The sequence below is a fragment of the Siniperca chuatsi genome, linkage group LG15 (assembly GCF_020085105.1).
Source record: "Siniperca chuatsi isolate FFG_IHB_CAS linkage group LG15, ASM2008510v1, whole genome shotgun sequence".
Lineage (NCBI taxonomy): Eukaryota > Metazoa > Chordata > Actinopteri > Centrarchiformes > Sinipercidae > Siniperca > Siniperca chuatsi.
In genome coordinates, this window is record NC_058056.1 from 6,106,977 (window position 1) to 6,214,373 (window position 107,397).

The window sequence follows — 107,397 nt, forward strand, 5'->3', positions numbered from 1 at the left end:
ATTATGAAGTAAGTAAAGCTGCAATAAGAACTCCAAAATGTGTGGAATATTTTGCTCAGCTTTTGAAATCTGCTGCCTGCTGCGACTTCAAATGATACTATCAGAGCGGTGAAAGTGAACCAGAACAGCAAAGTTGTGGGGCCGACAGCTAACCAATGAGTTGAAACGCGATATAAAGCTCCGTAAAGCTGAGGGGAGCTGCAGAGTCGGGTGATAATGTCACGTTGTTTTCACAATGTCATCTGATACATTGTTATTCTAAAAATATAGATTGCAGTCGCTGTAATGTTCTCACGAAAACCTGAAGATGTGAAATCAAGTTTTCAGGGGCTTTAAGTGGCGACTTCTTTAGAATATGTGGCTAATTTGCCCAGATCTAATAATTGTTTCCGGTCATCTCTCTACTGTCTGGCTGTAATAAAAGCACAAAAATACTTAGTCTTTAACTTAGGGATAATTTAACAACAATGGCTACAGTATCCATGGTAATTTGTCTGTACATACTGGATCACACTTGAGGAACTTGAAGGCATAAAACAGGATTTATATTGTGCCTGGAATCCCACAGTAACAGGAGACATTCTGGTTTCCACCAGGCTCAGCACATTTTCACAATGAGCCAGAGAGTTTGGTTCAGTAACCATCATCAGTTAAGTTAACATTTATAAGGGCAAATGCTCTCTAACACCACCCGTTTTAGTGAAACATTGATGGCGGAAATGCAATGAAATATGTTTCCATTGCAGATTTTTAACTTGTGAATCAGTGGTTCAACATGCCATCAAGGCTGAGAGGTAATAACATCATGTAGGTATTTCCAAAAGTTCTAAGAAAATATATATATATATATCAGTGTGTTATTGTCCAACTTCATCTATTTTTAAATGCATGTAAAATGTCTGAGGTAAATTCTTCACTCAGGGTGGAATCAGGAATGGTTACTCTGCAGAATCCATTCAGGCAGCGGCGTTCATTTTCAGCCTGCGCCAACAACAACTGACAGATATGCACACGCTTTTCTCATGTCTTTTTGGCAGATCAGGATATGTCAACATCCTGGCTCCGTTGGCTCCACCACTTATTGAAATCCACCCGCATTCCAATCATTAACTGATAGTCTAACATAAACTGTTGAGGTGACTTTCAAACAAGCGCAGATAGTGTACAGGAATTCACGCTGTTTGTTTAGAATATTACTCATTATTCGGTGTGCAGCGTTGTTATTATGGCTAGGTTTGCATATCAGCTTTCGGCTCCTTCTGCAGTGTTGTTCACTTGTCTGACAGCATGACCTTGAAGTTTGTGTGCATAATAAGCAATGCCAGGTGTCACTATGATAAAAAGTTAATACACCATGCAAACGTTGCACAAGAACTTTGTTGACAAAACTTGTTGAAAGAGGATGTAATTTCAGAATCTCAATAAAAATTTTCAACTTAGATGTAACTGAAAGATTCAGTAAAACAGGTGTGACTGTGCAACAGGATCCAAGAACACATTTAATACTCTTAAAAAATAAGCCCACATTTTACTAAAGTATGTCTAACTAGTGTATTTTGAAAGAGAGAAAAAAAAGAGCACCTATTGCAAAGGACTGAAATGCATTTATGTGTATGTCTCATGCATTTTTACCTTTTGCACTTCCAGGAAAACGGTCATTCTATCGTACGTTAGCTTAGCTATTTCTGTCTGGACCAAAGTGGTGGGCCGACTGACCGACCAAGCAAGCAACATTTCCATCCCTAGAGCCATGGCTAAAAATGAGCATAGCTAAAAAAATTTAAGTCCAAGCTGAGATGATCCTTATGACATCATCAGGGTTCTTTTTTTTTTTTTCAAACTTTGGAAGGCTCCCTTCCAGAGCCACAGAAGATATTACACAACTACTCAGTAGGGCGCCACATGACGTGTAAGGCCAATGCATGGTTTCTGGTATGGTCGCGTGGGTCTGCGTGACACAAACGTCCCCATCTGCCCAGGTCTGCGAGGGTCCGCATTGACCCGTGTGGACCTCCGCGCGCAGCCCAAACTTGACCACACTGACTGTATGCACTGCAAGCGCACGCTAGAAAAGCAGCCTGGACGCTTGTTTCGTGTACTGTATGTACATATGCACCGTTTTGTAAAAACACTTGTTTTATTAAAATGTTTATTTACATGAAATATACAATTTTGTTTGGAATTCATATACAAAAACTTGTTCAAACATGAATAATTTAATCATTAAAAAAAAGACAACTAAAAACACAACTATACTGGAGTTTTACACAATGGAGCAACTGGAAAACTTTGGACAATGGGTTAAACCAGCCTAACCTGTTACAATCTAGAGACACGCTTGAAATTCAGTCCAGACAAGTACCATGGCTGCATGACAATGCTACACTAAAACATCAAGGAAAACCAGTGAAAATGAAGAGAGAGGAATGTTCACTTAGCCCTGTGACGAAATAGAAAAGGGAGAGAAGGGAAACAATAGAAACACCCAGTTTAAAGATTATACCTTGTCAGTGAATCATTACAAGAACATTCAATACTGTAGATGTTACATTGTACTATATATCCTCTGCTTTGCAGTGGATTTAAGGCATTTTCACTTATTAGCAGTCATTGGTTAGGATGGTGTGGTCCATCCAAAAAAAAAAAAAAAAAAAAAAACTACAAATACTGGACCATAGTATATACAGTTAATTATCCAACTGGCTTCAACAAGGAAACTGGTGCTAAATTCAAAGTAGCCCTGTGTGACATTGCAAACACTGCCATCCTACTATTCAAAAGTAACAGTGTTTCAAGTTTTTGTGTGCAAGTTAACGTGTGCAAAAGGCAGCGGGTGAGCAGGGTGAACTAAGGGCCCCTTTCAAAAATGAGACTGTGAAAAGCAATGGACATTATATTTTAGTCCCTTGAGTTTACAGCTTTGTGTTCACATGAAACAAGAGCACCAATACTGCTGACTTTATGTCTCATGACTGAAATGTACGTCGAGAGCATCGATCTGTTATAAGTTAACCTTGGCTGCATGTCATAAGTGGTACTTGTGTCATTCATGCCAGTGCGAGCCCCCAAAGATAAACACGAGTAGCAAGGCCACGGCCTGAGCAGAGCCGTGTCTGTGGCCACTGGTGGGCTTTCAGCCAATATTTACATGGCAAATACAATGAAGTGGAAGAGACAAAAAGTGATATTGTTGCCGTCAAACTTTTGTTCCCATTATGCAGTGCCGTGGGAGATGGCCCAGAAGCCGCAGATCGACACTTGACATGCTGTCAGCTGAAAAACACAACAATAAAGAACATGTTCACTAAACCAGTTTGAGTGTATTCTGACAGGCAGGAGGATCATTTCCAAAGCAGATTTTTTACAGCAGTCAAAAAAAAAAAAAAAGAAGTGTTAAGAAAAGGCAAACAAATCTTAGTTTAGAGTGTCTCTCTGGCAGGATATTCAGATTTTTGCCATAAATGCTTTTCTGTTCGAAAAATTTATGATTTTCCCTTCAAAGTTGACTCTCAGTTGGTTCTAGACTCCCAGATGTTGCCTATGCATCAGCGATGGCCTCTAGTGCAGTCACAATTCTATTGCTTACAGTCAAAATAAACAGCAGTCTGAGACACAACAAGTTATCAAGGACCTCACAAAAGAAACTAATAAAATACCAAAGAAAAAAAAAAGACGGAGAATTGGCCCTCAACCCCCTTCATTTTCTTTAAGGATAAATGTTTGGCTCAGGTTTTTAAAAGGACAATCTGCACTGAAATGGACTTTAACTGTCCTCATTTGGTAGAATTGTGCAATGGGAGACGTATAAACCCATGTAGCCACTAAATAAAAAGCTACTGTGTCCTTCATTTTAATAAATATTATAAAAACACCAATATGGTGCATATACATCGAAGAAACTATAGGAAATCAGATACATGTCCACATATAATCTCCTACCAGCCGATGAGAAAAAAAAAAAAAAAAAAGCACTCATGGAAAATAGTTACTGGTTTGGACATTACAATAAATGTGTGGCATATAGTTTCTCAAACCATATAAAAAGACTTAAATAGAGCAGATGTTAAATACTCATGGGGCTGTGTGTCAAGCTCTGTAGTACATATTCATCCAGATGTAGGACATATTTGTTGAGTTTATAGGAAGCTCAACTCTAAAAATAGTCAAAGTGATGTGGATTTTCATTTTTCAGCTAAGAACAGAACATTCATTTGAAATTTGATCTTGGCTTTGCAGTCCTTCATTATCATTATCAGACCCCAAAGAGCCATCGGACTTTGACATTCTTTCAAAAAATTCATATTTGAATACATATACTTCAATACCAACACAGTGGACAACAGAAGATCAAGATTCTATATTTTCTTCCTTTGCATATTCCTCTACAAGTTTCTCATAGGACTGGCTGTGTTCTAAACAGTCACTAGTGAACACAGACCCTTCAGATTCAGAACTCTGTTCCTCCTTGGAGTTTGTTTCAATGTTTTCATCACATGTCGTAATGGACAGTTTTGCTTTAGAATCATCATCGTCATCCTCCTCCTCCAAGTTATTGCTGAGAAAGTTCTCCTCGTCTATAAAAGTAATGTTTGCATTTTGGAATGTTAGGGGATGGTACTCTTTAGAGTCCCATGTCCTTCGACCACCTGCTCCGCAATCTCCCACTCCTCCGTTCTCTAGGTCGACGTCCTTGTCAAGCTGGTTCTCATACATTTGGTCCTGGTCAAGTTCTAGGTCACCCTCTACATGGTCCTCTGTTAGCAGCAAACCATTGTCTGAGCCCAGGAGGTAGTTCTTGGACTTTGAAAAAGCAACAGTGACACGGTCACTGAAACTGTAGCGTCTCTTTTGGCGTGGTGACCGGTCCAGACTGAGGATGGTGTGACCATTAAACATGGGAGCATCATTACAACTCTTGGAACGACCGATCTCTTTGGATTTATTGACGGTGATGGCACTGCCGCTGTTGCTTCTGCCATCTTTTTTGGTGCCAATCTGCTTAATCAAGTCATTATAGCCTTCCTGTTTCTTGGACAAGAAGCTGAAGATGTTGACGTCATTAGGAGTGGGTGGCAAACGAAGGGCAGCCTTGTGAGACTCCTTGTAGTGCCGGAGTTCATCAAGAGATAGCTTGCGCAGCTTTCGCCGTTTCTTCAGTGCCTTGTGGGCCTCAATCACCATCCGCACTTTCCAGTTGAAGAACAAAGAAAGCCAGGCCAACCCCAGATAAATCCACACTTCCACAAAGTAACGGTACAGAGTTGGGTATTCTTTGTTTGGTTCCACACCTGCAAGGACAAACAAAATGGTCAAAGGTCATTTGAATCCAAAGTTATGGCCTGGTTTAATTTTATTGGTTCAATCAAAAGAATCGTCTAAGAGATCCACCATAATGCCCATGTTATCTGTGTACAACTTGGATGTGATTAAACAACTGATTCAAAAACTGTTTTGGAAATGTGATCAAGGGGTTTAATTTATGCTTTGAACTACAGGTTTTCTGGCTTAAGTTAATAAACTGAAAATATTTATTTCCCAGCTTACCTGCTACCAAGTCCCCAAAGCCAATTGTGGTCAAGGTGACAAATGAGAAGTACAAGCCTTCAATATATGTCCAACCCTCTTGGGACATAAATACAAAAGGTGGAAGTACTAGATGGACCAGCACACCCCAGAGGAGAAAAATAGCAGTGCAGGTAAATTGAGCCTTTCTCTGGAAAAACAAAACAAAACAAGAAGCATTACTTCAGGTGAAGGCTTTGTGATACCACACAGAGATGCAAGTACTTTGCCCTGAAGTGTGTGTGTGTGTGTGTGTGTGGGGGGGAAACTCATATCGACTTACCAGTGAAAATCCTTTCTTGGTTAGATACTGGCCCAGGTGCTTGGCTCTGCCACCGAAGAACTTTCCTAGCTCACTGATCCAGGTAAGACATAAAGGCACACCAAACAGCCCATAGAAGATGCAAAATACACGGCCTGCTGACGTTTTAGGGGCAATGTTCCCATATCCTTTAAAAATTGAAAGTGAAAACAAAGTGGTTAGGGTTAGTGGTTAGATTGTTTCAACTATGTACAATTATGTATGTCTCTTTAGCATAGCTTTACAGGAGGAGTAGGAAATTACAGGTTCTTAATCCAAGACTATTTCATCAGTGTTGTCATGTACATTTAATTTATACACTCCTTGCCAAAACATCCAACAGCTGATTGAGAGATTGAGTTCCTCCCAAGGGAACAAAGTAAGACAGTTTTAAAAGTCTGCCTGATAGCTCAGTGCATGTTTCTGCCAACAACTGTAACATTACTCAGTATCATTTTCTCTTAAACATTCAAAAAAAGTTTGACAAAAACACAAAAACATGCCTCTTTTCCCAACAGAACTAGATCTGTCACTGCTGAACCTCCAAAACTACTTACCGATAGTAGTGATAACAGTGGCGGCAAAGATAACAGCGTTTGGCCAGTTCCAGTTGTTGAAGGTCTTGCTGCCAGTTATAGTGACCCCTTGGTCTGCAGCATCAGACACCACCTGAAGACAGAGAAGGTTAAAGACCACAAGTGAGTATAAGCTTCAATTCAACTTAAAGAGAAATGAATGGATGCCAAACAAATGGATGCTATCAAATGGAAGTTATAAAAGAGCACAATCTGGCCAAGCTAAAGGAAGACAGGAAGTGTGTCATGTGTAAGCTCCATTTCTTCCACCACATCCTTCCTGTGATATGTTGATGGTATCTCTAGTTCTACTGATGAGCTGGAACGACACTCAGGCACCCGGGAGAATTGCAGTTAACCTGAGGGCTTTATAGTTCCAACCACTCCTTACAGTGGGTAGGGAAACAGGAAGGCAAGTGCCGCATCCATAAACAGCTATTTCATAATCGCGTGATGATGCATGGATTAAAAAAGGCACCAGGTGGTTCTTCAGTGGTTGTTCTCTCTTACGTTTCTTTTTCATGATTCTAAGTTACATTGAATATGTACAATACAAGAAATTCTTCAGGGAAAGAGGGTATTATTTTGTGCTCAATCCACAGGTAATATTTGTCTCTAAGCACCTAGAGCATGGGATACCATCAGCTCACTCTTGCAAGGAAGTTTTAGTGTTGACATCCAAAGGAGACAGAAAATGCTTAATCAATCATTCCCAACCAATGTGTGTGCTTGAACAGCCACAACAGAAACTGAATTCCCCATGTTGGGAATTCACAAACCCCCTGCCATGATGGGGGGGGGGGACAATGCAATCCCCCCACAAAGTTCTTCTTTCTCCAAATGTGCTTGAAGGGGGGAAATCTGCAGGGGTTGGCAAAATTCACATAAGCTCTTAAGTACTGGAATATGCTTGCTTCTTTAATAATAACAGGCCTGTGACAGTTCTGCTCTGTAATTACCAGCGCAAGGGGTGGCCATTCTTTTGTCTGTTGAAACAACACAGTTCCTCCATTGGGCTTTAGGATGACAGTAGTGATGACCAACTTTATGTTCGAACCATGACCAGAAATTAAAGAGTCACTAGAGTGGACAACTGTCCTGCTTACGCACTTTCACATTTGACAGTCCACAGCATCTGTAATTACTGGGTACATTTATATGCATGGGGTAACCTTGTTATTGGCCATGTTGAGGCTAAAATCTTATTTGGCTTCAAGTGGTAAGAGACAACTTTTCAACCCTTTTCAAGTATGTGTTGAGAAAAGTGAACTGGGTTAGCTACCGTAGCTTACAGGAAGAAAAGCCCTCTAGAAATCAAAAGACCAGTTTATTTAGGTAGTATACTCAATGCAACTAAAACGTAGTGTACGCAGATATAAGAAGCGTGTCATCAGATTTGCCTGTGCAATATTCCACATTTATCATATAGCAATAAGACAATAGAAAGAGGTTTGTGGGGCACCCCGATAGCTAACCTGGTAGAGCGTGTACCATGTATCAAGGCCGAGTCCTAACAGCAGCGGCTCGGGTTCGAACCCGGGCCCTTTGCTGCATGTCATCCCCTCTCTCCACCCTGCATTTACTGTCTCTCCCTACTATATCAAATAAAGCAAAAATGCCAAAAAATAAAAAACTCTTAAAGTCCCCCCCCCCAGACACATTTTAAAGTATGTTAAAATACTCTGCTATGATTAATATTTTGTTTAACATGGTTATCCCACATAAAAAGTCAAAAAAGAAACTCTGAAAAGGGGCTGGAAGCACATCTACTCTTTCTCCCTCACAGAGAAATTCTGGATCTATGAATGCCCCGCCCACCACCGCCGCGCGTTAGGTTGACCGGTGCTGGTGAGAGCATGAATGTGGGTGAGAGACATACATCTATGGTGAGAGAGCGGTACAGTACGTCAATATGGCTAGAGTTAGAGGAAACATCAGTGAGATTCAGGAGTACATGTTTGAGCGTCAGTCAGACCCAGATGACGAGTCTAATGTGCACCAAAATCGGCGACTAGCAGACGTATCAGCATGGTAAATGTAGTTAGCATCTTTTATTTGTTTATGTTGTTTGTTAGCTTGTAACTGGCAGTGGCTGACACAGCCTTAGTGGTTGTGAAACATACAATAATATCTGCTACCATGTCATATTGTTATTATGTAACGTTAGTAGATAGTGGAAGGAAGCTCCAGGATCCGGTTTACATCCAAAAACACAACCTTCGCTATGCTAACTTAGTGCAAACTCTCGCTCTCTGTACTCACAAGTCCGCTATGCGCGGGAGGTTACAGGTTTTTTTGCCAGTGGCATTGCGATTGGCTTTCGAATTACGTTTGAATCTCAGATTTTAGGGAAATGTAGAGACAACTCCCCCTTCAGCAGAGGAATGTGAAAACACCTCTCAGGCAAACTCAGTGGCAAACTTTGCATAGATACAAGTCGGTAAAGTCAAGGTCTGACATTTCAGGGGACTTAAACATAAAGAAAAACATTTTTGAGTGGAGGGGTACTTTTAAAAAAAAAGAAAAAAAAAAAGAAGAAAGGTTTGTGCCGTAGATCGTTCCTTAAATTTTCTGGGAAAAATCGTGCCTGTTGGCAGACAGAATAGCATAGGCAAGGCTTATAGAGAAACCAATCTAAATGCGGATGGTGTCATTATTCTATAGCCATTACACTGTGCAATCAATATTTACTTCATAATGATAACATGAAGCAAAAAAGTTGATTAGAGGAACCTTTGATATCCCACAACTGCATATCCCTGTACACCAGATGAACCAGTTAACAATCGTGTAGATATTTTGAGATTTTCACAGTCTACCTGCAAAAAGATAGAAAGAAAATGTTTGGCTCTATTTACCCTCCAACTGTGTAAAATTGACTCACAATAGCAATCTGTGCAATGTATTTTTTACTATCAAAATGTTCCTGTAACAACATTTTTTGCACAAATCTTGAAACAAGGAGAGACACTACAGCAGACTGTATCAAACCAAAAACAGGTTACTCTGGTAACCTGATAAAGAACTTGTGTGTTCACTCCTCAAATCTGCCCACAGAAAAAAGGGTAAAGGGCATCACATGTACTGAAGGTTTCCAGCACTGCGGCGTGTACTATGGAAAGTGATAAGGCGTTTACAACAACACCACTGCACATGTTTTATAAAATGAAAGTGTCTAAATGACAGACAGCGTTTGGCAAATCCCCCAAAACAATCACTGATTCATTCATTCCTCTGTTTGTGGCCAGTATGAAAATTCACCCCACTAGCTATAGGGTGTTTGAGGTTTGTTTGCTATGTGGAAAAAGTGACCCATGTTATGTTTGTGTGTTATGTCTGTGGTCTGTGTGTGTGCTCAGCTCTGCACCTTATTCTAGTCCAACGAGGGTGATTTGCACATGATCACAGTCTGCCAGATAAAAAAGTGGTGAAGTTTGAGAGGAACAAAACACTGATTCACGTGAATACAATGAGGTCAGAGTGCAAGCTAAATTATACTATGGAGGGCACTGCGCTCACTCACATGTCACTGAAATAAAGGACAAGGAATATAACCTTTAAAACTAAGGCAGACTTTAACATGCTTTTAACATGTTCACTGTTCAGTGCAAATCTTTAAATATCATGTATTGCTACCATTTAACTGCCTTGCCTGTCACCTACACAGACTAGGAAGGAGAAGTTTATTTTTTTCATAGGTCCGCAAAGCACTAACTGGTAAAAAGATGCTCATACATGACTGAACAGGCTTTGCAATGCACAAGGTCCTTAAAAAAGATTGAAGGTTCAGCCTCTGCTCAACTCATGGTCACTTCAGTATTATAAAGGGTACGGTCTAGACCTGCTCAAAAGCAAAAGTGCAATGAGATAACTTCTGTTATGAACTGGTGCTATATAAATAAAATTGAATTGAATTCAGGTCACAAATAACCCTGAGAACAAGGCAAAAAGCACAAGCATGGGGGGGGGGGGGGATAAGACACTTGAGCTGCTTTTCCACCGCAGGAACGTTCCCCAGGGACTAGGAACCTTTGGAGGAACTCGATGCGTTTCCACCGCAGGGACCAGGGTCTAAATTAAGTTCCGGGGACATTATTTTACCCCGCCAAAAAGGTCCCTGCTCTGGGAGTAGTGCTTTCGGGATGGGGCTTGCTGCGCTGAACATTTCTGATTGGTCGAGCTCCGACCGGCGAAGAGCAGCAAGTGGTTTGACCGTCTGGATCGATGCGTTGCTGGGTCACAGGCCAGCCTTTTCTGGAGCAGCGGCTCAGCTACTGCGCTGGTGGAAGACACGGAAACGGATGACAAGTCGGTTGAAGGTGAATCACATACATGATGCTCAACTGTTGTCATACTATTGTTACCCTAGCCAAAAGCTAACGTTAGCTACATGCCAACCGCTAATGGTGTAGAAACGTGGCGTTTGTTAAGGCAAGGTCTGGCTAAATTGATCGTACAAAATGACACCTTGTCAATGTCGTCGCAGTGAGACAGTGTTTATTTTTTTTCACCGTGTTTTTCACCACGTTTCTCTGCAAGCCTGACCACTGGACAACTGGATATCAGACCAAGGCTACCAACATGGATATACATGTTGGACAATTCATGAAAAATGGACTGGATGAAATAAGAGTTTTTAAGAAGAGCTCATTAGACCCCAACACAGTATTGGAAAAGATCGGCAGAAGATGCTTCTCTAAAAACTGTTTTTCTTCTGTAAATGTCAGTTAGTTCTGGAAAATAAAAAAATGGAAAAAACAGCAAATTATCCAGCAATCTTGGTAAAGGAATTTTGCAGTTATAAATCTCTCCAAATGATGTTCAGTGGCACACCCAGTGCATGACAAATGAAATAAGGAGGGAAAATAATAATAATAATAATAATGGGCAGACTAATCGATAATGAATATCATCATTAGTTACAGCCCTAAATATGATACAGTTTGTTGAATTGAGCTTACCTACCATGCAGTGCCGAAAGCAAATTCCACCAACCTCGGTCGTGTGGTCATTAATAAATGACTGATTGATTGATTGATTAGTGAACTGTACATTATCAGTTATCACTGGTGTATATTTTAATAATGATTTAACAAAAATAGACACAAAAGATGCCAAAAATGGTGCAAAGTATCACTTTAGGCTATGACCGGTATAGGCACAACATGACAGAATGCTGCCAATGCCTTCAAAAACACGCAATTTCTGTTAAACATGTTGTGCAATCAGCTGCACGTCGCAGTAAACAGAAAACAGCATCAGAGAGAGACTGCAGGGTGGTAACAGGAAAAGCAAGATCTCTGAAGACCTTTGGGAATTTTCTATTGGACATTTATGATATTTTCTGAAACAAAGCAATAATTACAGCAATAATAATTTACTCATTGAGCATACATATGTTGGGATATGGTTATACTGAAACAGAAATCAACTGCTGAGCTAGACATGATTTGCCACTTTTAAGTTAGACATCCATAATAAATTGATTGCAGAAAGTCTTGATAAGAAATACTTTTGTTGACTTATTAATATTGAAAATCACAATGCGGTGCCCTAAAAAGCAGCCAAACCATAACACATGTCACACACATCCCATGACCAAAACGGACTCTGTGCCACACTATTCAAGTAAAGTACTCCTTCACTTTTGTGGAACTGAAAATATTGCCAAACTGCAGGCATAGCAATCTGCCAGTGGCACACTGATAACCAAAGAACAGTAAAAACCACAATGACAGACTGCAACTGTTATCAGGTCATCTGGCAGCTCAGCATACCACTCCAGGTCCTAGGTATTTTTCCACTTCCAGGATACAAGCACAACACAACAGCTGCTTGTGAAGTCACTCAAGCGCTTCCATGCAATTATGTATTGATTTCTGATCCTGAAGTGTATGGGTTGCAAACAATGCGTCCGGGAAACAATGCTAAGATTTGCACTGTGCGCACCAATGCAAAACCTTCACAAATTAACATTAAGAGGGATTTGGTAAAGACATAAAAGGGGCACGCTGTAAAATTCACAGACAGTGAAAGGATTCTTACATCTGGTAAGCAGAGCACATGACACCATTAACAGATTTGTGAGTGGCTGTTAATACTGCATGAGATTGAAATACTTACTTCATTAACACCACATATGGCATTTGTCTTTATTCCCCAATGTCTTTATTACGTAGATAAACATTTAAGCAAATATTACACTCAATTGAAACTTGGTTTGGCCTCGTTGCAGGTTCATTGCTAAACTAGGTAAACCTCCAGTGCAGATTGGTATGCCGATTTAAAACTGTGACATTCTCACATTGCACTGATAATGTACAGTGCATGCAGCCATCTGGGTCTGAAGTCAAATCAAATCAGGTATACAAGGCAATAAAGACATTTCTGTCTTGCTAACTACTAGCCTAAACCCAAACTCATGACATTAAAATACATTGCTACCTTCCATGACGTCAGTGCAATGTCTTCTTTTAACACTTTTCAAAAGAAGACAGCACCGTAAGCACATGCCAAGTTAGCTATCCCCGAAAACAGATTGCTACTTCGTCCACTTGTGCCTTTTCATTCTTACAAAAAGGTGCCGTGTTTCACTTCACGCATGCGACAGCAGGGCGCTGAGTGGTGTTTGTAAACTTCTTATTTGGCCACATAAACGTGATCTGCCAAAGCAAGCAAAGCTGCACTGACGAAAGGCTAATTTAAAGTTTGCATCACTGGTCACAGTTCGATTCATTGCAGGTAACTCTTGCCCCTGGGTCAAGATATTCTTGGCTGAACAAAAAAAAAAAAGAAAAAAAGATCATAAACCATCATAAAAATTGCTGCATTTTTTTCCTTCAGCAGAAAACTAGAACACATAGCTGATGAACTTTTTTTAAATACAATTTAATCTGAATATTTTAATATTAAATTACTTTTGCTTTAAATTAGAGCTTGGAACGATTAGTCGATCAAGAGAAAATTAATCGACAAGCTGTGGAAACACACGCTACTTTTACGACTGAGATATACTGTACGTACGTGCATCATAGTTTACAGAAGTGTGTGCTATGCTGGAAACTTTATAATGCAAAACCTACTGCATGTCCACAATACTTCTGGGCAACGCTGAAACGCTTACGCTTCATGCTACGACCAGGACGCCCCAAGTGTTGATTTTTTTATTTGCAGTAGAGATAATGTGCAGCCACCCCCACCCCCAACTGAAGTTTTATAACAGCTTCTCAAGAGCCAACATTGATGGACCATAAAATCCAATCTGTAAACTGTGACCACTTCAAGGGTCCTATAGTTAATAGTAAACTCCTTGTTAATAAAACATAGAAGACTAAGGTTTACAAGAGTGTCGCCTTCTCTCGTTAAGCCTGCTTATATATTTTAATTGTTAACAAGCTGAGCAAAGTTTCCACAATGGAAACCTAATAGAATCTCTGCTCCCAACACAAATAAAGTTGATAAAGGCAACTCAAGGGTGATATACTGTATGTTTAACTGTTTTAATATACTGACTCCAAAGCCTCTGCAGCAGGTGTCTTGGCAAACACCAACAGAGGAAAAATACTGGTAGACTTTAGAATGATGATAACAGGACAGCACAACTGGCCGCGTAACTGGGGAAAGGGTTAAGAAGTCAATCATGCCTTGAAATCCCACAGATGGACACAGAGAGCAGGAAATGTTTCAGTTTCAGTTACACTACCTCCAGGAGTTCAATCCCGGTTCTTTCAGCAACTGCCAAAGGGAAATTTCCAAAATCTCTCAACCAGAATATCCCTGACTGCATTCAGAAGCAGATTTGGCCACGAATGGGGGGGGAGGTTCATAGGCATATCCCTTTCAGTCCCCCCCAAACACAAAAAGGAAAAGCAGGGGGGGGGGGATACAGCTCCCTAATACTGATGTGGGCCCACGAAGGGGAACAGGTTGAGACGTATTTCTGGTCATACTTGCAAGTGCAAAAAGCAAAACAATGGCATTTCAGTGATGCCTGATTTCCTTGTCTTGACAGAAAACGAACCACTGTCAGTGCAGAAAAGGGTTCCTCTGGGATATATGTTGCATTACACCACTGCAAACATATTAAAAATCGACTCGTCTTTTCTGCACTCGTCTTCCTCGGCGAAGGACGTGGCACCGCCGCGCTAAGATCATATCTTCTTGTCATACTCAAACATCTCAGACAAATGGAAAGAAGCAAGGTCATAAAGGCTCCACATTTCAAGGAAGTGAACAAACAACATGTCACCGGGCAGACACCTGTGAAATCACAGTAGTGTTGACTTACTGTGTTCATTTAGTGCCGATGGTAAAACCACAGAGGTCAATGGCCCCCAGCTTTACTACTGGTTAAGGGATTGACATTTTGACAAGAAATTGGCAATGGAACACCATGTACTGCAGCTTTTAAGGGCTGATGTTACAGCCTGGCCCTCCACACCCAGTTATCATAATCATTGCTGAAGACAGACAGTCAGTGTTAAAACAGAAAGTTAACTGAGCTAGGTAATACAATAATTATCATCACTAGGCATGGACACAAGGGCCCCACCAAAGATTACACCGGATATCTACCAGCTTTTTCTCAGACTTTGTAACAATTCAGGGAATTTTGCTGATAATTGCCTATATGTTGTAATATTTTGCCGTTTAAGCCTTCGGGCTGGTAAACTAAGTGTGGGTGTGTTGTCCCACAAAACATGAACCATGGAGTGACAACATCTCGCTCCTCAGGAGTTCTGTTAGTGTTTGGTGAAGGCTTACATACCAGCTTCATGTGTCACAACGTTCAAGTCTGAGAAAACCGCACCAACACAATATTTCAACACCGATTAGGCGATGCACTTTTACATCATCTTCATGTGGCGTGAAATAGGCGTGCCGCAACACATGTGTTGGAGAGATTCAACAGGAAGAAAATGTTCAGTTTAAGAACGTGTCCATACCTCTAATATTCTGTCCAAATCATCTTCCGTCAGACAGGGATAGTCCTCAAGTATTTTAACCTTCTGGGCACTATAGTGCTTTGCGGCCAGCTTCCAATTGGGCTCCTCCAGGACTTGAAAAATTGCTGCCCCAATGGACAGATAAAAAATAATGGCAGAAGTCAACAAGGGGCCTTTATCTACCATACTTATGTGCAATGACTCAACTTGGAGAGCGCGGGACAGGGGGAAAAAGAGAGAGAAAGGAGGGGGTAGATAACAACAATACCCGAAGTTATGCGGGACTCATTCTCAGCAAGTCTTTTGGTTTACAGAATGTTTCTTCTTCCGCGCGAGGGCTCTGAAAAATGAGTGAAACGTGCCGCAGCTGACAGCATTGGGCTCGAGACATAACAGGATCAAAGTGGTCATAAAGCGGGCCTGAGCGCGCGAGGAACCGCAGCCGTAATAGTATTCTGTCCACGTGCGCAGCCAGAGACACACTGGCTGCTGAACTACTGCACTCCGAGTTGTGGAGTGGAGAAAGAGCAACTGGGATCCGCCCAGAAATCACAGGGAGGGGTGGAGGGTTGGTGGTGGGGGGGTGGGGGCAGGGGGGCGGTTGTTTGTAGTTTTTTTTTTTTTTTTTTTTTTCGACTACAGGTGTTACAGCTGCCGAAGCATTATGGCATCCAAAAGTAAGTTTAACACAAAACTTCAAAGCGTGTCTCAACAACACACCGAGTGTTCAAACCTTTCGACCACTTTTTGTCAATACAGCCTATGACACATTGAATGCAAGTCGACAAAGTTTATATGTTTTTCACTTTTCTTTCCAATACACTTTACTTTTCTATACACCAAAGTGCTATAATTACACTACAAACTGAGTAGCTAATACAACGTTGTTTAGTCTTAAAAAGTCCTACTTTTCGCAGAGCCTAGTAGAGTAGGACTCTGTGGCCTCAATAAAAGAAGCAGGCTACTTAATTCAAGAAAAGTCAAAATGAGGAGATTTGCATTTGAGACAAGAGAAGCGTAGACAAGTAAAATCATTTTTAAGACCAACCATTGTAACTTAAGCAGATGATTTAATGTGTAGTTTAATGCATAAAGGTTCCATATACAGTAGAGTGCAGCTATCAAATCTTTCTTTGTCATGAACTGCGATTGATTGAATTGATTTCCAGCCTCAAAGCCGCAGCCAGATTGACTTTTTTTCATGTTATTGTTATAACTGGAAAAAATTGAAAACGGGCAAACATTGACCAGAAGCAGTGCCACTGGATCTGCTTCTCCCTGCAAAACTTATAGGTTTTTATATGTTCATATGAATTCGTCTGCCTGCAGTCATGGTGAGATTTTCTAAGCTCAGGGGGGCAAATCACATAACTTCAGAGAATGCCACCACAGACAGCAAAAGACTGTTATGTGTGCGGTAAATATCACGGGGGTCTCTAAAGAAAATCACCGCACACCTAAGAACCTGTTTGACAAAGATCTCTTCAGGGTGTTTGATGAGATAGTGTTTATCGATCTCGCAAATGAAGAAGTGGAGTTAAATTTGGTGATTAGTGTTGTTAGTGTTCGTGACAAGCTCCTCCTTTCATGTCTGCAGGCGGTGCTGGCTCGGTTTCGTCACCTCCGGAACATTAAAGTAAGTAAGTAAAAGATCAATTCTATCATCAATCACAATCTAGTATGACACACGGGTTCATCACAAAGACTTGCACTGAAACTTGCTGACACTTGACATTTTTTAAACGACCCTTTATAAGCCCAAAGATGATACCTTACCCTGAAGTCATTTTCAGTTTTGCTGTGTGTGTCTGCTTATTTACTTTAAAGTTCATTTCAACCTTAGCTCGGGCTCAATGATCTGCATTTACTGAACGTGCGAAAACATGCACACATGACATGACAGTGAGTGTCACGGCCGCTGGAAGTCAGTCAGAGTTCAGGGTGCTGAAACTCTATAATATAGACTCTAAAGTCTATATTATGACGTCATACTATATGCTGGGGCGAAATTCATAGTTTTTTGCTTTAATGTGAATGGCTGGGATAATTTTGATCTATTAACAATTCACAACAGAGTGTTTTACACTAAAGCAGACCTGAAGGCCAATGCAGTGTATGTGAAAGCAACCACAACACTGAACTAATGCGTGAGAAGTGCAATTAGAGGAAGTGAGACAGCACGTGGACATGGGCGAGAGCTGTCACCCGTGACCAGCATACCACGGAATTCAGTGGGACACCTCCCCTGAAACACCTCAGTGTGTTCTCGTGCGACAGAAAAGCACCGGCCCGCTGCGAGTCCGCATCACAAGCAATCTAATACTGGACTCATACATGATAATTAACAGAGAGAAAACAAAGTAAATCTCCCATCACACATACTGCACATATAGCCTAGATCCCAGTGAGCAAGGGGAAAACATTACAGAACTTTTTTTAAAAATGTTTTTATCAATTGATGGTTTTTATAATGGCGGATTTTAGGGGGTGCTGCAGCCCCCTCAGCACCCCTACTTCACGTGTCCGTGGTGATTGTAGAAAGAAAATCTAATTACATCAGTTAACAATTTCACAGGGCCACAAAAAGAAACTGAGAGGCACCTCTAAAGCGCACTAATGGACATATCTTGTTTGTTTAATCTGTACAAAAACCAAAGTGTAAAAACAACAATTCACTGTTTTTTTTTTTGAGGGGGGGGGGGTTATGTGCCATACTATTTCATGGCCGGGACTAGTTGCCAGGCAGCGGAGACCAGGTTTTAAAAAAAAAAAAAAAAGGAGATCTAACATATTAATTAGTGAGCTTTAGAGTTGCAGGCAGGTTTTATGACCTTTGTACAGAATGTACTGTGGATGGCTGTTTCCCGATTTCCACTCTTTTTGCTAAGCTAAGCTAACCGGCAGCTGGCTCCGGCTACATATTTAACGCATTGATCTTATCATCTTGCTCTTGGCAAAAAAAGCAAATAATTTACCTAAAATGTCAAACTATTCATTTAAATATTCAAATATTACATGCTTTTTCAACACCAACATGCCATGTAGCATAAACGGATTTAAAAAAAAATAAAAATGCTCTTATAGAGTTATGCAACAGCATGCACTTTTTAAATCAGCTGACTCAGCTGTGTGCTGGTTTCAGGAACACTGGCAGGCAGATCTGCCGGTTCCCTTGTAGAAGGGACAGAGATCAGAGATGAACAGTGAAACAGCTCAGCATATTAAACTGGCATACACTCATTCCTCCTTTGTAGTATCAACACCTAATGGAAAACTTGACCTTCTTACCTAGAGTATAGGGTAAACTCACAACATGTCAGTCTCAACAAAATGCAGCCTGGAAAATAATTTAAAATGATATCCTCCTCTATTCTGTGACTCTACAAAGGCGTTATTTGGGTTAATATTCAATTGTTTTATTCTGCTTTTCGAACAGTAGATCAGAAACAGCAAAAACATTCCATTAGCAGTCACATGCCGTTGTGGAGTTTTGCCATGTGAATCAGATGTGCATCACTTAAGGAGTATAAGTTTCGTGTTTTCACATGTTGCTAAAAAGTGAAGAGAAAGAATGCAGCCCACTGATTGTGACGTCAAGATTGTTTTTTTGAACCTAAATCTAAAGAGATGTATCTTTTCTAAATGTTGTCCCATTGGTCCCTTTGGGCTGTCAGTATGTGCAGTCTAAGGCCAAACATCCGCACATACTGCACTGTAGAGCCGGCGACGGCCATCATGGTGGTCTGGTGAAAAGCCCTCTGGGATACAAGGGGACTTCCGGAGTTTCAGGCCAGATAAGACAACCGGAAGACCCACATCAGATAACACAGTATCTACTGTGGATGCATTAACACATGTTTCATTTGGTGACCAAAAGCCTCAAAAAAAGGACGGCATCTTTTTAGAGGTCTTAGAAAGCCCAGAGCTTCTGCTGCGTGAATGTCTTTCATGTTGATCACAGTCTTTTCTTGGCATCGTTGCCTTATTTGTCACATGTCCATTTTTATATTGAAGCAGGAAGGTGCAATCTGTTTATTTCAGTTCCTATCATATTTCTCAGGTAGACCAAATTCTGGCATTGATACACTGTTTACTTGCAGCAAAACGTGTAAAAGTCAGGTTGTAGAAGCAAAGTAGGTGATAATACCCAGGATTTATATAGCCATTGGTTTTTCTCAATCACTGAAGTGTTTATACTACGTACTTCCTGTTTGTTAAGTAATATTGTATGCCATCTCTTTGCAGAGGATTATTTTTAGCGTGTGTCGGTGTGTACAGTGATTTGTCCCATTGTTTTATATTTGTGTCGCGCTTTTTTCCGAGCTTCTCGGTGGGAAGGAAACCTGCACAATCAGCCAGCTAATTTGCTTTGGGTCGGTATGTGTTTCTTTGAGCGTGCACCTTTACAGTATGTGTTCCCAAACACACAAAAATCTGAAGGACCCGAGGCCAGAATCAGATTCATAATAAGTACTTTTAGTGGTCCACGCTCTCTGTCAAAAATACATTTTCATTTCACATCATTTTGATGGTTCAACAGGGAATTCAAATCATAATGAATATTAAGTCTCTTAAGTGCAATGTGTCTCTCTTTAAAGTCAATAGAAAGCAGAAACTAAGCTGTTTGAATACTTTATTACCTCACATACATTACCTAAGGGTATTCAAACAGCTACTAATTTAGCATAGAATATGAATTATTAAACTTTGTTTTTTTATTTTTTACTGGTTTTTAAACTTTCTAGATTCCAGCACAAAACTAACAACTATTGTTCAACTTGAACTGAACCTGTGTTACCAGCTGAATAGGCATATTTTAGAAAATGCTAGAGGGCAGGTTAGTAAGGTGCTGCACTGATATGACTGCTAACAGAGCCTGTTAGTTCACCATGCAAAGCCTGAATCCTGTAAAAGACCCCACACTGAATGTGAGACTTTATAAGCTTACTATGTTAATGCTAACTTAATAGCAGGTTGTGCTAGTGGACTTTTGGAGACTACCTTTGGAGTCTGCAATTTGACGCAATGAATCATTTTATGCTGCAGGAATAGTGAAACCATTTTTATCCTCAGTCCAGCATAACAAGCAAACTCTCTGGCAGCTCTTTGTCTCTCGGGCTCTGCTTTTGTGCAACCGTGCAACATGATCTCTCCCTAGTATCCTTAGTGTGGAGGGACGTTAATGAGACAAACAGACAAATTCATTCTGACTTAAAAATGTGGACACACAGAGTGCTGCTCATTTAGTTTAACATGGCACTTTGTTTTTTTTGTAAACCTGTTTCCTGGTGTCTAGGAAGTACTAGGTGGTTGCACAAGAGAGGAGGCAGGAGGCCTATAGATATTCATGATCTCCTAGTCTACCATGAATAAATGCTATTTAACAGATCTTAAAGGAGCACTCCACCGATTTTACACATCAAGATCCGTTCACTTGTCATGGGGAGCACTAATAAGCATGTGAAAACAGTTGTACATAATGTATTTTGTGGCTCTGGGGGGAGAACGACTACATACATTGGGCTTAAAGACTACAAGTCTTTAATGGACAGCCTGCGTTACAAACTGGGGGAGTGAAGACTGAAATACATGGTCATTTACCAGGCATAGAAGGCCTAAGAGATGCTATAAAGTTGCATCATGGGAAGCATTTCCGTAGTTTGAGCCATACTAGGGACCAAAAGTCTGGATATCTTGGCCTCTGCTTCATCACTTTTGCCATTCTTTTTTTTTTTATCTGCCTCCTACAAATTCCCCAACTTTATTGAAGTGCAATACTAAATTGCTGCAGTACCCTTTACCTTGGATGATAGCAAAGTGGCGCAAATAAAGAAGAACTGATAACTGATTAGGGAATGGAGAAAATTCCAGAATATTATTTGAAGTTTTGGTCACTTTAATCACTTGATGAGACCACGCATTGTCCAAAAACACTCACTGGGCCCTATTTTCATGGCGGCACAATGAACAGCGCAAGCAGCGCTCTGAGCGTTTGGTATTTTCCTGACCTTGAAATTCTCTTTGCCTGTTCGTGTGGTATTTTGTTTTAAAGATAAATGTTATTCTATTTTGGTGCACAGATGGGAGGAGAGGCACAAACAGCATGGAGGTTTCTTCAAATGAGGCAGTGCAGAGCGAGTTGTTGGTATTTTGGGGCGCCATCACGAAACCGATAAATGTGAAATATAAATGTATCCCTTTTGGTTTTCTCAAAGGAGAACACAGGACAAGTGATTTACAGAGCAGATGTGCATGCTGTAGGAGACACATTTTTTTAACTTAATTTCAGTTGGATTTGGCTGGAACGCCGCTAAATCAGTCTGTGTTAATGAACTAATATGAGATGATTCTTACAGCTGATCTGTTGTCCACAGCTGCTGCTTTACACTGTATGGAAACGTGCTGAAATCCCTGCAGACACCTGAAGGCAGCAGGACAGATCTGCAGCCTCTGATTTGAAAAGTGCCAGACCAGAGCGCAGAGCCATTACGCACAGCCGCCCACTGTTTACCTTGTAGAAACACATGCAGATGACATCAGGCTGCTAGAAAATAACCACACACACATCAGGTGGGTCCATTATAACTTGGTATCCCGCTCACTATTCCCCATTATCGCTGTCCAGTGAACACCACGTATCTCCAAATTTGGTGAATTTGACTTTTTCAGATAAACTGAAGGATTACTGTTAGTGTACATTTATGGGTTGAGAACATTATCCTACTTCTTAAGCTAAATAAACCATTCGGACACTTAGGAATCATCATCATTTCTTTTCATCCCTGACAGCTGAAGTGTTGCATGACTGTATCCTGGGTCAGGATTAGGCCGTTAGCGAAGGCACCGCAATGGCGCACTGAGACGATCTGCCGCTGGTTGAATGGCAGAGCTGGGTAGATATACTGTGAGGCTTGAGTGGAAGATGAACATTAGGTGTGCCAGTGATCAGCAGCAGGAGGGAAAACCAGAGCGCCACGCCCAGGCCAGTACACACACACACTCACACACACACACACACACACACACACAGAGACAAACAGAGGACTAACAAGGAACTAACAAGGAGGGGAGAACTACAGCAGAGCAGCCAGTGGCAGGAGGAGAGATGTGGCTAAACTATGACATTCATTGTAGGATTGTTAGCTGAAAGTACTTTTTTTGTTCCTCTGTGGGGATTTTTGAAGAATTTGGACACTGAAATAGAAATGGTGGAAGCTAAATGTGCTATATAGCAAATAGGAACCGATTTCAGACATAGTCCATGTGATTTGGAATTCCATTTGAACTACAACTGCAATGACTTATAGTGTCAAATTCAAAAAACTGTCGAAGTTCAGATAGTGTTGAAATTTCTGTTTAAATGGTCAGGATGAGGTCCAGCTAAGATTAGATTTAGAAGTATGTCACATGTTAATGGTCCCATGGCTCCAAATTAAATTCTGGTCAGCTGAAGGACAAGTGGTGTGATTACAAACGTCACTGTATCGTCAGAATGAAGTACCGAGCGATTTACAAGAAGACCAGCCTTTTCCTTCAACAACGTGCAATGGAAAAGTCATGTTGTTTTACAAATGCACTCGCTAGGAAAAATTGGATAAGGATAAGGTGCTGGTATTGAGTATGCTTTTCACACATCAATATTGACCCACTTGAAAATGTTTTTGATTACCACAAGGTCTCCTGTGGCAAATCTCCAAAAGTTCCTTTTTGCCAATTCTTAAATTGAGTTAATGGTTTCATTGCCCAAAGTTTTGAGCGTTCCTTCTAAAAGGATGGCCGGGGAAGGTTGGAGCAGGCTGCTGAGTAAATGCTGCAGGTTTCTTTTTTAACGTTTCTCGTGTACAGGCTTGTCTGAGCGGCAGAGAGGGTATAAGCCAGAGAGGAAATGCTTTGGGAGGAACAAGGGCATGCCGTTGGTTGCTGGTGCAATCTCTGTTTGGTGGTACATTGGTGATTTTACCAGAACAACTGCTCCCAACAGAAAGATTAGTGTTTCAAGTGCACAAGAGTGGAAGTCCTGGAACAAGCTCGCAAAATCAAAACACTCTTCACGTCATATCAGAGTTCAAAGTTTACTTCCATTATCAGGACACTTTATCACTGGGTTCCAGCTCATATATCATTTAATAGCGAGATTACATTACTAATTACTCCGTAATAAACATAACCCTGTCAACAAAACCCTGTCTCCAATCTTAAATGTATTTCAGTCGAAGGATTATATTTTCCATGCATCAAGAGGCGCGTTTTATAGGTCACAAAAAGCTGAAACAAAGCTTCCATTCAACAGTGAGCGTAACCATAAGTTATAAACACAACAAGCGTTTTATTACAGCCACATATGACAACAGTCACATCTTTACAAGCTCAAGAACAGTTACTGTAATTCAGCATATAGACGTCTTTGCAAATCTTGCCCTTTACTCTGTGGTAGGCATGAAGATGTAAGCCAGCAGCCTCGAGGAACACACCCTTTTATCATATACTGTATCTTTATATCTTATAAGTTTTTGTGACATGAGTTCAGTGAGGATAAGAAGAGTGAAACTATCTGCAGTTTTTACAGTATTGTAACTCGACATGACACAACGCTGAATCTTCTGTAAACTATTAGCTACTCTCTTGTTGATTGAGCTGCTTTAAAAATTACCAACAGGCCCAATAAAACAGTTTGCAAGTGTTAGAACAATAAACTCTCACTAATAAAAACCTTTTAATCAATCATATGGGTTTTTGATTGTTTTTGGTAACCAGGGTGGGGATGAGACTTTACAACATTTTTTGACGATTACTTAAAGATTTGCCAGCTGGTGTGAAGTGACTTTATGGTGCGTACTACAAGACTTGCTTTGCCCTACAAATGTATTCTCATTTAAGAATCCCAGTGGAACAGTCAGCCTGTACTGCAGCATGTGTTTTGCACCCTGGTGACCAACTTGCAATTATAGCGCTTTTAGGGTTGGCTCAGTATGACACCGGGGTTGCAGTACAAAAGCTTGACAATTTTTTTGCAGCTTTTTCAATACCCAAACACCCTCCTCTTGAGATATTAAAACTTGTGGTTTCAGATGATTTTATGAAAACATTCATCTCTGTGTTTAACAGGGAAGAGGGCCCTGACCACATCTTAGGCAGCCAGAACAGCATGTTTAGACTCTGCAGTGACAGATACAGTACCTCAGCTGTGTGGCCTGTCAACAAGAACACACCCACTTGTGTGCACTCAGGATTGGTTAGTAACAGTTCATGACAGTTCAGTTAACAGTTACATTACAGTAAGCTTAATAGTTCATATTATTAGGATTTCAGCCTGAAAATTGGAATGAACTCTTTATTAAATGCATAATCTTTAAGACAGTTAATATAAAAGCTGCAGATCTAATCAGATAATACGACTATGTTCAATTCAGTTTTATTTATACATTATCATTGCACTTTTCCTATAGAGCAGGTCTAGACCGTACTCTTTATATAATATAATATGTTTTTGTGTACTTGTGTTTGTGTTTACACTATGGATTGCACTTGTTATCATTAACCTGTAATCTATTGTGCACGCTATAGAGCAAACATGCTCACAGTTTCACTTAGACAAACTCAGACACTAAATACACAAGCTTAGACAAAAGTCGTTTTTTTTTGCGGCCAGAAAAATGTTGAAATGTGTGGTTGTGTGAAATGTGTTGTGTTGAAATGTGTGGTTGTTGCCCCATAGGTCAAGGTCAACTTTTACGTTCTTTAACAAATTATAGTCTGTTGTGTGTCACAAACATGTTTCTGTTCTGTAATGTTCTGTTAAAGGTGGGAGTACTAGCCTTAGAATATCTTTCTCTGTAGGGATTGATGTTTAGTAAAAATGGACTTCAATGTAGTGCAAGGACCCAGAATAATATAGATTTTTCTCTTTCTCACGGTGCAAATATATTGTGCACAGACCGTACAAAGTGTCTCTTCTGTTCAGGCCATTTTTAACAACAGAGGCAACTGTTTTAAGGAACAGAGGCTAGCCCTTCTGTCACTCAATATCATCGGCCGTTCTGAAAAAATGAAGCGTGAAGTGTTCCTGGGGTTTACTTTCCAAATACCATAAGACAAATCGGCATCCACTACAGCAGTTGCTATTGAAATGGAAACCTTTGTGATTTTAACAAAGTTAAACTTTGATTATTTTGGGAGAAAAGAAACTGTAGCTCCTTTGAAAACTTACTAGCGCAGCAGTGCTGCTTCATTGTAACTTGGTTTTGTCCATATCCATAACATTCACCAAAGAACCAAAAACTACCGTCCTTATCTAGACATATGAAATGATCCACATGATATACTGTTGTAGGTTTTCTTACTTCTGGAATAGAACACAGAAATTCCGGTTTAACTTTGGCTCTCTGTGGGTGGCAATGTGTGTAGCTTTGGTGATCCCCTGACTTTTCATCTAGCACCATCATCAGGTCAAAATTTTATCTGTTGATTACGTTCTCAAATTTTCGACGAGTCGTTTTCCATAAAATGCCTGAAAATAGGAGGAAGGTCTAGAAGAAGGTCTTCAAATTGCTTGTTTTGTCTGACTAACTGTCTGAGACCCAAAGATATCTAGTTTACAATGATATAAGACAGAGAAAAGCAGAAAATCCTTACAATTGAGAAGCTGGAACCAGAGAATTTGGAATTTTTGCTTGAAAAACTTAAACGATTACCTGATTATTAAAATAGTTGCTGATTAATTCAACTACCCGATGAATTGTTTCAGCTGTAGTTCAATACTTTGGTTCATGACCAAATACCTGCAAAACTACTGACATTCCCATCAGACTCAGCTGCACTTTGTGTTTAGCGCTAATTGGAGCATTTTAGCATGCTATCACGCTAAACTAAGATGGTGAACCTGGTAAACATTATACCCGCTTAACATGAGCATGGTTAGCATTGTCATTGGGAATAGAGCTAAATGCACCATTGTGCCTAAATACAGCCTCACCGAGCCTATAGCATGGCTGTAGACTCTACTTGTTAACATTTGAAGAACATTTATTCATGCTCACACATTAAAGGCCTTCAAATGTATACTGTTCTCTACTGGTAGGTAGAAGATTTAATATAAAGAAAATGGTTGTGGATCACAAATTATCTATTATGGTGAACATGGTTTGGTGAAATCAAATTGAGCCAGATGCGCTTTTCTGTCTACGTGTGGTCCAAATATGCTCTCACAGTTGACTACACATTTTGTGTTGGGGTGAATACTTGGTAGTGGACAGGTATACGCTACATGGACGGCTTGGACCTGATATACTGTACACACAGGCGTGTTTTGGCACGAGTGTGCTGTTAATGAGTACTTATGGGAAGGTGAATTTTCAGTGTTTTGGGCAAGTTACCGTAGCCTGGGATTATTATCTGTCTGCTCTGCTCTGTTGTTTGTATGATAGTTTGAGAATGGTTTGAGACTGGTTTTTCCCCTGTGTTTGTTAGCTTGGCGAATGCCCTTTTTTGCTGGCAAACATCCTGGTCTTCTATATTCAGCATCGCTCTCTGACATAAGGGTCAAGACAAGAACACAGATGAGCAGAGGGGTGGTGATGCTTTCATGTCAGCGACCCTCACCAGACAAACACATGCAGGTAGACACACATCCATCTTTAACTCGCATGTTTTTTCTGTGTTTAGTCTGCCTCCTCACAACTTCTAGACATTCCCTCACATGTCATAGTGTATTATAGCTGAGTTGACAGAGGAGAAGGCTGGAAATTGTGTGGTGTAATAGTTTAGGAGGATGCAAGTGAAAGAAATGTTCGACTTTTTATTTCTCCCCCTTGTTTAGCTCATGAAAAGCCATCTGTTCTGTTTGGCCATCAGTTTATCTGCCCTCATGCTATGCTCACTGGCTACATCTCATCTTTGCGTTCCAGTTCGTGGCAGCACTGTTGTCAACTCAGCACAAGCCTATCTGTTCCTCTTGCCTGATTACAGTAATTGTTGGGATTCGTGTGAAGTGCAGTTGATGCGTTGTAATGGAAACACGAAGGACGGTCAGTCAGGTTCAGAAATGCACACAAACACAGAGGTTAAGCTGTGAGTCATAGATAGGGGAGGTTAAGGAGGGTTTAGTCAGAGCGTTAACTGTGTCATAGAGAGACAGAGCTGGGTTATGGAGGAGGCAGAAGAAGAAAATGCACACAGGACTTTAGAGGCAGGATGTGTATGTTGTCCTCCCATTGGCTCAGAACAGTTAGTTCAGGTCCAATGAGTGGGATGGAGAGGGACACGCATAAGGCAAACATATCAGTACTAGAGCCAAATGTGAAAGACAAAAATTGATGGTAACCTGGACTAAAAAGAGAGCAAAGATAAGTGCAGTAAAGAATGTGGTTATTGATGATTTTTGCCCTCAAGATTTTTGGACAGCACTGTATCTGGCCTTTAATAATTACCCCAGTTCCATTTATCTGGGCCATGTCAACGTTGTTTTTATCATTTGCAACTTTAAACGTATCACTAAAGCATTATTACTACTGCGGTAATATTTTTAATTGCAGTACCGGTTTAGCTTTATCTTCCACAGTTATCTCAGTCTTGCTGTTTCTCGTTTATCAGTATGATCAGAGCTGATGTTTTGCTTGTCAATGATTAATAACCACAGAAATGCTGTGATGAAAGCAGGTGCTGCTGACAAGGTGTTAATATGGGTCAAACAGAACAGTTAACCACAAGGCTGCGAGCATCTCTGTAAATTCTTTCACAACCTCAAAGCCATCAGTTCAAATGCAGAATTTTTGAAACATGACCTGCTAAAATGTATTGACCTTAACAGCACTTCATTGAATCCGCACCAGTCCCTTAAGCCTGACAAACAGAGACTTCAGGGCTGCAGTGTTGTTTTAACATTCAGCTACTGTAGCTTTAGCTTCTCTCCAGTGTAAAACATGTCACTTCCTGTGTGCCACCAAAGTTCCGTACATTGTACAGGTTGTATAAAACATGAGAGTCTAAGCAGCAGGTTGTTTAAGTACAGCTTAGAGAAACAAATTCTATCATCAGTAGCAAATAGATGTTTTTATATCATGAAAAAAAAATTGCCCAATACAGGTTTAAAGTGACAGTTCACCCCAAAATCAAAAATACATATTTTTCGTCTTACCTGTAGTGGTATTTATACATCTCGATTGTTTTGGTGTGAGTTGCAACTCGTGAACTGTCCTTATCCCATATGGTTGCAGTTTACAATAACATGGGTACCTCATTTGCACTCAGTGGGGAGCAATGGAGAGCAAATTAAGTGACTTATAAGTAAAGACAGGCTTAAGTCACTAACGCTAAAGCATATAGCATAACATTAAAATCTCGATCATAAGTGAAGTCTTCACAATGTCTGGCATGTTTCCTGTTTAAACAAGACTTTTAAAGCTCACCCACGTGATGAATAGGTCACTTGAGATGCATTTCATGTGACCTGTCTGCTGCTCCCATTTGTGCAGATGAGATAAAGAACACACTCAGACCTTTGTGTGTGTGTGTATGTTGTTTCCTGTGTGCCTGCAGAACATGTGTTTGACGTTTTAATGCATTGGGCTGAGTGTCTTTTTGCATCCATCTAAAACCATACCATCATCATTTTGTGCATGTTTTGGGTGAATATGTGTGTGTGTGTGTGTGTGTGTGTGTGTGTGTATGTATCAGCATGACACATATTTAGCACTTGAAAGGTGTTCTTACTGCATATGAAAGACAACTATCTATTCTGTCTCCAGAGGAAACAATGTAACATACTCAGCTGCAGCTGCAGTTATGCATGCACAGAGTTACATGAAACCCACACAAGACAGACACACCTACATAGATTTTGCAGTGTGTGTTACATGTGATTTGATATGCAAGTTGAAAACCACATGTTGATAAACCTGCATATACTGTAAATCGATGCTTTGCAGTGTCAATACCAGTTACTACTGGTATTGGTATTAAATATTTTAACATGCTCGTCTCGTTTGTAGTTCTGCCTCCAGGAGAAAAATCCTAGCAATGTAATTTAATCTACATAGAGGATGTAGAGGATAGAGGAAGATAATCTACCTTTCAGTAATGCCTTCCCCTTTGTACCATATGAAAGAGGATCTGTTAGAAAGAAACTGATGAAAAGACTCCATAGAATACTGACCACACTCGGACACTGAAACTGGCTGTTTGAAAGTAGAAGGGAACTAGCCAAAGAATAAGCCTGGAGTTTTTTTTTTTAATTGTCAAAAAATCAGATGGAAAGACCAAAACCAACCATTGCATCCAAGCCTGCACGTTACTACTGAACATGTAAATCAGTTAAAACAGGACACTGTAGCTTTTATAAAACGTTACTCAAACAGGAGGAAATTGTGCATTTTGGGGGGGACTATTTTCAGCCGTGGATTAATACACATTTCATGAGCTAGTGTAAATTGAAAGCACAGGATGGTGTACAGTATGTACGGATGAGTCAAAACGGCGTAACAGTGGCTTATTGATGTGTTTTTAATAGTTTTTGGACAACGATGGCAATGATTCTAACGGCGCTTGTAGAATCAGTTCACTGTTGGTTTTGGTCCATTTAATGGAGTTTATTCACTATAATAAAAAAATATACAACAATGCCAAACTTATCTTTGAAGGTTAGGCAGCTAAAACCATGTAGTCAAGGTCAGGAAAAGATCACATGAAATGGTTGGGCGACTGTGGCTTAGTGGTAGAGCGGGTTGTCCACCAATCGGAAGGTCTACTCATACTGAGGGTGTGCCTTTGGTGTGTGAATGCTTAGTTACTTTGCTGTATGAATATGAGATTTGTAGTTGAAGTGCTTTGAGTAGTCAGATTGACTAGAAAGGTGCTATATAAATCCAGTCCATTTACCATAATGAAAATGCTTTCTACTGTACGAGACTGCATGTAAACCCAGCGTGTTGCTTATGTGCCACTACCACCTTACATTTACTCGCTCTTACACTTCAAGTGTCATACTACTCTCTGCATTGCCACTGAAAGTTTCCATTGAACATTTAGTTAGTTAGTTAGTTAGCAGCTAGTTTTCTTATGAGATCCAGAAAATGGGAACAGTCACAAGTTCTCTCAGACCTCTACTGGGTACCAGTACTGGTCCGAGCAAAGCAGTTATTTACGGCAGCCCAGTTTGATTTTAACTACGTCTGCACTGGTGCTCGGAGACAATATTCCTTGGGTAAATCAAATAAAGATAGATGATGATGATGGTGATGATGATGATGATGATGATGATGATGATGATGATGATGATGATGATGATAGGGCCAAAATCCAAAGCACACATAGTCAGCGCCTCAATTTCAGAGCCACGTCTCACTGTGGCCAGCGTGCAGGCTAAACAACTAGTCGATTAGACAGAGCAAGTGAGAGGCACCAGTCTCCTTACACATACTGAGTCCTCATTGAACCGTGGCCAAACTGGTATGTGGCGTTTTTTTGTACAGCGCTCTGAGTCCTGTCACTCACTCCACATCCCCTTCATACTCCCCACAATCCATACGGAGAAGAAAGCAGAAATTCCCTTTGCTGTTTGGAATTTTGCACTTTCCCTCAAATATCTCCACCGTTCATTTTTCTTGTCTTACTATCTATCTCTTTAGCACTTTCTCATTTTCCATTCTCTCGTCCCTGCTGCTTGCCATCTGTCTTTGTCATTCACTCCTCCTCAGTGTTGCCTGACTTGCTGTGTGATATATGAGCCTCAAGAGGCGTTTGCGCCTTTGAATGCTACTATGTCCTGCATTGTTCTATTTTAGTGTGGGTCATTGTCAAGAGATGTATGCAGCAAAAAAACAAACACACCACGAAATCACAATTGTACACATTTATTTAATGAAGCATTTCTGATTCTGATTCTGATACAAAAAGGACAAGAAATTACATTTGATGGAAATTTCTTTATACAATGTGTTTGTTTATATATCCTTTTGACTGGGATATAATATTCTTCTCTGAAGTGTAGGAATGTATTGACTGTGATGATGTGATCAATATGGTTAGTTTATACGATTACGACACGGTTCAATATACAGTGTGTATTTGCTGCTTTGCCTCTGGTTTGAATGGTTCATTTCTCCAGTGTTGGTATAGTAACACCTCCTAGTGGATACAAAGCGAATTTCAGCACAGATGAGTGGTACAAATGAACTAAATGCTATCTTAGTATAACACTCTTAGTATGAATATACTGGAGACACTGAAGATTTGAACTGTTTTAATAGTTGTTAATTACATACAATAAAAAGCAAACTGGGAAAAATGTACTGTAATCTAATTACATGGATTGCTCTGGTTTCTGATCTTGCCACTTTATGTGAATGTTTTTTTTTTTTTCAGTTTATTCAAAGTAAAAGCTTCCGGTATTTGTTGACTTTAGATATTAGTTGTTAGCATTTTAATAGTGTGTTTAAAGCGTGGTCAACAACTGGTGTTATAAATAAGCCCCCTTACAGTTATTCAAAATCATAGAAATAAAAAAATAAAAATTAAAAATTAAAAATCTTAGAAATACCAAATATCAAATATGTTGACAATAAATCTCTCTGTTTTTGAGTGTACATTTTCAACAAGTCATGGTAAACCAGAGAGACTTTTTTAAATGGTGGCAATAGAACGTGTCACTGAAGTACTTATACTATGCAAAACAAATCACATTATTTACAGCTATTTTTTTAATTGGTGGTTTTGACTGTAGACCTCACCACTCATTCAAAAATACCTGGAGCATAGTTCCACTCTGTCCCTCAGACAGCTCATTGCAAAATGACAAAGAGTTAGCAAATGACTTGGTTTGTGGTCGGCGAGGTGAGCAGCACACTGAGAGGCCACAGAGCAACAGACAGGCTGACTGCAGCTTCCCTCTGACCACTAACCCAGAGACAGATCGACTTTAATCTCAAAGGACTTTTTTTTTTTTTTAAAACCAGGTAGACTGAGGGAAAGGGGGGTCATTTGTTTACAGTTTGGGAAACAAAGTGCTGGCACACTAAGCAGCATGTGGCTGTCGCATGCCGTCAAACAAAGAAACCTGACTCAACAAAAATGAGTCGATATGTTAGTGGCAGGGATCAAAACTGACAAACCATTGCTCGATCGCATATTAAATCATCACAGACGCTCAACATTTACAGTCTTAGAACACACACACACACACACACATCCTGCCATGGCTTAGACATATTCCATAACTTAGGCCTGTTTCCCACTTCCTGCTCTAGAGACAGATCTACAACTAGGTCACCTTGTTTTGTAGATTACTGAGCTATTGGAGGCTTCTTGATCTCATCTTCCTCCTCCACCTGTGTGTCTGGGTTGACACTCTCTGCACTGGCAGACTCTTCCTCCTGCTTCTGCGCACCCCACTGCAGTTTGAAGTGGGTGTTGAGCCGCTCCAGGATGTCAATGGAGTGGTTGATGAGCAGGGCCAGCCAGGCCAGGCCGAAGAAGATCCAGGAGGTCATGAGGATGCTGTACCACTCTGGGTATTTTTTGTCTGGATTACTGTCTGTAGAGGAAAGACTCAATTAATACAAAGCAACGTTTAGTGTAGATAAAAGCCGAACAAATAAAAAAAAATTTAAAATGCAAATTGTGGTGAAGCAGCTTAGAAGAAAGTCATGTCACTCAGGATCACAATGTGGCTACTTCCTGTTGACTGTCAGCCTTGCAGTGTGTTTTGTTTCTTAGAAGGCGATTCGTGTGCTGTACCTGCCACGAAGTCTCCAAAGCCGATGGTGCTGAGGGTGATGAAGCAGTAGTAGATGGCCTGGGAGTAGGTCCAGCCCTCATGCTGTTGGAACAGAATCATGGGCACAACAAAGAAGAGAGCCGCTCCAGACAGGTAAGACACCAGGTGGACAAAAAAGCGGGTACACCTCTGCAGTGAGATGCGGGAGGGAGAAGTGAGTGATGTTCCGAAGAATCATTCCCCCACTTGAATGTGTCAGGCAAAAACTTCTAGGGTGATCTTAAGCACACGTAATTATCAGACTGGGCGATTAAAGATCTCCTCACCCTTCGGCCGGTCTTCCCCTCGAGGAAGTCGGAGATGTTCCTCTCTATAACGAGCATGTACTTGCCCACCCTGTTGAGCACCACCATGTTGAGCGGGATACCAAATAGTGCGAAGAACACGCAGAAGATCTGGCCAGCAGTAGAGCTGGGACTCATGTTCCCATAACCTGCAAAACTGTAAGCTGTTAGCATCTCATCTCGCTGTGGTGGAAGCAGAGGAAGAACTGTGCTGTGAGACACTTTCTTTTTTCATTTTTTCACGTAATTGTTCAATAAGTGGTTTAATTATTTCTTCATTTCACCTACCACTAAATACGTGGAGTGAGTGGCTCCACTTTACAGAGCTGCAAATCTGCACAAAAGAACTGACTGCATTAAAGAAGAGACTAAATGTGACTAAATTCTATTAAAACAGATGTATGGAAATATATGAGTTTTCATTGCGTCGTATTGCATATGATTGCCTGTCTGTCATCAAGGCAGAGGCATGCCCCAACACTGAATTGGATAATGCTCTGCAATAATGAGCCCCAAAGGCTTATCGCCTCCACAGAGCTTCACCAACCAAACTGTTATGTTTAAGGTTATAGATATTCAAAATGAGGGTCAAGGTTGGGGCAAATATGCCCCATATGACAAACAAGTGTCACCTTGAAACAAAGAGGAGCACTTTGAGAAGTGCCACATGGGGAGAAAAAAATCATTTGAAAAAGCCCACCTGCTGCTCAGAAATCTTCAAAAACACATAAATAGAACATAAATGAACACCTCTTGTGTATGAAATGGTAATTTCACATAATAAAATATGGGAAAATTCCCCATATTAGTCTAAATGAGAGGCTTATTCATACTGACAGGAATTACATTTTGACATATTGACCAATTCTACAATTGGTCAATATGTTGAATATTTAAACACAAAGTAAAATCCTGTTTCAGTTATTCCAACACAAGATTAAAACTCATGTCATATGGGTCTCTGACCAGGTTAAAAGCCTGATATTATCAAATCACAGGTGTTTATGGTGCATGAACAATTGTGTTGGCTAGAAATGTTATGGGACATGATTAAGAATCTCTTGGGGTTTTCGTGCCGTGATGTCTAACCTATAGTTGTGACCACAGTGGCAGCAAACACAGCTGAGCTGGTGAATTTCCAGAAGCCATCTGTGGTATGGTTGCCTTTCAAACTTAGGCCCACCTTGGACGTATCACGAACAACCTGAAACACAGATAAACATTATATACTGGGTAAAAATGCTCAAACTCAATTGAAACAATGCCGTGTTCCACGGACTTGGGTCAGACTCTTTGACTGACAGTTATGTAACTCCTGTACATATTGGTTCAAAACTCATTTTGGACACCTTGAGGCCTTTTTAGGTCAATATAGTACATTTGTCAGCATGACATAGAGAAGACCCCTGTCAGCGCTGTGTCAGGCAGAGCAGATATGTTGACACAGTCTGTTACATAAAAGTCTTGAGTTCTTCACCAGTGTGGAAAATGACTCCAAAAGAAATACATAACAGTCTGAGACCTGTGGCCTTGTTATCCAAGTCCTTAAGTTTATGATGCAATGTTTCCTAATCCCAAACAGGTGTATTACTGTAAGTGTTGCCTTATTTTAGAACAGGCAGACAGGAAATGGATTTAAGTTTTATATCTTCATACCTTAATGTATACTGAGGAGGCACCCATTCCACCTCTGTGGCTGGTTTGGATTTCACTTTTAACACAATGCAAATCTGAGGGGTTTCTTTCAAACTCTTGCTCACATTACCTGGCAGAATAATCAAAAAAAGTTATTGTTTGTCAAATATGCAATGCAGCATAACACACTTTTCTCCAGAATGGATTGCAAGGTCTAAACAAATCTCACCAGCTCTGCTGCTGTGCAAATCAAGTCAGGCCACGACACATAGCCAACGTAGAATGTGCAGAGCTGGAAGGCTGGTATTTGCATGGAACAAGTTGCCTCTTTGCCACATAAACACCATTCAAGGTTTCAAATAGGGCTCTCCGTTTTCATAATTTCGTTTCTCATAATTTCTACATGGCCCTCTGTTGCTTGGAACTGTTATCAGTGGCAGATTAGGTTATTGTTCTTGTTTAATCTGTATTGCTGAATGGTGCCACCACTGTTGAATTTTTATCCCACTGCTGCTGTTGATTACTTGAGTGATTTATTGTAAGTGAAGATAAAAACATAGAAAACACGTAACAGCTAAATATGAGTCTTATATGTATTTTAACTCAGTATAACTGGTTGTTTTATGGAGGAGTAAACAGTCAAATATTGCAACAGTGTAGAAAAGGTTTCAGTCGTAGTCATCTGGACACTGTTTTCAGAATCAAGACGTTTTGGTGAGACTAAACAGCCACTTCACAAAAGACTTTATCAACACAGACGACACGCTAACTCGGGATTGCAGAGCGCCGTGCATTTGCATCTAAAAGCTACAAACCACTCATTTGAAGACAGTGAGGTGAAGATTCTAAGTAGAGAGAAGAGTTGGTTTGAAAGAGGAGTCGAATAAGACATTTTGTGAAAAAAGAAAACCCCTCCACCAACAGAAATGGTGGTCTGAGATTCAATTTGCCAACTGTTTACCACAGTGTATTATCACCACGGTCAAGCCAATCATATGCTAATCAGGTACTTAACAGTGATGAGGGAGGTGCAGCCAGAAAACAACAGGCCTGGTTACTGATTACTGGGCCATCATGGAAACAAAAGGTCAGTTTCAGGTGAAACTAGGCAGGGTAAACAGCACTCAGGAAGACTCCTTCCTGAGGGCAGGGCTTAAGCAACACAGAGTAGCTTAAATTTCTGAGTTCTCAGACCATTTTCACAATTGAGAATGACTTCCGGATGGGAGCCGAAACGTCTTGAATTTGAAAACAGTGTCCAGATGACTACAACTGAAACCTTTCCTACGATGGAACACTCCTGGACGAATGAGGGACTACACCATATTGCAACAGTGCAAAATGTATCAACTGTGTGCTAGTTGTAAAGAGCAATGAGAAACATTTAGAATTTTTGTGAAACTGGGGGACAGCATTATTCATTTTTATGCATGCTTGAGTGTTTCATGATGGTGGCATTCCTCCATTCAGAAATATGAAAATGAAAAAGAATAGGATTGTGGTCCAGATGTAAATTCAGTGGTCTCTCTGTAAAACCCACAGGTTGACATATACTGAACCAATATACAGCTATAGGTACTAGCAGATGTTAGCTCAGGTTGCCTTTTAGGATGTCCCCGGCAAAAGAAAATGAGTGCCTGGGAGTGTAATATGCTGACATCTATAACTGTGTTGCCTGTATTGCTTTTTTAAAACATTGTCCTTATCTCCTCCTCACCCTGGGAGAAGGGGTGAGGATTCTATTTCGTTAACCTGCTTCTTCTGATGTCCCATGTTTCTGTGCCTCACCTGAGCCACTGCTTCCAGGCCTTCTTGGTTCAGACAGGTGTACGTCGTGAGCAGCTTCTCTTTGTTCAACAGTAAAAGACTTATGTCCTTCTGTCCCAGATCTCCCTCCAACTTCCAGAAAACCACCCCGCCGATCAGCACATATGCCACATAAATCACCCCGAGCATGAGGATGGAGGGCACCCGTGCCAAGTTGAACATTTCTTTTATTCCCATGTTGGCTCCCTGGTAGAACTTTGGGATCCAGGAAAGCTCAGCGTCTCAGTCTCTGCAGCCGGGGACAGCAAGGACTGAGGCTTTACCTGCTTGGCTTCTTGTCTTGCACGCATTGTAGGCAAATGAACCTCCACCTGCACTACTGTTTCAGTCACTCCAGTGGCCTGTCATGCAAATCGAGTGGAACAAAATGAGAAAAGGGAGAGACACCAGCAGAGGTTGGGCTGTAGGTGATGACTGTGGGCAAGGTCAAATTTTCTGGCCATTGTCTATGAGGTCACGGAGTTTGCCTAGGCACGGCAGGGGTCACTTCAAGGCCAGTTACACTAGTTTGTATGTGATTTCTAGAGGAACTACACAATCTCTAGGACTGAAAAAAATGTACTACTGCACTCAATTAGTCCATTGTACTTCATCGTTCAGGTCAACAGTTCTCATACTGACTGGTCTGAAAGGTCTTGCTCTGCTAACAGTTCTGGCCAGTTTGAGTGAACACATTAAAAAAGCATGACGGGGAAAATAAAAGCCATTCTCCTGAATTCCAGCTGCCTTTCTGGGTTCAGTCCTGTGGGCTCTCAGGTCACCTCACATCACCATCTTGATTAATGTGTTTGTTTAAAGTCTGTGTAAAGGAAATTTGTTTGTTTTTTTCAGAGATTTGTTTCTAAACACATACTAAATGTTAGAAATGTACTAATGTAAAAATTTTTCACCATTTTTTGAAATCACAGCTGGACGACGCACTGAAGCCACTGAGCATGGCCCCTCCTCTAACACTATAACAACTAAAGCGCATTAGCATCAGTGGTTCGCCCACTCAGTCGAGAGTTAGTGTCATTGCCGTTAGCTACTACAGCCTACAGGTTGCTAGCTAACTATGCCTTCGTCCGGCAAATGCTTATTCCCTGGATGCGAGAATTTACAAAACAGCTCGGTCTCCTTATTTAAATTTCCGAAGAATGATGAGATCAAGAAGAGGTGGACTGATTTTGTGAAGAGCCACCTTGATGGAGAGCTGAGGATCACCACCAACACCCGCCTCTGCAGTGAACATTTTACACTGAGTAGTTTCATCAGAGACAACTGGGATTCACTGAAAATCCGCTGTTACTGGTGAATGGGGCCGAACCGACTATCTCCCGCCCCGGCCTTCATCCTCCCGTCCCTCCGACATCTGGTGCCATCGTCGGCAGTACGTGCCCACCAATGAGTGTAAGTTGCCTTGTGTGCTTATGTCAGAATTATAGTAAGTAGTCCACAGTAACTCTACTAAATTTTGCAACCCCCTAATGTGATTTTACATCGTGTAATGTTAGCCTAGCATCATTTTCTTGCAAGCTAGCTAACGTTACTGCATGTAATGTTATACTGGCCCTGCCCTCAGCAGACACGCCCCCAGCATTTGAGAGCAGAGAATACTGCTTATTTTTCAAGATTTTGATAACTTAATTATTTTGATAACTTTTTAATCATCCAAATTTGGCTGGGTGGTTAATAACACATTTTTCTGTGGTGTGACAAACACATATTTATTATTGCTTTACACAAACTTTAAGACAGCCCTCAATTCACCAGAGTTTACCATCAGTACACAAACGCAGATGTGGACTCTCATGATCACACATACCCAAAACATACATATGTACATGGACACTTGCACAGTGTGACATGAGAACATTCTAATAATGCAGCTGGGGAACATACAATAAAAAGTACATAAACAGGAGTTCAAAAAAACACCAATTCATCGTTCAGCAGTTATTCATAATTCTACCAGTTGTCTGAAGATGGAAAAACATTACAGGTTTCCTACCTGAGGCAATACCTGATTAAACACATAGTGAGACTTTTACCGTCGGCACATATTTATCAAACTGCTTAAAGTTTATTAAAAATAGATAAGTGAAAGTATTTATCTTAAAATGCTCTTAAATTTAAGAGAGCTCCAGAGGTAAGCACACACAACTTTACAAAATATCATTGGTCATGTTGAATAATACGTTTTTTGAAGCAATATGAATAATTCAGAGGGTAGTTTTAGTGTACTATTTAATGTGATGTGAACATTTTAATAGGATGCTACACGACTTGTATCGTTGTTGTCAGGAATGCAAACAAGAACAAAGCTGCCATTGAATTTGTTTGCAATCACTATCGTGCATCTTCATAGTCTGCACTTGTCATTGTGGTACAACATTCTCCTTATTGTATGTTTTCTCTGAAGTACTTCATCTACCAGCTATCTGCAGCACAATTTCGTTCCTGCTCCAGTTTGGTTTTCTTTTGTTTCCATTTCAGTCAATGTCCTATTATCTACACACTCTCTCTCTCTCACTAATATATATATATATATATATATATATATATATATATATATATATATATATATATATATATATATATATATATATATATATATATATATATATATATATATATATATATATATATATATATATATATATATATATATATATATATATAGTGAGAGTGAGAGAGAGAGAGAGAGATAGATAGATAGATAGATAGATAGATAGATAGATAGATAGATAGATCATGTATCATAATATGTACAGAAAACAATCACACTAAATATATTCTACCTAGTGAATATTACATGTAGATAGTCCCATTTACAGTCCACTCTCAGATCTTTGACGTGTCTTCTAGTTTACTGGATGACACGTCCTCTTCCTCCTCGTGTTTCTTAAAGCCTGGATGAGTTACGCCAATCGCATGCTCCATTATTCTGGCTCCCATGTTAAGGATAAGAGCAAGCCAAGCCAAGGCAAAGATGATCCATACACCTGCAAGGCTACGGTACAGAGAGATGTACTTCTTGCCTGGGTCACTCCCTACAAGAATCGACATTACCTTGTTAGAACATGCTATTATTATTATAATCCCAGACAGAACCATTGTGTCAATATGTAGAGAGGTAAAACACAAATGATTTTTATGTACCGTAAACAAGCTCACTCCTTTTTTTTTGCTTTATGCATTAGGTATTTAAAATTACAACACAGTCATTTTCACAACGCATTAAAAGGCATTTTTATTGAACAGGTGACCGCTGCGGTCTTTCCACCACGTTAGTGCTTGTTTGCTCTCTCCACTCACCCACCACATAATCTCCAAAACCAATGGTGCTGAGGGTAATGAAGGCAAAATAGAAGCCCTCGCCAAACGTCCAGCCTTCTACGTAACTGAACAGCAGGGGAGGGATGACCAAGAACAGCAGGCTGCCTGTGATGAAGAACAAGCTCACTGCCAGAGCCTCAACTGTCTGCTAGGAAACCAACACAGCAAAACTAGATTCAGGTGAGATCCACGGCAAAGTGGCAATAGCCTTTTCCTGGCATATCTTAAAGGTTTGGTCACTACAGTAATGGACAGCAAAAGCAAAAATGACCATATATCTGTCTAGAAACCATACCGCGGATGTTTTGGTAGCAAATAAAAATCTGTGGCTAATGCGTACCTTGTGTGGAACAACTGAGACCATTCCCCTCTCCAGTCGGCCCAGGTGGATGGTGAGACACTTCCCCAGCTGTTTGAGGAAGGCCAGGTTCAGTGGGATCCCACACATTGCGTAGAACACACAAAACACTTGGCCAGATACAGTGCTGGGGGAGAGGTTGCCGTAGCCTGCGAACGAGAGAATGATTTGTCATTGTCTTATCAAATCACACAGTTAAAATGCTGAATATGTAAAGATGCTCACCTATAGTTGTGACTACTGTGCCTGCAAAAAAGAAGGAGCTGTAGAAATCCCAGTTACTGGGGTTGGTTGAGTTGCCTGATGGATTCACTCCGTTTTCCCAGGCATCCAAAATCACCTGCAAACACACACACACACACACACACACACACACACACACAAAAAAGTTTATTAAAATCCTAGAATAAGGCCACACTCAGCTGCTTTTACATTTGGAGACATAAAAAAGGAAATTGACCTATTCACCTCACTAATCTACTCTATTAATCACTTTGGTAAATATTTGTACTCTTGTACTTTCTTACTTATTGATTTATAAGGGCAGCTTACTGTAATACCTTTTATTGCTATGCACCAAACCTGATCATAAAATTGATCTTCCAATTCCAACGTCGTGTCACTCAGTATTTGATGAGCCCTTTTCATAATCATATTTACTCTGATTAAAAACAAATTTGTATATGTACAGACTTATATACAACTGGGGACCTTTTGTTAACCATGAATCATCAGCACGTTACTATTTTGCCTATGAAAAGAAGTTGACAAATATGACATATAAACTGTGAATGTTCTACTGTTACACTTCAAGAACTCTCCATTGCACTTATAAAACATGAATTCCTGAAAGAACTGAAGAATGCGGAAACCTGAACAAACTTCTCCAAGGCCGGTCCGTCCAGGCAGGTATAATTAGCCAAGAAATTCAACTTCTCCAGTTGGAAGTGGTTTCGGTTGTTGCTCTCAGCCTCTCGCTCCAGTATCTGGAAGATGGTGGCCCCAACCAGCAGGTATGTGAAGTGGACCAGAGCCAAAAGTACTGTCCAGCTCACTTTGACCCGGACCATCTGGAACCTCGCCATCAACCTCCTCCAGCACCAGAATGGACACAAACGCTGATGCTCAAACTCAGAAAAGAGGTTAATCGCTTCGGAAAGGACGAACAGTCAATGTCTTGACGAAATGTGTTCCCCAAAGACACCTTCCATAACTGAAGACTGTGGCATTCTTCTCCAAAAGAGGGAATAGGAAATTGTGAGACAAAAACGTGTTTCAAGTAAATGAGAGCCAGCTATTAGAGTGCTCTTAAATCCCAGCGACATCAAGAAAAGGCTGATGTTTGGTACAGCTGGGACTCGGAGGGACAGCTCTAACTGGATACTCCTCCAAAAGGTAAAACATCTCCGCTCAGTGCTCTTACTCTGATTCTTCAGAGGAACACAGGTGTCGGGTGATGAGTTGTGGGTTGCTTGGGCAACGATCAAACTCCTCCTCTCCATTAGCGCACATACACTTGCAACTGTTAACTAATAAGGAAGCGGTGGCAGCATCTTGTCAGCAGAACAAAAGTTAATATTTTACCTGACTGCTGTTGGTTGTTCAAGCACCCACAATTGTGGAGTGCTGATGCCAGAGCCTTTCAATAGGACTCTGCATTGCGGGGACTAATTTTATCGGGAAATGTATTTCAACCACAAACTGTTGGATTCCTGAATTGACATTCTTTGCAGAAATTGCTGTTGAAATAATAATGACTGGTGCCACAACTTGAGTCATGTCAAGGGAGATAAATTGACTTTAAGTATGGACACTTCAAAATCTCATCAGTCTAAAAGCTCAACGTTTCTAACCCAAAGAAGTCTGCTAGAACAATCATCAGACATTTTCCCCACATTCAGGAGCCAGGCATGTTTATGGTCAGATGGAGAGGAAAGAGAAGACATTTTGGAGAGGTGTAGAGAGCACTGCTCGATTGTGGGCCATAAACCAATATAAAGCTGGCATGTTAAAAATGCATGAAAGGATGTAAGAAAAGCACTGACTTGACTGAATAGATGCCAACAATTACAGCTATAATTATAATACACATTTTCAGCCCTGCTCTGGTAGGTTGGTGTCCCAGAGTCACTGCTTGCCTGCCTGAAAAAACTCTCCAAACTCCCATTTGGGGTGGAGTAACAGCGTAGCAAGAACACGCTAAACAGTGGGATTTCGATGATGGCTACGTGTCACACTATATAATATGATATGTAACACGTATTGCCAGTGTTGCAGGAATTATTAAACGCACCCTCTGGAGTCGTCTGTTCATCGGTGAAGACAGTGAGCATGTTTTATTTATAGTGACATAACTTTATATATGGTGAGAAAACCAGTTCAAAGTGCTGTTGTGGGGGTTTCACACAGTATCTCACCATGACTGTAAATCATTTTTTGAAAGACGTTTTAAAAACTGAATTATTAATAGTTTCAGTGATTTAGAGGCACACATAGACTTTCAATTAAAAAGACACAAAAACAAATCCCTTTACATGTAAATAGACTATATCATAGGTGCCTGTGTCATTGTTCTTGTATTTTGGGTTCCTGGCAGCTTTATACTTTATACTGCTAAACTGACAAAAGAAACAATTAACCAAAATCCACCTGAACTCTAGAGGTTTATACTCAAAGTTGACATTTGAAATTTAATAACAGTCTTATATACTGTATGTGGGGGTGGTGGAGTTGTAAAACTGTAAAACCAAAATATTGAGCTACCTGTCACCCCGAGAACACTCCCAGTATTAAAGGAAACACGACACTAGCTACCACTGCTTTTATGTAATTTGTGTCTATTTTGGTGTCCATTTCATCAATTAAAAAGAGCTTTGAATACACACACGTCGTGAAGAAAGTCACTGCTGTGACTGAAAGAAATAACAGATATCATGACTTCACCAAAGAAGGCTCTTTCTCCGAGGCAACTCTGCCTGGATGCAAATTGTGCAGCTGCTTGTCATCTGTCAAACAAATCAACGCAAAGCCATGCAAACAGGTTGTTCCAGTGCTCACAGGTCGCCTCCTGTTTGGGTCGGCGTGTAGCGATGGCTCTGAGGTGACTGGATGGGTAGATTTTGATTACCAGCTGACGTCGACGGATACGGTGAATGTCAAGAGCATTGGAGCAGTCGGACAATTTAATGTAACTTGACCGATATTATCTACACTGAATTATTAAACGTCACCGTAATTGACTGTAAGCATCCATAAATGGATCATTCAGTTCAATGCTCAAAAATCAATACGCCATGCAAAGAAATGCTTGTAACCCTATTTGAATTTCAAATACTGTTTCTTAAGGAAGCCATGTACAGACTGGAGACATGCCTTCTGCCCAGTGCATGCTGGGATAGGCTCCACCTCCCGGTGTCCCTGAATAGTAGTGAGCACGGATGGGTATTTTAAGGACCAGACGATCCATTAGTAAAACCACTGCACAATAATTGATTTTGCTTATATCATTTGCTATCATCTTATATACTGTACAATACTACAGGCTCATATTTCAGGGAGATCTTGGAGACACAGTCAGCGCCTCAATACAGCCTTTGGAATGTAACTGAGGGTGGATTCCCTGCATCCCAGTATCGGTGTAATATGGAATATATTTGACTACTAATGGGCTGTTTTTCCAGCATGATAAGTTAACTAATGATGCAACCCAAAGTCTTGGTTGTCCTTATACCCTTCATGGCTGAAGTTAGTGAAGAATCACTTACTAACAACTTAGGCGTAACCCTCATACTACAACTGCCATTTGCAAGAAACTGGTAACTACAGTACACTATGTGTATACATAAACAACTTAGGCGGGTAACTACATGTTAAGGCATCTTGCAATTTCTTTGGGCCTTGACACTTTGTCATTATGTAGCTTTATTTTTGATTCAAAATTTTGTGCAGATTTTAAAAAACAATATTACTCTTTTCTTTACAGTATATCAGAAATAAACAGGTACACTACTGCACATACATTACACACCTCTATGTACAACATTTTACACAAAATTTGTTACACTTATAATAAAATGAAACCAGACAGAAATATGAAATGCACGTCTCATTCTGCAGGTCGGAACTTCCTGTGACCATTTAAAAAGTCATGATTCATTACTTCTTTAAACACATGCTGGAGCCAACTGCTTTCCTATTTTCCGCTCCTTCCTCTGATATCTTGAGACAACATTTGTTCAGATCAAATGGCCGGCACAGGCTGTGATTTATACTGCTGCCCATTATATCGCTGGCATAATCTCCAGAAGGTCAACAAGTGTGTGTATGCATGTAAAAATCAGACAGGATGTGTGGCTTGTGTTTGTCAGAGGGGTCTTTTTATGAGAGATCTAGTATGTCTCGACCCAGTTGAGATAATTTCTCACATCTTCATTGTCCGTCCATCAATACTCATTGATACTCATACATTTTTAAGATCATTCTATCATCTGACAGATGAAGCAGTCACGTGACGATAACTTCAGGCCTTCATCAGAACTTCATGTTATTACTGAGGTGGGCCTGAAATGCATAAAAAACACAAGGCAGATTGGACATCCAGTTGAAAGTATAAGGAGAAATAAGCAAGAAAATGCCCTGTGAATTCAAACAAATTGTTATTTTCAGAGTAACAATCCCTGAAATGAAATTACAGTGAAACACCCCCTAAACTATGACTACAACTACAATAACAGCCTCCACTGTGAAATCATGCAGTCTGTTTCTTTTTGCCAGGTACCCTACACTTCCCAGCATGCACTAGTGAGTTAAAAGCTGTTTTGATAGTAGGGATACCACCATACAGGGATTACCAAACACCCAAGGATAGGGACTTTCCTGTCAAAACACATTTGCTATTCAGCTTAGTGGTGCCAAGGTAAAGAGGTATGAAATCAGTCTTCCTTGCCTAAAGTTGGGGAAAGACAAGAAAGGAAGGACAGAAGAAAGAAAGATTTCAGAGGGCAAACGTCTTCCTCAGCTTGACTGTCTGGTGTCTCTGCTCATTTGGCCATCGTTCTGTCTGTTCACATGACCTCAGCCGTTCTGGATATCTAGTGGTAAACCACAAGACAGCCAAGTCCACTTTACTGTCTGCCAAAGTAAGCAGCTACACACAGGTCAAAGGAGAGGAGAGAGAGAGAGAGAGAGAGAGTGTAACAGAGAGAAGAACCACGTAATAGCAAACGATGAGTACTTGTAGAGCTAGAAAAAGTGAACCTGCTAAGGGGGTGAGGGTGTTTTGCGAGACCTGTTTATGTGTAAAACACTGTCTTAATTGTGGGATCTTGCCCAGAAAAGACATTTCCTCATCTCACTCGTCATACACTACTGCCAGAGCAGAGCAAAAGTGAATCTGCAATCAGTTTCAGCTTGTAATTGGTAGCTTATCAAGTGTTATATCTTCCAGGTAGTTTCTAATATAGAACATATAGAATGTGATGTATACAAATTAAATACAACTCTCAAAAGCTCAAAACAAGAAATTAATGGTCTTACAGTATAAACTTTATTGTAAGGTGAAGTGTTGTAAGGCATCACACCGCCAGAGGGCAGCGTTGCAAGCAAAATGCATATCGTGTGAAGGCTTAGTGTGTGTATTATTTCTTGCTTTGTGCATGTGTGCGTTACCTGTCCTGTTGAGGAGGTTTTGCCTGGCTCTGACAAAGGCCAGGATGTCAGCATCGGCCTGTTGGTCTCCAGTCAGGGTTATAGAGGATGAGAGCTTGGTGGTGGAAAGGGCCCTGAAATGTACATACAGTACGTGCAATGTAGTATGATAATATCAGCATCAATTCTTCACAGTTTCTGTAACATAAATAAGGACTTTATATTGCTCTTTCTGATAGCAAATCCTTTGCTTTTTATGTGTGTGTTGGGGGGGCATAAGCTTAAAAGCCCTTTACCTTGCCATTCTAAACACCACTGCTGTAAACTGTTTTTGTTCCAAAAGCATAAAGGAAACAAGCCAAAAACCTTAACAGGCAAAGCCTCTGTATGAAAGAATACTATCTCTGTACTACAAGTGGTTGCTGGAGATGGACAAAAGTGTATATGCTATGCATTGAGTGTTTTACTGTGGTTGTAAAAAGGTAGTTTCAGCAGCAGCGTTCAAGCGAGACCCCAGGTCTTTGATTTGTTGCTGTAATATAGTTTGGAGACATTACTTCACAAAGAAATAAAAATGTATTGCCACGTTCATAAGTGGAAAGAAAACACAGCACTGCTATAAAGTCTACAGGTCCAGGTTATATGTACAGAATTAAGAGCTACTGCAAACATGTGCTACTGTATTGTTTATGTAATGAAAAATGTACACATAGTGGTGAACATGCACGGTCTCGGTGAATCAAAACTGCAAATCTTAATCACAGGGTTTTCTTTGTGCTGAATGTCGGATAGAGAAAGACAAATCTGATGAATGTAGGTGCTCTAATTTCATGAAAAACTAAATCTGTTGTTTTCAAAGCCTTCCATTAATTTCCAGCATGCCGAGCCAGCCTTCCATGTACCTCCACTCAGGTGAAGGAGTGAAGTCAGTCATCCTCCCATCCAAAGGCTTATCATGCCATGCTGGGACAGCTGTCAAGGGAGGTACGCTCTTGGGGACGAAGCTTCTGAAATTCACAGAAATTGAATGATGATGAGGACAAAGTGTGAAGTGCAGTATAATCCAGCAGTACGTTATAGTAAATAAAGAAGAGATGAAGTGAAGCTAGGCTGACCTGAGATCCAGGTCTGGGCCTGCTGGAGAGTCTCTCACAGTACTGCTCAGAGCAGGTGCACTGTATAACAAGTTAGGAGAGCATTTCATAAAGATTGTTACACCATAATCCCACAGATTATCTGTATCTTTAGCTGCAATACAGCATAATGTCCATATAAAACTCATATGGTGGGTCTACAGCTGGTACTCACTGTAACTCATCTGTGTCTGTACTGGCGCTGTTCTCTTTGATTTTCAGTATCATCACATACATGTGCTTGCCTTAACCACAAGAGGGAGCAACAATGCAAAGTACTGTGCACTAACATATTGTGCTGCACAGGGTTTCTTGTTAAGACCTTTTTAATACCACATAGAATGCAGTAGGATACCTGTTTCATGATCATACCAGCCAAAGTATGAAAATATGATGGAAAAGCAGTTGGGACGATATGGCCTAGAATGATTTATTATTAAATCACATTTTTTCAGCACTTCCCAGCAGAATAGAACAATAATTGCTGATCATATAATTAATTGAAGTAATGCAACCTGGACCCAGATAAGCGGCAGAAAATTGATAGATGAATTAAAAATGATTAATTCACTCAAGTTCAGTTAAGTTTTTGCCAAAATTGACATTTGGCAATCATGAGACAAAGAGCTGGGACAGTGTTTGCTAAAGGTTTGATGGCACTGACTCCACAAAAATAATTGAACAGTCTCTGCAATGAACAATCCAATGTCATAACAATCCAACTTTTTGTTTATAGGTGTGTAACGTCTCCTCACAGCCCGCTGTCGGATACATTTTATAACTAACATTACTCCCTACGGCAGGAAAGAGAAAATATTTAAGACTTTTGTAAATTAAATTGAATACTTTTTAATACTTTCTAAGGTCGTTGAGGAAACTGAATTCCATGCTTTTTAAGACTTTTCAAGACCTGCAGATGATGATGACCATGATGCAGTCTGAGTGAAGATGTCTACACACAGCCTGGACAAATATTGTGGTCATTGTTTGTGTGAATGTGAAACAATATCTATGTCATCAAAACCTTGTCAAAACCTAAGTCATAGTAGACTTGTGGCAGATACCACCTGTTTCATTGCTAAATGGCTAATTACTTCACCTACTAATATCACCATGGTTGGTGAAGGGAAAAAACACAAAGTCATTATCTTTCAACATTTGTTCAATATTCGAATTCAATTCAATTTTATTTATATAGCGCCAGTTCATAACAGAAGCTATCTCATTGCACTTCCTACAGAGCAGGTCTAGACCGCACTCTTTATAATATTATTTACAGAGACCCAACAAATCCCACCACGAGCAATATTTGTTCCATGGAAACAAGCACTGAGGAGCTGGAGGTTGTTGGCCACTAATCAAGTGCTATTCAGGCACAGATGTTGAGAGGGTAAAAATAACATGAATGAAATGAGTGCAAATGAGTCAGCGAGGGGAAGGTGTTTCTCCTTGTAACTTGGCTGGTTTCTGTATGCAACCAATTGACAGGAGAGACTCAAAATGAATTCTTATGACATGACCTCTACATCTAAAAGGAACTGTCCACACTTTTAATAGGTGTACATTTACATCTGCTGGAGGGATGGAGGGACAGACAAAAAACAGTCAGTCAGCTTTTACATCAATCACAGAAAATGTGTCTCACCCAAATCCCGGAGCACCAGGTGAAGACGGCTGCAAGGTTCCACTTGGTGACCCTGTGTGGCGTCTGGCTCTGGTCTCTGACTCAGATTCCTAGTCACAATCATTGAGAAATTATTGAAATATTTCTGGAACACTTCTCAACAAAAACACCATTCCATGCTGATGATGCCGATGACAGTTAAACACAATGTGGCCATTTGTAATTTACAGCTAGAGGGAACAGAAGACCTGAGGTATTTTGTGTCCTCTAGCTCCATCATACCTCTTACTCAAAGTTTAATCAATTACCTGCATACTGTTTTCCAAAAACAGAACAGTAAATGGTTGGACAAAGCTGTTGGATATAACTTCCAGCTTCCTGCTTGGAAGACCAAAACTGCATGTAAGGTCTGTCTGTCAGACTTCCTCTTCTTTCCATTTGTCATTCAGTGATAAATTCCCAAACCATGTTCAGATGTGAGTGAGATATTGTTCTCCATTCATAAGATCAAAACCAAAGAGTTCAAGCCAGCGGTGTCTGCTGGTCAGATGTTGCTGCTTAACATTTTCTTTGTGGTTGGTTTCTGAAATGTGCACAACAGCCATCAAGGCTAGGCAAAGTGTGTGAGTGTGACTTAGTTCTCTGTAAGTCAGTGTTATTCATAATTTGGGAATTTTCAAATTATCTTTCTCTCCAAGCTTTCGTAAATATTGTCTTTCAATATACTGTAGAAGTCTCTGAAATAAACACTGACACTTCTTATCCTCCTCTGTGTTGCTGAGAAACCTCACGAACATGTTGTCCTTGTTAAGATTTTACCTGCTGAGACTATGTATTAATGCCGCTGCTGTCTTGCCTCTAAGCTGCTCTCCAGGCCCTTGTTTGGGTCACATGGAATTCTGTAAAAATGTGTTTCCGTGTATTTGCCTCCTACATATGTTCCCACCAGGGCCCATTCAGCATGATGCTGAACAGAGGCTGCAAGTGTCTCACACTGGTGCCATAAAAGCATACATACACACAGACACAGACACATGCATATCAACTTACACAAACACACTGACATGTCCACAGAGGCCAATATTCAGAAAACACACAAAAGAAAACATCCATAAATATAGAGACAAAAATGAACAGATAAGCCTTCCTGTCTAATGTCAGAAACATATCTGTGACACATTACCTTTATGTCATGCTTACTGAAGCTTTATGTGGTGTTGTCACATAGATAGGTAAGAAAAGTAAGGTCAGTCACCTGCACACGGGAAGCCTCCTGGCTCCACCACTTATGGAAGTCCTTCTGGAGCTTGACCTTTGCCCGCTCCAACAACAGCTGCAGGTGCTCAATCTCTGTCCTCAACGCTTTTAGACGGGCAATGGTGCTCTTGTAACTGACGGAAGATATTTGCAGCACCAAATTAATCTTTTGTCAACATTACACATTATCTGCTGTGTCTAATCGATCAGAGAGGGGTCTTGGGAGAAAGTATGAAAACATACAACTCTTTTTCTTGCTTAATGTGTTTGCACAGGTTTTCTTCCACCGGATCGACCTCCTCCTCAACCTCTGTGTGATTCCACATAACACCTTAGGTAGAATTGGACAGGCAGAAGGCATGGCAAATGTTTTAAAGACAGATAAAAAATGTGGTCATACTTTAGAAAGAATTACAAATACAGTCAGAATGTGTTCCTGTTTTTTTGTTTCAAGTCCAGAAGCTAGTAAGCGCATGTTGTGAGCATGTAAATACATTTCCTTGAAACACAATGTTTTAAATATTGGCCCTGGATAATAGAATCCAGGCTGCTATGAAGTGTTCTCTGATGCTGGACTCAAAATAACAAGAAAAGCCTTTGGCGCCTGAATTGGAGGGAGATGTTTGTGTGCTTTACAACCAGATTTCCTCATCAAAGCATTTATGTCCCTGATCAAAACAGTCAGAAAAGAGTAAATGAAGGAGTCTTCGAGTTGTGACGCCCAGTTTTTGGTCACTAAGCTTCCAGTCAGTGTGGTCTATTGCAAAGGCTTTAAAGTGGGCACTGCTGCACATACAGTACAAGAGCACCCACAATGTGTTCACAATGTTTACCACCCCATTCTGAAAGGAGTTCAATATCAAAAAGATGATTAACAGAGTTTCCATTTGTGACAGCTATGTTCATCATTTCAGCTGATACTTCAACTGTCTGTATTTGAACTGTAAACCTGGATTGTCAGTTATTCTGAGTTTGACAAAAAACCAAGAGTGCAATATGTGGAGGTTTTGCATTTGATGCATTTAACTGCTTCAAGCATCCATGTTTGTTTAGCTGTTGGTGTAGGGAGATGGAGTTGGATATTACGGTAATCTTCTATAGACGCATGGTTAAAGTTTTGCTGTGGGAATATCCATTGTCAGTTTGATGTTACCATGAGCTGCCCTCTGCCTCCTCTGCATCTCTAACTGCTTCTTCAACTCATCTGAGAAAGAGAGAGGAAAGAAACATTTTTTTTTTTAAAACATTTCCCCCTATTTCTACATTAAAAACGTATCTTTTCTTTTACATTTATTATGTTTAAAAAGACATACATATATGATAGATAGAGACATACATCAAAGCATATAAGATGATTTTGCAAGAATACACTGATCCTGAAGGTGCTGCAAAATGAAACAAACCACAGTTCAGCATTCAGTCAGAATGCAATGAACCCCTCAAAGTGACCTTATACAGACCCCTTATCACTGATGCTCAGGGCAACAGATGTTATTACCAAGTGCGATAATAAGAGACTATAAGAGGAGGAGCTGGGGCGGTGGAGGGATAACATAAATCAACACAGACAGTACAGAAGGGTGAGACAGGTAGGAGAAAACCAGCAGTGGTATTATGGGTAAGAATGATAGTGAGTACTTGTTATGTTAATGGTGATTTAAATGTAAATGGTGAATTGTTTGAATGTGATTGGTAAATTACATTCAAAGTGTGTGTTCAGTGCTGAAGTGCAACTCTTTCTCTTTGAGGTCAGAATAAACAGTTGTCTTCTACAATGGAACTGACTGCAACAACGCCATGAAGCATTCTCAACTGTAAATATAACAGCATCTTTCTTTGTTAGAGGTGGTTAACAATGCCGTAACCTTAGAGTTTCTCTGTTGTCTCTGTCTGTGTCTCTCTGTGTTGTGGGCGTGGCACTCCCTCTCTCCACGGGCTCCTGACTCATCATCCAACACACCTGCTCCAAGCCGCACACCTGCAACTCATCCACTAATCAAGCGCTGCAGTATATCAACCCTGGTCTTCCTTCCTCTCACTACCAGATCGTTGGTTTCAGCCCATGTGGTAGTTCACGTCCTTGGCCCCTAGAATTTCATTCTAGTTCCTTTGCCTGCTTGTATTTTGAATTGTGCTAACCTCGCTCTCCCTGTGTTCAGGATCACTGCCTGTCTCACTTGGTCTCAGCTACACAGCCACATGTACCTCATCCAGCCACGGCTCCCCTCACTCCCCTCGGTCTCCCTTTCCTCAATCCCATCAAAACTCTGGTAAACTCTACAATAAATCCCTCTTTTCTCTAACTCACCTCTCTATGTCTGCGTTTGAGTCCGCCTTTGTGAATCGTAACACACAAAGCCTTTCATGCTGGTTTAATGTCATGACTTAAGCCTTGGCAGAGTGAGTTCAACCAAAAACAATTCATTTTGTTCCAGTTCATCAACATTTTATGTATGACCAAAGATTTAGAAGCAAAGCCCATCATTACTGCATGCAGTTAGTAAAGTATGTCTTGCATCCAAACAACCTACAACAGCCCGATTCACCTGTCGGCCTGCGGGCCACATCCGGCCCAGAAGCAACCTCTGAATGGCCCAACATACATAAATGTGATATGACATTTAGTAAACTACATATATAGTGTATGGAAGCAGCTAACGAGTGAGCCATCTCGCTTCCTTCTCATCTCTGTTGAGAGTTGCACATGCGCAGTACTGATCGGGCAGGATGTTTACGGATGTAGTTTTCTCATGTGAGTTCCGACCACGCTTAGAAGCTTTTCAAAACGTCTGGCTGTCGACAGTCACAAGTAGGGAAGTGCTCTACTGAAAATATGTCTCTGTCAACCTTGAAATGTAAAACTGACAATGAAAACCGTCAGTTTAACCCTGCCTGGTCTGGCAAGTATTTGTTTATTTTACCGCCATCTCCACACGCCTGCTATTTTTTGTTACATTCATTTGCATTTGTTTCAAATTTGTCATTACCAAAAGCTAAAAAAAGGTTTTAAACAGGCTGCTGAAAATGTCTGGCCCATCTACATTTCCTGGTTTTAAAATCTGGCCCAATTGAATTTGTAATTGAATAGCCCTGCGCTACTGTCTTTTGTTTACAAATTTCATTGTTGTTTTTTTTTTACTTTTTTATATATATATCTAAATCTGTACATAGTATTATAAATATAAATATTTATGTTTACCGTTGTCCAGCAAATTCCTTGTATGTGTATACATACTTGGCCAATAAAGCTGATTCTGAATTAGCTCAAACCTATTTTGCCATTTCTGCACTGCAGTTTTTTGTCAGCCGACATATACACTGACACTTATAGATATATCTGCAATAAGCTAATATCGGTCAATATATCAGCCTGGCTGATTTATCTGTCCAGCTCAACTCCCAACACCACTTCTTTTATTTAGCATAAGCCATTCATAAAATGTTTCCCACGTGAGCCATTCAAGCATCACCGTTTGGTAATTAGTGCACCAGCTTCTCTGAACCCAGTACACGAGAAGTATTGTATGTAGCAACAAAGCAGCATTAATCATCTTGGCTTAGAGAGGTTTTAAGTCAGCCGTTTTTCAGTTAGCAGCAATGACATTTTTTTCAGTGTTGTTGGTTAAGGGAGAGATGAAAGGCTGCAGCGACTGACCTGGGTCAAGATATCTGTGTCTAAACCACACTAAAGGGGTATTCCGGTCATTTCTTAGTTCTGCCATTCTATAAAGCAAGGGCACTGACAAGAGACAAATTAAAAAAGAATGGTGAAAATCTAGGCAACAGAGGTGAAGGTATTCCCACATTTAGTCTCTAGTATGGGTCAAGCTCCAAACACACTGGATCCTACAATTCCAATAATGCAACTCAACAGCATTTTTAGACCCCACCCTGCCTCCTAAATGCCCACTTCTTTCAAACCTCACACCTTGCATTGGTAACGTAGGCTATCTGTTAAAGTCTCCAAGCTGAGGCTGAGATAACCCTGATCATCATCCAGTGAGCCAGGAAGCAACATGGGGGAGGCTTTTTGGGTAACTGCCTCTCTTGTGGCAGTAATACTGCGTTAACATATGGGTAAGTAATCTGTGTCTGTTCTTCTGTTTTCGCTGTCTTTCCTCCCCTAATTGAAGTAGTTAATTGTCCTATTGAAGATATTGAATTTGTGATGCAATGCTTCAGTGGCAAAGGACAACTGTAAAGTAAATGGACTAAAACATATTGTATAGGCCACATTTGAGGCTACACTAGTTTGTGTAGGAACATTCAGGGTTACATTTACTACAAGACAGCAAAAGGAGATAATTTCATGTTGAGATCAAAGAAAATGATAGTGATAGTGAGTTAAGTGAATGACCAGGATAATTAGGAGGCAGACTAAAAGATAAAAGAGACACTGAATGGCAGTATGTGGTGAGTTTCCATTACAGTCCCTCAGGTCTTATATATATGTAGACGGTGCTGTGCTGTAGCTCTTTCTGTAATATGATCCAAAAGCCGAGCTCAAAGAGAAGATGAAGACACTGAAAGCATTTAAGACAAACATCTGTCCTGCTGAAGAGACCTTGAGTAAAGCGGAGTCTCTTATAGAGATCTTGGGATTAATAAAGTATAACAGTATTATTATTACAGACTTCAGGTTGAGACTTACATCAGCTCTCATTGTTCCACTGGTAAATGCTTTAAAACTGTTTGCATTCTGCCCATGCAGCTCATCTTTCAAAACTTTTTTTTTTAATGTAGTTGTTTTGAGGGTTTCGATGGACATGTGAATGGATGAAGTGAAAATTTATAAATGACACATATTGTGCCCATGATGACACTGTTTTTCCTAATGCCAATGTAGTATTAACAAGGGTTTGGGAACCCCTCACAAAGCCATGTGTTTTCATACAAACTCAGTAGTTAGGGTAACTGAAATGTAAATGAACCGTAAATGCCCTGTGGCGTTACACTGTGGACAGGTGGGCAGCCCAAGTCTTCTCAAACATGACCAACAACTAACGGATATATAGTCTCCTTCTTTCACAATAACATAAAAGGATTAAGGAATATTTATGCCATGGGTATGCCATGTTGACAGGATAGAAAAGTGCAGGGAGCATGTAACAGCAACATAAAGAGCACCTGGGGCCAACACTACCTGTGTGGCTTACATCAGTCATGGCATGTACAGGCCAAACAGTTTCACACAATGACTATCTATATTCATCAGGATCATGGTGCAACAACTGGATGTGCTTTATGCCTAAGTGAAGTACTACCATCATAGATTACAATGCAGATGCACATATGCAACATGTGCAATATTGTGCAATGTTCTGCTCAAGCTATCTTAAATATAGTGTGAGAATAAACTCTTGCTGTTGCTGTTGGCCATACTACTGAAAATATACGTGATGACTGAAGAGTCAAACATTACAGACTATTTGGTCAGGACATCCTGTTGAAGCGCCAAAACTGTATGCAATTTCAACAGTATTTCTAACCTTCACTGACAAGAAAATATTAATTTGCATACGTGTCAAGTAATAGTGGTGTATGGTGTGCTTACTGCAATACTTCATTACAGTTCAGTGCTCTTACCCCCTTCCAGGACAAGACTGTGGGCTCAACACCACAACCTCTTCCAAACCATGTAGGGTTTCCCCCCAGTTCGTCAGTAGACGTGCCGTCGTCTTAAAGAACCGGTTTCAAGCTACAAGCCTCAATAAATATTTGGTGATTTTTGTGGCCTGGAGGTTAAATGTGATATGCCGCACAAATACCACAGCATGCTCAAGTTCCAAAGATCATACACACTATCCAGCTTCTCAATATCTGGGTGGCTGTCGATTCAAGTGTATTTGAATGTATAATGAATGCATCGTTAAGCCAGTACAAAGCACAAAGTAACATGAAAATCTTGGACAAAAATACTAAAGTGCACAAATATAATTTGACTAATAAACGACCACCACAAGAGTTGCATATATAAAAGGAAACATATAAAAAGGTTGTTAATACTAAACTGAGAGTCGGACGCAGCGTTTTGTGTTTTTATTGGACAGCTGTGTTCATGAGAGTGTTGTCTGAGGCCATAACCTAAACCAGAAACATTACATAAACCACTCAAATGAGCAGCTGATAATATTAGCACTGCAAGTAAATCATAGCAACAGTCATGTCAAATCTAGTGGCCGTTGGTTACAGAGACCACATGCAATGCAGAAATCAAGTTACATTCTTCCTGCGATATTCCTTCTCAAGTGCTTTAGAACAATCTTCTTGGCAATGACATACATTTTATGCTCCAATAGACTTTCCTTACAATCTATCTCAAAATCCTTGGGTCTTTGGGTCACTTCAGCAAAGGTGAGCAGAGGATGAAAGTGGGATACCAAAGCAGTTACCAGATGCTCCATCTAGGACTGTACTGCATAAATCCCCCCACATCTGGCAGAGAAATCAAGAGATGCTGCTCATTTCCAGCTGCCCTACACCTTTCAAGCTGTAGAAGATGTGCATCGCTGATCCCTCTGAATAAATATATATCCTTGCACTTTTTGGACCTAAGGGCTTGGAACGTATGGTCCTCCAGTGGGATTGGATTCCAGAGTCATATGCTGTGTCCAAGAACAATACTGTAAACCAGGGAAATGTTTTGACACTGATGTCTCCATGGGCTACCGCCTCTCCCTTTCTCCCCTGCCACTGACCCTCATGCTGGGTACATCCATCAGGAAAAGCAGCACAAAGCTTTTTTCTCTATTATGCTAAATGTTTCCATGTTCTACATTAACCATGAGACACAGGTAGTGTAAAATTTCCAAGCATGGCTTCCAAGATGGCAAGGAAACACACTGAGCTAAATATTATGGTACTACTTTCCATCCAGAAGAGGCAACCACCTTCCACTAAAAACACTGTCTCTCATCTAGGAAGAATGCAGCTCCATGCACCTAACAATGTAATAATATCTGACAGCATCAAGATGTTTTTTGGGTATCTTTCCAAATTTCAAGTTAGAAATCCAAGTTAGAAATCTTATCAAAAAACTACATTAATTTAGTAAATTCAGTTTCTCCATACTACACCCACATAGTGATCATGTCTGCAGAACACATTTGAAGAGATACTATTCTACATGATGTCATAACTGATTTCTGCATGATGTATGACACGTCTGATATACGGCTGTGTCAGCACCTCATGGACTGAATGCTGAAAAAAAAATTTAATTCCAAGGGTGATAAGTGTATGCTGGCATGTATGAGGCTAACAGCCGAATGCTACCAAACCACCAAGCGTGATCTGAGGCAGCAATGATGCCAGGCACTGGTGTGAGGCAAACCTATCCATTTCAATGGCATGTGAAATGAGCCACAAACACACACAGTCCAGGGAAATTCATAAATAGTAGCTTGCAACAGTAAATGCAAACCAGATCGAGCCCTAATAACACAGTTTTAACTGCTTTGAGTTTACTGGAAAATTCAACCAAAGTGCAGTAAAATCATTTTAACTTATTGCCACTGGATTAAGATATTTTACTGAATAAAGTTACTTGTACTGTGACTTCAAATCAATTTCCAACTGTGATAAGGCATTTTCTTTGATCTTTTAAATGTTTCTAAAAATACTACTAAGCAATGAACAGAGAGGTGCCACTTGGCACTCAGCTGACATTATGTTAAATATACATGTTCTACATGGTTACATTCACCGGGGAGTGTCAGGAGGGCGAGGTGTGCAGTTTGTGAACAGTACAAAAAATGCACAACAATGCAATCAAATAAAGAATGCCGTCATTATGGGTTATGGTCAAAGTTACCATTATTGTATCTTGGCATAGGTTAAAATTAAAAAATGGTGTATTTACCATAATTAATCAAGGCTTTACTGACCATCCGGCGAGCATGCTGAGTGACCCAAATAAAACACAATGTTATGTGACCGACGGGTGCGTGCTGGGTCTAACTAACATGCTCATGGTGGATTCTTCAGCAAAGACTTCTACATTCACTTAGGAACTTTTACCTTTAGTGAGGTGTGAACGACCTTTCTACTGTTTTTGATCCTCCCTGTTGTTACTGCTGACCGCTCATTCAACGCAAAATTCTTGAAAACTATTTGAGGAATGCAGCGGCAAACTCACTGACAGTAACTCGGAGAACATCAACACCCACTGCATTGTGTGCACTAAAAAATGCGTGCAAAAACTGCGCAGGCTCTCTTTGCGTATTTGTAGGCTGCAGCCACTGTGGAGTTTATATTGTTTACATCTCTGTGTTTTCCACCTTGGTGATGCTTTATTCTGCTGTTGATTCTATAAGTGGTCTGAAATTGAGTTTTGTCCTCTTTTCTGGTTCATTCTAGTAAGGCTACACTGAGGAAGGCGGTTGTGTATTTATAATTGATAATCAATTGCACGCAAAGTGACTATTGTTGGTTTGGAAACACGTATTCGTGGTGCGTCCTGGAAATGGCATGATCCTCCACTAGTCTGTATACATTGACATATTAATGCACTTGAAGTAACAGTACTTTTACTTTTCCATCCCTGCTGATCCATGGTGTCAAAGTGGTGACCCACAGTAGTACGCACGTATGTATGTTTCACAACAGAGAAACTCCAGACAAAAGCCCAGTGAATTTCTTGGAGGTAAACTTCATTACCACTCAGCATTGACTGAAGCTAAGGTTTATGCCAGGCCTCATTTTGGGATAGTAAGGCTACCTGTCAAGGACTTTGCCCAGAGGAACACATGGGTGTGCTTACAGAGTCATCATAAAACAGCCTGAGCCAGGCTAGTAAAAAGCACAGGTTGAAAGACTAGGTGGGTGGAAATCACAACGCTTCACGGTCCTGGAAAAGTTCAGGAATGTGCTGAACGACATTTCTACACCCCAGGGAAATGGAACCCCGACAGTGATCTGTTCATTAATGTTTTCCAGGCAGGTAGGCTGGTGTCTTTTGAGACCCAGAGAACATTAACAGAAATTATCAGCATTCTTTAGGGCTTGCACCACAGCCTTTGTTTTCCATTAGGATGATGACAACAGTGAAATGTAGAATTTAACATTTTCTCAGCTCTTAAATGTAATGTAATTTCCGGAGGGCTACTTATATCTGTTGAGACAACTTACTGATTCTGTTTCTGGCTTCATTCAGTTGTTCCCCAAGTCCTCTGGCCTCAGCTGACCTGTTCAAAAGAATGCAGGTCTTAATGGGCAATGCAGCAAAAAAAAAAAAAAAAAACTTAAAAACTATAAAATAACAATGAGTATGCCAAATGCAAGATCTTTATCATTGTATTGCATAAAACATATATTACATACCATATCTCTGTTGGCATGTTACTCAAAAAACGTAAACAAGCACATACTAGATGGAGATCGTCAAAGGTTTTTGCAAGGATTTCTGATTCCAGACTAAATCAATAAATTTTTTAAATTTAGCAGCCTCTGCAGGTGCTAATAGTCCTAATTAAAATGAAAAATGGCCTACAGTTGTTCTTCTCAGTGGCCAAAGTTACAACACTTTCACACTTTATTGACAGCTCTCACCTAAATAGAGCCTTTTTGAAAATGCTCAGAGAACTTTCATTGTGGTCTCACTCAGGCATCTGGATGGCAAAAGTCTACAGTAAAAAGATGCATCGATTAAAGGCAGTTTTTCTGAGGTACAACAATTGTGCTGGCCAACAAACAAGGAAGTTGTGTTGTTGCATATACAGTATATGCAAGTGTAGCTTATGTTTGTGTGTGGTCTATAAGGGGTTTTAAAACGACCTAACACATGTTCCCTGTGTGATTTATGAGAAAATAGCATAGAATGCGAGCTACAACACTGCTCAAATTGCTCATATTGCAGAACAAGACTGAATTTTATCAAAAATGTCTAACAACGTGTCTTACTGGTCACTAACCTCTGTTTGAGGAGGTTCTTGTTTTCTTCAATGATCAGATGGTCCCCATGGTCCCTGATGAAGGTCTCAAAGGCCTCTTGCTTTCCCATAGACAGCTGTGGACCTGAGAGAAAAAGATTCAGCACCAAGGTCCAGGCTGAAAACATTTGCTTACAAGACTGAATGCTTGTCATGCTACTGAAATAAATCTACTAACTATGGGAAGTTGTGTTAGGTCCTGCTGTGCAGATTTGAACAGTGAGACCTGAGCTGTACACATTCCCACATCCACAGGTACTCAACCCCAATCTGGCAGCCAGATGCCAACTGGAGACCACTGATATAGTTGACCTCCCACCTATTATTAATTACAAAACTGAAGGACTATTAGCCTGCCTTTCACTATTTAAAGAGAACATAAACACAAATATAAACAGCAATTCTGAACATGTCAGCATTACATGGTGGATGCACCCCACCTAACTTTGGCAACTTGCCACGTGTAAGGAAACTACATCATTTTGGACATAGCATCCTGCTGATTGTTGATTTTTTTTAAATATGCTTGTAATATTATTTGATGAGCATTTTTCTTAAATCGCTGCACAAATACTCTACTTCCACCAAAGAAATAAACCATAACACAAAGGTGCCTGTCACCATCTGTTTTAATTGACAATGACGCTTTTTGCCAATGACTTAACATTCACATTGTGTGAAAAAGGGAAGACATTATGTCAAATGCATAAGGCATCACTGGACTCATCTGCTATGGAGAGCAGAGGAGTCCAATGCAACGCAGTAAATTTTAAAGAACAACAACATTTGATACTGCTGGCTACTACCTTTTTCACAGCATATATTTTGACATAGCAGGAAACGTACAGATGTAACTAATAAAATTAATAATGATGGCCTATTTCCATCAAGTATCCAATTCCAGTGAGCCAGCATGCACAATACCAGGGCCGTAGAAGTGGGGCACCTACAGTAAATGGAAGGTAGTCGTTATTACTGTTAATATTATTAATTTTCCTTCTATGTCAAAATGCCTGCTGTGAAAAAAAGCCTATTTACTCCGAAAGGAGACCAAAATTATATGAAGACACTGAATCATTTTGGTAGGCAATTATTCAGCTGCTGCATGTAGCATAATCAGTCTGTGTTGTCGTTTCTCACTTTTCACATACTCAAAACATGCTTGAAGTTGCTTTGTGGTGATACATTGACTCTTAGGAGTTTGGTTGGGCATTCTAGTTCCTGGAGTTAAGAGCAACCGCAGATACATCTGCCAATCTATCAAAGCTCTCTCTCAACCTTAGAAATCAAATTTACAGTAAAACAAGTTCTGTGCTTCTAACAAACCAGTATGTTTTTTCCTGTATGCAAGACTGCACTGGATTGTGAATCCTCTAATCTTTCAACAAAAAACACCATTATTTTGCCCAAAGCTTCACAATGATTTCCAATAAATTCCACCCTCCTCCAAAATGTGGTAGTTTTTGTGAAAAAGCTGTTGTAATCATAGACATACACAGGTCAGCAACTCATGAGATTAATTGTAGGACAGTTAGGAATATTGTTTATTTTAGGAGAGTCTTGATTGAAACCATCAGGTATCTCACAGGCTTCCATTATGTTGCAACCAACCTCAACAAATCAGTTAAAGGGGTTTCTTGAGGGAAATGCACTCTATTCAACTCTTGACATTCCAGGAATATCTAAGAGTGATATGACATCATATTATGTTGTACTAACATAATTTGTGGGGTAATGAGATCACCTGGACCTTAGGCCAACTTTCCTAATTCTTCTTTTCCGTGCTTCAATTGCTGACAAACCACAGAGGTTTTACAGGGGAGGAATGTGTTGTGACTATTGTTGCTGTTTCAACAAATTTTAGAAATGAAATACCAGAAAAGTGAAGTATGACTGTACTGTTCCATCAATTTAGAAGAAGAAAAATGTTTGACATCAACTGTTAACTGTTTGCAGAAAAGGTTAGACCTTGTCTGCTTGATAGAAAAATAACAATATTTCTGGAACATTGTGTGTTCCTGCTGTAGCCTCCTGCAGGGGACAGTAGTATTTGACTTGTCCCTATTGTCTTAGGCGTCTGCTTAGATCACAGAAACGTGTGGAGGGCCTGGTAGAATCATCAGCGTCTCATTACATGCTTGCAGGATTTACAAGGAGATCTAGTTTTCCCTGTAAGTCTCACGTCTCCTTCGAGTTTCTGTGGGCTTAACACAAGTCATCACCAGCCTGAATTACAACAGGAACACCTTGTCCATCCATTAGCCACCTTTTTACACTATAAAAACAATCAAGAGCACAAGAAGAAGACACTACATCTGTACATGTGAAAGAAGACAATAAATTAACCTCAGGAAAACTCACAGAGGCATCTCAGAGTCATAGTCCAGTATGCAATTTACAGTGCGCATAGTAGAAATCCAGTTCTATGAGGAACTCAGAATCTTGTAATGTGTGCAGACTGCTTCTGCAGAGACAGAGGTCATCAGGAAGAAAGAAAAAAAACTCCCCAATGTTCACGTTTTATTCTGTGCTGGCAAAGCTGAAAGCCCAGTACAGAAGGATGTATTATGGAAAGAGTAGAGGCGATTATACGCCATTCAGTCAGCATGAATGGTTTCCATGGAAAGGTCATCATCATTACATTTACAGTTAATCTTCAGGGGACAGCAATTACCCTCACTGTAACCATAGAGGCTGTTGGCTACAGCAACAGAACCCTCAGATTAAACCAAAATTAAAACATATATAAACATTCAGTGACCCATCGAGCATGAGGAAAGCATAAGTGTAGTGCATTTGTTTTGAATTAGGGCAGAGTAAAGAACAATGATCTAATGCATACAGTATTGTTCAAAATAATAGCAGTACAATGTGACTAACCAGAATAATCAAGGTTTTTAGTATATTTTTTATTGCTACGTGGCAAACAAGTTACCAGTAGGTTCAGTAGATTCTCAGAAAACAAACGAGACCCAGCATTCATGATATGCACGCTCTTAAGGCTGTGCAATTGGGGTATTAGTTGAAAGGGGTGTGTTCAAAAAAATAGCAGTGTCTACCTTTGACTGTACAAACTCAAAACTATTTTGTACAAAAAAAAATTTTTTCTGGGATTTAGCAATCCTGTGAATCACTAAACTAATATTTAGTTGTATGACCACAGTTTTTTAAAACTGCTTGACATCTGTGTGGCATGGAGTCAACCAACTTGTGGCACCTCTCAGCTGTTATTCCACTCCATGATTCTTTAACAACATTCCACAATTCATTCACATTTCTTGGTTTTGCGTCAGAAACAGCATTTTGATATCACCCCACAAGTTCTCAATTGGATTAAGGTCTGGAGATTGGGCTGGCCACTCCATAACATTAATTTTGTTGGTTTGGAACCAAGACTTTGCCCGTTTACTAGTGTGTTTTGGGTCATTGTCTTGTTGAAACAACCATTTCAAGGGCATGTCCTCTTCAGCATAGGGCAACATGACCTCTTCAAGTATTTTAACATATGCAAACTGATCCATGATCCCTGGTATGCGATAAATAGGCCCAACACCATAGTAGGAGAAACATGCCCATATCATGATGCTTGCACCTCCATGCTTCACTGTCTTCACTGTGTACTGTGGCTTGAATTCAGAGTTTGGGGTCGTCTCACAAACTGCCTGTGGCCCTTGGACCCAAAAAAGAACTATTTTGCTCTCATCAGTCCACAAAATGTTCCTCCATTTCTCTTTAGGCCAGTTGATGTGTTCTTTGGCAAATTGTAACCTCTTCTGCACATGCCTTTTTTTAACAGAGGGACTTTGCGGGGATTCTTGAAAATAGATTAGCTTCACACAGACGTCTTCTAACTGTCACAGTACTTACAGGTAACTCCAGACTGTCTTTGATCATCCTGGAGGTGATCATTGGCTGAGCCTTTGCCATTCTGGTTATTCTTCTATCCATTTTGATGGTTGTCTTCCGTTTTCTTCCACGTCTCTCTGGTTTTGCTCTCCATTTTAAGGCATTGGAGATCATTTTAGCTGAACAGCCTATCATTTTTTGCACCTCTTTATAGGTTTTCCCTCTCCAATCAACTTTTTAATCAAAGTACGCTGTTCTTCTGAACAATGTCTTGAACGACCCATTTTCCTCAGCTTTCAAATGCATGTTCAACAAGTGTTGGCTTCATCCTTAAATAGGGGCCACCTGATTCACACCTGTTTCTTCACAAAATTGATGACCTCAGTGATTGAATGCCACACTGCTATTTTTTTGAACACACCCCTTTCAACTAATTCAACTAATACCCCAATTGCACAGCCTTAAGAGCGTGCATATCATGAATGCTGGGTCTCATTTGTTTTCTGAGAATCTACTGAACCTACTGGTAACTTGTTTGCCACGTAGCAATAAAAAATATACTAAAAACCTTGATTATTCTGGTTAGTCACATTGTACTGCTATTATTTTGAACAATACTGTATATGGTTGGGTTATGAGTCTCCAAGTGGGTCAAGGAAAATAGGCACTTCAGATGTGAAACATGTGATATATAACGCAGTGCACTGTATAAAACAACTGTCAATTGTGTGTTTCTAATATTTTGCATATTCTGTATTTATAATGGAGCTGAAGAGAGACGGGGGGTGCAACTGGTGCTTTAACAAATCCCTGACACCAGATGTGCTCCAGGATTCCACATGGTGAAAGTCAGAACACTAAAGTCTGAGAAGTGTCTTCTCTGATCATCCTGGAAGTGCTCAATGTGTTCTTAAAAGGTTCCCAAAGTGCAGAGCCTTTCTGGACAACATCAAGCTTTCTCTGTTAGTTAACAGCTGATGGAGTTGGAAGTGTGTTCTGCTCACAGCGCTGGGTGCAAACAGAGCAGAAAGAGACACATTTCTCATGAAGTGTGAGAAAAGTGGATGAACATTCCAGAGTGGACATGTAACTGCTAGCAAGGGACTGCAGGATCTGGGAATTTTTGAGGGGGTAGAAACTTTTCCAAAACAAAATGGACAATAATATACAGTGCCAATATTGTTGGCAAAAGTACCTAATTTAGTCATTCTATAGTCTGCATTTATGAGTGATGTAATCAGCTCACATGATCTCAGTTAATGACTTCAATACAGTGTTGAAATTAGTGAAGCTGATTATCTTGCATTTTTCTTAAGAACCGATACTTTGACCTACCAACAAAATCCAGTCTAGTCGTAATTACTTAGTGTTTGTCACTGTCACATTTGGTTTACATGTTTTGTAGGTGGGAAAAGAGAAGAGACACAGTTGAACAATTAAAGCAACCATGGCAAAAAATGAAGCACCCTTGAGTGATTCACTCACTTTGTGGGTCATTGAGCCAGGATGTGTAAAAGTGGTATATTGGCACCCTTTCAAGCATTACAATGAAGAGAAGTGTATTTAATAGGAATCTTCTCTGCCGTAGATTTTGAAATTACTGTAGCGATATGGTCAAAATTCAGGGATAAGTTAAAAATAGTCAAGTCAAGTCAATTTTATATATATAGCCCAATATCACAAATCACAAGTTTGCCTCAGGGGGCTTTACAGTCTGTACACCCTCTGTCCTTAGACCCTCGATTCGGATGAGGAAAAACTCCCCCAAAAAACCCTTTTATTGGGGAATAAATAGAAAAAAACTCAGGGAGAGCAACAGAGGAGGGGTCCCCTCTCCCAGGAAGGACAGACATGCAATAGATGTCATGTGTACAGAATAGACCAACATAATGAAATTAGAGTATGGACAATCATGATGACAAAATTATAAATATATTTTAACATATATGAAGAATATGAATGCAGGAGGTGTCGCCAAACAGATAAACAGAAATACAGAAACGTAATCGCATTCTCAAATTATGAGCAGTTTTCTAACTAGCCAACCGTTTCCTTGCTTGATAGTCTTTGATATTAATTCAACTAAAAACGTATAGGATTATTATATACTCATATCTCCTTTTATCTCTGTCACAAAGAAATATGAGAGAACTGAAATATTTGCCTCAAAAAATGAATACATCATCTGTACATTGTGTATAAGGGAAGTGTTGATACAACTCAAAACATTACATAATCTCCACTGGACCAAGTGTCATTTATCAGACATAATCTGATTTGGGCCATGTGATCATTGCAAGCTAGCACCTGCTACATTAATCCATACGCTGTAGGATTGACTCAAACTCATGGCGGGGAAATAAAATCAATGAATTAACAAACAACTCTGTTTTCTTCCTGTTTACCCCTCCCAGCGCCTACTTGAAAACTATTTTGTCCAGTAAATGTCTGCTGACAGTCACCCTGGTGAAGACAGTTTGGTTGGCCGCTGTCCTTTCAGTTCCTCAGGACAGCTGCTTCTGAGGACAGAGACAGCAGAACGTAGGCCGGAATTGTTGTGGACTGAATGGACTGTAACGCTCAAACTAATGGCTAAGTGACAATTCCTGACGTGACAGCCATTGATTTGATTGCTTATGTGAAGAAAATGAAGTCCTGAGATTTATAACATGACATCTACTAGAATCATATGTACTATAGCTCTTCACAGGAACCCGCTCCCCTTGCTGTTAGCAGTTCATAAATGAAAGTGTGATAAAGAATGCTAAGTAAAAATGAGGCTGAGTTGGTGATCACTCATATAAATGCCTGAGGGCTACACAAACAGGGTCTGTAGATCATGACATAACCATTATCATCCCTATATCAAGATCATCTAAGGGCCTATTTTTCACAAGAATAACAGTTTTTTTTTATTTGTATTCTGTTACATGTAATAACCTATCACTTAATATGGGAGGAAACAGCCATGAAAATGTCATTTGACAGCGGTATTGCTGACTTTTTGAGTGTCCTAGCCAAAAGTAACTTTTATTCAGGAACTCAAGTATTACGGTCAGAGCCAAGAAGATTCTTCATAATGACTTGTGTTTGCGAGTCCGACAGAAATGACCCGTGTCCTCTCCCATTTGATTATGAAACAGCTGGATTATTTACATGTAATATTTCAATGTTTGGATTTAGTATGACTCTTAAACTTTGTGGAGCGTATTCAGGAAATCAGACTAACTCAAACACTGTAGGTCATGTAGGTATTTCTGTTACTGGCCATGAGTTGCCACACATTGTAAAAATGTGTCCCTTAAATGTGCAGTAAACATAAAGCACACTTTTCTTTCAAGATCACATACTACACTACAATATATAAAAACCCATACAGGACAGCCTTATCAAATAGTCATCGCCATTGCCGAAGTGTTTGGTGTGTGGTTACAAAGCAGCAGATGCCACACAGCCACAGGTCAGTATGGAAGTGGAATTCATGGAGGTCATCACGTCCCATGAAATCAGAGAGAGAGAAAAAAGAGGCCTGGTGGAGCCAGGTGAAAACAAATCTTCTGATGAGACGACCCAGATGATCATGCTTGCTCCATATTAGATCACATACCATTCTGAGAGACTAATACATATGGCACATCATTTATCAGTGGTTTCATAAACCACAGCTTTACAGCCATCCATCACAGTGCTCCTCATAGTCCCTTCGATAAATGACTGATTCGCTTACTAATTCTGACTGGACCGAGTTCAAACATGTGTTTGTTTTTTAATAGGCTCTTCTTTCAGAGACCCTGTTTGCAATTACCCCTTTGCTGGCCTTATTACTGCACTGGGCACCATTACACAAAAATGTCGAAGAGGATGAGGGAGCTGTGGTTAGCACAGACAGGAGTGCAGCCTCAGTTTGATGAGTTGCTGGCTCATACCCCTGTGCCCGATGGCTATGACCAAGCTCGTTATAAGGGCTCAGGTTTATCATCACACTTAAGGCTCCACTTAACCAAAATTAAACAGGAAAAGCCAAATAAATGCTGCCGCTGGCTAGGGAGCATATCTCAAAGCTTGACTGTCTTGACTTTTAGCATCCTCCACATTCCTGTTACATTTAAACCAAGTTCATGTCTAAAAAAGTGGACTGACATTTCAAGAGAAGTTGCAGTCTGAAGTCTCTGCTACTTATTCTGCCATCTCTGAGACTTCGTTAACTTTCTCTTCAATGACATTATGATCTAAACCTTCTGAAGGCACATGCCATGGCAAAACTACCCTAATGAACTGCAACACTGTGATGACACTCAATTCAAGATCACATGTAAGAGTAATCTGACTGGAACTACGAGATTTCCATGTATAAAAAAAGACGCATTATAAATATCTTCCGGCATGTTTACTTATATGAGATATTGTATTAGAATACAAAATATAAAAGAATTAGGTATTTAGCAATTCCTCTTCACTTGACATGGACCTCTAAATGGAACTGACGTACTGAACTGACATAGTGGATCCAGGTTTGTTATCCTGTTCGGGTCTGAACAGTGTCCCTTGTGTTTACATTGCAGCATTCTTGGCCCTTGGTCTCTGCTTCATGTTCCAGTAAGTATTATAGGTTTTGAACTCATCAGCTTTTCATCAGCAACAAATTACAGGTTTATTATACTCCACTGACTAATGTTGCTTTGCTGACACGATTACTGTACACTGGGCCACTTGAGTGACCTCTAAAAAGGAAACTCCTAAATACATACAATCAGACTGATGACATTGTTTAGAAATAAGACAACGTAGGGAGCTCTGCAATGTCAGACTCTTTGCCATGCAGTAAAATCCTGAAATTAAGGTTTTGTCATGCCCCACAGGCAACCTCAACAAGCACACTGAAAATCAGCATGACCACAAAGAGTTGCCCACATTCCAATTGAGAAAGATCACCTGTCTGTACTCTTTGCGCCTAATTCATCACAAAGTCATTGCTCCTTCCAGCTCAGAAAGACTGACTGTCACATTTCATGGAGTTACCATCTGTGAAAATTTAGTTTAATTTATACAGTACTTTAGTAGTCACCATGGGATACTTTTGACCCATTCTTACTGTTTAGAAGCAGTGAGCAGATATCTCAAAACCAAGGGAAATAAAACCAAGACTAACTACATGGCTACATACCATGAGTTGTAAATTTAAGGAAACATATTTTTTTGTAATTTGGTTGAACCAACCCTTTAATGCGGTGCCGTCACTATATGCCCTTAAAATTGCTAAGCGAAAAACGAAATCTGGAAAGGCCTTGAGTAAGAGCCACAATAATGCAAATGACAGCAGAGTGCTACAACTTATCAAACAAATTAAAAAAGTATTTAAAATCTTTTAAATTAAAAATGTTTGTAAAACATTGCTTTGTAAAGACAAGCAAAAAAAAGAATAAAGCTTCTAAAAATACCTATTTTCATGTACTGTCTTGCTTGTCCTCCATGGTCTTCAGAGATGGTGTCTGTGCTTCCATCCCTCAACAGTGGCATTGTGGACAACCTCAAGGCACTCTGGGAGGCCGGGCTCTGGACATTGGTGATGTTAGTAAGATGAGCAACAGCATCCTGGGCCCTTTTTTTCTCCTTCTTCAACATCTTAATTAGGATACCTGTAGGCACTGAGTTAAGGACTCCACTCGACTTGTCTTTCCTTTGGACACAGTTCTGGATGGAAAAGAGACCTTTCACTAAATTGCACATGCACATCAAAGGACTAACCAGATGAGTGCTTAGAATTTGATATACAAATAAAAACAGTGTCAATCTGAATACCACTGAAGACACCTTTCGGAAAATGAGTTAATTTTGGACTGAATTGTGGTGACAATATACAGTAAAAGGGTAGCATCCATAGTTATTTCCTAAAGGCAGCAGGCTTCATTGTAGGCTTTTAATAATGGCAGAGTGCTGACGTGCTCAGCGTCTGACCTTACAGAATGGGAAGAGATGTCACGGTCTTGGATTAAACAGTGGAGAGAAGTCAGAGAGACAGCAAAGACTCTACCGAGATTCCACAAAATCTTCTCCCGCTGACGAGTCCAAGTGCAGCTGTGTCGGTAAGTGTGAGTGTGACAGAGAATAATTGAGTGGCTATAAGAGGAGACAAGAACTGCCACTTAGATCCTGTTCACACTTTTACTGCCATGACACGTATCACTTCTCCATATGCATTGTCTCTATGCATTAGGACCATTTACCATAATGGTTTCCTCTGTTCCATGTACTGTACTTTGCTTCCAACTCTACAGTACTGTTCTGTATTTGATCTACTGCCTCCTGCTCAAACTGCTTTCAGCTGGCCTCACATATTTTTAATAGTAATGCGTATAGCAGAGAACAGATTCGTTCAGCACTTTCAAATTTGATTATCAAATCAACGCCTGTTTGCTATGCTTCATGACTTGTAGGAGTGACTTTTACTGTATAACAGGAGCATACTGCTGTTTTCATTACTGGTGAGAAAGGAGAAGACGGTGCTAGCAGAGGCAATTTTTTGCAATCAGAACTGCTGACAGAGGGAAAATTGTAATTATATGAACTAGAATTGCATTGGGAAAACTGTATAAAGAAAAACATTTCACAGAAAGTTGCCAAGATTGCTTTTAATATGTCAACAGAAAGCAAGAAATCTAAGTTTGTCACGGGTTAGCAGGTAAAGGGGCAAAAGCTTAGCTAAAGTTATAGTTAAAGCTATGAGAAGTCTGCCGGTCTAACCTTTAGTTTTGATCTTCATATACATTAACTACATGAATAAAACATTACAGTCTCATAAAATATTCATTCAGCTCTTGCCCTATGTGCCTGTTTTTCCACTATAAATGGACGTGTGTTTGATGGCCTAATCACAACCCATAATTTAGAGGCAACACATTAGTCTGTTTTTCAAGCATGTTCCTATCATGAGATTAGCAGACATCTAGTTGTGGCCAGACTGAAACTGTGGTGGTCAGCAGATAATTTGGGATATTCAAAGAAATTTAAGTCAGAGTGTCATTATTTTGGATGATGAATGGACGTAGTTTTGAAGGAGCTGGAGACGTGAATTTATATTCCTGTCAGCCAATACAAAGGAGATGTCAGTGGGAACAATAACATGAAGGATCCATGTCTCAAATTACAGTTTCCAATGAAACCATCCATGCAGTCTTCTCAAAACTGCCAAAATCTAAACCTGACACAATTCCAAATTACCTATAGAAGCCAAGTTTTACAGAGAAATATGACTGTTTCTGAGGGTCCTATGTCATTGTTTCATACAAGTCATTACTTCAGACTGTTGTTCACCAGGTTTTTCCATTATTGAGACCTGTGGCATCTGATATCTTCATTTATGCTGAACCCTACCATAGACTTCTAGTATATGATGAAAATTTCTCTTGGGGGTTGCATGTTAGATCTGTGGGCTGCTTCACATGCCATACACTCAAAATGTGGTCAAACTCAGCTCATGATGTGCATTCAGTCTGTCCTTCTCATCTTTCTTGTTACTCTCTATTATACTGTCCAATAAACCAGACATCACAGGAAATAAAGAACATGCCTTTAAAATTACCAAAGCTGCTAAAAGTGCAATGCCAATCTCAGTGGTGCCACACATCGCTCCAATTCCGATGTACCATACAATATACAGTAAGTAATAACTAAGATAGATATTTTTACAAGATGTCAACTTTGCCTACATGATATCTCCTAATAACAGACCGGCTAAGTGCATTTACCTTCTCAAGGGTCTGAAGCCTTATAATTTTAATGACTACATGAGCTTTCTTCGGACTAACTGTACAATTTGTAGCCCACTCCTGATAGGGCTAAGACTACAATTGGGGTGTAATGGACAATTGAGACATTATTAATTTAGATAAAAAAAAGTTTGACAAAGATCCCCATTGCAAATATCATCACTCTGCTTTTTCCAAAAGCTACAGTATGATGTAATATAACAAATATGTGCAGTGACAATAATTAATGCCATTTACAAGGTGATTTATGAAGTGATTATATTTTCTTTGCATCTTCAAAGATGCAAAATACACTATAAAGCTTTAAATAATCCTTGCACCCAGTCGCTGACAGGGACACGAGATCTGTAATCAGGGCCCTCTGGTGAGCATCAGCAGTGGGCTTTACAGAGATGATTACAGAACACATGAAATGTTTCCAAAATAGGTGACTGAATGCAATAACACAAGAACTGAATGAAAACTGAGGGATGAGTGGTCAATGAAGCCCAAAAAAAACTCTGCATGCTCTATATTGTTTCCAAGAAAAATGACCATAATTGAATTGAGTTCTGAAAAACACTAGACTAACGCCAGTTGTCCAAAAGACACCAAAGACATGCCAATGCTAATGTCAACTCCTGTGTCAACAGAGCACTAAGTGGTGAGTGGGTTTACTAACTAACTAAAGCAGTATTCTGTTTTATTCACTAACTTTTTAAAAACTGAGCCCTACATCAAAACATTCAAATAAAAGACTATTTAGTTATAATCAGTTTAATCCAAGACCAGGCAAACATTTCCAATCTGCAAAAGGGCCAATTTAGGTCATTTCATTCAATCAGCACTCATTAGCATATATGCAAAGCTGTTTGCAGCTGGCAGAAAACCCTAAACTCTATGTTTGACAACATGAAATTCTGTAAATTGCTTTATGGGTACAACATTCTCACAAAACCCAAGCTGGATGAGCTACACAGCAAACAATAAAACCCTCCAAATTCTGCACTGATTGTCACACTGATGATATATTTGCATATTCATGAACACTATAATAGGACCAATAATGGTGATTACATATCCAGCTTGTTGAGTCCCTGTTTCATCAGACAAAGAGGTATATAGGCGACAGAGAGGTAATACAACAGTCAAACTACAGTATGAGGTTCTAAAGAGACTAAAGACATGAATGTGTTGAAATGTCGGGATAGAGGTCCCTTTTTAAAAGTGATTAAATATACTTAATGTTTTCTCAGTAAGAACTAAACCACAACCTAAAGCAAGGCTCCTATCCCTGCTATCTCTTTTTTCTCCACAGCCTTATCCAAACAATAAAACAGAAAATGCCAACCCGAAGTCAGTGGATCACCAAAGTCATTAGGATGCATTGTCTGGGGAGAACAAATGTCTGTGCCAATCCATCTCTTAAACGTCCACAGACAGAGTTCACTGCCTAACCAAAATTGCCATCCCTAGAGCCATGCTACTAGTCTGGCTAAAATAAGGAGCATAAACATCTCTAGTCCAGTACAGAAACTACTACAGCTATGAGACCCAGATATTTTTTTCAGCAGTGGTGGAGGAGACTGAGATGTTGTCTCAGTATCTGTAGTAAAGAATAGATGTAAATGTAGTATGCATATTATTAATGTATCAAGACACACTTCAGACTTGACTGTGCAACAACATTTTACCACAGTAACAAAATTTGGGAAATTCTAAGTGCTACCTGGCATTTTTTTGTGGCATTACAAATGCGTGTGCAATGCTACTCTAGTCAGCAGTGTTTGTTAGTTCTCCTCGTTGCTCTATCATCATGTTAGTGGTGGATGTGTCATCACTCTAGCAGAGTCAACTAAGCATTACCAGGTGCCCCACTCCCATGTAGAGTCAACCATGCATGGGATCACACAGGGGCTGTGGGTAGGGATACACCCTTCTGTTTTACAGGGAACTCTCCCATAATTAACCCTGTGAGGACTCAGCGTCAGTCTTCCTGTAGCACAGGAACCAATGGCTCCCAGTAACGGTTTTAGCAGTGTATGGAGTCGGACAGTTATACAGACACGGAAAGCATGGTAATCAGTTAGCGGATACAAGCTTAAGTTGTAGAAATGGTCTGAATCTAGATAGTTATTAGGGCTCTGGCTGGAAATGATGTCACCCCTTCAAGGTTGGTCAACCCAAACTATAGTGTTACATGCTGCAGACAGACCACCCTGACTGAGGGATTGACAGTTTAGGTTACAGCAACTTCATATACAAACTTCACAATGAAAGAACATAAAGGCAATATGGTCAGTAGAGCATGTACATTACTGGCCAAAATATGTGCTTTTAAACATGCACAATACCAATTTTGGCAATTACATTTACATCATGTGAAAACTAGTGTTTGACATTTTGAGAGAAAGAAATCCACACAGAGGAGAGGATTTCACATTACACATACTTGGTCCAAGAAATACTATGGTGAAATATCTGCATGATAATATTCTATTTATTTTGGAAACCTGAGGCTTTTGTGGCTAAATAATCAAGCAGACATCTCAATTTTCCGACTAATGTGCTGTGATCTAATGACAAGCTGCAGCAAGAGGGGTTGAGGGAAGAATAATCCCATAAAGCCATTAGAAATATCATATTCAAATGCAAATACCATAATTATGATTAATAGTAATTATGATTAACTGCAGTCATTAGATGAAGATCTATCTGAACATGCACATTAAAATAACATTTCATGTGTATTTTGGGGCACTGGTGATGAATGCAAGACTACTTACATTTCATAATTTATGTGTTTGCAGAAGCGCTCTAATCCAACCATGCAATAACTCAGGCAGATTGACTTTAGGATACACACCTTTATACTAATGAAGATTTTACTATGAACAGCAAATTTGATTTAACTTTGAGGCTGGATGCAGACACAATTTAAAGTAGAGTTAAAAACTACCCTGCTCAATATATTTTTGCAGGTTTTTCCCCATTTTCTATCAATTTGGAATGCAAATTCCCTATATGTAATGCAATCATTGTGTCTGCTAACTCCACTGCTCGCTTCCCTTTTGATATATGGTATTGCCAGCTGCCTCTTTTAACCTTTACCTTTTCACTTTCACACTATCCTCTTCACTTCCACCCTACAATGTGCAGGTCAGTCAGAGTCACAGGTGAAGTAAAAAGGACGAGAACCCTTGTCATTTTAAATTCGCACAAACAAGCCCAAGGTACTGCTACAGGGAATCAAAACCCGGGTCCCTCCAGTAGTGGACAGGAACTTTACACCTGCACCACTGTGCAACCAGCATTACACTGCACTGCAGTAGCAGTAACAGAGATTTGAACCAACCCAGAACAGGTACAGCAAATCAATGCTTCAATGAGAGCAGCAGCCTCAGTCTTAGTAAGCATTTCAGGATGAAAAACTTAAAGGACTAACCTATAATACCAACTAACCTATAGCAATATTTGGGATGTTTGACCCATCACCTTACTAAAAATGCTATGAAATCTTATCTATGTTCACAGACTTGTTTAGGGGAATGCTAACATTCATTTTATTTAATAAAAGGAATGTAATTTCTGTGGCAGAAATCTCTCCTTCTGCTAGACAACACATGTTTTTGCCTGATGATTAATAATAGACTTTTTCTTTTTGTTGGACAGGCTATGAATCTACAAACCACAGAAAAAACACCACATTTGATTTGTATTTTGGAATAATGTGAATAATGTGAATAGTTATATAACGTATACTAAAGCACACAGACACAGAAATTTGACCACGACAGTAGCCCCCAACACACACACACACACACACACACACACACACACACACACACACACTTGTAGTAGTAGTTTAATCTGAGCTAAACTAAGCTGCCTGCACCATGTCAAAGGATACTGTTCTCATTATCACGTTGCGTCAGCATCTCCTTTAATCTGGTCACTTCTGCTGCAGTGTGGTGGCTGTCTTGAATTACTTCTTCCCTCACTGGTGACTCTTGCCCATCCCTGTGCCTCTTTCCTCCACCTTGCTTGTCCATGATCATTACCTGTACAAAAAACAAAAAAGAAAGATTGTTGACATTTTATTTAAGTAAAAAGGAGAATGGCTTCTTTTTTTGGATATGGATTTAAAAAACATTTTTTTAAGAATTGCATAATCTGGTTGTCCATACCATTTGCTGAGAATTGCTTTCAATCAAATTATGTTTTTAAGATATATTCATAAATATGCAATGTTATACCTTAAAACTGATATAAAAAAATCCATGACTTTTCTATTTCACTTTTACAATGCAAGTCAGTTGGTTTCCATGACCTAAAATCATAATTTGATTTAATTTTATATAATTTTTTAGCTCAGTAAACATTTTACTATAGTTGGGTTTGCTGTTGAGAAAAACATATTCAGTATAAACAACCATCTAATGCCATTAATGTAAAAAAGTGGGAAAATATATTGTGGTATCATCATGGAAAGTGGTTCTCTTCTAAATTCCGTGATATTCCCTAAACATTAATTAAATTTCCCTCTTTTCGCTGTCTGCAATATAACTCTAAAATTTCAATGATACTGCAGGTTTAAGGACAGGTGGGAAACATGTTAAAGGATTGGAGTGTTTTCCACATGGAGAAGATACAGTAGAAGAAAAAGGTACAGAGGAGGGGTGAGGCTGGTCCCAGACAGTTCTGGGGACATATACTGTATGGAAGCACACTGAAGATGTGAGTTTGGGCTGAGATTCCCCAGTTTTGTAAAATAACTTTCCAATTTCATGCCACCCCTGAAGTGTGACATAAGGTGGCCGACAAGGGCAAACGCACTGTAACTTAAGAAAACACATGCAAGTAGACAAAACACATGCAAATTAAGAAAACATTTTCATCAATTTGACAAAGCATGCACAGCATTTAGAAAACACGCTGCAAATACAGAAACGCGCTGGAAATACACAAAACAACAACAGAAGCTTTCCCAGAGGACATTAAAAAGGTTTGTGACTCATGACGGGGTCAGTTTCATCCTTTTATTGTTTTTCTGTTATTTTGTTTTTTAGGCAACTGACTTTGCCTTTGACTTTACCTTGCGGGAGCACCAGATTCATAGAAAAAGGTTGTAAAGCATTTTTGAAACTGAAAATGGAGGTAAATTTGAAGGAATTTGAAAAAAATGTTGGAAAACTACTGTTAATCAGAGATAATAACCAGGTTCATCAATGACTTTAGCCTGTTATGAACATTGGAGTGACTACATCAATGCACATGAATAGCGTTTCCTAGGTTAATATCTGTCATAAACACTAAATATCCTCACTAATCATTCAAATTACTAATAGTCTAGAATTCCACTTGCGAGGTACATGCAGCGGCCACTTTTCAGGGCATGTGCAGAGTAGAGCAGTGGCAGAAGTCAGAAACCCACAGCATAAACGTGGATGATACACGGACCCGACTTCAATAACTTCATGAGTCACAAACCGTGGCAACGTGGTTGTGTTGTGTGTTTTGCAGCGAGTTTGTGTAATTGGTTGTGTTGTGTGTTTTGCAGCGTGTTTTCTAAATGCTGCGCATGTGTTGTCACATTGATGAAGATGTTTTCTTAATTTGCTTGTGTTTTGTCTATTTGCAAGTGTTTTCTTAAGCTGCAGTGCTTTTGCCCTTGTCGGCCACCACAGTGACATCATACATACAGTGCTAAATCATTGAGGTCTCACTGCAGATCCAAGCTCACAGTGCTGAAAAGATAAAACTGCAGATATGCACTCTGGTGTTTGAACATCACTCTAAAACAAGGACAAGCAGAGAATTGAGCATGAAAGAGCAAGCCAAAGTTGAGAACAAAGAAGAAAGAAATCAAATTCAGACCAGATCCAAATTCCTACAGAATCACTGGAGTGTGACTGCGGTGATGGTTAGAGGAATGTAAACTCAACAGGAGATAGAGTTTGCGAATCATAACAAACTGAAGGAGAGATAAACAGACATTCAAGTGGGATCTGGAACTGCTTCTGGTGGCTGCTCCAACCAAACCCGAGAGCAGGAACAGTATAAGCACCGCAGTGTTCTCCCTGCGCTCATTTAGCAGCAGTGGGCCATCAGTTCCCAAATAATACATACAAAGAAAAAATTTGCCATTAATGTAACACATACAGTGTACAATTTTGTCTGAACACTGTGCGTTTTATAATGATGGGTACATGAAAATATGTTTACTGACCCATTCATAACAAATGACTACATGAGCTTACTTTCAACAACTAATAAGTGCTTTCTTTATTGATTCATTTGTCTTTTTTAAAAATATTATTAAACCGTTTTTAACTGATTAGTTAGTAGTAGTAAATAGTGTTTTAAAAGCTCCAGAGGAAAGCCCAAGGGCCCAAGGTGACACCTTCAAATCGCTTGTGAAACAGGTGTTTCAAAAGGTATTCGGTTGATATAATGATATAAAACAGAGACAGGCAGCGAATTAACATACTATCATTCTATATCATACTATCAACCAGAAAATATTTTGCATGTTGGCTTGATAATTTACTTAAATTATAAATTGATTTTACTACTTGTGAATTACTGGTGGATATTTTTTTTGTTGATTGACTAATTGATTAACTGAATAAATGTTTCAGCACTAATTTATATTACCAGAAATACTGCACTCACATATACAACAGAGCAAGGAGTTAAGACCATTGTGCTGTATGTAGGTATGTCTTGGCTTAGCTGTTGTGCAAATTCTTAAGAAGACCTGGTTTGAACACATGCATTAACAATTGCACGTCACCTTACACCTCACCTCTAATTAGATGGCAAATGACTGCAAAACACCAAGCGTCTAGACTTGAGTCAGGCCGTGGGAAAATCAACAGCACTGGATGAAACTGGTCATCATTGGATCTTAAAATATTCTCTCTCTCCAGCCATAGCCTCTTGAACTAAGCTTACAATATCCAGTTATGTTATGGTTAGGCCTGAGGATAAGATCGTGTTAATCATCAGCTTTTTCTGTGAAAATAAGGTGATAAAATTTTACCTATGCAATTTTATGAGACAGTAAACAGTAGCATTAACCACATAAAATAGGAATGGAAACTTGAGTTAATACAAAAGTAAGACATTTCCCAGCAGAGGACAGTAGATGGAGCTATTTAGAAGAGGTGATTGGTCAGCTGGTCACTGCTGAATTGATGGATGGAAGGAAATGAACAGAGATCATTTCTGACACCTCGCTGATCAAATTTGTTCTATTTCTTTGTCTTCCAGCCATTCACAGTTACAGTGAAGATAAAACTCAAGCACTAACTAACTAACAGAATTAAAACTTCAGTCACAGTAGCATGGTGATGTCACGTGGATCTTGTCATGGAAAGGAGAGGGCAAAACAAATAATAGGAAATGATGGAATGATGGAATAAGCAACAATAGAGGCTTATACGGGAAAAATGAATGTGGATACTGTACATGGAAAGACTACTGTAAATACATTACCTTCAGCAGGGAGAAACAGTACTGGATTTTTCTCATGTCTGGTCCCAATGACAGTGTCACATCTGGATCAGGATCATCCAGAAAGGCCTTGACTAACTCTTCCAACCTAAACACACAGACATAGACACAGACACATTCATGCAGAGACTTTTTAATAACCTACCAAAGTTTAAACCAATGCCACATTTCATGTTACAACCCTCTCCATCACGCTTAGCACAGGCTCACCAGGCACTCAAACAGTTAAGATCTATATTTGAGGAGTGCTTCTAATGTTTAAAATGTGGGTCTGGTCAAAGAAAACTATTTACTTAAACGAGTGTTCCAGCTCCACTGGGCTAGCCTGTTGATAAACTATCACTGGATGTTAGTCCAAACATCGGTTCTTCAAGCTCTGGAACCGGCCACTGGAAAAGACCAGGAGGCAACTGTCCAAACGGATCCAATGTAGGCACGACAACGTGCGGTTTTTATTTTCCGCTGTAACGTATTCAGCATAGAAACACGCTGGGTTTACATGACAAAGGACTTGAAACAAACGTAGTGGTCTTGTTTCAAGGCCCTGCGGGACATCAGTGGTTTTGTGCTACCAAGTTTGATTCTGGAGATTGCCGTTCAATACCGTGTACAATATTTTGTAAGAGAAAAATCATCATCTTCTAGTTTTAAAACAGTTTTTCCAAGGTGTGAGGTGATATGTTATGTAGCAAACTAATATTGTATTTAGACAAAACAAATTTAAATTTACTTCAGCGTGTATGGGAATGGACTGACACTGAATCTTACAAAGCACTGAAGGCAGCAAAATAGTCTTCGGGAAAGGCAAAAATCTGTATGCCTGTGGATATACGTGTTTGGAAATGTGACAACAAATAAGCCAGGATATGTGCAATCACCCAGCACTGGGGATGACTCAAGGAGAGGAAACAGCAACAAAAAAGTCAGCATGTCCAGTGAATGTGGTCACAACAGACATCATTAAGGTTCCCTGTGTGAGTTTGACCACAAACAGGGGGAAATCGCGGATAATCACCTGGGTAGAGAGGAAATAATAAAAAGGCAGACTGAGGGGGCCAAGGTGTGGTAAATACATCAGCACTGGATGGGCGATGTGCCAAGTCCACGATGGAACCTCTTGCCTGAACTCTGGCCCTGACTGACTGGATCTCTCTGCCATTTGAGTATGAGAACAGAAATGAAACAGAGTCCTGGGAAACTCCATTAGATCTGGTTAAGCCTCAGTGAATGAGGCTTCAACTCAGTATATATGCATATCCAACTGCGTAAGTTTTGTAGGCACTTTAGACAAACCCCAAATACTTATAAATGAATCTCTGGGTTTTTAGCATTACAAATACAAATTAGAGTCCAAAAAAAGACCGCCTAGTCTCTTCTAGAAGGCTGACGGGGGCCAACGCAGCATCACTGTCTACACGTCTGCACTGTCCTGAGATGACTGGCTCACCGAGGTCACATCATTATACACACATACACACACATCCACATTGTACAACCCAAGATCCTGTGGCAAAAGGCGTCCTGCCAGCTCCTCTAGAACTGATTTAACTTTGAGTGAGTTTGTTGCCTCCCCTCATCTGTTATCTATAAATTTGGAGAATCACAGGCCGTAATATCTATATTGTGTTGAGAGACCGACTGGATTCAAGGGACAAAGAATCCAGGAGCAGGAAGTGATATACTTCTGGATCTCCTCCACAGTTAGCTTGTCATCCCTCTGTTCCCCTGTCACCATGGCCAGCTCTTCCTTCAGGGACTGGATATCCCTCTTCAAACGCGCTATTATCTGAAATACACACGCAAAAAGCAGGGTTAGAGGTCTACTGTATGTGCACATACACACACAATGTAAAAAAGCACCTACAGTACAAAACAAAAACACACACTCATGCACAAGCACACACAAACAGAGCTATTTCGCTGCTGCCAACTGATGAGACAATCCTTCAGAAAATGATCTTGCGGCTTATCTTACTGATGCATTTTGAGGACAAACTTAAGTGATTCCAGACAACTGGATGCTCCAGCGAGAAAATGCAGGAAGCAAAACATAAATTAGCATTAAACATCTATGGTGGCAAAAAAAGAACACATAAAACCTTCTGCTGCTGTCTGTCTGCACATGTTTGGTTAAGGCCTTGCTAGCACACTGAGCCAATGGGCTGGTTGCCATTAGTAACCGCTGTCCGGGTCTGGTTACTGTATATATAAAAAAGCAAAATATCTCACCAAGTCCAGACATAGCTTCTTAAATAAGTACTTAGATAGCAATCTTTGCAAAAAAACAAAAATAGTAACAGCTAGAATGTCTGTTAATGTCAAAAATCTTGATCAGAGGAGAGACGATGTGACAGGACCAGGGTGTTGTTTTTCTAAACAGCCTAAAGCATCATTTCACTGTTTAATACTGACAGCAATATGTTTCCTAACCTGTGTACCCCAGGCACTGTGTTCTCCACCTGCTGAGCACAGGTAGGTCCGAGACAGCCACTTCCATTAAACAGAATATATGACAAAAAACTATTTAAGGCATGAAAGGAGAATCCACCCAAAACAAATGTGTCCAGGCCCTGGACTTGTTGACATATAACCTTTAATCTTTGGAGATAAGCGTGTGGTTCTCTCTTTTCCCTTGCTGAAAGGGTCCATGCCTAGAGAAGTCAGTCTAAGTGGCCTCATGTCAGTCTAGGTAAGGATTAGCAGGCATCTACCTACCTAGCACCTAAAGGATTAGTGAGTTCAGATCATAGACAAAGTGGCATTACCTGTACAGTAGGTGTGGCCATAATTGATTCTGACAATAATAGCTCTTCTGATGGGACAGAAACATTTCAAATTGGTGCATTGGCTTTGCTGTGTGTTTTAATGCTCCACTGACAATGAGATGTGCACAATTTGCATTGACTGATTAATCAACTGTACGTCAGTATGACGTACTAAAACAGGAGCTGCCAGGTTATAAAGACAAATGTTATTTGTTTGGAAATTTACTGCTGATGATTTGAACAAAGGTACCACTTGCTGATGGTAATGCCATTATTTGTGTTAAACACCTTTGATGGCAAGCACTTAGTTCTCTATACTAACAGTTCTTCTCATATTTAATTCTTTGTTGTTCGTGCAACAGACCTTTTAAGTGATTAAATCCTAAATCTCCTAGTCCACACCAGCAAGAGGTTAGAGGTGAGCCCACTTGACACGTGCCCTTATTTTGATTCTGAGCAGTTACTGGCAGTGTGCTATAACTTGAACTTAAGGTGCCATGATTAAATGTAAAAGAGGCCACATACATAGCAGACAACCCAGAAGAATTGATTAACCTAATAAAACCTACATCTTGATTTTCGGCAGCTAGTTGTTCGAGATGTTAATTGGGCATGTATTCATTTGCCAAATCCCTTGAAAAGGGGGAATCAGTCCAACAAGAGAATGACCCTTTCTACATTACATCTAAACAGAGACGTGTAATTACATGTTAATGGTAGGGAAAACAGGCCAACATCAAAATCAATGGATGGTGTAGTTATTGAAAGAAAGCCAAACCAGTTGTAATAAAAATTCTGCACAAATCACACCACAAGACAACACACTAAACCACCTAAAAAAACAAGTGGCAATTGTTCTTTTTCTCACATGACCCACTTCTTTCTTCAGTATAAATCCCACTTAACTATCACCACTGAATTTGACCACACCACAAAATACTAAAGCAGACTGAAAGGCTGGAACTGTTACAGTGGCAAAGAGCAAATACAACAGAAAGTGGCGACTGTGTGCCAGAGTCACACAGCAACACTCCTGAAACTAAGTTGCTAGGGAGCCAAAGTTCGGTGAAAACTAAATCAAGGTTAAAGGTCAGACTGAGTCATCTAACTTAGCAAAGAACCGCCACTTCAAACACATCTTCAAACCAGAAAGTCAAAACCAGTCATACAGTCAGACATTGTCAAGTCAAGATGCTCTTGAGAAGAAACAGACCTGCAGTGTGGTTTTGGGTAGGTGCCACTTAGCTAAACAAAAATTTCATCTCTAATCCACCCCATATCATATTTTTTAACATTGAACATCATAGCTGACCATCCCTCACAGGAGCCACTCCCTGTTTCTCTCTTTTGGAACCCATGGCCTGATGTAATTCTCCCAGCTGCATCCTGAAAAGCTGACCGCCAGTTGTTGGTCAGCGGAATCGTGCAGTCTATTTCAGAGCGCCGAGCCCACACTGGTACCACAGCACCATAACAGGCTTCCATACACTCTGAATAAAAACTGACTCAGGCTCTGTGACTGATGATGCCAGCATATCCTATGGAAACCCATGTCAGTGCAACAATTCAAAATGAAAAATGTTATGGTGATGGAAAAAGCAATGCTACATGTATGTCTGTGATACTTTCTATGTGCTGACAAACATGTTACACAATTAAGTTAGAAACATTAAACTTTATATACGTTATACATCTTCTTCTTAAATACATACTATCGATCCTATGCAGAAAACCCCCCACTGCAGTATAACCACAGGTTACACCTCAAATTCATATGTATTATGTAGTATGCCACTCACAAACATGCTGCTATTATGGGGCCTCTTAATGAAGGAAGAGAAGTCATAGTTTCCCACTACACCTAAACATGGGCAAGGTTTTATCCCCCACAACAAAATGATAACATAAGGGCTTTGTTCCATGCATGGTAGCAGGCATTTTAGAGTAAGGCAAGGAGCACTGTACTGCACCACACCACTACACTTACAAAAGCCCTTCTGTCCTAACAAAAGTCAGCCACAAGACAAGACAGATGAGGGACCCAGGGAGAGCAACCACTCACAGGAATTTTCACACCCGCTTCCCAAACATGTCTCTCTGGTGGGCTATAAGCAGGCTTCTGTTTGACTCACAGGTATGCGCTAATCAGAGCTGTCTTCTCAGGCAAGATGCTGTGTGTATCTTTAAGTAAAGGGAGAATCCAGGTTCAGGAGGGTCAACCAGTCAACCAGCCTCCTATTACCCGCATAACAACACATTAAGATCAACTTTTTTTGACCCTTCAAGAATTACAGAAAGAAGTTTGATGACAGTTCAGCTCAACTCAAACTAAGTACTCCTGCACACAAAGTACACACATGAAATAAATGCTACACTGAGGTGGTGGAAGCATCTTGGAAGATCCAATAACTGTTGATAATTTCCTCTGACTGCAGACCAGGATCAGCCTGGTCTAAATGGAGGATTAAGACTGACCTTAGTGATCTTAGAGCAACCAACAGAGCCAACCTTATATGGTGTGGTCACTGTGGCTGACTTCATTATGATCACAGGTCACTTTCAACACCTCATTCTTTCCCTGTCCATGAGAGACTTGTTCAATGTTTTGTCCGGTTTGGCTGGTTTCCTGCTGTTCAGGCTTTGAAGAAGTGCTTTTTGTAGCCTGTAGGCTACAGTATAGGACCATTAAGGCAGTGTGTGGTCTGAACAATGTACCAAACACTGACTGCAAGATTGTGAAAAGCAAACTCCAGGTTTCAAATCAATTACCACAGCCAGCGTGTCCAACAGACAGTGTGCCTTGAGACTGGGCAGGCCAAAAATGTGAGTGTCACCCCAAACCACAATAAATGACATCATTCTAATCTGCAAACTGCACTGCTGGCTTAACTTTTTCTCAGTAAACCAGGAAGAGAGATAGAGGGAGAGACAGAGACGGGAGCAACGAACAAAATGAGTAACACACTAAAAAGCCATAAACGGAGACAAGAAGTTTGCCCATGGAGTTTGGGTTTGCCTGGAGCTGTAACTGTGCCGGGCCCAATTGGGAGCAGCCAGACACTGTCACAATTACTGGGCTGGCCGCAGACTCTCTTAAAAATACCTCTGTAGGGTTTGCAAGTGGCCAGCCAAGTCTCAGTAGCAGTAATACAGTAGCAGTTGATCCTGAGGCAGGTCATGGTGGGAGGGGAGGAAGCGGATATAGCTGTGATGACTAACTACTGTACAGTATATCCCCTGAGGGGCCTTTACAGCAACTACCAGGTCTGCTTCCTTGGACACTACAATAGTGGACAAGTATTGCAAGGAGAAAGTAAATGAGGGAAACCATCATCAAGGGCTAACCTGCTCAGGCAATCTCTCACGTGATTTCTTATTACTCATTATATAATGTATAACAATATGTAACAAAAGGCAGATATGGAAGTATGTGCAATGTCTATGTAAACGATTGTTGAGTGGCCTCTGTAACAACATACAATCCCTGGTCTTATTCTCACCAAAATGTTCTCTGCTCTACATCTCGTACTCTGGCTTCTTCTCTAACTTACTAAAATAAAAATGTATTCATAGTATATAGATACTAAATATAATAAAAGTAAAAAGACTCCCCACTCTTATTTTAAAAATGTTAATGTCCTCAGATCTGCAACATCTGGACAGGAATTGCTCTATGTGGCTCCATGCGTACAATTTGTGCTTCCTTGCATGAATGTGTGTAAAGACCTATATATACACACCAGTCTCCAGCTGGATGCTTTCTCAAGAAGCTGTAAGGTGGTGGGATAAAACATGCCATAACAGAATTGGAGGCATGTAAACAAGACAGAGAGAGAGAATGCAACAAGGACCTGTGAGCAGTCTAAATAACACAAGACGGACAGGCATCCATGTGTTGAAGGTGGAAAACGGCTTCTTTCAGAATGACACTGGAAAAACTAATTTGATATTGGAAACCTAAAGAGGACACTTAAGCACATGGTGGGTTACATTTAGAAGCTGGATTCTCACTACAACTCATTCGCTGATCAATTTAAGGTCTGGAAGCTATGAGGAGGGTCTGGCCATAATGAAACAGCACATTAAGTCATGCTTCTGTGGTGTGACTGTGTGGCTAAGCTATGGTATTTGTAGTGACTGGTGAAGTTCTGTGAGTGTCTGGCTGTCTCACCAGGGCAGGATCCAGTTCTTCATTCAATATCGCCTCGTTCTTGATGAGAGCCACGCGCTGAGCAAAGCGGCACGTAGAGATGGACTCCTGAAGAAAACAGTTTAAAGAAAATGTTTTAATGTTCGTTTTTCTGCCTGAGGGAAGACTATTACTCCTAATTACTCCGTCTTAATTTAGTTCTCATTTGATACATTTAATCAAGTGAATGCATACAAGGATGCAACAAAGATAACAAAATGTTCATAATCTATACTTTCTTTACAATGCACAGCTTTTCATTAGTTTCTATGAAGCAGAATATACTGTATGATACTAAACACATTTTATGTCTCAAAAATGTAAGAAAAAAATATTTTTGCATGGTTTAAATACCCAGAGAATTCAGATGAGGTTTCAGAAGAAAAAATGTATATTTACTACTGACAGAGCTAGCTAGCAAGAGCAAACATTATTACACTCCAAAACCTTGTTTCTCCTCACTTTTTGGCAATCTAGCAGAATATTCTGTCTGAACATGACCCTAGGCAGACCATCCTTACATCAAGGTTCCTCTTGTCCACTGCCATAGTGGCAATCATAGTAGTCATGCAGTTGCCCCCAAGGCTGTCCCTCAGCACAGAGGTCAACATTGAGTTCCTGTAAGGAATATGTGAGCGGTTCTTCTCTGACAAAGCTATGATCACCTGAAGAAGACAGCAGTGAAAAGGGCTGATATGTAAATCAAGACAGAGATGGAGGAAGCAAATGAAATGCCTGATTGTAACATAATGTCTGAAAGAAAATGTAATTACTCTTTCCAACAGTATAGGTCATTACTGTTCATACAGTAATCAAACGTCTGAAATAAAATGAATTACGAGGAACTTATAGTAGACTGAACAAATGAAGTAGCCTGAATCAGCAGAATACACAGGGTTTTTTTCGCATGGTGGAAAGGATTAAACTTGCTGTGCCAAATCACACATAAATCACACAGTAAATGAAGCAAACAATTAAATGTATTCTATGTCAAAATGTATTTCATTACTTACATCAAATATATTTCAAATATTAAATTGTTTGTACAATATATTATTTTAAATAAAAAAATAGTTTCATAAGTGGCTACCTGCTCCAAGTAGTGGAGGGAGAGGTTGATGTACTTGGCCTCAGTGAGCAGCTGCCCATTCAGGCCAGTCTTGCTAACTCGATCTGATCCAGCCAGGTCCACCAGGTGGAGCTTGGAGCGCCGCAGGGTGGCCGAGCCAGGCTCACGCCTGCACAAGTGCACAGTGAAAATACAGTGGGAACGTGTGGATGCCTGATTCATTGGAGTCTGGAGATGAGAGAAGGTGGTGAGAGAACATTTTGAAAATGCTATGCAGTGTAATATTCTTAGGTCTGTATGAGAGTATTCTAAATCCTCTAAAATTGGTACACATGGTGGACACAAAAAAAAAAGAGAAAAAGGGAATTTTATTCTCTATCTGTGGTACTTTTCATATTCAAACAACAAAAAACATGTTTCCTTTGATTCTTATTTTTTCTTGCTCCCGCTGGTTTGAAGATCAAAGTCACACCATGTGTAACCGATGAGCAGTAAACACATGGTGGCGGCTTTACAAAAGCTGAGGTTGAGTTTCAGATGGTCACTGGAACAGCAGAAGTCAGGTTGAGACCAGGAGGAGACAGAAATAGAGTATGAGTCACTCTGCACAAACACGCTTTATTAACTAGAGGAGGATGGTTTAGTCATGGGGTCCACAAACAGAGAATAAACAGAGGAAATGGACATTCACTGACATAGTGCTGATCATAGACTTCTTTTTGTTTTCTTTTGTTTATGCCGTAGCACATAGGCAGCTTCAACACATGATGGTGGGTTTAAATAACAACTATTAATTAGAATGGAGGGGGTATCCTGTTGATACAGTACATCTTGACTTGAATTAGCCTCTGATCAAGGCTGAGATTCCTTCTGTGGAATGGTCACTGACTTAGATATGGATATGACTTACTTCTTCTCTCTGCTGGAAAACATCATCATAGACATTCCAGGTCATGCATTCTAAAAAGGTGCTCTGACCCTGACTTGTTGGTGTAAATGTGCCAACACCTGCCTGTTAGGGTCATGACAGCTCATGACAGATCTTTCAATATCTTAACCCATCGCCATCATCTCTTTCCTCAGTCCAAATTCTCTTCACTCTGCACACATGTATGCTTGCTCCTCAGGGCATCACTTGAAGTAATATGAAGCAGCCCTTAGATGTTGGCAAGGGATCACACACCTAATATGATTGAATGAAGGGTCAAAGGTAAGGATAAAGTTTCCATGTTGAAGAATTAGTTTTACTGACAGCTATTTTCCACACCAACCAACACCAACCCAATGCTGGTCAAACCTTGATAAGTGGCCTACACTATAAGCCTGTCAAATTCCAGACAGCCAGCAGGTGTTTTTAGCCTCTGTTACTGCACAGTGTGTTGTATTTAATGCTTCTACGGATACACAGATAAGTTTTTGGTGCTATGCAATTCCAGCTTGCAGAAAAAAAGCTAACACCATACATATATTTGTACATATTTTTAATAGCTTTAACATTAATCTGCTCAAGAATGTATTTTTCTTTTAACATTAAAACAATATCCCATCTTGTACTAGGCTTCAGAATGTATGTAAATATGTACACTTCTGTTAATTTGTCACATTCAAAAGTCAACTCAGTAATTTGTGTAAAACTATGACAAGAGTGAGATACTATATGAGATATATACAGTCAGAGAATGCAATGCAGAGAATTTGCTACTCTTGCATTAAAGTTAGAACAGTATATTGCTCATGTTGGAAACTTCCTCTATTTTAATACATGCACCAAGTAAATACACTCAGTTGGCAGTTTATTAGGTACACCTAGATGAAACTAATGCAGTCTAACAGCTCCGCAATAAATCCTACCTTCATGAAGATTATAATCAGTTTTTGTTGAAACTGTTTTTGAGAGGTATTGATTCAACTTTATGATCATTTTGGAGGACATAGTTTGTGGTGCTGTTGAATTGTATTGCATTATACTAAGAGGTGTTTCTATTATTTTGTCCACCCCATTTATATAAATGTGTAAGCTAAATAACAGAAACACCTCTCTGTGACAGTTAATGTATGTACTACAGTGGCAATCGATACCAGCACTCATGGATGACAGTTAAAAGTATTCAAATACAGCTGGGCAGCTGTATTTGAATACAGCAGCTCGAGCAGCTGCCCATAGATAAGAAGTGACTGTTGGCTCTTATCTCTGAGTGTCATTGTGTCCTTACCATTGCATTTATCAAGACTGAGCACCAGCTGAGAGACAGTTTGGGTAAGTTTTGAGATGTGCGTGCACTGTGCACCATGATAACTTAATTTTGATATCACCAGACATTATATCAAGTACGTCAAGTACAATATGAATATTTATATGGTTACAGTCTGTGTGTTCATGTCCACAGAGGAAATAGTGTCCACACAGGGGCATTAAAGTATGCCTTAGTTGTGAAAAAAGAGCAGAACAATGCAACCTCATTGGAGTCACTTCCTTTAGTCTCCTGTGTTCTCAATTGACCACATGTTGATCTTAAGTGCACCACATGCTGACCACACAATCTGGTGCTACAAACCCCGAAACACTCAGATTGCTGATTCAAAAGAAGAATAAAGTTTCATTTGGACCACCTGCTATGCATCCTACTCACCCCCGCAAGTTCAAGAGGGAGTTAGGATGCAGAAAGGGGAAAGATACAGGCCCTGCATGCCCACATGTGACGAGAAGTGAAACAGGGACGCAGAAAAAAAGACCAGATGGGAGGAAATGTTTCTTGATGAGGTTGAAGGAAGGGTGAGGAGTTGAAAAGGTGTATTTTATTTCCTGTCCAATAAAAATGCAGAGGGGATTGCCAAGTCTCAAAGCGAGTGAGCTCATTGTCTGCTGAGTGTGGCGTGAATGGATGTGTCATCTTTTATCCACATGGTTGGGAGCAAGAGAAGAAAGAAAGCATTACTGTTAACTTTATTGGAAGTCTATGTGGAGCAAGGACTTCTGGGGTGATTCTGGCAATGACAAATAGACTATACTGATGGTTCTTTGTTTGCTTGGGGCTCACGGGAAATCTTCTTGTGAAGAAGTTCCAGAGAGGACGAATTCACTAAAGTCTTGCTGTGGGTGGACTGTGCCGGGGGCTCCCCGCTGAACTGTGCAACATCTCGATTGCCTGATCAACAGACCAATGTAACATCCAAAAATGTGTTTCCACTAAAATATACCCCCAGGTTTTACAGCAGTGGACAGTGGGAGTGTGTCCTAGGTAGATAAAAACAAATGCAATATTGTTTAGGCAATGGGCTACATTCAGTGTATTTTGTGTGTTACTTGGTAGTCACATTTTCTCATACACTACAAAAGTTATGTGACAGGATACTGAGTTCCAGAGAAATTCCATCTTAGATTTCTTTTGCATTGTTTTTTTCCCAGCCACATCAAAAACTTTGAAATACTCATCAAAAATAAAAAGCAAGTCTCTGATTGAATCCTGATTATCCAGTTCACTTTTACTGTCTGTTATTTACTTACAAACTAGTAAACAAGGTGAGATCAGCCCTTTGCTCCAAACCTCAGGTTGCAAATCAAAAGCTGACCCAAAACATGTCTCATCAGCGTGGGGAGTCTGGGTGTCTCAGTGTAGAAAAGAACCACCACAACATAAACAGAAATTACAGAGAGAATGCTTGGTTTTACTGGGGAAAAACATGGTAAAAGGGACCACAGGGGACCAAAATAATATTTTAGAGGGGTCTTAAGGTAGCCTTTAGAGTGCATATTGCATTTGTGGACAAAAAATACCCTTTATGCCACTTAGCCTGGGAGTGGTCATGTATTTTTGCATACTGTCTACAATCCTTACTAAGAACACTGTATGTATGGTGTGTGAATTAAAAAGGGGTCACATCATACATTTCTGTTAATGGAGAATCTCTACGGCAGCATGTGTTTGCCTCTTTCTTACTTCTGCAATCATACGATTGGTGTCACCCAGGAAGAGCAGATTCAGAGCCTCCTCCTCATTTGCTGACGGCTGCAGTGACAGGTTCCTGAGATGGATGTTCTGGTCTGGATCCTCCATGATCATTACTTTTCTGGAAAAGAAAAAACGTTGTTAAAACAAAATTCCAGCATAATAAATTAACTTGAAATTCTGAGTAAAAAAATGACAAAACGGGACAATTCCAGTCAAAACCCAAATAATCCAACACTGAAGCAATTACGAAAGACTAATTATGTCAGTTACGTCATCCATTTCCCTACCATCGCCTTGGCCTCACTCAGTTCTAAATCCAAACAAACCACATCTGCATGTCAGTGTGGGCTGTGACCCAGTTTGACACAAGTGCTTTATCTATCCGGCAGTTCATAACTTGATAACAGACAGGGCTGGCTTTTAAAAACAAACAGGTGATTGATTCTTGCCCACATCAAGCACTGGACAGATGAGGCTGAAATGACTCCTATGCTCCTACCACTTCACGGGTTGTGACAGTATGGCTACTGGATTGAGATGTCAAAGAGGGTGGAATGACTGGAGAACACATGTAGACAATTAATTGAGGTAGTTCAATAGAACAGTATTAATCTTAATGTGATTAAAGGCCTGAACCCTGGCAGGTTATTTTCCCCAAACAGCCCCACCAACCCAAAATAGGATTTGATTATAATTTACAGACTTTTGGGCATTTAGAGGACGGAATGCTGGACTCATGATGGAAATAATGCACAGATGGCGACAAGAAGAAGTAAAACAAGAAAAAAAAAATGAGGTCAAGGATGTCAGAATAAAGAGAAGGGGTAGGCAGTGAAAGACAGAAGCAGACCAACAGTTAAAGAGAGAAATTTGTCAGTGCCACAGCTTCGCCTTGAATCAGCAAGTGTAGCCACAGCATGGTTAACAACGGGCACTGTCTATTTCCAGAAGACTGTGATTTGTGGGTATCGAAACCTTGAGCTCCTCTGCAAAAGGAGAGAAGAAACTTAAATGGTACTGGTACAAGAAAATACAAGACAAGCACCAAAATGATGTACCAAGACGATGTCACGCCTGGAAGCCCAAAGTCTACTTTGAGATGAATAAGTATTGAGTATGACAAAAAAAAAGGCAAAAAAAAAAATAAAATAAGATCATACACAAACTAACCTCCAGACAGATGGAATTTATAATTACAAAGAAAAATGAAGCAGGATGAAATTGGATGATCAGTAAGGAAGGGACAGGGGCAAGGCAGAGAGGGAAGCAAAAAAGGACAACAAAGAATGAGGGAGAAAAAGAGGTAGATGGACACAAAAAAAGAATTTCCCTAAGACCAGCTGCAGCAGCAACTAGCTATGAAAAACTATTTCTCCACATGACCTTCTTGCTCTCCACTCCAGTGGCAGAGTCCGCCACCAGGTTGACCACATCCATGGCTGTCCCACAGTCTCATTATGTCAGTTGGCAGTTCGTAAGTGAGGTGGTAAATACTGGAGTCTCCATATTTTACCACACACTGACTCCGGGCCAGGCTGACAAATGGCTGTTCAAGAATAAGGCTCGGCTAAACCCACAAGTGTCTGGGAGAATAATGGGAATCAGGGATGATTGGTCTTTTCAACTTTAAAATAAGTGTATATATCACTTATGAGTGCATGTCTTCAAGGCGAAATTGTTGACATTTTCAAACGAAACTTGATGTCTGTAGCATCAGTATAGCCAAAGTTACAGTAATAAAAAAATTAACTGACGGTAGGTCTTCCAGTCGAGATGCTTCATGACGGGAATCCAGAAGGTCATATCCCATCTCGTTGTAGATTTCCAGGTAGGAGATGTGTGTGGAATAAACCATACTGCTGTCCTGTGGACCAAAATTATAGTATGTTAAATTGGACTGGGTGCATAAAGATGGATTCTCAGTGTTTTTGACATTTAGCAAAAGCAAATATTTAAATTTAGATGCTTTGCTGCACAGGGAAATGAATGATGGTAGAGAGAGCCAGGAGGATCCTATTTTAGATTTTTCTTCTTTGTATCAAAGTTTGTGGGCTGTATGAACTAGTGAAGGTGATACCTTAAATTAATAGAAAAAACAAGCTAACCCTGCGGTGCTGACCTGGCTGAAGCGTTCAAACAGGTAGGAAAGGGTGCGGGGAATAATGCCACGATCACTGTAGCGCTCAGCCCCTCCTGTGATGGTAAAGGTCTTCCCACTGCCCGTCTGGCCATAGGCAAATATGGTGCCATTATAGCCAGCCAATACACTGCAAAGACACACACACTTAACAACCGCAAAAGGTCTATGTTTACAAAACCTTTCAAAGTAGAAGCACTCACCTGAGATCAGTGGTTGACCCTTGGCAGCATGAACTCAAGTACAGTATCTACTGCTATCGTATCAGTAAAGGAACCTCGCACTGTTAAATATCTATTTGTGAGATCAAGCTTATTTCAGTTGTTTTATAATGACTTTTTTTCTGTTGTGTACCTGCTTTTCACAAGCTCCTTTTGTGGACATTTACTTAAGCTAGTGATTTCTTACTCTTTCAAGAATGCAGCAAATATTATGAGGGGCTTGTTTGAATTATTCAAATGGACAAATACATAAATATAGCTAACTAGCAGAATGTTCATCAACACCAAGAACATAAAGTCTAAGGTAATACTGAGGTCACCAAGAACAGACACTGTATATTGTCTTTTTTTCAAATTTTATAAGAAGCAGATAAGTAGATTTAATACACAATTCCAACAAAATTACTAATTTTGTTCCACATCCAATTTGTTCTGACTGGCCAATTGACCATAGGCGGCAGAACAACAAAAAATGTTTACATTTTACAGTAGATCTTGGAACAGCATGTGTCTGCACTGGTAATGGAGGATTATGTTACTGTAAGTCCATGAGAACATAAGAACAGATGACAGCAAACATAATAAACAGTTTATGATTACTGCTGTGCTGTTTTTAAAGAAGGCTAAATATATGCAACCAAACAACAAAATGGGCTACATATAATTGATTAACAGTGGAAAGTAAAGCTATTTTTCCTTGAGCATGTTATGACTTGCAAAAAGCAGAATGCATCTGTTTGTCTGTAAATGTAACCATATTCTAGCTCATTCACATCGTGTGCCTTCTATGACATCACTATCTTAATTTGCAAGAGTGCAAGGTACTGTCAAGTATATCCCCAAGCAGACACCAAAATGTGAGTGAATTGAATCTGACACTATAAATCCACAGGAAAAGATGGCAGTGAGTGGAGAACTGCTATGGAGACAGACATCTGCCGGTGAGGGAGGAATGTCTCGGAGTATGAGTGAAGGAAAGGGCCCAAACCCACTCAACTAGGCAGGGCCCGGTAAATTTTGGTTTGGCACTGAACTGCCCTTCTGCACGTGCACAGGGCCACAGAAACCAATGGTATCTAGTTCTGATTGAATGAAATGAACATCCAATATGATGGTACTTATATGAGGTAGGATATATTGGCATAAAAAAAACTCCTGTTCTGTAGTCTTGGAAATAAACCAGGACTAAATAGTAAAATGACAGAGGAGGCTCTGACACACGAGCTTGGATCAAAGGTGAGGATAAACTCTGTGCTCTCTGACTTGCCAGTTGCAAGGAAAAGGATATCTTGACGCTATATTTTTCAAGATGAATTATAAACTAAGCGTTATTCTAATGTAATTGCCAACCCAGTATTTGAGCAGTGTGTGGGTTTCCCTCCCTGTGTGCTATACAATTCCACACCCTGCATCAGAAGGGTGAGGGAAAAAACTGCAGTTTATATAAAACACTACGTTCACTCATGAGAATGGTGGTTGGTTAGTCTGACTTGGACGGCCACTGAACGTCCATTTAATCCAGTGTGAGTCATGGCAGTGATGGCAGTGTTTAGTTTAATGTCAGTGCTAATGATGAGGCCTGGGCCCTGCCACTAAGGCTTGGGCGTTTCCCAACGCTTGTTCCTCTCTACACCTCAGGTTTCCTGGAGACTGGCAACTCAACGTCCAAAAGATCTGTGTTCTTCCTGTTCTTTTTATGAGAAGCAGTATGTCCAATCTTTTGAGGTAACTGGGTTACGGATAAAACTGAACAGACCCTCATTATTCTTTGAACTTGGGCTGCAGGTTTCACAGCCTTGTGAAATGGGATTACAATGCAGATAGATAGTTTGCCTTGCCAGCCCAACATCATTACATTGGCTCTTCCTCTCCTGGAGCTGTTAATGCTGGTTTGTTTTTAAACTACTGTGTTGGGGTTAAAATGACTGGTTTCAGTTACACCACAGCAGAGACAGAGACTAGTGTGCAAGTAAACGAGTTAGAGCTTTTGGCTAAACTTGAGGTGTGCCAAGTATGACAGAGTACCAACCAAAACAACGACCTGACAGTTATTGCTAGTTGAGAGGAAAGGCGCCTACATGCGTGAAACTGAGTTTTAGTGCAGTGACAGCAAAACTGCTGCGATTGAAAGTGACCTCTGACTAAAACTGAATAAATTTTTCCTGAATACAGGGGCTTGAGGAAAAACATTCTGTCAGTCCAAATTTGATTCTGTTTGTGAATACTGTAACCAGACGTGCTTCTGTAACTGGGACCATGTCAATATCAACATAAGCTTCAGTTATCAGCACACCAACTGGGTTTAGTCTACTGTATGTCAGTCCCAGCTAAAGTGCCTTTCATAATCTTTCAATTATTTTTGTAGCAAGGATATGAGGCCTAAGACTTGTGATTGTGTTTGAAGGCAACATATTCCATTAGGAAATGGGGCCGATCAGGCAGAATTATTCACTCCATTCATTTGTCTTTTAGCCACTGTGGTGAGACTGGATTTAAAAACTTAAAACTTTTTGGAATTCAGAACATTCAGTGTGTAAACGGGCAGCCTGCAGAGGGGGCAAGGAGCTGACAGTGGACTAAAGAAATCAATTGGTCATGGCTAGACAGGATGACTAGTGTCCTCTAGGCTGCGGACATTATTGTCATATCAAAAACTAAAAGACGCCAAACTCAAATTGATATGTCAAGACCTATCAGCCTGGCTGTGACAGACATTTTAAGCCTGATGTTTACCATCTGCCACAACAAAGGGGGAACTGTTAAAAGGCTTGCTGGGGAGGGCAACTTAATACCCAAGTCAGTGAACCTGTGTGAGTCAGGTCAAACACATCCAAGTCCTTAGTCAGCCAATCCAGACGTCTCAGAATGTTGTTTATATGTCTTCTAATTGCAAAGATAATGCAAAGCACTTGTAGGATTCCACAAATAGCCAAAATTGTGACTAAGAAGACTGGGGTGGAATGTTGAGGAGATGGTAGGGCTAAATTGAGCAATGAGGACAGTGTTTGGCAAGGAGAAGGAGAGGAAGAACCTTGTTCACATAACAACAACACAACCAACATTTGATCACAGGAAATTCCAAGTAAATTCCCTCTCCTCTTGGCTTTTCTCTTTTGGACGTCAGTCCTGTTTCAGACTAAGTCTAGGCATGGGGTAAAGCTCTGAAAGAGTTTCCCTTTGTTGAAATGGAGTGAAAATTATGTGTAGAGGTATCTTAGAGGTAAAGAAGCAAGGAACTGCTGATTGGGAGATTAAAAAATTTAATTTAAATTCAAAACGTGTTGTATTGTGTTTATTTTACAAACGCGTAGCATCTTCTATAGAAACTACAATTATTTATTTTTTATTAAAACAGAATGAGATTCATCTATATAAATCTGGTAGGGATGCATGACATTGAAATTTCTGCTGATATCCAATTGTAAAGTTCCCACTTATCTACTTTCCACCAGTGGAGTTGTACATTATACAACATCTGGTCAACCATCTTAATTCTAAAAACTTTACTGTAAACTCCTGATAGTCACACTGTTACCAAGTGAAAATATCAAGAGGGAAATCTGCTTTCTTCAATCATCATACTCAGTTATCAATCATTAATTAAATATTAACTTTATCGATTCAAAAGTGGCTATATTGGCTAAAATTGACTGGGGTCTAGTCTATTATATTGATAATGAATGAGAACACATCAAATCGGTCTGATATATTGGGCTTATCAATATTTGAAATATATTTAACATTTTACATTTAAAATAGGCCCAGGTGAACCCCCTATTTTCATTGAATAGTATTGATGAATTACTTGTACTGTTGATCTTGAGGCCCAGATTTTTCAGCAGATGAGTTTAATGAATGTGGTCCTCATGCAAGACAAACAACAGCTCAAAATGAGAGAGCAGCGACAGTATATAGTTTTGTTGTAGCTTGAAAATGTTCTCACACTTACTATGGCAGAGTGTGCCATCTTGCCTGCCAGCTCAGTCCACGTAGTGGTTTAAGTATGTAAAGCACGCCAAAAACATCACAGACCTCCATGTCCATCTGAAAGAAAGCTGAGCTTTACTGACTTCCTGTCAACACGGCTGGCTAAAGCCTGTGTGGCCTGAGCATAACATGGAGAGATGAGCATTGCTGGGCACAGGTTGTCAGTGATAACTTATGAAATTTGTGAATGGGATAATTAAAGGTTGTAGTTTTAAGTGTTGACAAAGGGTTTTAAAGAAATTCTATAAAAACTTTTACAATTACCTGGTATTAATGCAATTTGTCATTTTGAACAGTACAGTTTCAGTGAGATTTTACCTGTCTGCAACTGGTTTGGCAATGTTTTCAAATATCTCTTCTTGTTTGACTGCATGATCAAACACCTTTTGGAACCTGGAGAAAAGCAAGAAGAACAAAGACAGTGATGCCATGACACATTTGGCAGAACAGAACAGGTCAGAACATTTATCTACCATACCAACATACAGTAAAAATGTATGTTGCTGGTTTATCTTGAAAATCCAAAGCTAAACACAGTTACCCACAGCAGTACTGAATAAGCACAAAAGCAGTCTATTTAAATTGCCCAAGTGGATGAGGAGGAGTTTAGTCATTCTGTTTTCTAAAGCAGTCTCAACCCATCATGTTTTATCCCACAGAAAGATGAGAGCGATGTGAGAGGAATCCGCCCAGGAAGATTGTTAAATGTGGAAATTTTATTTCTATAAGGGCACAAGGGAACCTCCACAGGCTATTTTAAGACTGGTGGTTTTCAAAGGCTCTCAGTGTCCACTGCTGTCTGACTCCTTAACTGTGAATTTAGGGCTTGTAAGCATGGCATGGGCCCTGCCCAGAGGGTATATAAGGCTGCAGCTTTCACCATCAGCGTTAAACAGATGTTCTGGCTCTGCAGTGACAGAACTGGTGGATGAATTATTCATGGGAAAAGTTATTTTGCAACCTTGACAGCATAAATTCTGATGGGTGGCACACCTTCCTCTATGTTGTATGTTATCTTTATTCATTCTAAACTCTACAGTTACACCACTCTTGCAGATTTTAGCTTAAGCATAATTGAAATCAAGAGCTGAAGTGGTCATCTGCAAGTTTCTTGCTTTTCCCAGTTTTAGCATAAGAGGTCATCATTGTTTTGGTGTTCTGCACCCACTTCTGACTGCAGCTAATTATACATACATACATATTATAAAGAGGCTACATGTAGACTGGATGAAGTTATATTTCTTGTTAATCTTATTTTTATTTCTATAAACAAACTTCTGCTGCTTTTACATTAAGACAAAACAGATCAGAGATTGGTCTCAGGAAAGCGAGACCCCATCTAAGGTATTTAGAACAGCAAACAAGCTTTCACTGGCTACAAGTTCAATCACTACTCTACAGGGTCAGTGATAGAGAAACGTATAGCCATTTGTAGATATAAAAAGGATGGAAATTATTATGGTGGACTTCAAAGACCCCGCCACTTGAATTTACTTAGGCCAAATTAGTTGGCTGACTAATGGGTAATGAAGCTGATGGAAAGTTTTATAGATACAAATACAGCTACCTGACACTCTACCTGAACTTGTAGCACTCCCTCTTGTTGTTAACAAAGCCATCAGCCAGGTCCCTGGGCACCACAAACTCTAGTGAAGCACCTGTCTGCTCCTCATTGTCCACAGAGTACACCTGAGGGAGCCAGAGACAACAGTAGAGTCAGTCCTACAGTGGAACAAGGCCTACAAGCTACTGTTTGTAATCACAGGACAAGATACAGGGTTAGTTTACCACAACAGAGTATTTGGGGAGTGTTTGAGAATAGGCAGTCATCTACTGTTTTGAAAGAGTGGTCAACTATATGTTCTATGATTTGTATGTTTTTATGGTATGTGGTGCCATACATGCAGCCCAAGTTAAACACAAAGACAATACATCATGTGAGGGCTAAAGTATAAGTTTGGCCACTTGTGGTTTGGATATTGTAAGCCCCAAAATGAAAAGATGGGGTTTATGTAGCATATATCCTGTGGAAAGCAATAGAACTAAACAAGCAGTCATGATCAGTGTATAGTGTAGGCAAGCTCTAAAAAAATTCACCTCTGCTCACAAAAGCCTCAGGGGAGACAAGAAAAACTGTCGAACAACAAACCAATACCGACTGAGCTCTAGCAGCGGAGGGCATTTAAAGTGAGGCTGGCTCGGTCGATCTAAACACCCCCACCCTCTGTTTCTGACCTTAGACATATGTTCTAGCATATGCTTCCAATTGAAACTGATGCAACAACAAGTCCCCAGGGTTTCAGGAATAAAAGCTAAGACCTAAATGATTGGATTGTTTTTCACTGTCATCCTGCCTGCAGTATCATCTCCTGACCACCACTGTTCTGTTGTCTTCACATGGACATGTGCAGAACCTCAAACAGCCCCAAGGAGGTAGCTGTGCTCATTTCATTTTGCTGGATATTGTTAGCTCAAGCTAAAGTGCCAGAGAAACCCTCAAAGTAATTTGATTTTTTTCTTCTATCAGCTGCTGTGCTCCGACAATAAACTGGGCTTTAGGGAGAAAAAAGTGCTGTCAGGGTGTTTCTTGTGGAAATTGACCTTTTTTAACATGTGTATCCAATAAAGAGGGCCCTTATCTGATAATAAGTGAACATAAGTACGCAACCACTATTAGGCCGGTTGATATTATTGTATAAGCCTGCCCAGTGGCAAGCTTATGACACCAGCGCTAAATTAAAAATCGGATTCTGGCTCAGTATGTTGCACCTTGCTGACTGTGATGCGGTTTACAGAATACATATTTATTGTATGGATGACTCTGTGCTGGTTGTGAATGGGATAGCTTCTAATAGCTTTAATATCCAATATGGTCTGACTCCATTCAGCCAGAAATAAAATTATGAGGGAAACAATGAAAACCTGTGAGTTTTGTGCACAAAAGAGTCACACAAAATACTAGCTGCATCGTCAACTCAATGTTTTATTTTTTTTAAAAATTGGTATCAGCCCCCAAAAACCCATTAAGCAAGAGATAAATGAAGTATGGTCACTTTACAGCGTTTTTCTGAATTTTGAGGTTGCTTGCTGTATGGAGTAAGCGACAACACAGACCTTTTTTTTTTTTTTACAGTACATATTTTGACATGTCATAGCAAGGAAAACATTGTGTAATTGAAAACATTAATTAATAATGACTGCATTCCCATTCAGGAGTGCCAGTTCCAGGGCCCCGGTACTATATTGTAAGTTTTTAATCACTGGAATGATTTATTACGGCACTTAATGGAAGGGAGCCATCATAATTAATGTAATTAGCTACACCTGTGCGTTTCCTGCTATGACAAGCTAAAATGTCTGTAGTGAAAATGGTATGATAAGTGTAACGTCAGTATCATGTCCGGACAGTTTTTAGCAGTTCAAACCTGTTGTTTTGTGAGAAAATGTCGTTCTAAACTGGGATAATTAACCTAATGGGAATATAAACTAGCATGCTTCGCATTTAGAGAGGCCTCGTTAATATAACGCCAGACTTAGCTAGCTTAAATAAACGTACTAACGTTATCTAGCATTCATTTTCATATCCACTGAGTTGTGTTTAGCTAAATGTTGAGTTTCAGCTGTCCACTTACCACCGTAGTTTTTTTAGTGGGTTTAACGCGACCAAATATCTGTATCGTCTGTTTCACCATTTTTTTTTTTACACTAAAAAAGAAAAGTGTTCCGTCTGGTTGGTTTTCCTTATACACAAAGCTGGTTAGCTCGCTGACGTTAATGTCGGCGCTGTGCTCTTTGTAGTTTGTTGTAGCTGGTTGCTAGGTCACGGCGGTCACCTCCACTGACAAAGATCGTCTATTCTTTTGAAGATGATTCATCCGGGTAACACAACCTTTCAATCTATCCTTCACTTTCTCTCCTTTCCCCAAATGCTTGATGGTATGAGTCAGAGCCAGTTCAGAGACGTTCAGGGACGTGTGTGCGTAGGAGGGGGATGTGAATAACAGTAAACATATTGTCAGAAATAAAAATAAAACAGGGATTCGGAGCTGTTCTATTTTCTTCTAATGTTTATTATTCTTTACTAAGCAGGTGTTTTGTATATTCCAGACAAAAGGTCACTGCAGATTCAGTGACTCATTCAGTGGGAATATTGACAGAAGTGTATTCAGCACTGTCGCAAATCCCCACACATTAGGCCGATGGTAGTTATTCATGATTCATATAGGTGCAACCACAACTGCCATATTTGACAGTTATAGATATATTTGAAAAAAATGTGGTATGTGGTAATCATAGAATTGCTTCCTCTACAGGTACTATAGATGTTGCATAAAAAACATTTAAAATTAACAAAAAACATGACCAAAAGTAGCAGCAAATCATAGCATTTAACCAACTTTTCTTTGATCCACCAGAAGCCATTCTGTTATTTTGGAAATTAAAGATTAGAGAAACCAGAGTGTGTTAAAATGAGAAATGAGAGAGACCAGACTGCAGCATTTTTGTGTGTGTGTGTGTGTGTGTGTGTGTGTGTGTGTGTATGTTTTGCACATGATGTAGGGCTAAGAGGGGGGCAAATATATACCCAGTGGAATGCAACGGAGTCCTTTAAGGTACTAGCCTGGTTGCATTCAGGCACAAGCTCACACACACACACACATAAACACATTGCACTGCACAGGTTGATGTGTAGCTTTATGCCACTTTATTTTACCTGCCCAGTATGAGGCTTACAAGGAACACTGGCTGAGGGTATATAAAAGTACAGCTTATAAACGGATCCACTAGGGGAAAAAGCACAACATGCTCTCTCTCATAGAACTCATAAGGAGCACAAATTCACTTATCAGCTGATTTACACAGAACCATATGTCTTGTGTTTGGGAGGGTGGAGGTGGGGTGAGGGTGGTGGCTTTGACCCTGTCTCCAATTTCAGTGTATGTGTGTGTCATGCTGTTTCTGGTATTTCACCTGAACCCTGTATGTTCCCCCAAATATAGCCTACCAGGAGGCAGAGCCCCAGGCTGCACATCAGACAGCGTACCGGGAAGGCTGCGTGCTTTCATGGTGGCATTCAGGAGAATGTATCATGTTTGTTCCAGTGCATTCCTTGGTGCCACAGAAAATACTTCTTGTGTGGTTCCTTGTTTTCAATCGAGCTGTGTGCATGCGTGTCTTGTTGTGCATGATTATACCATGCATACTACTGACTTCAGTGGGCCGTTTGGTTTAAATGTATGGACAATCATACTAAAAGTTTGGTATAAGAATGTGTGGCATTATGCAAGAGTGTTGTTTCCTCTGCAGTGTTACTGTCAGACTGTTGTGTGTGTTATGGACTCTGGGTTGGTAGAATTTAAGAGCACTAAGCATGTCAACATCAAAATGTAAAATGTAGGGCGGAATTAAAACTAGCCAAGTTAAAAAATAAATAAATAAATCGTTGAATCCTGATAGTAGGCAATCAATTGCACAAAAAGTCTCAACCTCCAAATGAAAGCTGTGTCCCACATGTGTCCCCTAATACCTTCTTGTCCATGTTCCCAAAGCAAACGTTTTTACAACTTGTAAAATTAGGTAAAAAAAATTCCATGCAAAGCGTATTAGGACAACCTAAACAGTTAGTCCACTCTCGCAGTGAATGAGCATTCATGAGAGGATTGTGTGAGGATAACCGATTGGACAGGATGTGTTTCACATGGGCTCCAAATGGTCTAACATGCAGCCCTGCATTCCTTCAGGTTATACTGTGTGTGTTTGGGAAATTTTGTCTTATGCAATGGGCGAGGGCTTTGTGAGAATAAAGTGCAGCCTTTAGCTGTAGCTGACATGTTGGTGTAGCACTACCAGTCATTTTGGTTCAAGCAGCCGTCAGGCAGGCACTCCTAGCCACGCATGGCTGAGCAGAAGCTGTGTTAGGAGAACCCTGGAGCAGTAAGACTATTTCAAAGAGGCGACTTCTTTACAGGGCTTTCAGGTGGTGTAACACACCCTCTGGCAGCCGTATTGAAGGTCCGCAGCTCGGGGGCAACACAGTGTGAACAGCTGACTAAAACTTTCTAAACTGTCTCAACAGACTTCACTTTTGTAGCAAACCGTGGTAAAAACACATCCGATTTGCCCACCAGTTATTACCAGATGCCGCGTTAAGACAAATATACTGTAGGTCGTTTTTCTAAATTAGCCCAGAGAATTGAACTGCAGTAATAAAAGCTGTTTGTTCAGTTTATCTTAGCTGACTTTTCAAGCTTCAACTGGCAGCACCTTGTAGCCAAGAGGTGGTAAAGACAAAGTCTTCTGTGCCACATAATCTAAATGTGGAAACTTGATTTGGTTTTCGGTTAAATTTATAGGTAGGTAATTAAATGTATTGTCCAATGTCTTTGTGTTTCTTGTTTTGGATTTTGCATATAAACTGAAGCATTATTTCTGAACAGCTGGTACTCCAGTGGCCCTCCACAATGTCTATGATTTACACAGAAAGTCCTTCAGAAAGTAGTGCATTCACTGTGTTGACTGGAGGATCCAGTCAGATGGTTGCCCACATCTTAACCAGCTCCGCTGTGTGAACCACGTGCATTCCAGTGGGACCAAATACAGTATTTCTTGCTCTTGAGGACACTGAAGCTGGTGACAGTATGGCATCTGGAATACTGCGCAGTGATATAGGTGAGAGAACCCTATGTTGACAATATCACGTTTTTTTTTTTTTCACGTAGCTCCTGAAACAATCTGATTGCGACCTTTGTTTTGTCAGTGAAGTATTTTTCATGGAGTATGACACGTGACAAGCAATAATTGTTTGCAGAAATCCTGTTTGCTTGTTCTCTATTTTTTCCCCTCTGTCTATATCAATGGAAAATAAGTTTCTTCCCATGAAGGCCACGACAACCATCAGCAGAAATCTTTCATAAATATGCAGATTATATCACACGATATCAAGTTTGAGTATTTGCATACAAAATGCAGCCTTTTCAGAAAGTGCCAAAGTTCCAAAAAAGGAAGCAGCCACGTCCACTTTCTACAAAACAATTATACAGTGTAGTTAAATCTGTTTCCTTGACAGAAAAGTGCATGCAGTAAACACCAACCAAGGGCCGGACTGGGCTTGTTAGGGAGCTGTGAACTCTTTTTTTTTAATATCCTGTTTTGGTCCATGAGTTGTCTTTAGCTTTAGCTGACATAGCTGTGGTTTCACCCCAAAGTAGGCAACCAACTGTACTGCATGAGTCCGATGCACAGAAACGGACTTCAAATCTGGATGTAAGACTTTTTTACTCTCAACAAATAAGTGACAAACACTCATCGCACACGTTTTTGCACGTATGCAAACCACACTGAATTCTTTCCTTTGGCTAAGCGAAGTAATTAAACGTAATTTCCGAGCTTCTTATCAATGATTCTCCATAGTTCAAAAACATTTTTTCCCTCTTTCATCTTTCCTATTTCCTGTGTTGGGTTCACAGGAAGATCAGGTGACAATAAAAAGTATGTAAGCATCACAATGTGAATTGTCACTGTGGATGATGATCACACATGCTGACATGTGCAAGCATGCATGCACGCACACAAACACACACACACACACACACACACACACTCACACACTCTGACACAAATACATGCTTCATCAACTCTGAAAGGACCGACGTACAGTAAAGACTGTTGTTTTGACATAGATAAAAATGGAGGCTACTTGCTTCAACCAAGTACATTTTAAAACTTGCAGAACCTTAAAGGCAAAAACAACCTGTGCTCCAGCCACAAAGGAAAAAAACCTGTTTTTTCAGTCACCTTTGCCAGCATTCGACACCTTTGTCTCTAAGTATTGTCCTGGCAGTTAATCAAAAAGGTGTGCTAAGTGTCAGAAGATTTCAGCCTGGCTGGGAGTGTATGCAGCACTCTCCTGACAGACTGTTTGGTTTGTGGTTGTGATTGTGATTTTGTTTGGATGTTTGCGAGATGACCTGGTACCCACTTCAGTGCACGTACTGTTACAACAGGATCAAACGTGTGTCGTGCATTGAGGATAATCTAAAAATGACCCAAACAGAAAAGCAGACAGCAGGAAGTTGTTGTTCCGGCAAACACACGGATGATCTTGAACTAGATGTCATATATGTTGCCATCGTGTTGTATCTACAGTTTCAGTCCTTGTTGTAAAATCCAGCCCCATTAGACAGAAGTGGATCAGACATCAACAGTACTTGCCACTGCTTGCCTACAGCACCAACAGTAGCCTGACAGCCAAGCACAAGCAGTAGACCTACACAAACTGTTTGTGGGTGGATTTGTGTTTCTCTGCATCTCTGTGTGCGATCATTTATATGCATGCGTGGGTATGTACTGTGAATGCGAACATTATTTGTGAGTGCACACACCCAGTCCACCAGGCTGTAAACACTGTACCCTCCACAGCTCCTGGCTAATCAATCCCTTACGAAGGCATCTTGGCGTCACTTTCAAACAGAGTGGTTTAGATTCGGCCAGGCCATTATTACAGAGTAGGGGAAGATGACGCTTCAGTTAAGTAGCTGCCTCTCAGTGGCTTAGTGGTTGAGGTTAGATAGATTCCATAGGATGATATGTTGGTCTGTGACTGTGTGTGTTTCTGTACGTGTGTGTGTTGTCCCAGTTCTGTCTGAGGGTGGCCACAGAGGCTTAGTGGTAGAATGCCAAGATGCTCCTTTAACCGAAGGGACGATTAGAGACAAGCTTCTGCTGCCATGGTACCCTGCTTACGCTGTAAGCCACTGGCACTGAGTGTCATGCGTCATGTGAACACTGCGTACATGGCGACCATGTTAATTGCGAAAGGCATTCAATTACAGTGGTACCATCAGAAAGATGTACGCATAACCCCACCTTCAGTTTTTTCTATCTCAACTACATAGGAGATGGCTTCAGTAACATCTGCAGCATACACCACATTAACACAGCTATATTGAGTCAGCCTGGGAAAAGGTTGATTTTTGAACACCAGTGCATTTACAAAGTGACTGAGTGCTCGAGTTAGAGAAAGACTGATGCTAACAGAGTTATATTCAGAGTGTGACAACTCTTACGGTAGCTGTGGTGAAAAGAGGTCAGCCCATGCAGTGACCTATACATGTACGTTTGCGTGTAAGGGCGTATGTATCCAATTTCTACCATGTCACCGTTGGTCTTTAAAAATGTTTAACATAGTGGAAGCAATCACTTCTTCAGTTCCAGTGCCCAAACCAGTGCCCAGTAATGCGTGTGTGTCTGTTATGACTGCAAGCGTGTAGGAGGATTTTCAAAACACACCAAGTTACACTTGTAACGTGTGTTTCTCAAAATAACTGAGGCAATAAAAGAAAAATAAATGAAGATGGTCTCCCGTGATAATAATAACAATCTTGACAATATTGAAGCATAGATTTTCACCCTGACAACAAATCCCCCGTTGATTAATATAACCACTGATTCAGCCAGCAGCTCCACTATGTTCACCCGCTAGTTGCTGACTTTGTCTGCTGTTTGGTGCCGGGCAGATAGTGGACAGTGTTTTTTTTTTTTTTTGAGCGTTTCACTGCCCGCTGCGTCTGGAAACAGGGTTGGTGAGAGCTGTGAGACTGAACCAAAAACAGTAAAGTTTGCGGGCCACAAAATGAAAACAATGAGCTGTGAGATGCTGGAGCTACAGAACTACAGAGTTGATGATAATTCTTTGTGGGTTTATCACTACAAGGGATTCCTCTCACATTACGCATATATGAAAAATAAATCAAATATTGATTAGTGCAGCTTTAATGACAAGATGTTTTCCAGACCAATCTGCAAGTCTA

General features: G+C 40.2%; 4 protein-coding genes and 1 long non-coding RNA gene across 11 annotated transcripts; 1 reads left to right on the top strand and 4 right to left on the bottom strand.

Moving 5' to 3' along the window:
* Positions 1-2,118: 2,118 nt before the first annotated feature.
* kcnk5a (potassium channel, subfamily K, member 5a) lies at positions 2,119-15,886 on the bottom strand. 2 transcript variants are annotated; one of them, XM_044166628.1, is made up of 5 exons: positions 15,384-15,886; positions 6,421-6,532; positions 5,846-6,012; positions 5,545-5,713; positions 2,119-5,288 (listed from the first exon to the last, which is right to left on the bottom strand). In XM_044166628.1, the coding sequence occupies exons 1-5, from the start codon at positions 15,567-15,569 to the stop codon at positions 4,348-4,350; spliced, it is 1,575 nt and encodes a 524-aa protein (XP_044022563.1). In that variant the 5' UTR covers positions 15,570-15,886; the 3' UTR covers positions 2,119-4,347. The 2 variants fall into 2 exon arrangements, with proteins under 2 accessions (XP_044022563.1, XP_044022562.1); XM_044166627.1 differs by lacking the exon at positions 15,384-15,886 and adding an exon at positions 10,540-11,206.
* A 121-nt stretch (positions 15,887-16,007) lies between these two features.
* LOC122861768 lies at positions 16,008-23,889 on the top strand. Its single transcript, XR_006374565.1, has 4 exons — positions 16,008-16,060; positions 16,981-17,023; positions 21,758-21,953; positions 22,173-23,889. It is a non-coding gene; the product is annotated as an uncharacterized LOC122861768 (long non-coding RNA).
* Positions 23,890-31,286: 7,397 nt separating this feature from the next.
* LOC122861767 (potassium channel subfamily K member 17-like) lies at positions 31,287-37,085 on the bottom strand. Its single transcript, XM_044166632.1, has 5 exons — positions 36,858-37,085; positions 34,524-34,638; positions 33,417-33,583; positions 33,111-33,279; positions 31,287-32,907 (listed from the first exon to the last, which is right to left on the bottom strand). The coding sequence occupies exons 1-5, from the start codon at positions 37,071-37,073 to the stop codon at positions 32,657-32,659; spliced, it is 918 nt and encodes a 305-aa protein (XP_044022567.1). The 5' UTR covers positions 37,074-37,085; the 3' UTR covers positions 31,287-32,656.
* Positions 37,086-37,109: 24 nt separating this feature from the next.
* LOC122861766 (potassium channel subfamily K member 16-like) lies at positions 37,110-44,336 on the bottom strand. Of its 3 annotated transcripts, XM_044166630.1 has the most exons (6): positions 41,445-44,336; positions 40,798-40,912; positions 40,555-40,721; positions 40,194-40,362; positions 39,677-39,928; positions 37,110-37,237 (listed from the first exon to the last, which is right to left on the bottom strand). In XM_044166630.1, the coding sequence occupies exons 1-5, from the start codon at positions 41,655-41,657 to the stop codon at positions 39,720-39,722; spliced, it is 873 nt and encodes a 290-aa protein (XP_044022565.1). In that variant the 5' UTR covers positions 41,658-44,336; the 3' UTR covers positions 37,110-37,237; positions 39,677-39,719. The 3 variants fall into 3 exon arrangements, with proteins under 3 accessions (XP_044022565.1, XP_044022566.1, XP_044022564.1); XM_044166631.1 differs by lacking the exon at positions 37,110-37,237 and having other exon boundaries at positions 39,584-39,928; positions 40,194-40,359; XM_044166629.1 differs by lacking the exon at positions 37,110-37,237 and having other exon boundaries at positions 39,584-39,928.
* Positions 44,337-44,473: 137 nt separating this feature from the next.
* On the bottom strand, positions 44,474-101,467 carry kif6 (kinesin family member 6). 4 transcript variants are annotated; one of them, XM_044167004.1, is made up of 23 exons: positions 101,221-101,467; positions 99,168-99,277; positions 97,907-97,981; positions 93,363-93,510; positions 92,998-93,107; positions 91,232-91,361; positions 87,315-87,521; positions 86,746-86,889; positions 86,207-86,293; positions 80,953-81,056; positions 79,253-79,358; positions 75,663-75,813; positions 69,446-69,643; positions 60,144-60,246; positions 59,362-59,417; positions 51,386-51,436; positions 50,476-50,563; positions 50,231-50,366; positions 48,997-49,085; positions 47,334-47,393; positions 47,121-47,225; positions 46,240-46,352; positions 44,474-45,132 (listed from the first exon to the last, which is right to left on the bottom strand). In XM_044167004.1, exons 1-23 carry the CDS (start codon positions 101,278-101,280, stop codon positions 45,119-45,121), a joined length of 2,445 nt encoding a protein of 814 aa, XP_044022939.1. In that variant the 5' UTR covers positions 101,281-101,467; the 3' UTR covers positions 44,474-45,118. The 4 variants fall into 4 exon arrangements, with proteins under 4 accessions (XP_044022939.1, XP_044022940.1, XP_044022942.1 ...); XM_044167005.1 differs by lacking the exons at positions 99,168-99,277; positions 101,221-101,467 and adding an exon at positions 97,551-97,645; XM_044167007.1 differs by lacking the exons at positions 93,363-93,510; positions 99,168-99,277; positions 101,221-101,467 and having other exon boundaries at positions 97,907-97,950.
* Between the last annotated feature and the right edge of the window lie 5,930 nt (positions 101,468-107,397).

Bases quoted from the DNA above. Each gene is read 5' to 3' on its own strand.
- kcnk5a (XM_044166627.1), bottom strand. From the start codon at position 10,791: ATGACAACAGTTGAGCATCATGTATGTGATTCACCTTCAACCGACTTG. The intron at 6,013-6,420 runs GTAAGTAGTTTT...CAATTTTTAAAG, and splicing joins CACTGTTATCACTACTATCG to GATATGGGAACATTGCCCCT. The intron at 5,714-5,845 runs GTAAGTCGATAT...TTGTTTTTCCAG, and splicing joins CCAAGAAAGGATTTTCACTG to AGAAAGGCTCAATTTACCTG.
- LOC122861767 (XM_044166632.1), bottom strand. From the start codon at position 37,073: ATGGGAATAAAAGAAATGTTCAACTTGGCACGGGTGCCCTCCATCCTC. The intron at 34,639-36,857 runs GTGAGGCACAGA...TCTGTGTTTCAG, and splicing joins GCCTGGAAGCAGTGGCTCAG to GTTGTTCGTGATACGTCCAA. The intron at 32,908-33,110 runs GTACAGCACACG...TTTCCTCTACAG, and splicing joins CTTTGGAGACTTCGTGGCAG to ACAGTAATCCAGACAAAAAA.
- LOC122861766 (XM_044166630.1), bottom strand. From the start codon at position 41,657: ATGGCGAGGTTCCAGATGGTCCGGGTCAAAGTGAGCTGGACAGTACTT. The intron at 40,913-41,444 runs GTTTCCGCATTC...GTGTGTTTGCAG, and splicing joins CCTTGGAGAAGTTTGTTCAG to GTGATTTTGGATGCCTGGGA. The intron at 39,929-40,193 runs GTGAGTGGAGAG...CGATTCTTGTAG, and splicing joins TTTTGGAGATTATGTGGTGG to GGAGTGACCCAGGCAAGAAG.
- kif6 (XM_044167004.1), bottom strand. From the start codon at position 101,280: ATGGTGAAACAGACGATACAGATATTTGGTCGCGTTAAACCCACTAAA. The intron at 87,522-91,231 runs GTAAGAAAGAGG...TCTCATCTCCAG, and splicing joins CCAATCGTATGATTGCAGAA to ACTCCAATGAATCAGGCATC. The intron at 50,564-51,385 runs GTAACATCAAAC...ATTCTACCTAAG, and splicing joins GAGGCAGAGGGCAGCTCATG to GTGTTATGTGGAATCACACA.